At 53.2% G+C, this 110,408-nt stretch overlaps 5 protein-coding genes across 7 annotated transcripts; 3 read left to right on the forward strand and 2 right to left on the reverse strand.

Moving 5' to 3' along the window:
• The first annotated feature begins 24,626 nt into the window (after window positions 1-24,626).
• Window positions 24,627-31,167, forward strand: ERCC1 (ERCC excision repair 1, endonuclease non-catalytic subunit). 2 transcript variants are annotated; one of them, XM_075537895.1, is made up of 10 exons: window positions 24,627-24,776; window positions 25,223-25,327; window positions 26,276-26,491; window positions 26,865-26,968; window positions 27,756-27,855; window positions 28,387-28,463; window positions 29,796-29,895; window positions 30,562-30,633; window positions 30,762-30,830; window positions 31,079-31,167. In XM_075537895.1, exons 2-10 carry the CDS (start codon window positions 25,223-25,225, stop codon window positions 31,127-31,129), a joined length of 894 nt encoding a protein of 297 aa, XP_075394010.1. In that variant the 5' UTR covers window positions 24,627-24,776; the 3' UTR covers window positions 31,130-31,167. The 2 variants fall into 2 exon arrangements, with proteins under 2 accessions (XP_075394010.1, XP_075394009.1); XM_075537894.1 differs by having other exon boundaries at window positions 24,769-24,909.
• On the reverse strand, window positions 29,026-34,457 carry POLR1G (RNA polymerase I subunit G). Its single transcript, XM_075537893.1, has 4 exons — window positions 34,352-34,457; window positions 33,368-33,870; window positions 32,722-32,863; window positions 29,026-32,564 (listed from the first exon to the last, which is right to left on the reverse strand). Exons 2-4 carry the CDS (start codon window positions 33,399-33,401, stop codon window positions 31,229-31,231), a joined length of 1,512 nt encoding a protein of 503 aa, XP_075394008.1. The 5' UTR covers window positions 33,402-33,870; window positions 34,352-34,457; the 3' UTR covers window positions 29,026-31,228.
• On the forward strand, window positions 33,610-51,693 carry PPP1R13L (protein phosphatase 1 regulatory subunit 13 like). Of its 2 annotated transcripts, none has more exons than XM_075537891.1 (13): window positions 33,610-33,900; window positions 40,605-40,757; window positions 40,857-40,999; window positions 41,749-42,259; window positions 42,355-42,453; window positions 42,542-42,633; window positions 42,839-43,337; window positions 45,362-45,819; window positions 47,378-47,509; window positions 47,613-47,746; window positions 47,843-48,009; window positions 50,046-50,245; window positions 51,093-51,693. In XM_075537891.1, exons 2-13 carry the CDS (start codon window positions 40,703-40,705, stop codon window positions 51,129-51,131), a joined length of 2,529 nt encoding a protein of 842 aa, XP_075394006.1. In that variant the 5' UTR covers window positions 33,610-33,900; window positions 40,605-40,702; the 3' UTR covers window positions 51,132-51,693. The 2 variants fall into 2 exon arrangements, with proteins under 2 accessions (XP_075394006.1, XP_075394005.1); XM_075537890.1 differs by lacking the exon at window positions 33,610-33,900 and adding an exon at window positions 34,992-35,145.
• Window positions 51,694-63,363: 11,670 nt separating this feature from the next.
• ERCC2 (ERCC excision repair 2, TFIIH core complex helicase subunit) lies at window positions 63,364-79,886 on the forward strand. The gene is made up of 23 exons (XM_075536859.1): window positions 63,364-63,406; window positions 63,668-63,767; window positions 65,510-65,587; window positions 65,670-65,732; window positions 66,186-66,299; window positions 67,576-67,692; window positions 67,787-67,903; window positions 68,057-68,180; window positions 68,276-68,372; window positions 68,449-68,582; window positions 68,677-68,845; window positions 70,187-70,305; window positions 73,592-73,661; window positions 73,737-73,806; window positions 73,921-74,022; window positions 74,772-74,835; window positions 75,893-76,014; window positions 77,308-77,400; window positions 77,485-77,557; window positions 77,824-77,894; window positions 78,010-78,153; window positions 78,249-78,392; window positions 78,796-79,886. The coding sequence occupies exons 1-23, from the start codon at window positions 63,402-63,404 to the stop codon at window positions 78,886-78,888; spliced, it is 2,283 nt and encodes a 760-aa protein (XP_075392974.1). The 5' UTR covers window positions 63,364-63,401; the 3' UTR covers window positions 78,889-79,886.
• On the reverse strand, window positions 78,963-86,352 carry KLC3 (kinesin light chain 3). Its single transcript, XM_075536861.1, has 13 exons — window positions 86,095-86,352; window positions 83,820-84,050; window positions 82,685-82,758; window positions 82,404-82,414; window positions 82,010-82,214; window positions 81,565-81,652; window positions 81,229-81,330; window positions 80,648-80,821; window positions 79,943-80,033; window positions 79,818-79,858; window positions 79,615-79,721; window positions 79,424-79,493; window positions 78,963-79,148 (listed from the first exon to the last, which is right to left on the reverse strand). Exons 1-13 carry the CDS (start codon window positions 86,350-86,352, stop codon window positions 79,077-79,079), a joined length of 1,524 nt encoding a protein of 507 aa, XP_075392976.1. The 3' UTR covers window positions 78,963-79,076.
• Between the last annotated feature and the right edge of the window lie 24,056 nt (window positions 86,353-110,408).

Raw genomic sequence — 110,408 nt, forward strand, 5'->3', positions numbered from 1 at the left:
CAGTCTGTCTCATAAAGATGTATAGCTGCCAACAACCCTAAGGTGAGTGGTTCTAGTCTGTCCTCCCGGCTGGCCACCAGTCAGCAGCGGGGTTTGGCCTTGGCTGAAAGCTGTGTGAGTGTATCTGTGTGAGAGTGTTTCTCTTAGGTTTTTCCGAGTAGAGAGAGAGATACGCTGCCTACGCTGTACTAAGACCAAGCATTTGACTACTTGATACTACACACGGCCCAAATCACTGAAGCGATTCAGTGCAACATCCCTGAAAGACAGCGATAGGGATGGAGTGGGTTTGTGATGCAGACACTTCCTAGACCTGCCCCGGCCGTGTGCCAGTGTTTCTTCTAGCTGCTGAACCCCAAAGCCAACCCATTGTCCTGGAGTCGATTCCATCTCATAATGACCCCGTAGGACAGGGTGGAACTGACCCACCAGGGTCCGAGGCTGTGCCGCCTTCCACCTTCCGTGAGCAGACTGCCACCTCTTTCTCCCAAAGGACAGCCAGCCCTTCAGTTAGCAGGGGAGTGCTTAACGGTGGAGCCACCTGGGCTTGATGGGACCCAGCCTGAACAAAAGACACTTCTTGATCCTGAGTGCCCTGGGGCCATCCCTGATGCTGATCCCCTGGCAATGGAATGACCTGGCCCACAGGCCCCAGGTGGGATCTCTTGCCAGCCTTATGGGGAGGCAGGGACCCTGAAGGAACCCCAGGGCAGGACACACTCCTCATCTTCTTGCTCTGCAAGGCTGCAACCTGGCCTCCCCATGCCTTGCTGCTTCCTATCTTACACATACACACATGCACACACATGCCCATACCCACACATACACACACACCCATACACACACAGACATGCAAACACACAGACATATACACCCATACACAGCCACACACAGACACACACACAGATACACATGTATAGACATAGCCACACCTACATACACAAGTACATATCCACACACACGCACACACATCCACTCATACACACACAGACACATACACCCATACACCGACACACACAGATACACACATATAGACATCTACACACAGACACACACATACAGACATATCCACACATAATACACATATAAACACATACACACAAGCACATATCCACACACACGGACACACACAGACACACAGACCCACACATACAGACACATACACCTATACACAGACACACAGGCTATGACAACTGTTCCTAACAGTGTGAAATCGTCCAGATGTCACAGCAGCCCGAGGTGCTGCCACCATGCCTCCCAGGCAGCCTCAGGCGGCTCCCTCTTCTTCAGGGGGCACCACAGGTTTTGTGGACCTGGGGAAGGGGCACTGCCTGGCTGCAGGCTGCGGGAGGGGGGGTGTCCCTCATCCTACCTGTCCCCAGAAGGTTTCTGAGGCTGCGAATCTTCACAGAAGCAGGCTGTCTCATCTTTCGCGCTCAGAGTAGCTGGTGGGTTAGAACCCGGGAGATTTTGGCTAGCAGCCAAGCACTTTATCCTCAGTGCCACTAGGGCTTCTTATCACAGGTCTAATCACCCCAAACCTACCATTACAGGTGAGCCCAACTTAAAGCAATCCTACGGAACAGCGTCCAACTGCCCCATCGGGCTCTCAAGGCTGAGCTAGTCTGTGCAGACAGCCCCGTCGGTCTCCCAAGGAGAGCTGCTGGGTTTGAACTGCTGACCTTTGGATTAGCAGCTCAGCACTTAACCCCTGTGCTAAAGAACTAAAATAATTAATAATAATAAAGGTTCTAGAAGGTGCCATCCTGGCTACCTCACTCCTCTTCCAGGCCGGTGGCAGCTATATAATCTACTGTCAACTTGAGGAAGGGGTGGAATCTAGCCTGTCTATCAGGTCTCCGCTTGCTGACCTCAATTGGAGGCGCTCTGGAGGTAAATAGCTCCCTGGAGGTCACATACCCTCTCTCCCGGCGAGACATCCCTGTTGACAAGCCACATGGAGCTACACTGATGGAACCAGAGTCCTGGAGCTGGAGACCCAAGCCAGTGTTGAGATGCTCCCACTGCCACTGGATCCACAAGACTTTCCACCCACTGGCCTGTGATCTCCCTGCACTTGCTGTCATTGCCTGTGTTTCATGAGTCTGAAGAGGAATTTACAAACGGGTATCAGACCTATGGGCTAACATTGGACTGATGGACTTGATCTGGACTGGGTATAAACCAAAATAGGTATGGTGAGCCCCAGGGTACCTCTTTCTTGGATTTCCAGTTTCTATATATTTTTTTAAAATTCTTATTTATTTATTTATTTTTCAGTTTCTATATTTTTGCATGAGGTAAAACAAAAGGATGGTATGCTTTTGTTTATGTTCTTTTCATGTATGTACTTCTTTAAAAATTTTAATTTATTTACATATTTAATTTATTTACATAATATGAGATCCAGTCAATTAAGATGGCCCTTCTAGCCAGAACCCCTGCGCTGATTTTTCAGAAGTTGTTCCCCAGGCCTTTCTTCTGAGGTTCTCTGGGGCCCCAGCCTTTGGGTTAGCAGTTGAGCGAATCCTTTTTATTTTTATAATAAATCATTTTATTGGGGCTCATACAACTCTTATCACAATCCATACATACATCAATTGAGTAAAGCACCGTTATACATTTGTTGCCCTCATCATTCTCAAAATTCGCCTTCTGCTTGGGTTCCTGGAATCAGCTCATTTTCCTTTTTTCCCTCCCCCTCCCTCCCCGCTCCCCCTCCCTGAGCAAATCCTTTGTAGGGACCATGGGGCGGGGTGCCTCCTGCCTGCCAAGTGTCTCTCAAATCTGACCTTCACCTTTGCCTGCCCTTGTCTCCCTCCACAAGGCAGCCCCAGGGGGGTCTCACTAAAGCATACACTTGTCCAGGTCCCTCCCCACCTCCCCAACCCCCCAAACATCCTCCCTACCTCAGAACCTGCCTTGGCTCCCCGGTGCCCTTGGGCAAAAGTTCAGACCTTATCAAGGTCAGTGGCATCCTGTGTGGTCTCTGATTTTGGTGATTCCTTCCAGCCTCATCCTCTCTCCATTCCCACCACCAGGAAACTCGCTCATCTCGATTTAAATGACCCTCCAGCTGAGCACCCCTCCCCCACGCCCCTGCCGGAGTCCCCCAACCCTCCGGAGAAATCAGCCAGGAACCAAGCCCTTGGTTGGAGCTTGGTGTTGCAGTTCCAGGGACAGGTCCTATCACTAGCGCAGTGGTTCTCAACCTTCCTGAGGCCATGACCCTTTCATAGTTCCTCATGTTGTGGGGATCCCCCAACCATAAATTTACTTTCCTTGCTACTTCATCACTGTCATTTTGCTACTGTGATGAATCAGATGACCCCTGTGAAAGGGTCGTTTGACCCCCCCCAAGGGGTCACGACCCACAGGTTGAGAACCGCTGCGCCTGGAGTCTGGTTCTCAGCAGAGCCAAGTGGTTCTGCCACTGCCCGATTCCTTTGTGGGACTGACAGTGATGCCTTGGAATTTCTAGAAAATTCGGCCTAAGACTGATTCTTGAAGTAGGTACTGAAAGAATCGGATTCCATGGTGAGGAAATCTGATGGTGCCCGGCTATCAAAAGAGATAGCAGCTGGGGTCTTAAAAGGCTTGAACAAGCGGCCATCTAGCTGAGAAGCAATAAAGTCCACATGGAAGAAGCACACCAGCCTGTGTGATAACAAGGTGTCAAAGGGATCAGGTATCAGGCATCAACGAACAAAAAATAATATCATTGTGAATGAAAGGGAGTGCAGATTGGGTCCAAAGCCCATCTGTAGGTAACTGGACATCCCCTTACAGAAGGGTCTCGGGAAGGAGACGAGCCAGTCAGGGTGCAGTGTAGCAACGATGAAACATACAGCTTTCCTCTAGTTCCTAAATGTTTCCTCCCCCACTATCATGATCCCAATTCTATCTTATAAATCTGGCTAGACCAGAGGATGTACCTTGGTACTGATAGGAACTGGAAACACAGGGAATCCAGGACAGATGATCCCTTCAGAACCAGTGGTGAGAGTGGCAGGGTGGAGGGAAGGTGGGGTAGAAAGGGGGAACCGATTACAAGGATCTACCTATAACCTCCTCCCTGGGGGACAGACAACAGAAAGGTGGGAGAAGGGAGACATTAGACGGACAGAGTAAGATATGACAAAATAATAATAAATTATAAATTATCAAGGGTTCATGAGGGAGTGGGGAGGGAGGGGAAAATGAGCTGATACCAAGGGCTCAAGTAGAAAGTAAATGTTTTGAGAATGCTGAGGGCAACAAATGTACAAAGGTGCTTGACATACAATGGATGGATGTATGGATTGTGATGAGAGTTGTACAAGCCCCCAATAAAATGATTTAAAAAAAAAGAATCGGATTCCAATCTATTAGGACTAAACCAAAGCCTCCTAAGTGCAGAGGCAGCAAGGCCCTGGCTGTTCCCACCACCGCCCAGAGCTTATCTGCCTCATCAGGGCTCGCAGGGTGTAGGGAATCTTCATGGGCAACAAAGTGGTGGTGGTGGTGGGTGCTCCCAGGCTGAGCCTTAATTGAGGTGAGTCAGAGACCCCAACTTTGAAGAGAGAAGTCCTGCCTCTGGCCTGCTCTGAACCCCAACCGTGGTCCTGGGATGAGGTCAGATGCCTGCCCAGATCTTAGCCCACCCCTAAGTCCACCTCAGACTCAAACCAGGAAGGCAGACCCTCTCTCCCCAGCCGTTTGCTTTGAAGGACCCCATCAGTCCATAACCGGTGACCTTGCCCATAAGTGACCTTGGTCCTCCCTCCCCCGTGAGCCTTGAAGACCCAGCATGGGATGGGCGTGGGGGCCAGACTCAAGGAAACAGAAGACTGGGGCTATAGGTGGGAGAGGAAGGTAGGTCTGGGGTGGATACGTGGGTAGGGGGTACCCATGGGCATGGGGAGGAGGGCAGGGATGGAAACAGCGGACAAGAAGAGGGGGGTTACGATCAGGGATGGGGTGAAGATGAGGACAGGGTGGGAGAGGAGACAGGCAGGAACAGAAGTGGGGAGGGTCTGGGCTGGTGGTCTCTGGTGGGTGAGGGGCTGGGGGAATGAGGGGTGTCTCTGATGGGGGTGGGGGGCGGTGGCGGCCCGCGAGGCCCGGCCCAGCGGAGCCCCGCTCTCCCCCCCACCGCCGCCGCCTCCCTTCCGCTCCCCGGAAGCGCTGAGTCGTCCTGCCATTTCTGGGGGGCCGCTATTTCGGGCGGGCTCTGAGCGCCCGCACTATTTTTAGCAGCGCCCGGGTAAAAATGGACGCAGCGCCACCGCGCGGGTTCCCGAGGCGTGCGCGCCCCCCTCGCCAGAATTGGGGGGGCGGAGGCGCGCGCGCCTGAGTCACCCCGCTACCTCCCTCTCTAGCTCGGCTGCGCAGCGGGGAGCGCGGGCCGGTACACCCCACATCCGATCGAGCCTGGAAGCCGGCGGGGCTCGGGAATGTTCTAGGAGAGTCCTGGGTTTCCATCAGCGGAGGGTGGGGGGGACAGAGGCGCGGGGTGGGGGGGCGAGGGGGGTGGGCCCTGGCGGTCCCGATCGGGGGTCGCAGGCAAGAGCTGTGAGAGGCGCCCACCGCCCCATGTCCGTTTCAGCAAAGAGCAAACCTAGGCTGGAAGCCGGAATTGCAAGATATGATCATTCGCCTTCTTGGATACCCTACTTTAATGAGGAACTCACTACCTCTCAGAAAACTAGGTATTGTTTGTTTGGATCAGCAGTATTATTATTTTAATTTGCGGTCCTTGAAGGAATCTTTTTTTTTTTTAATGAAGAGCCTACTGTGTGTTAAGAAGGGGCACGCTAGTGGCAAAGTGGTCACAAGCGGGGCTGCTCACTGGGTCGGCAGTTCAAACCCACCAGTCACTCTGGGAGACAAAGAAGAGGCTTTCTTCCGTCCTAAGAGTTAACGGGTATCAAAAGCCCACAGGGACAGCCCTACCCTGTCCTACCAGGTCATTCGAGTCAGAATGGACTCCATGGCAGTGAGTTTGGTTTGGGGGTAGCTTTGATCTTTCAGATGATGGGGACCCAGCGAACAAGCTAGAGGACCCTGACCACGTGGTTCCGACAAACGGGTGAGCCAATGAATTCTGATTGTGTTAAGTGCTACATGGAAAATAAATATGACCAGGAAGATACACGATAGAATATTACAAGGAAGGGGGCGCTTTGATCTGTGAGCTGGAGAAAGATGTGGGTGTGTGCCCCGCCCCCTAAACCCCAGGGAGCTGTTCTGCTCTGCCCTGCAGGGTCGCCAGGGGGTTCAGTTCACTGGAAGGCAGTGGGTTTGCTGTTTTCTCACCAGAACGCAGAGAAGGGCCCAGGTGGGTCAGTGGGTTGAGTACTGGGACTGCTAACTGAGAGGTCGGGTGGTTTCAAGCCTCCAGGCACCCCTGGGGGAGAAAGATGCAGCACTTTGGACAGAGCCTTGCTGCCTTTCCCCATAGGATCAGCGCCAGTAGGAACTGACTAGATGGTGTTGCTCCTGGGTATCCCTGCATATTGCAAACGCTTAACGCCTATGGCTGCTGGCTGAAAGAGTGGAGGTCCTCGGCTGTCTGGGGAGGAGCCCTGGTGCCCCCGTGGGTTAAGCATTGGGCTGCTAGCCACAAAGCCGGCAGTTCAAATCCACCAGCTGCTCTTCGGGAGAGAGATGTGGCTTCTCCTCTCCCCCCATTGGTTAGGGAAATGCCCAGGGCCGGCTCTAGTCTGCCTGACAGCATATCAGAATCTACTCGATGGCAGTGAGTGGTGTGTGTGTGTGTGTGTGTGTGTGTGTGTGTGTGTGTGTGTGTAGGATGTCTTGGAAAAGAAAGACTCCGAAATCGACTTCCGTACCATCTGCTGTTGGGCATTCCGGGTTGAACTCAGCCCCGGGTTCCCCACTCGAGTCCGAAGCAGCTTGGCGGCAGACGAGTCTGGTGAGGGTGTCAGGGCAGGTCTTTCCTCTCCAGCAACATGGGACAACAACATGAGATCCACAACCAACCCATCACCACCAGCACCACCACCACCACCACCAAACTCACTGCCTTGGAGTCACTAAAGGTCAGGGTGGGACTGCCGCTGCGGGTTTCTGAGACTGGAACTCTTGACGGGAGGTGATAGGCTCCGAGCGGCTGGTGGTTGGGAACTGGTTACTCTGCGGTTAGCCACGAAACGCATAGCCACTCTGCCACGGGGACGCCTTCTCATTGGGGTGCCCGTGTCGCCTCATCATGACTGACTTGGTCAGCGGATCCTGAACCAATCTGGTAAGCTTTCCTGCCTGGATTTGTGTAACTGTCCCAGGTCTGGCCTCCCCACCTGCAGCTGTGATGAATCGATGTGACACCAGTCCTGGTTCGAGCCAGTCTTCTGCTCTGTATCGCTGTGTGGACTAAGCTGTTATATTCCTTGTCTTTGTATAAACCTATATCTATATATATCTATATATGATATATGAGTTACAGTCTCAGAAAATCACAGGGGCAGTTCTGCCCTCTCCTATAGGGTCCCTGTGGGTTGGTATTGACTAGAAGGCAGTGAGTGAATTTCAGTCCTTTGCAGCTGAGACTTTCCTGATAAAGTCACAGTCCATCTCTACATCCTAGTCCTGTCACTCCCCAGGGTCCTTAGTTCGTCACACACTGTGCCCCCCTCACCCCCTTCATGGAAGCATGGACTGCTTGGGGTTCTCCCTGGGCAGGAGGCCTCCAATCCTGGTGTGTAGTAGGTCTGTTGGCCCCTGAGTCTGCGGACATGGGCTGGGTGGATAGCCTGGCAGGATCACCTTTCACAACCCTCTCCCCTGCTGTGATATGAACCTGCCACACCCTAACCGCCCCCACCGCCACCCCCATCAGGATTTTCACCCCCATATGCTGACCACCTCCTGGCATCCAGCCGCCGCTTGGACACCTCCTCCTGGAAACCTGGCCGGATTTCACTCTGACCTAAAAACCTGTGCCTCCTCCAGGATGCCTGCCTGGGTTCCTTCTTCAGTGATTCCTTCTCCCAGCTTCCCTCTGCGGGGGCAGGCTTTTAAAGGTTTCACATATTCACCCTCCCCTGGTTCAGCCCCCTGCTCACATCCCCGACCATATCCAGCTCCAGTCTCCTCCCTGGTCTTCTTCCTCAGTGCTGGGCCCTCCCATCCACTTGACAGCCTGCAGCTTGCTGAAGGCAGGGTCAAACAAGCAGCCCTCTGAGTGAGGGATCCGCTAGGTCCGCATAGAAGCAGCACACAGGCCTGTGTGATCCAAAGGTGATGATCACAAAATCCAAATACGATGAAGGAGAACGTATCAGAGCTGAAATGGTGACCACCCACTTTGTAGAAGGCTCTGTGGGACCGTGGGAGCCCCGATCCATCTGTGGAATAGGTAGTCACTTGAAGTCCCTGGTCGATCTCTTCTGGCCACAGGTGAGGGACTCCAATAGCTTTACTATCAGAGATTATAAATTTGATTACAGTGGATCAAACCCCAGTGTAATTCGATACTTGGTTAGTTGACTTCCCAGTTGTCCCAACCTCAGTTTGTTCTAGGTGTAAATATTTCTCGCTTGTTCCATGACAGAAGTTTCTTCTCTGGCTTCTTAAATATTGTTGGTGATCTTTTCTTTCTTACTCTTTCTTTTTTTTCTTTATATTTTTGTTTTCTTCTTTCGGTTTTGTTTTGTCTCTTGTGCCTGTTAGGTTTCCCAGGTTGTGAAGCGCAGGAGTGGATGCCTGGTGACAATAATGGATGCATGGGCTTGTCAGGGACAGGGGGTGGGGAGGATGAGGGAAACTGAGGAGCAAATGATGAATGTGGGAAGGGGGAAGGAGCACTAAATCTGATTGTGGCGATGTGTATACAGCTCTTTTTGAAAGCAATTTAACGATGGAGGTTTATGACACGTGAATAGCATATCAAGAAAATTACGGGGCGGGGAGGGGAAAGGAAGTCAGCAATCCAACTTGACCTTGGTTACCATGGGTGAAGGAGGAAGCGTTGTTGCTTCGTGGGCTTTGAGTGTAGGGTCATGGTGGTGGAATCGTTTGGAAAAGGAGATCAATACGGTTGTCCAGCAGGAAGCGTGTAATCAATGCCACTGAGTATCCATGTGGAAGTTGTTGAATTGGAGGATGTTTTGTTGCGTACATTTTTTTGCCACGATTAAAAGGTAATAATTAAGGGTTTCTGAGGGGCTGGGTGGGGGAGGGGAGGGGATCAAGGGGAGCTGATATCAAAGAGTCCAAGAAGAGAGAAGATGTTTTTAAAATGATGATGGCCATACTTATATGATCATGCTTGATCTAATTGAATTCTGGATGGTTATAATATCTTTAAGAGTTCCCAATAAGAACGTAGAGGGAGGGTGGGTTGGAAAGGGGGACCCGATTACAAGGATCTACATGTGACCTCCTCCCTGGGGGACGGACAACAGAAAAGTGGGTGAAGAGAGACGTCGGACAGGGCAAGATATGACAAAATAATAATTTATAAATTATCCAAGATTCAGGAGGGAGGAGGGAGTGAGAAGGGAGGGGAAAAATGAAGACCTGATGCCAGGGGCTTAAGTGGAGAGCAAATGTTTTGAGAATGATGAGGGCAATGAATGTACAGATGTGCTTTACACAACTGATGTATGCATGCGTTGTGATAAGAGTTGTATGAGCCCCTAATAAAACGATAAAAAAAAGACACGAAAAAAGGAAAATAAGTGTCTAGAAAATAATGATGGCAACATATGTACAAATATGCTTTATATAATTGATGTATGGATTGTTCTAAGAGCTGTAAAAGCCCCCAATAAAATGAACTTTTCATAAAAAAATTTTAAAGAAAAAAACATAACCTCATTTACCATCTACAAAAAATAAAAAGGGTTCCCAATAAAGTGATTAAATAAATAAGTAAAGAAAGAATGGCACGAAGAAGGGAATGTTCTAAAATGGATTGCAGTCAGGATTGTACAGCTATTGAATGGTATGATATGTGGTCAAAGTGCTCATAAATCTGTTAAAAAGTCACGGCCGTGGAAGCTCACCGGGACAGTTGGCACCTGTCCTACAGGTCGCCATGAGTCAGCGCCGACTAGAAGGTCGGGAGTTTTGAGTTTGTTGGTGTGTTAGTCTGGGTTGACTAGAGAAACAAATTCATAGACACTCATGTTATGTGTGTAAGAGAGAGCTGTAGGTCAAAGAGGAATTGTACATTAAGAACCCAGCCCAGGCCAGTCCAGATCAAGTCCATAAGTCCAACGTTAGCCCTATGCCTGATACCAGTCTATAAAGCCCTCTTCAGACTCTCACGACACATGCAATGATGCCAAATGTGGGAAAACCGCAGGCCAGTGGGTGGAAAGTCTTGTGGATCCAGTGACGGTGGAAGCATCTCAGCACGGGCGTGGGTCTCCACGTGGCTTCTCCAGCTCCAGCGCTCTGGCTGCATCAACACAGTTCCATCTAGCTTGTCAACAGAAATGTCTCCCAGGGGGTGATTGTATCTGACCTCCAGGGAGCGATGTATCTCCTTTTCACCTCCAAATGAGGTCCTCTGATTGACAGGCTAGACTCCACCCTTTCACAAGTTGAGAGCAGATTATGTAACTGCCACCGTGGGATACTCTCTTCTCTTTCACCCCAAGAAAGAGGGACCTGCCTCCCCTCCAGCCTATTGCTTCCCCACCCCTCTTCCTTCTCTCACCCCTGGCACCCACCAAAGTCTGCTTCTTTGAGTATGAAAACCTTTCCTTGAAGAACAGTGGTCTCTTGAAATATTTGACCCTCTGTAATTCAGTCATTTCACCCCACATCACTCACAGCCTGTGAGACAATTTCAACTGTCCGTCTCCAATCCCATCTATGGTGTGCAGTGCTTTGCAGGTCCACTACGGCCTTGATTTATTTTCATTTTATTTTTTTTCTTCTAGTAAACAGACAACTCCATGACTTGTTTACTGATGCATGACATTACCATGTGCCACAGAAGATGTATCATCTATTGCTAGACTTTATGGTCACCCCCATAGAATGCATCTGGGGAAAAGAAAGACAATACTTGTCTTTGGTGTCTCGGCCCAGCTAGTGCAACTTTTTCTTCCACCCCCCATGGGCTCCCTTCCCTTGACTGATGATTGATAACCTGCTTGGGTCACTTGCAGGAGAACCACCCTGTTCTTTAATGGGGCGTTGTCTGTGCCACTGTGTGGATGGGCCAAAGTGGCCGGACCCTGAGGTGGTGCCCAGCATCTCCCTACGGTGAACAGTGCGGTGGTGAACGTGGGCATGCATCATGCCGTGTGTTCTTTATTTCTGTAGGGTGGAGACCCAGGAAGGAGCCCTGGTGGAGGAGTGGGTTACCTATTGGGCTGCTAATGGCAAGGTCAGCAGTTCGAAACCACCAGCCGCTCTGCAGGAGAAAGATGGGGCTTTGGTGTACAGTCTTGGAAACTCACAGGGGCAGTTCTACCCTGTCCTACAGCATCACTGTGAGTCAGCATCGGCTCAATGGCAGTGAGTGAATTCATGACTGAGAGATATATACCAAGTAGCTCCATCGCTGGGCCACATGGTACGTCTATTCCCAATTGTTGAGGGAGGGGAAGACTCCCTGTACTGCTTCCCATGGGGGTTGTATCATCTGACCCGTCCACGGGCAGTGTGCTTGTGGGATTTTTGTGAAGGTGACTGGTCAGTCTTGACAGCCGCAGACAGCCACATCTTTCGGTTTGAATCGCTGACCTCTGAGGGCTGAAACAAGCAAAAATAACAAACCAGCTGGAGGGGACTTGATGGAGGCGCTTGGCGACTCTCTGTGTGTGGATTAGAACTCGGCTCCCTGGAGTTCTCAGGCTGTGGCTTTTCAGAAGCGGGAGCGCCGGAACCTTTTTTCAAGGCGCCTCAGGCGGGTTCAAAGCAGGTTAGAGCACCACGCTCTCAATGAGATTCCTGCAGACCAGGTTGCTCCACACTCTGGGATCCCTTGAAAGCATGTGGGTGCCCTCCTGTCCCTGCCAGGGCTGTGCTTCACCTCAGACCTTGAACTCAGGCCACACACCCTTCCTCTTCCCTTGGTCCTTCCAGGCTTGGGAATCCACAGGACTGATTTCAACGACACAGCCCGGTCCATTGCTGCGCCCTCCTGCCTGCCTAACCCATCCTCATTTCCTTTCTCTTTCCACAGCTGGCAAGGTTCCTTGATTCCATACGCTGAGCGTTCCGTGATCTGAATAGTAAGGGAAGGTTGCAGCTGCTTCTTTTCATTTTGAGTCATGCTGTGTCAGCAAAGGAAGGTCCGAGAATGGGGACGCCATCTGTGTCATCGCGGTTGGGGAAGCGTTGCCAGGTTGGCGGTTCAAAGCCACCAGCCGTCCCCAGCGAGGAAACGGAGGCTGTCTGTGCCTGTACTGAGACAGTTTCAGAAAGTCTTCGTCGGGTTGCAGTGAATCAGAATCGACTCTCCGGCAGTGTGTTAAGCTGGGTTGACTAAGAAACAGATCCAGTGACACTCGTATATATGTGTAAGAGAGGGTGTTATATTAAGAAGTAATTATATATGAAACAAACATCCCAGCCCAGTTCAGATCAAATCCATAAGTCCAGTGCTCGTCCATAAGTCTGATACTAGTCCATAAATCCCTCTTCAGACTCACGCAGCCACATGCAATGATGGAGAATGAAGGAAGGTCACAGGCTGGTGGGTGCAGAGTCTTGTGGATCCAATGGCGGTGGAAGCAACACAAGGCTCTGTTTTGGCAGGTCTCCCAGCAACTGCAGATATAACATTATCTGAATAAAGGTTTTGGGAGATGTCATTAAGCTTAGCATCTTCAGATGAGATCATTCTGGATGGCTACCTACTGCCATCGAGACAGACTCTGCAGAGCAGAGTGGCCCCTCTCACTTTCTGAGACTGTAAATCTTTAGTGTGTGGGGGGGTGCCTCATCTTTTTCCTGCAGGGTGACTGGTGGATGCAAACTGCTAACCTTGTAGTTAGCAGCCTAACATGAAACCAGTGTTTGTACCACCAGGGATCTTTTACAAATCCAATGGCAAGTGTCCTCATAAGAAGTACAATAGAGGGGGCTGGGAGGGAGGGGAAAAACGAGAAGCTGATATCAAGAGCTCAAGTAGAAAGCAAATGTTTTGATGTGGGCACCAAATGTATAAATGTGCTTGACACAATGGATGGATGGATTGATTGTGATAAGAGTTGTATGAGGCCCCAATGAAATGATTAAAAAAAAAATTAAAAACCAATTACCCTTTCATGATACTTAAAATAAGAAAATATATTATATATATTCACATATTTATTTTTTTAAATAGACTGGAGAGATTTATCAGGATCAGCGTGTGGCAGCCACAAGCCAAGGAATGCCTGCAGCCACCAGAAGCTGAAAGGCAGAGAAGGAGGCTCCCCTAGGTCCCTCTGAGGAAATAGGGCCCGATGACACCATGATTTCAGACGCCTGGCCTCCAGGCTGTTGTTATAGTTGTGCGATGCCATCAATGGGTCCAGACCCATAGATTGCCTGGCCCTGCACCATCCTGACAGGTATTCCTATACCTGAGTCCACTGGTGCCGCCACGGTTTTGATCCATCTCGTTGACGGTCTCCAGACTGAGAGGGAATACATTTCTGTTACACCAAAGCCGGGGAGTTCTGGTGGTGGTGCGGTTACACATTCACCTGCTAACCTCAAGGTCAGCAGTTCAAAATCACCAGCTGCTCTGTGGGGAAAAGATGAGGCTGTTCTATCCCCATCGACAGCTAAAGTCTCCCATACTCCCAGTTCTGCCCGGCCCTCTGAGATCAGTATGAGTCAGAATTGACTTGATGGCAGTGAGTTTAAAAAAAAAAATCATTTCATTGGGGGGCTCGTACAACTCTTATCACTATCCCTCTATCCATCCATTGTGTCAAGCACATTTGTACACTTGTTGCCATCCTCACCCTCAAAACATTTGCCTTCTACTTGAGCCCTTGATATCAGCTGCTCATTTCCCCTATCCCTCCCCGCTCCCTGCTCCCCTCCCTCATGAACCCTTGAGAATTTATAAATTATTACTTGTCAGTGAGGTTTTAGGTTCTTTTTACATCTGGACATCTGAACTCATGGCTGAGGGTTGGCACTAGCAGGCGGGGGCTAGCCTGACTAGAGACACAATGGATGAATGGATGTGCCCGACACATGGTATTGATTGAGCTCGGTTGGTGGGAGAGGGTCTGATTCAATCAACCATGTCCCAGTTATAAGAGCCCGTTGTCAGCGTCGTTCAATTATGATTCATCAGGACCCTCTAGGACAGAGGAGAACTGCCCCCTTAAGGTTTCTGAGTCGTGATCTTAATGGAAAGAGGCTGATACATTTTTCTCTGGCTAGTGAGTGCCAACCACCGACCTTTGGGTGAGCAGCCAAACACTCAATGACTGCGCCACCAAGGCCCTGAGGTCAAGGGAGGAAGCCAATACTGGCTCATCCATCGGGAGCCCTCCCAGACCTTTACCCTGTGTGTTAGTCCGGGTTAACTAGAGAAACAAATCCACGGACATTCCTAGATGTGTTAGAGAGGGCTTCCTATCAAAGAGAAAACATCCCAGCCCAGTCCAGATCAAGTCCATACGTCTGATATTAGCCCATATGTCTGATATGAGTGTATACATTCCTCTTCAGACTCATGCGACACATGCAGTGAGGCTGGATGCAGGAAGATCACAGGTCAGTGGGGGGAAAGTCTTTTGGATCCAGTGGCGGTGGAGGCATCTCCAGGGCTCTGGCTGCCATCAGCGTGGCTCCATGTGGCTCGTCAACAGGGACACCAAGGCAGAGAGAGAGTGTGGTCCCCCTCCAGGGGGAAAAGGGGACGTTCCCAGAATCCTCATGAGGAAGCCACACCCACACAGAGGCATCATTGGACATGACCTTGATTGACAGGCTAGCCTCCACGCCTTCTCTCATAACACTCTCAGGTTGACTTGGCATTGTAAGGACCACGTCCTGTGTGTTTCTTCATTCACTTGTATCACTTTTCATTCTATAATAAACCTGTACTCCCAAGTATTGCGCTTGCCTTTTCGCGAGTTCCATGACTCATGCCAGAGAATTAATCCAACACAAAGGCATAGTGGGAGGCTGCGGGTCAGACTTAAGCGAACAGAAGGGGGGGGGGAAACCGTGATTTGATGAAGAGGTACAAGAAAACCCAACTTTGTAAGTCAGAAGTGAGGGTGTTGTTTGGACGCTCAAACGTGAGGCTGGCATCTGTCGGGTTTGGTAATGGGCAGAAAAGACTGTGACCTTTTACCTTGTGAGATCTGACCTAGCGCTACTGGCCGCTAGGACCAGAGCAAGAACTGCAGGGTGCCGGTGGAGTCAGGAGATTAACTAAGAATCCACGGTCACTACCATTGCCGTGGTCTTGAAAGTGCTTGGAAATGCTATCAGACAAGGAAAAAGAAAAGAGGTGGAAACATTAGGAGGCGAAAGAGAAAATGTCTCGTGGGCTATTTGGCAAAGACAAGACTGAGAGACTCCACAGGCTATTAGGTAGAGCAGGTGACGGTGGCCAGGTTGGCCACACTTTAATAGCATTTCTGTTGCTAGTTATCGATGAGCCGATGCTGGCTCATGGTGGCCCTCTCTGTGCAGAGTGGAACTGCTCATAGAGGTTCAAGGCTGTGGCCCTGACCACCAGGGCCCTCCCTGATGGGGTCCTTGGATTAACCAGCCTCATGTCTTGCCACTCTATCCCACCCCTCTCCGCCAGCCACATGGGCCTTCTATAGATCCTTCAAACTCACCACCCACCGCAGGGCCTTTGCACGTGCCGCTTCCCCCTCTGCTTTGAAGCTTCCCTTTTGTCACCTAAGTGGATGGCCAGTCATTCATCAGACCCTTTCTTCCCCTTTGAAAAAATTTAAAATGAAAAGAAAAATTTTAATTAAAAAACAATTAAACCTTACTGTGCTTTTGGTGAACATTTACATGACCCACGAGTAGCAGTTCAGTTGGGTCCCAGACGTGTTGGTTGCTGGACTCTGTATGCTTAAAAATTATTTGCTGATATGAAACAATACGGCATCGGGGTCTTCAAGGCTTGTAGTTCCTGAAGCGGCCATCTAGCGGGGAAACAACAAAACCTGAATGGAAGAGGCACACCAGCCTGTGGGATCATGAGGTGTCGACAGGAATGGGTATCACAAGTTCAAAAGCAAGCCCTCAAATGGATGTGAAGGAGTGTACACAAAGTGGAGACCCCCAAACCCACCTGTAAGACAATTGGACAGTCGCTCTCAGAAGGGCACATGGAAGAAGGGATGGTAAATCCAGGGCGTGGTATAACACGGATAAAACATAACTGTTCTCTAATTCTTTAACATCTCCCCCCCCCCTACTATTATGGTCTTAGTTTTACCTCATTCATCTTGTTAGATCCGCGTAGGTTCATTTGTATAATGAAGATTGTTCCCAGGGCAGAGAACCCTCTCAGGACCAATAATGAGAGTAGCTATACCATAAGACTAGGGAGAAGAAAGGGGAGAAGAGGGAGAAAGGAGGAACCGATCACAATGATCAACGTGTAACACCTCCCCACCTCCCGGGCCAGGGGGATGAACAACAAAAACGTGGGTGAAGGGAGCCAGCAGATGGTGTAAAATATGAAAAGAAAAAATAATTTTTAATTATCAAGGGTTCATGAGGGGTGGAGGCAGGGGAGGGGAGGGAGGGGACAAAAGAGGAGCTGATCCCAAGGGCTCAAGTAGAAAGAAAATGTTTTGGAAATGATGATGGCAACAGATGTACAAATGTGCTTGAGGCATGGATTTATGGATTGTGATAAGAGCTGTAAGAGGCCCCAGTAAAATGATTTATTAACCAGTGGTGAGAGTGGTGATACTTGGAGGGTGGAGGGAAGATGGGGTAGAGGGGAGGAACTGATTACAATGATCTGCATCTAACCTCCTTCCTGGGGGATGGACAGCAGAAAAGTGGGTGAAGGGAGATGTCAGACTGTGTAAGATATGACAAAATAATAATAATTTATAAATTATCAAGGGTTCATGAGTGAGGGGGGAGCAGGGAGGGAGGGGAAAATGAGGAACTGATACCAAGGGCTCAAGTAGAAAGAAAATATTTTGAGAATGATGAGGGCAACAAATGTACAAATGTGCTTGACACGACGGATGGGTGTATGGATTGTGATAAGAATTGTATGAGCCCCCAAATAAAACGATTAAAAAAAAAGAAGAAGCCAGGATGGTGAGATTTAGTCTAACATACTTTGGACATGTTGTCAGGAAAGACCAAATAAACAAACACACAAACAAGCAAAAAAAAATTATTTAAAAAAGATTGCTCCATGCATGGAAGCCAAGCATAAAAGGGAGCTGATATCAAGGAGCTCACGAAGAAAGAAAATGTTTGCAAACTAATTGAACTATGGATTGGTGTGCTGTCTGTGCGGGCTCCCCAGCTGTACGACCTTCCTGCACTCGGCATCATTGCGTGTGCTGCGTGAGTCTCAAGAGGGGTCTACAGACTGGTTTTGGATAGATGGGCCAAGACTGGACAGCAGTCCTTTTATACCCCCCACAAAAGAACAGCAAAAGAACATAGAAAGAAAGGCAGCATGTTTACGTTTCTGGAAAACACTGGATCTCTTTCATGCCCTGCTTTCCCAGAAGGCAGCTGAATTCCTCCGCCAGCTTCCAGTTGCGATAGTTGTCAGCCTGCGCGCTACAGACTGCGGAGAGCGAGAGCGGAAAGGCAGGTGCAGGGTCGGATAACGATAATCATACTGACCTTGTGGCTGGGCCTCGTGAGAGTGCGCTGGGGAGCCCTGCCTGGCTTACACTTGGAGAAACACTGCCAGGCTTTGATCTAGGCGTCCTGGTAGCGTGGTAGGTTAGGCATTGCGCTGCTAACTACTGGGTCAGTGGTTCAAAACCAGCAGCCCCTTGGCAGGAGAAAGATGAGGCTTTCTACTCCCATAAACAGTTACAGTCTTAGACCCTCAAGCGGGGGCAGTTCTGAGGTCACTAGGAGTTGGAATGGATTGCTTGATGTTGTTTTGTTTTTGGCCTGTGTTCTTTGTTCTCTGCGTTCTTTGAACTCATGACTCTTTATTTTATTTTAATTTTTAAATTTTATTTTATTATTATCTTTTTTAAACTCATGACTCTTAACCCGGGAACGCAGTGGTCTTTGAAGCCCAGCAACCTGCACTACCGTAGGATGAGCTTGGGCACTTAAGGGTCTCTGAGAACCTCTGTTTCTTCTTCTCTCCTGATGACAATTACAAAAGTCCCAGCTGCAGGCTGTGGAGAGGCTCAGAGGAAATTAATCGTAGAGTCATGCCGGCAGTGTTCGTGCACAAGGTACTTGTCATCGTTTGGGAGATGCTGTTTGCTTTTATTACCAACACTTTGTATTCAAGCAACGATGCTTCCAGAAGGCCTGCTCATTGGGGTTAGGAGTGGGGGGACGCGGAGTCTGGGGCAGCACCACCTAGTCTTCACTTACGGGGCTCCCAGCCTCCTGGGACTGCCCTCAGCACTGTGGCATGGTGGGTACTGTGTTGGGCTGTAACCTGAAGGCCAGCAGTTCAAATCTACTAGCCACTCCGAGGGAGAAAGAGGAGGCTGGCTACTCCAGGGACCATGGACAGCTTTGGAAACCCTGGGAACCAGTTCTGGGGGGCGGGGCTCGCAATGAATTGGAATCAGGTGACAATTTGTTTGGCCCCACAGTACCGAGGAGTCCCGGTGGCGCCGGAATGAAGCACTCTGCTGCTGATGGAAAGGTTGGTGGTTTGAGCCCACCCACCTCTCTGTGAGAGAGAGAGGTCTGGAGGGACACTAGTCCTCTAGATTGAGGAGGCAGGGAAGGACATTTCAAGGGGGGTAAGAACAGCAAGAACAGGGTCATGGCAAGTGGACCAGGGACCATCTTATCGGGGCCACTGTGTCCTGCGGCCAAGAAGCTTCAGACCTGTCGCTGATGAAAAACAGGTATGCATAGCTGGTACCGTCCCCCTTTCCCCCGCCCCTAGCTTCTCAAGCCCTCTTGTATAAATAGCTCCTTCATCATAGGAAGTCCCTCCTATGATCCCACCGCAGTCTCTCCTGCTGCAGACCTATCATTTTGGTGGCCCGTCCATTCCGCTCCATGGAGACTTGGGGGACGTCCCAGCAAAGGGATGCTCGTGAGGACGCAGGGCCCAGGCCGGGCGTCTCGTCTGTCTGCACGGCTCCCCATCCGGGGGCCGGCGCTCCGGGCCGGGTGAGTCAGCCCCGAGCGCCTTCCGCGTCATCCTGGCCGCTCGCTTGGCGCTATTTCGGGCTCCGGTCTCTATAAATAGCGACTCGCCGCGCCGCGCCCCCCCCCCCAAGCTCTGCTCAGGTCCCCCTGCCTCCCGGTCCCGCCGCGGCGAGCCCCGGGCTGCGTGTCACCGCGGCTAAGTTTAGAGGCGGATGGACGCGAGCCTGGTCACCGCGACCCCCGGCTGCGCCCGTGCTTCCAGAACCTTCTGCCGGGCCTCTCCCCCATCGCCCACCCCGCGCGACTGGGTTGGAATTGGGGGGGGCAGGCTTGCATGCTCCGCACCTCCAGCACCCCTCTCCGGGATGCACAGGGGGGGAGGGCGATGTCTGGGAACCGGGGTTGCGGCTGGCTTGGACGCGGACTCTGGAAGAGACTGTGCTGGAATTGGAACTTGGAGCGTTGGGAACAGGAATAATACAGAGCCCCGGGAAAGCGGGAGCAGGAAGATTCGAACTCACCGCTCTTGGTGCGTGGACATGTGACGCCGGGACTCCAAGTTCAAGTTTTAAGTGCAGCGTAGGATTCCAACGTGGAACTGTTCCCCGCTTCTCCATAACCAATGGGTTACCCGTTGGTCTGTTAACTGCAAAGTCAGCAGTTCGAAACCTCCAGCAGTCCACGGGAGAAAGATCAGACGTTCTACTCCCATAGAGAGTTACCGTCCAAGACAAAATAATAATAATTTGTAAATTATCAAGGGTTCACGAGGGAGAGGGGTGCAGGGAGGGAGGGGATAAAAATGAGGAGCTGATACCAAGGGCTCAAGCAGAAAGCAAATATTTTGAGAATGATGAGGGCAACAAATGTACAAATGTGCTGGACACAATGGATGGATGTGTGGAATGTGATAACAGTTGTAGGAGCCCCCAATAAATTTTTTTTTAAAAAAGAGTTACAGTCCAGATTGTTATAAGAGCTGTAAGGGAAAAAAAAGAGCTGTAAGAGCCCCCCAAAAATATTTTCATAATAATAAAAAGTTACAGTCCACAGAGCCAGTTTTATAGGGTTGCTATAAACTGACATCTATTCCATAAGCAGGAGTTTGGGTTTTTTCTTTTTTGTCTTTAAACTTTGTGAACAGACTTAGAACCACATAAGTTCAGGCGGTTGGGGAATGGGCCAGCAGAGGAACATGACCCCCTTCTCCTGGGGTCCTGGCTCCTAGGGTTTCTGGCAGAACTGCTGGAGAGCACCCTAAATCCCCTTGGGCCTAGACACGCCCTAGTGGACAAGCCATAGGCGGTAGGTTTATGCCTCCCTTTCCGAAAGGAGAAACTGAGTCACGCTTTTCTCCCTGGGCGGGGTTCCTCTTGGAAAGGGTACAGGGATGAAACAATTCCACGGTCCATACACCTAGGTCAGTATGGGTGGGATTCGACTTAAAAGCAGTGGGTACGGTGGTGAGAAACATTGGCAGTAAACAGAGTCAGGAGCCTAGCGGGAGAGGGTGTTGTGGGCTTTCCAGCCTGTGGGGAGAGGGGGCGCTGAGTCCTAGAGCTATGGAGGTTTGTTACAGAGTGGGGTGCCCCTGGGCACTTAGTGGTGGACTTAAAGACCTTTGTACTGCTTGGCTGAGCAGAACAGAGCCCTCAGAGGTCACTAGGGACCAAGGGCCAGAGAGAGAGGCCAGCTTGTGTACACAACTGTGAAGAGGCTGTTCTGACCAAAGAACTGTATCTTCAGTCGTTCTCGATCCTGACTTGTAAACTTGTCAACCTGAATGCACCCCATAGTGGTGCGCGTTGTCTGTGATGGTCCCTGATAATGGCAATGAAATGGGAGACTTTGCAGAGGAGCTAAATTGGCCCTGAAGGGATGGTTGGTGTCAGAATTGGTTAAACAATAAAATAAAAAGTGGAAGAGAAGAAGCGTGCCTGACTCTCGCCTCTTAGGACTCAGCCTCTGGTGGCTGCTGCTGACCGGGAGCCGGTCTCTCCTTGGTGAGGTGGGAGGAGCTCAAACATCTCTTCCAAACTCCCCTGACAAAGATCTTCTAACTTTGGAAGATAAATTACTAGGAATTCGGAATCTGAAATTCCATGAGGGTGAATGAAAGACATTTCCAGTCGACTAAGAGTTAGTCTACACAGATGTTGAGTCAAATCCGACTCATCCGCTCTTCTGACTCATGACGACCCTCCAGGACAGAGTGGAACTGCCCCCTGTGGGCTTCTGAGAGCGTCACTCTTTATGGAAGCAGACAGTGTCATGTTGAGCAGCTGGTAGGTCTGAACCACCAACCTTTCAATTAGGAGGCGCGCCCTGAGCCAAGCACTGAATCTTTGGGCTGTTTGTTAATGAGAGATCTTGCGGTGCCGTGGGCTAGCAAAGGAGGTGCTAACCACAAGTTCAGTGACTCAAACTCATCCGCACCCCTCGGGAAAGAGACAAGGCTGTCTGCTTCAGGAAAGATGGAAAGTCTGGGCAGAAGGGCAGTCCTCCCCTGTCCTAGCTTAGAGCGTTGCTGTGAGTTGAGATTTCTGGGATGTGGTGAGTGAGCGAGCGCTCCAGGGAGAAGTAAACCGAGTTCAGGAGGAAGGAGAGGGTGGGGGGAAATCGTGGAGAATCATTCAGGAGTCAACCATCGAAATAAATGTTAATCAGGAAAAGAGAGAAAAAAGAGAGAAAAGACTGCAACCAATCCCTAAGAAAACCAACCAAGCAACCAACCAGACTCACTCACTGCTGACTCTTAGCGGACACCCTCACCCCACCCCACCCCCACCCCAGTGGGTTTCCAGGACTGTAATTGTGTCCAGGAGTAGAAAGCCCAGTCTTTCTCAGGCGGAGCTGCTGCTGGTTTCCAACTGCTGACCTTGCGATCACAGTCTGACGTATAATCACTAACCAACCAGGGTCCTCACGCCTAAAAAAAAGGTTGGAGAAAGGGGGAGAAACACCATATCCAGGGGTTCGAACACAAGTCCAATCCTCTTGACTCTGTTTACAGGACTAGACAGCCGCGCAGAGCTTCTGGTGGGTTTGAAAAATTCAATCCTCCTGAAAAGGACCCCTTAGTTCAATGTCATTCCAATCTTCTGCTTAATAGGATGGGTTTTGGGGTTGGTTGGTTTGTGGCCCCCCCGTCCCCCTCCCTGCCATTGAACTTGAAAAGCAGCTGCTAAAATCCACCCAGAAGGGAGCATTGCCAGGAAAGGTAAAGATGGGTTTGAACTTCAGCTGGGTGAATGGAGAGGGAAGACTGACCTTGGTGTGAATGCCCAACAAAGCAAGACAAAGTCATGAAACACGGATGCAAGAAATGCCAGACATAGGCCTGTTTGCATATGAGAATTTGGTACATGATCGATGGAGGCTATCAAGATAACAGGAGAAAGATGATTTTCTTATTTTAATTTTTTATTAAAAATCATTTTATTGAGGGCTTGTACAACTCACCACAATCCATCCATCGTCTCAAGCACATTTGTACATATGTTGCCATCATCATTTTCAAAACATTTTCTTTCTACTTGAACCCTTGGTATCAGCTCATTTTCCCCCTTCCTCTTCCTCCTCTCTCTCCCCCTCATGAACCATTGATAATTTACAAAGTATTATTATATTTTTGAGAAAGATGATCCTTATTAGGATGAACATTTGAACACAGTTGGGGACCTTCATCAAACATAAATCTGTGGTTTAAATAAAGACAGACACATGAAATGCACACGAAGGAAAAATAATTATTTATTTTTAATGGTCAGAACACATGCTTATGACTTTGGGGTACAGAGGGTCTCTTTTTTACCTTTTTCGAAGTGACATTTTATTGTATTTCCAGTGCAAATTTATATAGAAAATCAGGTTATCCTTTGACAATTTCTACCCCCATTTCAGCAACATTTGTTACATTTTCTTCAATGGATCAACATTCTCTTTCATTACTTTCCAGGGGACCCATTCCAGTCTTCTGTTCTGTTGCCCCCTTATCTTTTCATCTTTACTTTCATGTCCTTGTTGACCTTTAAGTCTCTTGTAGGTGGTTTTTAACCATCTGTCCTATGCCCATAAAGTTACAGTCTCAGAAGCCCACAGGGGCAGTGTTACTATGTCCTCTAGGGTCACTATGAATCAGAAGTGATTCAGTGGCAGGATTTTATTTGATTTTCAATCCATATTTATAGGAGCCTTGGTGGAGCAGTCGGTTATATGTTGGGCCACTAACTGCAAGGTCAGCAGTTCAAAACTATCAGGCACTCCGTGAAAGAAAGATGAGACTTTCTACTCCCATAAAGAGTTTCAATCTTGCCTTCTAGGTTCACCCTGAGTCAGAATTAATTCAATGACAGTGACTTGGAGAGGTTTTTTTTTTATTCCACTCTCACGGACAATATCCTTTATTTTGTGTGCCAATCTGTGATTTTGCTAAAAGGTGATCGCCTCAGGGAGTCCGCTAGTCTCAACTGGTCCGGTCAGTCTGGATTCTGTTCGGCATTGTCCTCCCTTTCTGTCAAGGTTTAGCTGTTGCAGCTACCCCCAACCCCCACCCCAGGCCTCCTAACACACCAAGAAGCAAACGGCTGGACAAAAGAGATGGAAAAATAAGTGCAAATCAACACCTAGAACTTCCGAGTGACACAAAAATTCACGTCAGATACAACGCAAACAAGGAACGATTTGTGATTGGTGTAACTGACCAAGAAGGAGACTCCGGGACTCATAAAGCAGTCCTGCACATTTCAGAGCCATACAATTAAAAAAGAGAGAGAGACAACCTCATTTTTTTTTAAATAGGCAAAGGATATGAGCAAGCAATTCACAGAAGATAAAATATAAGGCCAATCAATTCATAAAGAGATGTTCCCTCGCCTTAGGAATCAGAGAATTACAAGTTTGAACAGCGTGAGACTATTGCCTTCAGGAAATGACTAATACTAAGCTCATCAGCCAGGTCTCGGCTCAGATGTTCTTTTTGTCTAGAAAGCACCTGCTGACCCCTGGCTGGGCCCCACACTGCCATCTGGGCTCCTTTATCCTTGCCCATTTGGGGGGGCATCACTCTTTGGGGAGCTGCCTGTGTCTCCCACTGGAGCCCCTAGGAAGCTGAGAGCCTTCCTGGGTCACTCGGACCCCTCATAGAAAGTGCTCCGGGGACTACGCGTGGAATACATGAATGAGCGGGGAAACTGAGGCCAAGTCCATGGCAGAGTCAGGATTCAAACCCAAGTCTCTGGAACTCTCGTGAGAGAAGGGACCGAATGTGATCCCCCACCCTCGCGTCTCTACCGGGGAGCCCGGGGGCGCTCAGCCACTGGAACTGGCTCGCCAACCTAACCCTCCAACCACCGCAGTCCTCCAGGACCATAGAGTGCCGAGCAGGGCCGCCCCTTTCCAAGCCCCGCCCCTCCGGGAGCAGTGAAGGCGGGCCCGAGGGCTAGAGGGGCCGGAAGTGCGGTTCTTCTGCGGCCGCGCTAGCCGCTTCGGCGGGGCCACGCCTCGGTTCCCCTCTGGGCCTCTTCCTGCGGCCTCGGGTCCCGGAGGTGAGTCCCTGCGGGCCGCGCTGAGATCGCGAGGGTGGGGAAGGAGGTGGAGGCCCGCGGGAGGGGCGACTGATGGTGGCGGAAGCCAATCGCTGCACAACCGGACCGGACTGGACGCGGGGAGGACATCCAGGTGGGGCGCCCTGGGGTGGGGCTAGCGGGATGGTGAGAAGCCGTGGAATGAATGGAAGGTGGGAGTGGGAGGGGACGGCGGAGTTTAGGGCCTTGGAGGGGCGGGGCGAGTGAGAAGTGACCCCTCTAGGCCCACCCCCACCCCCCAAAAGGGGAGGGCGAGTCGAGGGGTGGGCGGGGCTTTATTGAACCTGCCGCGTTTGGGGTCATTGGAATCCTGGGGTTTGCGGGCTTTGGGGGAATCGCTGAGAGGGAGGTCCCTACTCTGGGGGTGTGAAGGCAGGTGCTGAGGGCCCCATTCTCTCCCGGCCCAGATGGACCCTGGGAAGGACGAGGAAGGGGTGCCACCGGCCCCAGGGCCACCCCAAAGGAAGAAATTCGTCGTACCGCTGGATGAGGATAAAGCCCCTCCTGCCGGGGTAGGATGAAGATTGGGCGGCGGGAGGAGTAGCGGACCGTTTCGGGGGGCGGGGAGCAAGGGGCCCCGAGTGAGTTAGGAAACAATAGGGCCTGGCCGCTTTGGGCAAAACCGTCCTGTGCTCTCTATAGGCCTCAGTTTCCCCATTGGTGAAATGGCAGGGTGGACCTGAGAAAGGACCAAAGCATAGTTAACAACAGGCTGGCAGTCAGTGAGGGGCTCCGGGTTACGTTTCCTGTAGCCAAGCGGGTGGTGCTGCCCACAGTTCAGAAGGCTTGCAAGTGCAAGAGTAAATTCTGCTCCGAATTATCTTTTGGCGAATGGAAGGATCTGGCAACACTGAGGTTCGGCTGCCATCTATAGGCTTTGAAGAGAAAAGGGAAACCGGGCTAAGGAGAGTGGGGAGAGGAGAGAATAAATGAAGGTTAAGGCATGACGGAGTGAGGGGGGGGGGGGGAGCCATGCAGATACCTGGGAGGAGAGGGAGTGGCCAGTGCAAAGGCCCTGAGGTCAGGCGTACCCGACAACCTTGAAAGCCAAAGGGGCTGGAATGGAGGGACCCAGGAGGTAATGATGGGAGGGGAGGACAACGGACAGGCCAGGACGCAGAAGACAGGTCTTTTAGCTCCTCCATTCGGGCAGCGTTGACGCTTTCTCTGAGGCTAGAGGCACGGGAGGCCTCTGAGCAGGGAACAGGACGGGATCCCTTTGGCTGCAGATGAGCAATAGGCTCATGGAGACAGTCAGGTCACATGGTGAGGAGTGGGGAGGTGATGGTGGGGTGCAGGTGGAGAGACGGGGACTGGGGAAACTGAGCTCTCCATCCTTTTATGGCTTGGCCTCTGCATGGTGCCTTGGGAGGCTAGGTGTGCTGACCCTCATGAGTAGGGCAGGGATCCCCCACTCTTTCCTCAGGCACTAAACATACCCCTGCAACGTGTTCCCACAGGCCAAGCTCTTATTCAAATCCACCCGGGGCCTTCCTGCTGTGGAGACCCCAGCCCAGGCTGCCCCTCAGACCTATGCGGAATATGCCATCTCGGGGCCTCCAGGAGGGGCTGCAGCCACCTGCCCCACGGGGCCAGATCCCCCAGCAGGAGAGACCCCCAACCAGGCTCTGAAACCTGGGGCAAAATCTAACAGCATCCTTGTCAGCCCCCGACAGGTGAGGCGGGGATGGAGGAGTGGGCCGTGAGGGATTGGGGCTGGAAACCTTGCGTAAGTGGTCCTGGGGGGCAGGGGAGCCCTGCTGGCCTAGGGGTTATGCGTTGGGTTGCTGACTTCAAGGTCAGCAGCTTGGAAACCACCAGCCGCTCTGCTGGAAAAAGACAGGACTTTGTACTCCTGTCAAGAGTTCCAGCCTGGGAAACCCACAGGGGGCAGTTCTACCCTGTCCTATAGGGTCCCTGTGGGGCGGGATGACTGTGAGTGGAGCTGGGGTGGGGTGTTCCAGGACATCTCAGGATGTAGAGGCTCTGGAGGTGAGGGGGAAGGAGGGAGTGGTGGGTGAATTGCTCTGCCCTCCTCCCCTCTCCCAGAGGGGCAACCCCGTGCTGAAGTTTATCCGCAACGTGCCCTGGGAATTCGGTGAGGTTCTTGCCGACTATGTGCTGGGCCAGAGCACCTGTGCCCTCTTCCTCAGGTGAGCTGCCCCGCCCTCCTGGGAAAGACCCCTTGCCAGGCTGGGTGGTGGTGGGGCAGAACAGGGCACCCCTATTCCAGGCTCCTTGCTAGTTCCCCCAGGGGGGGGGGTGAGGCTTCAGCCTGGAGGTGGGTCCGAGGGAGGGGGCAGGTGGGGTGGTCGATCCTGGGTCTGAGGGAGGAGGGGCTGATGACTTATGTCCCAGACATCCCAGGCCTGGCTCCCATAGACCCATGATTTCCTGGACAAGTCCTCCAGCCCCATGAGCCCTTCTCCAGCCAGGGCCAGGACCCTGGTGGGCAAGTAAACTTCTCACTTCCTGTCCTCTGGTGGGAGCCAGAAGCTGCTGGGCGGAGCTGACCTCTAGTTAGCCTAATGGAGGAGCCACTCCACCCCCAGCCTGAGCCCTCTTCAGACCAAGGCTAGAAGACCTGCTCCCTAAACCAGCCTGTGGGACCCCCCCCCCTTGCTTCATGTTCTCGGAAGACCCCAGATCCCGGGTTCCATGTGACGCCCAAGTCTCTTCAGCACCTCAGTGAAGCACCCAGGGGTTCTACCTCAGGGAGGCGGGAAGGGCCACATGCCCTGGTTCACACCACCTGCTGTGTCCTTTCCTTCCAGAGGGCTTAGGTCATCTCTGCCCACCTCTATGCTTGTGGCTGTGGGGTGGTAGTGGTGGGTGGACCTGAGCTTGCTGGCCTCTATGCAGGGTGAAGGGCTTCTGGGGTCTTGGGGAGACTGACACCCCCCTCCCCACTGGCTGCTTCCCCTGCCCTGTCCCCGGCAGCCTACGTTACCACAACCTCCACCCAGACTACATCCACGAGCGGCTGCAGAGCCTGGGGAAGAACTTCGCCCTGCGGGTCCTGCTGGTCCAGGTGGATGTGGTGAGTGGGGCCTCACTCTTCCCAGCTGGGCCATGGAGGGTTTGGGGTTTGCAGGTAGCAAAAGGGTGTGTGTGTGTGGTGGTGGTGGGGACACAGTGTTGTTTGTGAGCTCTGACTCAGAGATGCACGAACATGACAAAACACTGGCCGGTCGCCAGTGGTGGGGGGGGGGGGAGAGGAGGGAGGGGGGAACCCCTGCTCCCTCTGCCCTTTGCATAGGCTGTTCCCTGCAGGGCATTCCCCTCCGTCCAGCTCTGATGTCCCCTCCTGCCTAAGGCTGGCTCACTCACACCCCCTGCTGGCCCAGCCTCAAAGCATTGCTGTCTGGCCCTGGGTCTGTCTGCACACTGGACTGAGAGTCCGCGGGCCAGGGCTGGGTCAAGGTCTGTGTCCTCCTGATGCCCAGCCCCAGCTGAGCACCCAGGAGGGGCTCCGGGAGTGTGCACTGAGTGGTGCTGGGTGTCTTAAGTGCCTTGTCTTCAGAGTGGACCGCCATTCCTTGATCGCTTTCCGATCTCTTTCTTTTTCCAGAAAGACCCTCAGCAGGCCCTCAAGGAGCTGGCGAAGATGTGCATCCTAGCCGACTGTACGCTGATTCTTGCCTGGAGGTAAGATGGAACCGCACCTGCCCCTGTTCAGGGTCTGTCACCCATCACTTCTCCTCCTCCTGGGTGAACCCGGGCCAGACATAGCCTCTCTGGGCTTCAAACCTCATTTGTAAAACCAGAACATTCCCTCAAGTCAATTCCAACTCATAGAGACCCGACAGGACAGGGTAGAACTTCCCCTGCGGGTTTCCAAGACTGTGAGTCTTTCCACGAGTAGAAAGCCCCATCTTTCTGCCGTGGGAGTGGCTGGTGGTTTCGAACTGCTGACCTTGAGGTTAGCAGCCCCGATGGGCAACCCACTACACCACCAGAGCCCCTCCTCATCTGCAAAGTGGGCTGACAATAGCTTTCTAACAGACTCGCAGACATGAGTGGCACAACGGGTTAAGAACTCAGCTGTGAACAGAGGTTGGCCCCTTGCATCCCCCCCCCCCCCAAGGTTGCGCAGAAGACTTGGTAAACTACTTCTGGGAGGTCACAGCTGTGGACGACCCTGCCTGGCAGTTTCTCTGTGACACACCTGGAGCAAGTCACCACGAGTCAGGATCCACTCAGTGACAACGACGATGACTGTTTTTTGTTTTAAAAGCTTTCTTGTGAGGGTACAGGCACCAAGACAGGTGATGTCGACCAAACCCTCAGATCCAGGCAAGGCAGCTGACGACTTAGATCTAAACCCGGCTGACTACTGGCCCCAAGTCTACGTTCTGGGCTGGCTTTCCATTTGGAAAAGAAGGCATCCCTCCCTCCCACCGTAGAAGCAGAATTCAACTCCCGAGAAAGGACCACTTTAAGTGTCAAAAGAGATAATGTACCATTAAAAAAAACCCCAAAACGTGATAAGGAATCTTTGGAAGATTTCCTCCTAACCACAGGGGCAGGACATCTTCCAGGGCACGGCACAAAACCCCAGGGGCCCTAAAGGATGACTGAATTGAAAAAAAAATTTTTTGGAGAGGGGGGCAAACTTCTGGATGAGAAAAAGAGATAGGGAAAGTAAAGTCAAAAGACTGAGCAATGGAGGCCCAAGAGGTAAAATGCCTTGCATGGTGTCACCCAGAAGTGAGCTCTGGTGGCGCAGTGACTAAGTGCTCAGCTGCCAACTGAAAGGCTGGTGGTTCGAACCCAGCAGCAGGGAAAACAATAATGGCCATCCACTCTCAGTGATTAAAAAAAAAAACAAACAAGCTGGCTGAGGTGAAGACTGCAGGGCATTTGGGGCAGGCATCTTTGAGTTGTCTATGCTACACTTGGAACATTTAGCTAGCACCCCTATTAGATGGGTACCCAAAATGGATTGCAAAGGTGACACCCTCCCCTTCCTCCCCTCAGCCCAGAGGAGGCTGGGCGCTACCTGGAGACCTACAAGGCCTATGAGCAGAAGCCGGCAGACCTGCTGAAGGAGAAACTGGAGCAGGATTTTGTCTCCAGGGTGAGGCCTTCTCCGCTGATCTGGGGCGTGTTCTTCCATCCCCGAGGCTTCTCCTCCCTCCCTGTAATCCCCAGCCCCACACCCACTCCAACCAGAGGGCTTGTAGGATGTGCCCGCCTGACCTTGCCCTCCCCTGCTCTGAACCTTTCTATGGCTCTCAGGTACCACTAGCATAAGCCTGAGCTCCCTGTGACGTTCTGCCTAATGGGAGTCCCCGGAAGCTCAAACAGTGAAGCACTGGGCTGCTGAGATGGGGGTGGGGTGGACCTAGAGGGCCCTAGGAAGAAAGGCCTGGCCACCTGCTTCAGAAAGATCAAGGCCTTGAGAACCCTTTCGGGCGGGTCTGCCCTGTACACCCGGGGTGACCACCCTTCCATACTCAGCTTACTCCCTTGGGCACGTGCCCTTCCTGCTCCCTGCAGGAGCCCAGCTCTCTCCATAGCTCTGATGCCCCAGCCCTGCCCACGGTGCATGCCTTGGTTTCCAGTGGCCCTCAGGGACTTAATTGTTGAGGGAGCTGGTAGATCTGGGGTCATGGTGACAGCCATGGGGAGAGGGGTGTGTACTTTGGGTCTGTGGGGGGCAGGCTGAGGACCCAGCGGGGCATTAGCCCTGTCTCCAGGGGGCCTGTCTCATCCCTACCTGGCCCCTGTGTCTTTCCACCAGGTGACGGAATGCCTGACAACTGTAAAGTCGGTCAATAAGACAGACAGCCAGACCCTCCTGGCCACCTTTGGGGTAAGGAGTGGTGTCCCCTTTATCCCCCCTCCCCCTGCCCGTGCAGCCTTCCCTCGCCAGATCAGCTGGGGCAGGGGAGGGGTTGGTACTCACCCCTCTGAACTGCCCCCACCCGCTTCTGCCTTCAGTCTCTGGAGCAGCTCATTGCTGCATCCCGGGAAGATCTGGCCTTGTGCCCCGGCCTGGGGCCCCAGAAGGTGAGCATGCTGTGGATTGGCTTGAGGGTGGGGTGAAAGGGGACCCCAACGACATGCGATGCTGGACCCCAAAGTTCCGGGGGGCAATCTAAGGTCCTGGCCCAGCCTCACACAGCCAGTCAGGGATAAGCGCCCCACCCCCAAGCCTGGGAGGAAAGAACGGCACAAGGCACAAGCTCCCCCTGTCCGTCTGCATCATCCGAGCGCTCCTTTAATGACTGCCTTCTCTCCCTTCTTGTGCCCGCCAGGCCCGCAGGCTGTTCGATGTCTTACACGAGCCCTTCCTGAAAGTGCCCTGATGTCCCCAGCTGTCCTAATAAAGCATTTCCACGCTCCAGGCTCCGGCTGGTGTGGGGGCTGGGGAGGGGGCGTGTCCCCTGATGGGCCGTGGGCCATTTTCAGATGGTCGGGAGCGGGCATTTCTTCCGCCTCTTTCCCTGTAGGCCTGTGGCTGCTGCTTCCGGCTCCAAGTTCAGCCACAGCCCTGGCTGCCCACCCTCCTGGTCCTTTGCGGAGGCCCAGGCCTCCAGCAGCTGGGGCTCTGTCCCCTCCCCTGGGGCCTCAGTCACTTCAGCCTCTGGCCTTCCCACCACACAGCCTCGTTCTTTCTTCCTCTTCTTGGTGGCTGATCCCAGCTCAGGGTCTCCTGCCGACGTGGGCTCCAGCGCCCCGTCTGCCTCTGCCATCACCTTTTGCCTCTTCTCTTTCTTCTTCTTTCTGGTGGGCTCAGCTGGAAGTTCCGTGCCCCCTGGGGATTCCACCGGGGGCTCTGCGTCCCCTGGCAGCTCCATAGGCCTCTCCTGGTGGGCTGCCTGCGCCCTTCCGGGGCTCCCCTCTGGCTCCTCCAGTCCTTTGTGGTGCTTTTCTTTCTTCTTCTTCTTCTTGGTGGAGGGCAGTGGAATGGGTTCCTCCTGAGGTTCTACCTTCACCTGCGATGGATACTCGACGGTTACTCCTTCCACGGGCTCCATCCTTTCGGGAACCCTCTTTGGCCTCTTCCTCTTGGTGGGGGACCCAACCATCTCCTCCCCAGGCTCGGCTTTAACCCCAAGTTCCAGCTCCACCATCCCTGCTTCTGCCCCTGGCACCTCTAATTCTTGGCCGGCTGACTCTGCCCCTTTTGACTTCTTCTTCTTCTTGGCGGTGGGGGGGAAGGGTGTCTCCAGGCTCTCCAGTATCTCAGACGCAGTCTCTGTTGCCAGCGGCTGCATCACCTCCGGTTCTTCCGGCTGCTGCTGTTTCTTCTTCTTTTTCTTCTCCACACCCATCTCCGGGGACCCCAAAGCTGCGTCCACCTCCAGTGTCCCGTGCCCATTTGCTGCCTCCTGTGGGACCACCGAGGCCCCAGCCATCAGCTTCTTCTTTTTCTTCTTCCCGGAGGTCCCTGTCTTCAGGGTGCAGGCTGACCCAGGTCCTGTGACTGGGGGGCTGCCTCCAAAGGCACAGAACCGAGGCCTCAGGCCTGGGGGGACCTGGGGCGGGGGACTGGTTGGAATGGGCTGCAGAGGTGTCCGGGACAGGGATGCTTGGAGACCTTCAAAGATCCTTAGGCTGCCCTGGGGGACAGGGGCACAGGTCAGTCCACCCGCAGCCTCAGTTGAGGGGGCCAGCAGGGTGGCTTCTTCAGCCCCTGGACCACTGCTGCTAAGGACTCGGAAGCGCTGCCGTTTGCCTGCCAATTTGCTTCCCTTCACCATCTGGGAGCCAGCGAGAGGCACCAGCCTCCCGTTGAGGCTGAAAGAGGCAGAGAGTAGAGGCGGAGTCAGCTCATTGGGAGGGGCAGGATGCAAAAAAACCCTGCAGCATCCCCAGGCCCAGAAGAGCAACAACCCTGAGCCCCGCCCCCATCAGCCTCGGAGTGAGACCTGCCCGTGCCCCGGGGACCTCTCACCTGTCCGGAGCGAAGTCTGCAGGGGCACGAATGAACCACACCTCCGTGTCCGGGCCCTTCAGCGCCTCCAGGGAGAAACGAGAGTGCTCTGAGGCTGGGGGCATCGCGACAAAGTTGGGGGGACAAGAGAACCGCGCTGCACCTGCAGGCGAAGAGGAAATGGTGGTCTGTTGGCACTTTCCTGCCCATGTGATCCTTGAAGCCAGCGGTTCTCAAGCTGTGGGTCGCGACCCACCTGGAGGGGTTGTTGAACGACCCTTTCACAGGGGTCACCCGATTCATAACAGTAGCAACATCACAGTTATGAAGTAGCAAGAAAGATAATTTTGTGGTGGGGGGGAGTTACAACATGAGGGACGCGCGGCATCAGGAAGGTTGAGAACCACTGCTAAGCCAAGGTTGCTCTCGGTCTACTGGCCTCAACTCAGTGCCCGAGATCCGTGTCACCCCACTGGTGACACCCAGGGCGCCCCTTATCTTCACCGATCCAGCCCCCAGGGGCGTCCTTTTCACCCCACTACAGGCACCCTCTCCACCCGTCCAGTCTCCGGAAGTGGCTTCTCCCGGGCCAAACCCTCCCAGCCAGATGGCCTCTCTCTGCCCGCCCGCCTTCTACGGCCGCTCAGCTAGTCCCGCAGCCACCTACCGCCAGACGGTGCGTCCGCCACGCCGGGCTCCATGCCGCACGAAAACCCCGGGCCCAGCCCGCAGAGCACGGCTGCAAACCACGTGGAGCAGAAGGGGTGGAGCTTAGCCGGGCGCGCCCTCGTGCGCAGGCTCGTGGGGGGAGTCCCTCTGAGTCTGTTCGTTCTCTGGATAATTTGCGGGGTGGGAATCCCACTTACACACAATTAGACAAGTGGCCGTAAGATCGACGGTCGAAAATCAGCTCCCGGAAGCGGCTGGATCGCTTCTCAACCGCAGTTCGAGCCCCCCTCCCCGCAGGTCTCTCCCCACCGACCCTCACACATGAGCTGGCCCGATGCCGCCTTTAAAGGGGCAGTTACACTGATGGGCCTTAACTCCTAGGGGACCAGCCGACGGATGGGTCTGGATTCTTCAAGACGGGGAGAGTCGTCTTGGCGCTGCGCTTGGCTTCCAGTGTCGCAATCCCTGCTGGGGAGCCAGCGATGCCTCCGAAGTTCAAAACTTGAGTGGGAGAGGTGGGAAAGAGAAAAGGTATGAGGCTCGCCAGGGAGGGGCGGGGCACCAAAGCTCTGGGAGCGGGAATCGCTAGGGGGCGGGGCTGCCGCCCGGGGGCGGAGCCTCCGGACCCAAGACCTGGGAACAGGGGGGCGGGGCGCTTGAAGGGCGGGGCCAGCGCATCAAACGACGTCGGTAACGGCCTGGGAGGCTTTCGTCCGCATCCTGGGGACTTTCCCCCTAAAGGTGTAGGCACCCTGAGCCCCTCCCGCTCCCAGTTCTGGGGCCCGTGTAAACAGTGCCACGTGGAGACGGGCATGGAGGAGGCGCCCAGACCTCTTCCCACGGGACCGCGCTGCGGGCGGCAGGCGAAGCTGCGAGACGGTGGCTAGACAGGGTGACCCGACTGCATTCCTAGCCGGTGTGTCAGCGCCGCTCCCCGCCCCCACTGGGCCGGATCCTACTTTTTAATTGCGGCGCCCCTTACCCGGCTTCCCGGGACGGGAGCGGCTTTCCTGGAGGGTTAGGAGGGTCAGGGGAAGGGCTAGCGCTCCCTCCACCCGAGATCTCAGATTTCTGTGCGTGGGCGAGACGCCTGGGCGCTACTGCGGCGGGCTATCGAACTACAACTCCCAGAGGGCCTGTGGCTGGCGCGAGCTGCCGTCCGCAGCGCTTGCTGCTGGGGATTGTAGTCCCAGCTCCCCCACGCTGGGCGCTGTTGCTGGGCAACCCAACCCGCCCTTATTTTCCTATCCACGGGGAAATTGAGACCCAGGGACCCAAGGGAATATTGATTTAGCGAGGCCCTTTTCTCACCTTAGTGGTGGCGCACAAGTGGGCTTCCCTCAGCCCCCAGCTGTCCACCCCTTGGGTGGTGTCCCAACCTGCACTGTCTCTGTGCCTGGCTGGGGTCGGGCAGGGGCTGGGGAGACGGCTCTTGCAGCCACAGAGAAGCAGGGTTCTGTACTGTTCCCACGTCTTCCTGGCTAAGTCGCCCTCTGGGGTCTCACTTTCCCTGTCTGTGAAGTGGACTTCAGCTGAATCCATCCGGGAATGACTCCGTCCTCGACCTGTCCCCCCGGGACTACAAGTCCCAAGGTGCTCGAGGTGACCCCGGCTTCCCCTCCCCTCCCGGACCCGCCTCCCTCCAGCCCGAGTCACGTCGTCTAACCTGTTCTCGGTGCCGTCCCGCCCCGTCCCGCCCCGTCCTCCGTCCTCCGCTCCCGTAACCAGAGCCGGAGCCGGAGGAGACCCGTGGCTGCCAGAATCTGCCCCGGATCCGTGAGTTCCGCTCTTCTGGGGTCCAGCGGCCCGGGAAAAGCAGACGCTCGGGTCCCAGGGAGGACTGGGAAGGGACTGGGACTCCGCATCCCGGGGCGGAATTGGGAACACGCAGATACCTGGGTCCCTGGGAGGCGTGAACTTGGACGCCAAGTTTCCTGGGCGGAAGGAAAGGGGACTCGGATGTCTGCTTTTTCTTAATGTTGGGCTGCGTCGCCTTGGTCCCGGGGACACGTTGGAGCTGGGACTGGGGAATCCCAAGAACGGGGTGGTGGCGGCGGGGAGGGGAAGAGTTCGCTCGGAAATCTGAGCCCTGGGGCAGAATTGGGGTCTTGGATTCCTGAGCCGTGGGAGAATTTGGGGTCCCTGGGACTGTGGGATGGGCAGCTAGCCCTGCCCTCTCTCCTCGGTTGAGCCTTCAGGTCTCGGGTCAGAATTAGGAGGGGGATGGGAATGTGGGACCAGGGTGCCTGAAATGCAGTGGAGCAAGGATCCGGGGTCCCTCTCAATGGTTGTGTCCTAGAGCTCCCCCCATTTCCAGGCCCCAGGGATGGGCGCAGGGGGCCAAGGCAGCTCTCCACCCTCCTCTGTCGCTGCCCGAACCCCAATATGTCATTAACCGGGGCGTCAGACCTGCCTAACCAGAGGTGGGACTTCTGCCCCAAGGCGCCCCCTGGTGGAGGTGGGGGGCCTCGGATTGTCCCTGAGGGATAGAAGAGATCTGGGGTTTGCAAGTGGTGGTGGGGGTGCGGACCCCAGAGAAAGCTTCAGAACCTGGAGTTGGCTTCTGGGAGGCTTGTCTGTGTTACACATTTACACAGAGCAGAAGGGGTGAACTGCGGCTTAGAGCAGTCCTACAGGTAGGAGAGTTGGGGCGGGGGTGGGGTGAGTAGGATTTGGTATCCCACCTCTCTGGTGGACAGGACCCCCATCCACTCTCACCAGATTTTCAGACTAACTTTATTTACTTTGCTGGGGTGAGAAATGTCACCCACGCCCCCCTCTGCCTGACCCTGGGGTTGTGTGGGAGATAAGGAAAGGGTAGAGAGCTAATTCTGGAGCTGTCTGTTTGTCCTTGAGACTGGGGGAGGGCAACCCCTCCCCACCTACTTCTATCTTCCTCCTCTGCCCACCCCACGTCTGTGTCCTGTAGGGGATTAAACAAGCGCATGGGGGAGGCAGGGGTGCTAAGGTAAAAACAGCACACACTTCCTAGTGGCTGGGCTTGAAGGGCACTTGGTGATAGTCTGAGATGAAATTAAAAATCATAACCGTGTCTGCCAAGCCAGGGCCTGCCAGCCTGTGGGCTGGCACCAGTCTCCAGTGAGGCAGACAAGATGGTCCCCTTCACCCAGAGGCTTCTCAGGCAACCGCCCTACACTCTCACCAAATTGGTTTTGCCCATTCCCAGGTCCTGACTCCTCTCACCACCGTGGTGGGGAAACTGAGGCCAGGGAGCAGGCACAGCCCACACCCATGGCTTCCGTTCCCCATGTGTTTGAACTCTTCCAGGGTTCCACCTGTCCTTGTCCCTGAATCACGCACTGGCTAGAACGCAGGAATGGACAGCAGGGATGAAGGGTGTGGAGATCCCAGGGCTCCTGGGATGGAGACTTGGTGGGGGTGGGGGAGGGTCGGGGTGAAGAAGCAGACCTTTTAAAATCCCAGAAAAAGTTGCAAAAGGCTCTTTGAGGGGGCGGCAAGAAGAGAGAGGGGGTTCTTGAGCCCACCTGTGCGGGCTCCTGTATTAGTGCCACGAGCAAGGCAGGCAGGCAAGCAATTAACAATAGTAGACGTCTGACCGTTGCTTTAGTGATACAGCGGGTTAAGCACTGGGCTGCTTCCCCAAAATTCCGAGGGTGTGATCCACCAGCCCCTCCAAATCGGCTTCCGGAGAGGCTTACAGCCCGGGGCACCCTAAGGGGCAGCTCTGCTCTGCACTACAGCGTCACCATGAGTCAGAAGCCATTGGTCAGCCGGCAACTTGGGGTTTGCTTTTGTTCTGTGTGAGGTCCTTGTGTTCCTGCCTCCGACTCCCCTTAGCCCAGTGCCAAACTCAGGCACGCACCCTTGGAGGTGAACGAGTAACTCTCCCAAATGAGACACAGGAAAAGGTAGACCAAGGCACAGAGAGCCGGCGGGCGGGGCGGACTTGATTGGGGCCAGCCGACCCCAGCCGGGCTTTGGGACTCTCTGTTCCCAACCCCACCTGGTGCCCTACCCAGTCCCTCCAGGCTCTAACTCCTTCAAGAACCTCGGGAACTTTAACCCCAGAAGACCCCGCGGGAGCGCGGCAGAAACTGGGAGGGCAGAAGGCAGGCTGGGAGGAGGCCGTGATCGGAGAGGAACTCAGAGGAGGGGACCTGGAATTGGAGGGGAGCCCGGGGGTAGGCGGCCTGGGAGTGGAAGGCTGGGGAGGCACTGGCGAGCAGAGGCGCGGCCCGCGCCGCCCCCGCCGCGGGAGGCGCCGCACCTGCCCGGGCCCGCCTCGCATTCCCAGGGCCTGAGCTCAGGCGCCGGCCGCCCTCCCACCGGCCGGCGGGGGTCGGGCCAGGACCGACGGGGGTGGACCCGCCAGCCCTTTGGCGAGCATGAGCTCCCGGAATGGCCCCACGCCCAGGGCTGGCATTTCCTTGGAGCCAGAGGATGTCAGCCCGGACTGGAGAACTCCCCCAGAGGGCCACTGGCTGCTGGAATGTGGACAGACAGTGTGTCTCTCTGAGACACTGAAAGCCACGAGCTTAGAACTTTGCTTCCTGCCCACGTCCACTTTCTGAGAAGACAGTCCTCAGCGCTCTGAGCTCCCCTCCCCTGCCTGCACCTTCTGACTCTCAAAAGCCCCTTGAGGTGGGCTGTGATGCATGGCCATCTTACAGATTAGGAAACTGAGGCACGCCGATTACGCCTCATGCTAGGGTCAGATCACCATCTGAGCAGATTTGAGCCCTTCAAGTTTGGCTCCATTGCTGTGCTGACCTCCCTGGGGGACAGAGGATCCCTTGGGAAAATAGAAGGAGGTGGAGAAAGACTTAGGACTCTGGAATATTCAATGCAAGGGTGTTCTAGAGTGTTCTAAAAGCTAGAATCTGGGCAACAGCTTTCTAACGATAGAACCCCAGGCGGAGGACTTTAGCCCCCTAAGAACCGTAATTAGGTAATTAGGAACCCCCTGGTTGCTAAAGGAGCCCAGGAGGGATTATGCATTGAGCTGCTAACCACAAGGTCCATGGTTCAAACGCACCCGTACCTCCAAGGGGGAAAAGATGAGACTGTCTACTCCTGTAAAGATTTTAAACCCCAGAAACCCCAAGAGGCAGTCCTACTTTGCCCTGTAGGGTTTGCTATGACCTAAACGTTGGTGGTTCAAACTCACTCAACTGCACCACAGAAGAAAGGACTGGCCATCTGCTTCCCTTCCTTAAAGATGACAGCCCAGAAAACCCTAAAACAGCGGTTCTCAACCTGTGGGTCTCGACCCCTTTGGAAGTCGAATGACCCTTTCACAGGGGTAGCCCGATTGATAACAGTAGCAAAACGACAGGAAATAGCAATGAAAATAAGTTTCTGGTTGGGGGTCACCACCACATGAGGAACTGTATAAAAGGGTCCCGCCATTAGGAAGGTTGAGAACCGCTGCCCTAAAGGAACGGCTGGCTGTGCCCTGTCACATGTTTGCTGAGTCAGGTTGTTTTGGCTGTTGTTGTTTTTTTAGAACTTTAATTACAGCCTCGTGGTTCTGACCATTCCAGAAGGAAGGCCTCTCTGAACCCAAAGGCCCCTGGTTTCCCCCTTCCATTCACTGTCAGGGGAAACTGAGGCTCAAGGGTCACACTGTCCCAACACCCCCAGAGAAGCTGCCAGCCCCAACAAGTCCTATTCCTGAGGCTTCCCAGACAGAGGCCTAGGTTGGCATGCCCCAACCCGCCCTGCTGCCCACGCCGGCATCACCTAGGCTAATGGGTCGGTGCAGGGGAAGGTGGCAGGACCGGTGGGTGTGGCAGCTAGAATGGAGATGGCACTGGCCTGACCGGTTCCTGCTGGCCTGGACCACTCCCTCTGGGTCAGTGACCACAGCGCCCCATCCGCCCAGGGCACTCCCTGCCCGTCCTGCCTGTCACTACTTTAGGACAAATGAGGCCTTCCCTGGGCAGGGATGGAGGGGACAGGAAGCTGAGCGATCCCAGCACCCTAAGACCACCCTGGCCCAGTGGAGATGACCCCACATAATAAGATCTGAGTGTCAAGCCCCAGTACTGTGGACTAACTACTGCATGACTGCACACCTAAGCTTCACCTTCTGCCCAGCTAAGGTGGTGGGGGAGGCCCCCCCGGGAGCCGCAAATGGCTTACAAGCGTGGCTAGCCAGGGAGTTGGCAGTTCAAGTCTTCCCAGAAGTGCCTTGGAAGAAATGCCTGACGATCTGATTCCCCCCAAAACCAACCACCGATGACCCAATGGGAGTTTGGTAGGACTGATATCTAGGGGGTTGCCCTGCATTGAGATGGGTTTGACAGCAACTCTTTTGACTGTTGGTTGAAGTACCGGGTGCAGAGGCCGTAGCTTGGTTCTGCAAGGCAGTTCACCTCCAGGGAGTGATAGTGGTTTCTATCATGGACAACCCCAAGCACAAGGCACAGGTCCTGACACATAGTAGGCGGCATCGGCATTTATTTATTTATTTTAATATCTCCAGCATCAAGCCCAGTGTCTAGCCCAGACTAGGCAGCCAATCCATTGATAACTCTTATTCAGAAACTCGATCAAGTCGTCTTGGGTCTGAACTGGCTCGATGGCCGTGAATGGGGCTATTAGTACATCCTGGTCTCACCATACGGGACGCTGCTAGCTAACCCAAAGGTTTGGGGGTTCAAACCCACCCGGTTGTTCCTTTGGAGAAAGACTTGGGTATCTGCTCCTACAAAGATTGAAAGACAAAACCGAAAGCTCGCTGTCACCCAGGGGGCTCCATCTCTCAGCAGACGGCTCCTGTCGGTTTCCAAGGCAGAAAGTCGCAGCGACTGTTGGGTTTGAACTGCTGACATTGTGGTAAGCAGCTCAAGGTATATAATCCACTGCTGTCCCCCAGGGCTCCTCCAATGAAGTTGAGAGTCTAGAAACCGCCCCTCCCCCCTGTGGGGCAGTTCTACTGAGTCATGTGGAATCCCTATGAATCGAAATCAGCCCAAAGCAGATTTAACTAAAGGGTTCAGCTACAGGTCACTGATGAAAGCGTGATACCAAGTCTTGGTGGAGCTGAGATCAAGAGATGGACCCAGAGAACCCAGTAGAGAGGGTGACATGGTTGAGCCTTTAAGAAGCTCTTGGGTCGCCTGGGTGGCATGTCAACTGGGCATTGAACGAGCCGGAAGCAGAGGGACACGCTGGTACCAGTGGAAGGCATAGGAGAGTCAAGACGCTGGTCCCCACCGTCCCTACAAATCCCACTTCTCTCGTTGCAGGTTCCTTGTGGGCAGGGTCTGGAGGGGCGGGGTCTGAGGAGGCTCCTCCCCCACAGGCATTTCCACCCGCCTGCCAGTCCCCTTCTCCTGCTGGCACTATGGACAGCGAGGCATTCCAGGCTGCCCGGGACCTTCTGGACCTGAATTTCCAGTGTGAGCTGGGCTCAGTGGCAGGGCCTGCTGGGGGGCGGGTGGGGGGCTTGGGGACAAGCCTTGCCAAGAGGCTCCGCCCTTACCTTCCCTGCCTCTCAGCGCTGGCCATGAAGCACATGGACTTGAAGCAGATGGAGCTGGACACAGCCGCGGCCAAGGTAGACGAACTGACCAAACAGCTGGAGTCATTATGGTCAGATACACCGGCACCTCCCAGCTCCCAGGCTGGAGCCCCCTCTAGGGTGAGCCTTTTTATCTTAGTCCCCGCCCTGACCCACAAAACCAGCTCCTTTCCACACTCTTGGCTAGAGGCCTGGATTTCAAACAAGGCTGCTACAGAGGGTTGTGCAGGAGGTAGACTTTTGGGAGACACTTGGGAGGGACCGCAGGAGCGCAGAAGCAAAGGGTCCTTTCTCTAGGCTGCACAAAGGCCTGAAGGCTCTGGTCCCATGACCCCTCACCTGGGCTCTCTCCAGCTGGGCTCGGAGGCCCTTAGGCTGACCTTTGGATGACCTTTTTAGCCCCTCTCCTTGCTGCCCTCGCAAGAGCCCTAGTGGTGTAGGGTTAGGCGCTGAGCTGCTAGCCCCGAGGTCAGCAATTCAAAACCACCTGCTGCTCTGTGGGAGAAAGACGAGGCTTTCTACTTCTGCGAAGCGCTAGTCTTGGAAACCCACAGGGGCAGTTCTACCCTGTCCTACAAGGTCCCTGTGGAGTCGGAATTGACTCGATGGCAGTGAGTGAGACTGACCCCTCCAAGGAAGCCCCGGTGGCGTAGTGGCTTATGCAGTGGGCTACTAACCACGAGGTCAGCAGCTTGAAGTCACCGGCCACTCCGCAGGAGAGAGAAGCAGCTTTCTATTCCCGTCAAGAGTTACCCCCTACAAGGGCAGTTCTACCCTTTCCTGTGTGAGTCTGAATCGATTCCATAGTGAATTTGGTTTGGCCGACCCATCGACTAACATCAACCGCTGGCTGGCCTTCCTTCCTACAGCTGACCCGATACAGCTCCAGCCCGGTTCCCGAGCCCTTTGGCAGTCGCGGGTCCCCCCGGAAGGCGCCCACCGACAGCACGGACACCCTTTTTGGACGCTCCGAGAGCGCCCCGGTCCTGCACCCCTACAGCCAGCTGTCTCCCAAGGGTCGCCCTTCGTCACCACGCACCCCGCTCTACCTGCAGCCAGACGCCTACAGCAACCTGGACCGTGCGCCCTCGCCACGGCCGCGTGCCTTCGAGGGGGCAGGCAGCTCCCTGGGACGCGCGCCCTCCCCGCGGCCCGGGCCGGGCCCACTGCGCCAGCCCGGGCCCCCCACGCCCTTTGACTTCCTGGGCCGCGCCGGCTCCCCGCGAGGCAGCTCTCTGGTCGAGGGGTCCCAAGCCTTCTTTCCCGATCGCGGGCCCTCGCCGCGCCCCCAGCCCGCTGCCTACGAAGTGCCAGGGGCCTTCGGGGGTCCCCTGCTGGGCGCCGGGGGCAGCGCCTTCACCCCACCTCTGCGAGCCCAAGGTGAGGCGGGGCGGGGCCCCTGGAAAGCTCCAGCCGGGTGGGGTCCCAGGGCCCGCCCACCGCCCGCGCCAAACTCAGACCTCGCCCCTCCCCAGACGACCTGACGCTGCGCAGGCGGCCCCCCAAGGCCTGGAACGAGTCCGACCTGGACGTGGCGTACGAGAAAAAGTCTTCACAGACGGCCAGTTATGAACGTGCGTGCAGAGAAACCAGTGGGAAAGGGGCGGGAAGGGAGACGCCCCGCCAGACTCTAAGGACACTCTACCCCCCTCCCGCCTCCAGGCCTGGATGTCTTCCCAAGGCCCGCCTCACCTGGCTTGCAGCTGTTGCCCTGGAGAGAAAGCAGTCTGGATGGGCTTGGGCCCACCGGCAAGGTGAGGCATGGAAGTCTTGGGCCAGTCTCCCCATCCTGCCTGCTCCCCAGTTTCCGGGATGCCCTCCCACCTCCGGACCTTCTTCCTTGCCCCGCCTCCTCCTCTCCCTATTTGGACCCACTGCCTCCCCTCCCTCATCCTTCCCTGGCTCCTGTCTTTCCCCCCCATCTGAGTCCCTTCCCGTTTCCCTCTCTTTCTCTCTCAGGACAATCTCACCAGCGCCACCCTGCCCCGCAATTACAAAGTGTCCCTTCTGGCCAATGACAGGCGGTCCGATGTTGGCAGCTTCCGCCGCTCCCTGGGCTCTGCAGGCCCTGCAGGCACCTTGCCCCGCAACTGGCAGCCTGTCAACCGTATCCCAATGCCCCCTCCCAGCCCCCAGCCCCGCAGTGCCCCCCGCCAGCGCCCCATCCCCCTCAGCATGATATTCAAGCTGCAGAACGCCTTCTGGGAGCATGGGGCCAGCCGGGCCATGCTTCCTGGCTCCCCCATGTTCACCCGGGCATCCCCGCCTAAGTTGCCCCCCCAACCCTTGCCGCCCCTCCAACCCCAAATGCACCTCCAGCCCCATCCACAGCCCCAGCCCCAACTGCCGCCCCAGCCCCAGCCCCAGCCCCCACCCCAGTCTCAGGCCCAGCCCCAGCCCCAGCCCCAAGTCCCTGCCCTTCAAATCCCTCAACAGACATGGCCTACTGTGAGCGAAGGTGAGTCATCAATTGGGGCCCCAAAAGACTAGGTGAGGGAGAAAATGGAGGGGGGCACCAGACCAACTTGGGAGTCAACATCTTTGGCAGGTACTGACCCTGTGGACAGATTTGTGCCTGGAGCTTGGAAAACCACTTTGGTGTGGGCTACTGTGGTGATTAAGTTTGGACTGGCTGGTGCCACGCTGTGTGACCTTAGGCAAGTCACTTGACCTCTCTGAACCCGGAGCCACACTTTCTTTCCGTGTTTAAGCAGCAAGGAGGAGTAATGATAGAGCCCGCGAGATTGGGATAGAGGATTTAATCGAAGCCTTTCCAATAGGTGCCTAGGAAGTCCTTAATAGGCAGCTTGTGGGTTACAATGTATCCTTTTGGTGTAAGATCAGTGGAGAGTCACAAGTACAGGACCCAGAGTTGAGTAGAATGTGTTTGAGCCCCTCTCTGCCACCGAACTGCCGTGTGACGCGGGCACAACCTTTTAACCTCTCTGGGCCTTGTTTCAATGTCTCATCTCTGAAAAGCGAAGGACCACCGCTGCCTTCTGAGAGCGTGGGGGCCGTGGGGTCAATGAGATCATGTAAGGAGAGCAACTGTTAGTAGTGATGATATTTATTTTATGGGTGATGCAGGCAGTAGCAGTACACTCCGAGGCCAATACTAATAACCACAGTAATGCAATTTATTCCTCCTAGCCCTGGTGGCTTGGTGAGTTAAGCGTTGGGCTGCTACCCTTGAAGCTAGAGAGATTCGAACCCTTTGTGGGAGAAAAGTGAAAATTTTCTGCTACCATGAAGATTTATAGCCTCAGAAACCCCCAAGGGCAGCTCGGCGCAGACCTAGAGGGTGGCTATGAGTCAGAATGGACTCCAATGGCAGTCAGTTTAGTTTGTGTAGCTGCCACCTGAAAGGTTGGTAGTTCAAATCCACCAGCTGCTCCTCGGAAGACAGATGAGGCTTTCGACACCTCAGACACCTCGTGGGGCAGTTCTACCCTGTCCTCGTGTAGAGTCACTCCATGAGTCGGAATCCACTCAGGTTGCTCTGGTGTTGAACTGGCGTGGCATCTCATTAGAAGTCAGACTAGTACCCAGACCTCCTTGCTAGTAATAGGGGTAATGTTGTTAAATACCATTGAGTGACTCTCGACTCCTGGTGGCCCGGCGTACAGCAGAAGGAAGCGCCATCCGGCGCTGCAGCACCCTCGCAGTCACTGCTGTGTGTGGGCCCATGGTAGCAGCCATGTGTCCATCCATCACCTCGAGGGTCTTCTTTTTCCCTGGCCTTCTACTGTAGCAAGCATGGCGTCCCTCTCCAGGGCCCGGACCCTTCTGATAACATGTCCAACCGATGAGACCCAAGTCTCACCATACAGAAGCATTCTGCCTGTACGTCTTCCAAGACAGCCGTTTCTGTGCTTCTGGCAGTCCGTGGTCTCTGTGGGTTTCTGACACCAGCATTCAGGCATCAGTGCATCTTCAGCCATCCTTAATCAGTGTTCCGTGTCCACACGCCTAGGAGGCAGCTGAACACACTGTGGCTTGGGGCCGGACCCACCTCAGTCCCAGTAATATTATTAGGAACAACTACATTCTTCCTGCTTTGGATGCATCTCTGGGAAGGGGACAGGAGCGACGGCAGAGTGCCAGGATCCCAGGCCCAGCAGGGTTTTCCCTAGAATCTTAAAAAAAACCCAAGTCTTGTCACAACCCAAGTTCAGCTTCCGGCTGTGTGGCTTTGGCTAAGTGACTTGCCCTCTCTGAGATGCCGTCTTCCTTTCCAGAGTACAGTGACAATAGCCATGGCCAGCTCACATGGTTGTGGGAAACATTTAATAAGATGCATGGGTGGGAAGTGCTGTAATTTTGTATCCTCAGTTCAGAAAAGTGTAGCCCAGAGAGGGTAGGGAACTTCTCTGTGGTCACAAAGCCAAGTAGGCCCTGCATGCTAGCCCTGGAAGTTGGGGGGCGGGGGAGTCTTGGCAGGGTGGTGGGGTTCACCTTTGATGGGCCTCTTGTTCCTGCTAGGTCCCCCCAAGCCCCCTTCAGAGCCAGAGCCAGAGCCGGAGCTGGAGGGGCTGCTAGCCCCAGTGCTGGAGGCCGGCGATGCCGAGGAAGGTGCCCTGACTCGGCCCCTCAGCCCCACGAGGTTGCATCCGGCACTGCCGCCAGAGGCACAGTCGGTGCCCGAGCTGGAGGAGGTGGCCCGGGTGCTGGCAGAGATCCCACGACCCCTCAAGCGCAGGGGGTCCATGGAACAGAGCCCCGCCGTGGCCCTGCCCCCCACCCACAAGAAGCAGTACCAGCAGATCATCAGCCGGCTCTTCCATCGGCATGGGCCAGGGCAGGGGGCGCCAGAGCCTGAGCTGTCGGCCATCACTGAGGGATCCGAGGCCAGGCCAGGGCCCCCGGCCCCTGCCCTCCCAACTCCTATCCCACCCCCGGCTCCAGTCCCGAGCAACCCACCGGAGCAGCCCCAGAACCTGGTAAGTCCTCTGGGAAGACGCTGTCAATAGCGGTTCCTGTACAGATCCAAGGGCTGTAACAGAGGTCCTCACAACGAGATGGAAGGTTTCTGATGGCGCACATGGGTGGCACCCCACTAGCACCCTCAAAGTTGGAACCCATCCGGTAGTGGCCCAGAAGGAAGGCCAGGGAATCTGTTCTCTTAAAGACTACAACTAAGAAAAACCCAATGGAGGTCTTATCTTCTACTCTGTGACACATGGGGTCACCAGGAGTCAGTATGGACTCACCAGCCATGGGACTTGTGTGTGTTGTTTAAAGAGAAACGTGTTTCTCTTCCAAGGAGGTAGCAGTTAGTTAGCAGTTAGTTAATGCAGGAGTTAGCAGTCTGGGGCTGGTCGATGGAATCGGGGCTCAAGCTCTGTCTACTTAAGGTTCTGCCATTCCTGGGGGAAGGGAGGTGAGGGAGGGCGGGGGAGTGTTACCTTGCTCTCCTGGCCCATGAAGGCTGCCGCCCAAGGCTGCATTCCAGCCAGGTAGAAGGAAGGAAGAGGAGGAAGTCGTCCTGTTTTCAGGCACAAGGTGGAAACTGCACACATCACTTCTGCCTCCGAGCCACTGGCCAGGAGTGTGGTTGCGAAGGAAGCTGGCATTGCTGTTTGTAATCTTTGTGTGTCTGCGTTCACATGGGCAGGTGGGCACGGAAAGGGCATCCACCTGGAAGCCTACTCTGTTCCTTGTCTCTACTATCCTGCCCCCTTTCAGGAAACTCAGTCTCACAACCCGGACATGACTAAATCTCTGATTTCTTCTGGACATGCTAGAATGGTGGCAGTCACCGTCTTTTTCTTTGGCGGGGGGCGGGGGGGAGGACATATTTGCTTGTCTCCCTCTCTAGATCTGCTCTCTTCTCTGTCTCTCCTCTCCACCTCCCGCTTTCCTCACCCCTGTGGCTAAAATAGACCCACTCGGTCTAGACCCAGAAGAACCTCTCAGTTCAGACCCAAGCCATCTTCTGACTCCAATCTGAGCCATTCCTGTTTAAGGTGCCCAAGGGCCAGACTCTGGTCCCTGGGGCCATGGTGTCATGGGAAATACAGCAGCTGCAAAGAGGTCTTCCTGGATTCCACACCCCCTAGTGCAGGGGTTCCCAACCTTCCTAATGCTGCGACCCTTTCAGACAGTTCCTCATGTGGTGGTGACCCCCCAACCATAACATTTATTTTCTTTGCTACTTCATAACTGTCATTTTGCTACTGTTATGAATCAGGTGAGCGCTATAAAAGTATTGTTTGCCCTTCCCCCCCAAATGGGTTGCCACCCACAGGTTGAGAACCGCTGATAGAGCCCCAAGTCTACCCCGCCCCCATATGCTCATTCCATCTCTGTCTCGTCTGTCGCTCTCTGTCTAGTCTGTCGCTCTCTGTCTCCTCCCCTCTCTGCTCCTGTCTGTCTGTCTCTAGACATCCCTGGGTGATTGGAATCCCAGCCCCACCCTTGTCTAGCCAGTCCCCAGGGCGCCTGTAGACTAACCAGCCCCCTCAAGTCTCTGACCTCGGTCCCCACTCCCACCCGCAGGAGGTGCGCTCGCTGCTGCGGAAGGCGGGTTCCCCTCGCAAGACCCGTCGCGCGCGCCTCAACCCGCTGGTGCTGCTGTTGGACGCAGCGCTGACCGGGGAGCTGGACGTGGTGCAGCAGGCGGTGAAGGAGGTGAGTGGGGCTGGTGGGTGGCGCGTGGGGGTGGCCACTGGGGGACCCCAGCAAGACTAAGCCCCTACCCCTTCTTCCCCACCCATCCATCCATCCCTTGCAGATGAACGATCCAAGCCAGCCCAATGAGGAGGGCATCACGGCCCTGCACAATGCCATCTGCGGTGCCAATTACACCATTGTGGACTTCCTCATCGCCACGGGTGCCAACGTCAACTCCCCGGACAGCCACGGCTGGTGAGCCCCGTCCCGCCGGGACCGGGGCCAGGTGGGGCGGTGCTGTGGGGCTGGGGCCCCTTGCTCACTGCGGACCCCCCTCCCCCCCATATCCAGGACCCCGCTGCACTGCGCAGCCTCATGCAACGACACTGCCATCTGCACGGCGCTCGTGCAGCACGGCGCGGCCATCTTCGCCACCACGCTCAGCGACGGCGCCACCGCCATCGAGAAATGTGATCCTTACCGCGAGGGCTACGCGGACTGTGCCACCTATCTGGCAGGTGCGAGGCAGGGTGAGGGTGTTGGCGGGGCGGGGAGAGGGGGGAATGGCGACAGGAGGACTTGGGGACAGCTTGGGGGAAGCGCACCAGCCTCCCACCTGCGCTGACGGGTGGACTTGGGTCTTCTCTTAACCAACCACGTCGTGACACGTATCAGGTGATGCGGGCTCAAATGGAGTCACTTGTGGGGGCTGTACCATGCTCCCAGGGGTGTTAAGTTCCCTTAAAGTATTCCATCTGTGGGACACAGGACTCAGCAGGTGGGCTCTGTTATTTGTGCAAGACAATACAGACCAAGCAGTGACTGCCTCCGGTGAGCTCACTTGGCTTGGTGGGGGGTGGGGGTGGGGGGGATCATGGGGACTGTACCAGGTATCTCTAGGGGCCAATGACAAAGAGGCGGGGCTGCTGAGCCACCTGGTCCTTAAGGGGACAGCAAGGCAGGCTCTACCTGGGCCCATTCCACCCTCTGTGTGCCTCGGCTGAGGATGGAGAGTTACAGGAAGCTGGAGGAAGTCAGGCTGTAGCCGTAACAGGTGGGATGCAAAAACTCGAAACTGCAAGCCACCAAGTGGATGCTGACTTCATTGCAACCCCTATTGGACAGGGTAGAACTGCCCCCAGGGATTTCCAAGACTTGCTGACTTTATTAGAAATGTATAACCTTATTCTTTTTTTATTTATTTATTTATTTATTTATTTATTTATTTATTTATTTATTTATTTTTTGTTTTTTTTGTTTTTTTTTTTAATTTATTTATTTTTAACCTTATTCTTTAGAGGGTGATTTGCACTTTCTGCTCTTTTATAGATTTTTTAAAAATCTTTTTTATTAGGGGCTCATACAACTCTTACCACAATCTATACATGTATCAATGTGTAAAGCACATTTGTACATTCATTGCCCTCATCATTCTCAAAACATTTGTTTTCCACTTAAACCCCTGGCATCAGATCCTCATTTTTCCCCTCCTTGCCGCCTCCCCCCCCTCATGAATTCTTAATAATTTATAAATTATTATTTTCTCATTATCTTACACTGTCCGACGTCCCCCTACACCCTCTTTTCTGCTGTCCAGACGTGTCACTTTATGGGAGTGGAAAGCCCTGTCTTTGTCCCAGGAGCTGGGGCCGTGGTTTCAAACTGCCGACCTTGTGGCTCGCAGCCCAATGAGTAACCACTGTGCCACCAAGGCTCCAGGGTTAGACATGTGGGCGGTCAGCCAGGAGTGGCTGCGTGACAGTCAGCTGTCACCCCTGGCAGAAAGTGAGCATGAGACCCAGGGCTGTGGGGGCAGATACGGAGAGGAGGGTGGTGCTATCCTCAAGGGGGGGAAGGCAGAACCTTCAGGGAGGGGGTCCCTGGGGGCTGTGGCACAGGTAGGCGGAGCTCTGAGATTTAGCCTCTTAGGGTCACGCTGTTACCTTCAAGGTCAGCAGTCCAAAACCGCCAGCTCCTCTGAGGGTGCTATAGGGTCACTGTGAGACCGAGTCAGCTCGATGGCAGCGAGGGGCTCACACCGCCTTGGCCTTGCCCTGTGAGAGGGTGGAGACTGGATCATGCTCCTGGAAGGGCCCATGGACTGAACCATTTCAGGAGGGCAGCCTGGTGGACTGTACCATCCTGAAAGGGTTGTTGGTGATTGTACTGTTTAAGTGTTTGTGTGTGTGGTTTGGGATGTACTAATTGGAGAAGGGGCAGATGGGACAATAAATGGGAGGGAAAAAATGGGTGGGCTTTACTCTGAGAAAGGGAGGTACTGGGAAAGGGGATAGGGGGGGATTTAACTACAAGAGATGAACTGGCCCTACCTGAAGGCTTGGTGGCCCACCTTCATGCACCCATGTGTTGTCACCTCGTAGTGACTTCCAGTTCTGGCCTCTGAGCCAGCTGGCTCCCCAGACGGAGCCCACACAAGTTTTCAGGTGATGCACCCCTCCGTCCAGGGCAGGCCCGAGGCCCAGGGCCTGTCCCTCTCACTCGCATGTTCCCTGGCCCTGCGGGTGCCTGGCTCTCAGGATCCGGCTTCTTTCAGACGTGGAGCAGAGCATGGGGCTGATGTACAACGGGCTGGTGTACGCCCTCTGGGACTACAGCGCCGAGTTCGGCGACGAGCTGTCCTTCCGAGAGGGCGAGTCGGTGACCGTGTTGCGGAGGGATGGGCCGGAAGAGACCGACTGGTGGTGGGCCTCGCTGCACGGCCAGGAGGGCTACGTGCCCCGGAACTACTTTGGGGTGAGCCCAGAAGTAGTATAAGTGGGGGGTTGGCATGTTTGGGGATTAGGACAACCCCATGGGGAAAATGGGGTGATTCGGGAGGGCTGATTTTTGATTGTGGGGAGACTAGCAAAGGCCCATTAGAGTCCACATGGGGGTAGTGGTAAGAGGGAGTCCGTTACAGTTAGGGGGGACGCAAGGACGAGCCCCCCTCAAAGACTGATGCACTGGCATGGGTGTGTGCATGTATTCGTAGGCTAGATGACCAGTACTAGTTACCGGTTACTTAATAGGTTAGTACCCAAATATTCTGATGACCCCCCCAATCCGGTTGGGGAGGTCAGAAAAGAATTGCGCTTTAGCGGGAAGGACAGTGACGGGCTTGTGGTTTCCAGCCTCAATGGCGATTGAAGACTCGCATCCCATCGCTTTGCGCAGGATGTAAAACCAACCAAGCGTTCTTGAAATGAAGGTTGAAATGAGGAAGCGTCTACTAGAGGTGGGGGCAGGGGCGGGGTGCCCAGAGGTCAGGAAGAGTCTGTTTTCCAGGGTAGAGCCCTTTGATGTGTGAAGAGGCAGAAAGGGGACAGAGGGGACAGCCTGGGCCCTGGAATGCTGGCAAAGATTCCATTTAGTCAGTGACTTTGCTTGGAGGTGTTGGGGACTGGGGGTTCCCCCCCCCCAAGCGATTTGGGAAATGCTGAGCAAGTCCGTGCAGTAGGAATGGCAGCAGGGGTATGGTGGGAGACAACCCACGTGTCTAAATCGGGGCGAATGGCAGTGGAATTTGGGGAGCCCATTTAAACGGGGGCCTGGGCTGGCTGTGGGCGCACCTGGCCTCCATCTGAATGTCCGGCTCCTGCAGCTCTTCCCCAGGGTGAAGTCTCCGAGGAATAAGGTCTAGCAGAAGAGAAGTACATCTCTCCACCGGACGCGAGAGGAAGCTGCCTTGCTGCGCCCCCTCTTCGCCCATCTCTTGTTCCCTTACTGCCGCATCTCTGCCCCCCCCCCAGCACAGCAGGAGGGCGCAGGTCGCACCACCAGTTCTCTGCTTGCCTGGAAGCCCCAGGGAGATACCAGGAGCCTCAGCTTTAAATTTAGGAACCTGCCTTAGCCTGCGGAGGCCGGGGGTGGGGCTGGGAATTACTGGAGGGGCGCCCTCTGCCCCCGCTTGCCACATCAGGTCCCCGTCCAAAGCGCCTCCCACTCCTCCTGCCACTGCTTCTGAAAGCCAGCCTCCACCCCACAGTCCCAGCCGAGCCTGGGACCAGTCACTGCCACTCCATTTGCCTGGGAGTCACCTCCAACCCCGGTCTCTCCCAGCACCCCGGGGGACCACCGGCCCCTCCCAGGGACTTTTGCCTCCACTCTTCCCCCAGTTAAGTGCCTTCACACAGTTCTGGTTTGATGGTTACACCAAAAATGGGGGCGTTTTTCTTTATAAATAAAGGTAGTTTGCACAGAAATTGACTTGTTTCTCATGGACACGTACATGTGTATAAGGAAGAGTTTTACATGAAAGAACCATTGTATGTTGAGAAACATCCCAGTCCAGTCCAGATCAAGTCCATCAGTCTGAAACCAAGCAGTAAACTCCTCTTCAGACTCATGCACAATATGTAATGACGCCCAATGCAGGAAGCTCACAGGCCAGTGGGCGGGAAGTCTTGTGGATCCAGTGGTGGTGGAAGCATCTCAGCGCCGGCGTGGGCCTCCATGTGGCTTCTCCAGCTCCAGGGCTCTGGCTCCATCAGTGTGTGTCCATGTGTCTTGTCAGCAGGAATGCCAAGAGAGAGTGTGTAACTGGCCTCCAGTGAGCTCTTTATCTCTTTAGTTCCTCCAAATGAGGTCATCAAGCCGTGACCTTGATAGGCTAGACTCCATCCATTCACAAGTTGACAAGAGATGATGTAACTGCCACAAGGGGGAAATCCTACCAGTCTACCCCAAAGTGTGCTGAATATACCTCACAATACGGACTCTTTTTTAATGCCTCTTAAACATTCTTTTAGACCACAGTTACTTTATAGCCTATATCTGAAATGTAGGATTTCTTGAGCCTGTTAACTCTTTACAGGAATAGAAAGTCTCATCTTTCACTCTCAGGGCGGCTGGTGGTTTCAAACTGCTGACCTTGTGGTTAGCAGCCCCACACATAACCACTATGCTACCAGGGCTCCTTAAGAAAATGGAAAAATACCTCACCCCCCCCAAAGTGCAATGCTATATTTGTGGAAGAAATGCTCTGTTGTGCATAAGGTCACCATGAGTCATACACAACTCAACACCCAACAACAAGGCTCCCGTGGTTATGTGACTGGTGGTGCTGTGGGCTAGGTGTTAAACCCGTTCGGCAGTTCAAACCCACCACCTGCTCTGTGGGAGCAGAACGAGGCTGAACCTGTACTTTTTATTTTAGTTTATTTTTTAAAATCATTTTATTGGGGGCTCGTACAACTCTTATCTCAATCCATACACCCATACATTGTGTCAAGCACATTTGTACATTTGTTGCCATCATTTAAAAAATATTTTCTTTCTACTTGAGCCTTTGGTATCAGCTCTTCATTTTCCCCCCTTCCTTCCCACTCCCCCCTCCCTCACGAACCCTTGATAATTTACAAATTATTATTTTGTCATGTCTTACACTGTCCAATGTCTTCCTTCACCCACTTTTCTGTTGTCCATCCACCAGAGAGGGAGTTATAGGTAGATCCTTGTGATTGGTTGCCCCTTTCTACACCACCTTTCCCTCCACCCTCCCGGTATCACCACTCTCACCACTGGTCCTGAGGGGTTCGTCTGTCCTGGATTCACTGTTTCCAGTTCCTATCTGTACCAGTGCACATCCTCTGGTCCAGCCGGATCTGTAAGGTAGAATTGGGATCGTGAAAGTGGGGGGCGGAGGGGAGGAAGCATTTAAGAACTAGAGGAGAGTTGTATGTTTCATCATTGTCGGACTGCACCCTAACTGTCTCGTCTATCCCGTAAGTCTTTACAGTGTTAGAAACCCACACTGAATTGCTATGTGTTAGAATCAAGCACATAGGCAGTGGGCTCGTCCTGTGGTTTGTTGGGTCTGCTGAGTCTCCCTCATCTTGGATCGTCCTCGTGGGTTTCCAAATAATGAATTGTGGGCTCATCTTCTTCAGCAGGCCTTTATGGGAAGCCCACGAGAAGCTGCCCCCACACAGGGATTTTCCTCTGCTTCGTTCCCATTTTCATCGTCTAGGTCATACGCTTTTCTTGGAATGTTTTTGACAACTCACACGCAGGTGTCACGTTTGTGTATTTTTCTCGGCAAATCACAAGCTACAGCATGCTCATTGTCTAGACCCACGAAGGCCACCTGGGCAACAGCCCCTAGGCTCATGCGACTATTTAAATGAATTCAAATGAAATAAAAAGGAGCACTCAGCTCCTCAGTCCACTAGTCACAACTCAAGTGCTCAGTGCCCACTTGTGGCCACCGTGGTTGGGCCGTGCAGAGAGAACATTCCCATTCTTCCAGAAACTTCTATTGGATGCTGCAGAATTAGAACATTCCGGAATTCAGAAGCTTCATTGTGCCCATTTCCTATCGATATACCCTACCACTACCATCACCATCACAATTAATTTCCATGAATGTATCTTTAAAATTAGCACCCCCCCCCTCCCGCACGAACAAAAAAGGTAGAAACGAACTAAATGACCAGCAGTACACGAATGGGTAAACTGGTACCTATACACACAATACTGTGCATCACTAGAAAAAAAAAAGATGAAACCATGAAGTACCCCAGGACATGTTGAGTGAAATCAGCCAATCATAGAAGGACAACTATCAAACTCAACCAGTGTTATAAGGGGGGAAATACATAAGAAAGCAAGACAAAGACTTTCATACCAAAAAGAACAGACTTTGGAGACTGTCCAGGGTGGGAGAGTGGGCTCTCCGGCCATGGAGCCTTTAAGGCAGGGTAGAACTACCCCTGTGGGTTTCTGAGATTGAAACTCTTTATGGGAGAGGGAAGCCCCCAATTTCTCCTGAGGAACGCCCGGGGGTTGGTTTTGAACTGCTGACCTTGTTTATCACAGCCCAAAGAGTAACCACTACGCCACCAGGGCTCCTGGACAGAGTAAAGGAGGGACCATAAACCAATGGGCTAGGCTGTAGATGAGTGTTGACTCCAGGCATAAGAGAAAGTAAGGCGTGGGTGATGGGCAAACTATTGAGGGGGTGGATTAGTCTTTAACATGCTGAATACAGAGTTCATGATCTGAAATGGAAACCCCCATCTAATTTATAATGCAAAATTGTAATGGAATAAAATAAAGACACTTTAAAAATTAGAAAAGGGGGGCGGAGAGGAAGGGGGAAAACTGAGGTGCTGATACCAAGAGCTCAAGTAGAAAGCAAATGTTTTGAGAATGATGAGGGCAACAAATGTACAAATGTGCTTGACACACAATGGATGGATGGATGGATTGTGATAAGAGTTGTACGAGCCCCCAATAAAATTATATTAAAAAAATTAGAAAATAGACACAAGATAAGCACTGCCATCGAATCAACGAAGATTCATAGTGACCCTATAGGGCAGGGAGAGCTGCCCTTGTGGATTTCGGAGATAGCAACTCTTTACGGGAGTAGAAAGTCTCAGCTTCTCCCTCAGAGAGACTGGTGGTTTTGAACTGCTGACCTTGGGGTTAGCAGTGCAACACATAACCGTTGCACCAACAAGGCTCCTTTGAAAAATGGAAAAATGACTCTCCTCCACACCCCCCCCCCCCAAAAGCGCAATGCTATATTTGTTGAAGGGACGTTTTTGTGACTTTGTAGCGATACTTTTTTTGGAGGCTGAGATCAAGGTATCAGCAGAGCCTGGGCTACTTCCAGAAGCTCCAGGGGAGACACAGTGCCTTGCCCTTCCCAGCTTCTAGAATGTCATTCCTTGCATTCTTGCCTCATGACATTTTCCTCCCTCCAAAGTTATCTGAGCCGCATCTTGCTTCGTGGTCACATTGTTGGTCCTTGTTTGGCTGCGGAGTCTCCCTTTCCTAAGATCCTCGGGATGAATTGCCCTTGGGGGCCACCTAGATAATCCAGCACGGTCTCTCCCCACCAAGATGCTCAGCGTCATTCCCGTTGCCCAAACCGAAACAGCTCGTAGGATGCCCACTTACCATGACCTGTAGGACAGAGTAGGGTTGCCCTTGGGAGTTCCCAAGACTGTCACTCTTGACGGGAGTAGAAAGTTCTCTTCCTCCCGAGAGCAGCTAGCTGGTCCTTTCCAACTGCTGACCTTTTGGATCCGGATCGCAGCCCAAGTCTAACCACCATGCCACTGGGGCTCCCGTGTCCCGGCAGCAGGCTTTTATTTCTTTATTTTGAGAATCGTCTACTGGGGTGAGGTGGTTGCGAGTCCGGGGAGGATTTCTCTCCTTCCGACAAAGAAGCCCGATTCATGTTGATTCCCTGCCAATGGACCTCATGGGCAGCCACCGCGGTGGACGCTTCGCTTGTGTGCTGTCGTCATGTGATGCTGAACAGGTTTCTGTGGACTTTCCAGGAAGAGAAAGCCTGACCACCGTCTTTCTTCCGCCTTTGAGATCACAAGAACTAGATGGTGCCTGACTGCCACCATTGAATCTTGTGATCAAAGAGTCTCTAAAAGAAGCCTGATCACGCATAACAGGATTTCAAAGACCACCAGCATTCAGACTTCCCAGAGTCGTAGAAGCTGGTTGATCCCTGGATGCAATTGCCCTGAGATAACCTTTAAGCCGTTTAGCAAGGAAAAATAAAATTTCTGAAGTCAAGTAGCAGTTTTGCTTAACTTGTAAAGACAGTCTGCCTGGAGCGATGTGTTCTTTGGAAGTCTCTCTGTATGGGATTAAATTGATAGCAACTCGGAGGGTAAGCTGTATTTTAGGGGGCAGTGAGCTTGTCCTAAGAGACGAGGAACAATCAGGAAAGAGAGAGTGAAAGTGGCCGTATAACTCCAATTATCCTCAATGTCACACGGGGTGTGGGACGCGTTGAATCGGTACATGTTGGGTTGTGTATAGTCTCAACCACTGCAGCAAAGTCAATGATATATATTTTTAATCCACAGGGTACACACCCTGAAGAAATAATACAATGCAGAGATATGCACACCGATGTGTATTGCAGCAATGTCCATAATAACAAAAATATGGAAATGACCCCAAACTTCCAATTATAGAGGAATGGATCAACACACTCGGGTACATTTGAGCAATGGGGTATTATGCATCAATAAAAAACAAAGGCAACTCTCTTAGACACCGCAAGACATGGACAAAACATGCTTTTAGCATCCATAGCCAATGTTACGAAGATAAAGATTTAACAACACCACACACACCCCCGAATCCTTATGCCTCAGGCTTAACTTTGGTCTGAGTGGTTTTGAAAAAAAAAAGAGGACTGGAGACAGTGTGGGAATTGCGCCTGAGTTGAGCCCACCACACCGAAGAAGACTCTAAGGGCGTGCAACAGAACAGCCAAGAGAGCACAGCAAGGAAGGCTCGAGGGAGTCCCAAAAATAGACTTTGGGAAACGGCATGACCCGGAGCACGCTGGCGGGCGGTGCGTGATGCGCTTCCTGGTCCGATGGGCTTGGTCCCAGGGGCCAGGCATGAAGATCACGAGGCAGAAACACGCCAAGAAGCATCTCGGCTTCTTCCTCAACGATTTTGAAGTTTGTGAGCCCTACCAGCTGTTGCTCCAGGGCACCTTCTGTCAGGCGGCGCTGCGGGGCCGCATCCAGCTGCGGGAACAGCTGCCCAACACAGGATCAGAATTTGTCAGTGAAAGTCAAGAAAAGGCCTGGGATTCCTCTCCTGTTCATTATACAGAACACGATAGTTCTGGACAAACCTCCTAAAACCATTGTCTTCGCTAAAGCGGTTGAGGCAGGTCAGCTTGTCTCTGGGCACTAGAAGCAAAGCATCCAGCAGTTCAAAGAAGAGCAGGGGCTAGCAAAGAAGCCTGAGCAGAGGAGGAGAAAGCGCAAAAGAGTCAGTGGCCCCAATCCTCTTAGCTGTCTGAAGAAAAAGAAAAAAACAACAAACACCAGATACAAGACCATCTTCTGCTTCTGAAAAGAAAAATAATCCGGAACAGATACAACTCCAAAAAAAGTGCTTTTGGAAAAACAGAATGCAGAAGGGTAACGACTCCTGTGGATTCTTAAAAAGACTGTCAAATGTAAAAGAGTAATAATTTAAAGTTGTGGAGGTGTACTTGCCATAAAAGACAAACCTTATTTTTACAAAGGAGCATAAGCCTGTAAGCCTCTGCCTACAATTATTTGTGAATTAAAGAGTGAACGGCTTCAGGTGGGACGTTACTCACTTTGTTCTTACCGAGTGAATTTGGGAATTGGTTTTGAAGCCAAGACAATGTTCTGTAGCCCCCCCCTCCCATTCTACAAATAAAATTGTTATTAAGAACTTGTGACGCACACATACAAAAAATAGACTTTGGGATCAGGGTGTGGTACTCCATCAAACTGGACCGGAAAACACTCCTAACGGTCAACAAACAGACCTTGAACTATATACAGACTTTTCTTTTTTTCTGTCATTTTTTTTGTTTTTGTTGATTTGTTTTGCTCTGTCTTGTTTTTGTGCATATTATTATCTCTGCAGGTCTATCTAAACAAGATAGGCTGGATGAGCAATCTGGAGGAGAAAACAATGGGGACCGATTTTTTTGGGGGGGGGGACATGGGATGGGGGAGGTGGGGGAAAGGAGTAGTGTTGACCAACCCAGGATCAAGGGAACGAGGGAACAGTGATCCAAAATTAGTGGCAAGGAGGGTGTAGGAGGCCTGGTAGGGCTTGATCAAGGGTAATGTAACCGAGAGGAATTACTGTAACCCAGATGAAGGCTGAGCATGATAGTGGGACAAGAAAGTAAAAGGAAATAGAGGAAAGAGCTAGGAGGCAAAGGGCATTCATAGAAGTCTAAAAACAGGCATGTACATATGTAAATATATTTATATATGATGATGGGGAAATAGATCTATGTGCATATATTTATAGTACTTCCTTAATGCAAGAATATTTTGTTCTATTAAATTGGCATTCCATGATGCTTACCTTCCTGACACGATCGCTGAAGACAAATGTGGTGAAGAAAGCTGATGGTACCCGGCTATCAAAAGATATAGCATCTGGGATCTTAAAGGCTTGAAGGTAAAAAGCAGCCACCTAGCTCAGGAGCAATAAAGCCCACATGGAAGAAGCACACCAGTCTGTGTGATCACGAGGTGTCGAAGGGATCAGGTATCAGGCATCAAAGAGCAAAAAAACTCAAATCATTGTGAATGAAGGGGGCGGGCTGCAGATTGGGGACCCAAGACCCATCTGTAGGCACCTGGACATACCCTTACAAAAGGGTCTCAGGGAGGAGACGAGCCAGTCAGGGTGTAGCGTAGCAAGGATGAAACATACAACTTCAACTTTCCTCTAGTTCCTAAATGCTTCCTCCCCACCCCTACTACCATGATCCCAATTCTACCTTACAAATCCGGCTAGACTAGAGGATATACACTGGTACAGATAGGAGCTGGAAACACAGGGAATCCGGGACAGATGATCCCTTCAGGACCAGTGTTGAGATTGGTGATGCTGGGAGGGTGGAGTAGAAAAGGGGAACCGATGACTAGGATCTACATATAACCTCCTCCCTGGGGGGACGGACAACAGAGAAGTGGGTGAGGGGAGATGTTGGATAGTATAAGATAGGACAAAATAATAATAATTTATAAATTATCAAGGGTTCATGAGAGAGTGGGGAGCTGGGAAGGAGGGGGGAAAATGAGCTGATACCAAGGGCTCAAGTAGAAGGCAAATGTTTTGAGAATGATGAGGGCAACACATGTACAAATGTGCTTGACACAATGGATGTATGTATGGATTGTGATAAGAGTTGTACAAGCCCCCAATAAAATGATTTAAAAAAAAGCCGCTTAGGAAAATAACTGACCAAGAAACAAAGAAACAAAAAAGAATCTCTGGGAGTGTAACTTTCTTCCCAGTCAGGGACTGTGTGCCAATGAAAGGGTGGAAGCTTTGCTTCTGCTGATCGAGTGAGGAGTAAGCCCGGAGCCGTCACCCATGCAGACTCCCGAAAGCCAAGGATGTTCTGTTTGGTACAAACACCCCGAGAGGTCAGTTGAGGGGCTCGTGGGCATGAAACAGAGCGACAGAGTCATCCAGGGGTAGGCAGTTCGAGAGTGGTCTCAACTGCAGCTTTTCAACTCCGAGCTGCCAAACCACCTCCCAGCATAAAGGTCAGAGAAGTTTCTCTTTTCTTCTGGATCAAGCTTATTGAGAAACATGGCTGCGTCTGCGATAAACAATGTGTGACCCACGCTGCTTCCAACTCCTTCCGTTTGAGGTTGAAGGACCCTGACTAGTGGTGACCCTTGGGGTCACAGGGTACAACTACTCCTCAGGGCTTTCATGGCTGTAATCTTTTTTTAATTAAGCATATTATTTAATTTTATTTTCTATGAATCATTTTATTGTGAGCTCTTACAGAGAAAACATTCCATAGTTTAATCACACTGAGCAGTATGGTACACTTACTACCACAGTCCGTTTCAAATCATTTTCTTTCTTCTTGAACTCCTTGACTTCAGCTCCCCTTTATCCCCCCCCCCACCCTACCCCACCTGGCTGTAATCTTAATAGAAACTGACTGCCAGCCCTTTCTTCTGACTTACCAGTAGGCGGGTTTGGCCTGTGGACCTTCAGGTTAGCCTCCAATTGCAAATTATTCACACCCGGGCACTTGATGTGGCCATGGGACGGGGGACAGGTTGGATTGCTTTCTGGCTTTGCAATGCCTTTGTGGATTTCCTGGGATACATGACATTCTAGTTTAGTGCTTATTCAAGAATCGGGTTTCCTTTCTCATCTACTGGAGAAGTTGTCTGACTGGGGAGTTAAAAAAAAAAAAGATTGATATCCCTAACATGAGTGGGGATGATCTTCCAGAGGAAGGAACTTTACAAGGAAGACTTGAAAACTCAAGGAAACCTCTTTTTTTTAAAAAAAAAAAAATCATTTTACTGGGGGCTCTTACAGCTCTTATCACAACCCATGCATCCATCCATTGTGTCAAGCACATTTTTACATATGGTGCAATCATCAATTTCAAAACATTACCTTTCTACTTGAGCCCTTGATAGCAGCTCCTCATTTCCCCCCTCCCCTCCCTCCATCAAGAACCCTTGATAATTTATTAAAATTTCCCCCATGTCTTACACTGACCGCTGTCTCCCTTCACCCACTTTTCTGTTGTCCATCCCCCTGGGAGGGGGTTATATATAGATCATTGTGATCGGTTCCCCCTTTCTCGCCCCATCTTCCCCTTACCCTCCTGGTATCTATCTCTATTCTCATTATTGGTCCTCTATTGTCATTATTATATTATCTGTCCCGGATCCCCTATGTTTTGAGCTCTTATCTGTAGCAGTGACCATGCTCTGTTCTAGCCGGATTTGTAAGGTAGAATTGCGGGGCGGGGGCGGGGGAGAGGAAGCATTAAAGAACCAGAGGAAAGTGGTATATTTCATTGATGCGCCGTCAGGAGAAACACGGACCAAAGGCAGAAGAGCAGCGTTGGTTTTCAGCTGGTTTGAACCGGTTCGGCAGAACCCATACTTAATTTCTTGTTGAGTTCAGAGAACTGATTTTTCAAAATGGCCCTTGTAATCACGGTTCTCTCTAAGATAGGCGGCTGCAAAGCCACCCAACGTGTAATTAAATTTACATTCCTTATTCTTTTTCTTTAAAAAAACCCCATTTTATTGGGAGCTCTTATAGATATTATGACAATCCATAGTTCTGTTAGATCAAGCATCATTGTACAATTGCTGCCAGCATAATTTTCTTTCTTCTTAAAGTCCTTGAGATCAGCTTCCCTTTCTCTCCCCCCTCCTGAACCCTGGCACCCCCTTCACCACCACCCCCGAACCCTCCTTATTCTTTTTATTTTTTGTTTTTTAAACATTTTATTAGGGGCTCATACAACTCTTATCACAATCCATACATATACATACATCAATTGTATAAAGCACATCCGCACATTCCCTGCCCCAATCATTCTCAAAGCATTTGTTCTCCACTTAAGCCCTTTGCATCAGGTCCTCTTTTGTTTTTCCCCTCCCTCCCTGCCCTCCTTATTCTTTTTTAACGTTCTTATTTTAAGTGCTGGGAGTAATGTTAACTGAGTCCATAGGTATAAAAAATTAGACGGAGCAAGCTTGTAATATTCATTCACTTCATAAAACTCGTTATTCTTTTGATGAAAGACATTTTTATTCCCTTGCGTTCATTACTCTAGTAAACAAATAGATAAAGAGAAAAAGTGCCAGACAACCAGAGGGTGACACGCTGTCACCCATTTCAGCTTTGGGTTACTCCCCAACTTCACAAGAGGTATATATGTGTGAATTATGCAATTCCTGACAGGGCTGAAAGAGCTAAAAAATATCGTCAGAACAATTGCTCTCAGTTCAGCCGCAACTGTTTAAAAGTTTCACTTTCAAGTGAAAAGAGATGTTTCAGAGATGAACATAGTATGTTCAGAGAAGAGAGGTCACTTGTTTCTAATAGATCAAACACAATGACTATTGTCTCACTGTTCTTTTTTTTGTCTTGCTGTTCTGTCTCTAAAGGCTTGGGATCTCCCGCCGACAGTGAAAAGATGGTTAAGAATAAATCACACAGCCAATGATGCGTGGATAAAACTGAAGACTATCTATTGCAAGGGAAGACGCCAATCCAGAAGCAGTATGGAAGTATCTTAGGTAGCAGTTTTATTTTGGGGGCTAGGTGGGGACTCAGGTATTATGCAATATGTTTCATAAATATTTTTAAATTTTCTTATAACACAGTCTAGTTTTGTGTACCTCTTTTATTGTTCTTATGTAAGTAGTAACTGTATGAAATAATAAACTACCTTTCGGTTTATCTTTCTTTATACTTAAAATGGTCGTTAGGACAGCGGGCTGTTTTTTAAGTTATTTGAATGCCACCACTGTAAGAGGCAAGGATCTGTTTTTCTCCTCAAGCCTCCAAGCTCGGCCCATCCCGCACCTCAATCTTTTTGCCACCAAAGCAAACTATTTTTCCATTAGACCAGTGGTTCTCAACCTGTGGGTGGCAACCCCTTTGGGAGCTGAAGGACCCTGTCAGAGGGGTCGTCTAACACCATTGGAAAACACATATTTCTGATGGTCTTAGGAACTAAGACACCGCTCTGTGGCAACGTTTGCACTTAGGTTGGCTTTTCAGGCGCACTGTTGCAAAATGTAGCAATGTAGTTTACTGTTGTTCTATTAAGACTGTTATCCATGCATGCTACACCATGCTTCAAGACAAAATTTTATTTATTTGTAATTAGAAATAAATATTTCACAATACATAATGACATATTGTTTTTGTGACGAATCACTATGCTTTAATGATGTTCAACTTGTAACAATGAAAATACATCCTGCATATCAGATATTTATTTACACGATGATTTGTAACAGTAGCAAAATGACAGTTAAGAAGTAGCAACGAAATAACTTTACGGTTGGGGGGTCGCCATAGCACGAGACATTGTATGAAAGGGTCGCAGCATTAGGAAGGTTGAGAACCACTGCATTAGGCTGATTTGTACATTATCTGGCAAATAATAGATGGTCAATAAATGGAGTTATTTAGCCTACAACAGTCCAGGACAATGAGGCACTTTATAAATGCATGTATGACTCTCTGATGCGGCGAAGCCGTTTATTACCGGCAGGCCACGAAGGAGTCTCTAAATTTCCCTGCTGATTCTCTCCTAGGCGCTATTTTCTACGCGGATTTTAAGGAATGGGATCGATTCTCTCGGCTCTCCTCCTTCCGCTTATGGTTCTCGGTGCTCGGCGATCCTCAGTGACGCGTCGGCACCGCCCACGCCGCGGGAGCCCGCCTTCTCACCGCTTCGCGCAGTAGCTCTACTGGTTCTGCCCCAGGAGACTGACGGACAGCGTCAGCCAATGGAATCGCAAGGAAGCTGGTGCGGACGTTTCCCCACCCCCCGAGAGCCCAGCCTCCTGCTGAATATTCATGAAGAAGGCGGATCGACTCCCTGCATGCCTTAGCCGGCGCCATGAAGTGAGGGGGGGCTGAGGCCTTGGCTCCTTAACGCCTAAGAGATGGGTCGGGGGGACGGGTGGACTTCTCCGGTCGGGAGGGTGCTGGGAAAGTGGGATGAAACGGCCTCGAGGGTCGGCGGGGCGGTAACGGGGAGAATCGGGGGGAAATTTGGGGGCGCCTTGGGAACTGGCGGGTTTGCGGTGGGTACCGAGGACGGGGAGCCTGGGGTCTGGGGATCGGAGGTCGAGGGGAGCAGTAACACAGCGCCCTGACCGCCAGGCTCAACGTGGACGGGCTACTGGTCTACTTCCCGTACGACTACATCTACCCGGAGCAGTTCTCTTACATGCTGGAGCTCAAACGCACGCTGGATGCCAAGGTGGGTGGGCGTGCCAGCTGGCCGGCGGGGCCACCGCACTTGGCTCTCGGACTAAGATCGCCAGGACCCCAGAAGTTTAGAAACCTGAGGCCCTTGGGAATCTGGGACCCCCCAAACCTCCTGCCCTCTAATACCAGTTAATAGTAACCCCACTGCCATTGACTGGATTCCCACTCATAAGGACTACAGACAGCCTCTCTCCCGCTGTCATCTCCTCCAGAGTGACCATAGTTAATTTTTATTACAGGCCTGCCAACCCAGTGGGTAGGGATCTGTTGACTTGACCTGGGTTGGAATTCCCATTCGAGTTTTCTCCTCTGTAAAGGAGGCGTAGGAATAGCACCCGCCAATGCTCATGATTAACTTGCTTGGCTCCTAACCCAGAGATCAGAGGTTCAGGCCCACACAGAGGCCTCTGGGAAGAAAAGGCCTGGCCATCTACTTCCGAGGAAATCTGTTGTGGCAAACCACAAGGAGCACAATTCTAAGTTGGGTTCTGATGTGACTATAATCACTGTAACTTCTTTTGAGGACAACTGGTTTTAATAGTACCTGCTTCTAGTTTCTTGTGAGAGTTGAGTGATTCAACCTTGTAAGGCAAGAGCTGGATTTGAGGACTTTGGACAATGTTTAGAGACAGTTGTGTGTGTTGCTACAAGTTTCTTTTCTTTTTGCTACAAGTTTCTAATGGATGCCATCAAACATATGCCAGGGAAGGTACCCTACAGCTAAGAACTACCCAGCCCCAAATGTCTATTGAGCATGCTATGAGGCACTTAGAATAGTCCCCGGCATCAAGTCAGTGCTGTGGCAGAGTGCTAAGTTGGCAGAAAATGGGCTCACTATATTATCAGATGGTTACAAGTGGGCTGCTGACCACAAGGCCAGCAGTTTGAAACCATCAGCTGCTCCTGGAGAGAAAGACGAGGCTTCTAGTCCTGTAAGAGGTACAGTTTCAGAAACCCACAGGAGCAGTTCTAGTCTGTCTTAGAGTCAGACAACTTGATGTTAGCAATTTTTTTTTAAATGTTAGTGCTCACAATTTCTCCCTAACCCTCTGAGCTGTGTTGCATGGAAAGCCTTTCTATTAGGCCCATCTCAGAGATGAAGAGAGGAGCCCTGGTGACATAGTGGTTAAGCATTGGACAATCATCTGAAAGGTCAGCTGTTTGAAACTACCAACCACCCCTTGGGTGAAAGATGAGGCTTTCTATTCCCATTAGGAGTTCCATTCTCAGAAACCCACAGGAGCAGTTGTACCCTGTCCTACAGGGTCGTTATGAGTCAGAATGGACTCGATGGCAGTGAGAAATGAGGAAGGAGCCCAGGGGGCATGATGGGTTATGCATTGGGCTGCTACACACAAAGTCAGCAGTTCAAACCCACTAGTCACTGCTCGAGAATAAAATGAGGCTGTCTGCTCACTGTAAAGATTTACAGTGTTCAACTCTTGTCCAATAGGGTTGCTGTGTGTTTGGACCGAGTCCATGCTGTGGGTTTGGTTGGTTTAGAGAGGATAATACTAAGGGCCACAGAAGGGGAAGGCAGCTAGCTATCTAAAAGTCCTCAATAAAGAGGTGGCAGAAGTGTGATTCAATTTCCCGCCCTGCTGGGGCCCAAAACTACTTACTGCTATGTGGATGGCAGTCTTCTGGGGACAAGGGAAAGTGGGAATGTCCAAAGATTTCATGTCCCCCAAGACTCAGAGTCTGTGACTTGTGTCTCCCGCCCCCATCACACAGGGTCATGGAGTCTTGGAGATGCCCTCGGGCACTGGAAAGACAGTGTCCCTGCTGTCTTTGATCATGGCGTATCAGCGGGTGAGTGACCCTCTGGGCCTCCGTGTGGAGTGGACCCAGGGAGGGGCCCGGGCTGGGACCGAGCCTACTTTGTCGCCGGCAGGCATACCCACTGGAGGTGACTAAGCTCATCTACTGCTCGAGGACTGTGCCCGAGATCGAGAAGGTGAGCCGCCACTGGCGTGACTTCCTGTCCTAGCGTGGCCGTGACAGAAATACACCCTTGGGTGAAAGAAGCGGCAGTCCTTTCTTCACAGTTCTTGAGGCTAACAATTCAAGTTAGGAGCTTGACCAAGCCGGTCCCTCCCATGAGCCTTTTGTGGAGTGCTGGTGGCTTGTGTCTCTTTACTTGCCAGTAACTCTCTCTTGTCATCTGTCTTCCCGTGGGCGTGTGTGTGTTACCCTGGCTACCCCAGTTCTTTGATAACCCAGAGGTGGTTTAGATAGATGTAGGCTCCCCCTTACAGAGGGAGGACTTCAACACAGCCATCATATTACATTAGAAGGGCATTACACAGCATCCTGAACTCCTGGGGGCTGGAGGAGGGGCCGGAGTTTCTTCACTTCTTCACAGTCATGTGCCTCCCCTCCCCCCCCCCCCCCCCTGCTACTGGAGCAGGTGATTGAAGAACTCCGCAAGCTGCTCAACTTCTACGAGAAGCAGGAAGGCCAGAAGCCGCCCTTCTTGGGGCTGGCTCTGAGCTCCCGCAAGAACCTGTGTATTCACCCCGAGGTGAGTGCCCAGTCTCCGCCTGGCCCTTCCGCCCCAGCCTTCAGAAAAGGCCAGGTCTTCCCACTGGAAACCATAGGCCCCCAGACCTGGGGGTGGGGGGTAGGTCCTGACTCCCTCATCACTGCTCTACCTCCCTGTCATCCCGCCGGGCAGCCCCCCTACAGGGAGCCCTCCTACTTTTCCCGAGCCAAGGTGAGGTTGAAAAGGCAGCCCCCGGGGACTCCCCAGGCCTGGTTTCCTGGCTCTGAAACTTACTCGCCTTGAGTTTAGTTTGTTTTAAATACAACTGTGTTGAGTTTTTACAGGAGCCTTGGCTGCATGGGAGGTTACGCGTTGGGCTGTTAACCGCAAGGCCGGCAGTTTGAAACCACCAGCTGCTCTGAGGGATAAAGATGAGACTTTCTACTCCCTTAAAGAGTTACAGCCTGGAGGGGAAAAATGAGCAGTAGATATTAAGGGCTCAAGTAGAAGGCAAATGTTTTGAGAATGATGATGGCAATAAATGTACATATGTTCTTGACACAATGGATCTATGTATGGATTGTGATAAGAATTCTACGAGCCCCCAATAAAATGATTTTTTAAAAAGTTACAGCCTTAGAAACCCACAGGAGCAGATCTGCCCTGTCCTATAGGGCCCATGGAGTCAGAATTGACTCTATGGCGGTGAGTTTGGTTTTTTTGGGGAGTGAGGTTTGGTGACAGTTTACAAGTGACAGTGTGACAGGCTCCACCCTGTACGCGGCTCAGCCCTGTATTTTAACGTCTATCACAGTGAGTCTACATTGGCTTTCAAATCGGCCTGCTTCCCCGGCCTCGTTGCCCCACCCCCTGGTCTTCTCATCTTTGCTGTAAAGAGCTGTGAACTTGTAAACTGTTGTTGTTGGGAAAAAAAACATACAAAAAAACCAACAAAAACAATTTCCTGCCTGTCCAGTTGATTCCAACTCATAGAAACCCTGTAGGACAGGGTAGAGCTGCCTTTGTAGGTTTCTGAAACTGTAACTCTTTATGGGAGCAGAGAGCCTCATCTTTTTCCAGCGGAGCCCCTGTGGATTCGAACTGCTGACCTTCGGGTTAGCAGCCCAGTGTGGTAACCCGCTTGGCCAACAGGGCCCCTTTTGGATGGCAGCTCATTGAGAGTCTAATCGGGTACGGGTTTCAGGGCGCTCTGTCGGAGTGTTACTGAGAGGAGAATAACAGAGCCTTGAGCCCGAGTTGAATTCTTCCTTGACGTCCAAGTTCTAACCTCTCCGGGTCACCATCCCCAAAACAGGTGACGCCTCTGCGCTTTGGGAAGGACGTGGACGGGAAGTGTCACAGCCTCACGGCCTCGTATGTACGACTGCAGCACCAGCAGGACCCCAGCCTGCCCAGCTGCCGTTTCTATGAGGTACCCGGGCAGGAGGGCAAGGCATCAGGGTGAGGGCTGGGTCCACCTGACTGCCAGCTTCCATGACCCTGGGACCCCCTCACCCCCACCACAGGAATTTGATGCCCATGGACGCCAGGTGCCCCTCCCTGCCGGCATCTACAACCTCGACGACCTGAAGACCCTGGGGCGGCGGCAAGGCTGGTGCCCGTACTTTCTTGCGCGGTACTCGGTGAGACGGGTTGCGATAGGGGTGGGGCTTCTGCCTGGCCACCTCTCTGCCTGCCTGTGTCTGTCTGCCCATGCCTCGCCTCTGTCCCTGGGATGTAAGTGAGGGGCGGTGCTAGCGGCCAGCGCCGGTAACCCCTCCGGCCTGCCCCCCCAGATCCTGCATGCCAACGTGGTGGTGTACAGTTATCACTACCTCCTGGACCCTAAGATAGCCGACCTGGTGTCTAAGGAGCTGGCCCGCAAGGCCGTGGTGGTCTTCGATGAGGCCCACAACATTGGTGAGCCGGGGGGCTGGGGTAGCCAAGGGCTCGGGGCCCAGCCCCTCAGGCAGCCCCCACCCGCTGACTGCGCCAGCCCTGCCCTCCCCCACCAGACAACGTCTGCATTGATTCCATGAGCGTCAACCTCACCCGCCGGACTCTGGACCGCTGCCAGGGCAACCTGGAGACCCTGCAGAAGACCGTGCTCAGGTGGGTGGGGCGGCCGCCCTGCTCCCTGCCACCCCCAGCTCCCCCGCGGACTCTCCACACACCCCCTTCTCCGCAGGATCAAGGAGACGGACGAGCAGCGCCTGCGCGAAGAGTACCGGCGCCTGGTGGAGGGGCTGCGCGAGGCCAGTGTGGCTCGTGAGACCGATGCCCACCTGGCCAACCCTGTGCTGCCAGACGAGGTGCTGCAGGGTGAGTCCCCTGGTGCGGCCCGGCCCCTGGTGCGGCCCGGCCCCTGGGCGGCTCCACTTGGACCCCACTCAGTCCACACTGTGTCTGCCCGCAGAGGCGGTACCCGGCTCCATCCGCACAGCTGAGCACTTCCTGGGCTTCCTGCGGCGGCTGCTGGAGTACATCAAGTGGCGGCTGCGGGTGCAGCACGTGGTGCAGGAGAGCCCACCTGCCTTCCTGAGCGGCCTGGCCCAGCGCGTGTGCATCCAGCGCAAGCCCCTCAGGTGCGAGGGGAGGCCGGCCGTGGGACTGGCCCGTCTCGCCTGGGGCCCGGGGAATGGTGGGCATGGGTCTCCTGGGTCAGCAGCTGGGCGGGAGAAAGATGAGGCAAGCCACTTTGTATCAGAAAGTTGGAGGGCGCACAGCCACCCTCTAGGAGGGAGTGGAACGACCCCTGTGGGTTTCCGAGGCTGTGAATCTTTATGGAAGTGAGCAGCCCCTCTCTCCTGTGGAGCTAGCTGCAAGGTGCTATCACTCTCTGCCCTTGCTGTTTGCAGCCCAGCTTTCCCAGGGTACCACCACGGCGCCTTCGGGAAAGATTACAGCCTGGGGACCCCGTTATCCCACAGACGCCTGCTCTGTGCTGGAGACCCCGTAGTGACCAAGACAGCCCAGGGGCTGGTCTTCCAGTCAAGCAGGGCAGATAGAGCCACCCCCAAACTGTGAGGGCTCACCGTGGGCAGGGGTGGTCTGGGAGAACCCATGAAGAAGAGGTACACCTGAGAGGAGATCAAGGCTGGCTTCCTGCAAGAGGAGGCCCGGGAGGGATGCGCGGTTAGCTGTCTGAGGGCATCCATGCTTTCTTCCGCAGTCAGTCATGAGCACGCAGTGACCACCCTGGGGCAGGGCCCTGCTGGGGGCACAGCGGGGACAAGACAGCCCCGCCCTGCCCTCAGGAACCCCCAGCCTAGGCGAGGGGACAGACCTGTCCCCAGAGTGTCCAGGGCTGGGACCAGGAACCAACCCTGAGGCAACAGAAGGCAGGCTGAAAGAAATGAAGTGTGGAGGACAGGTGTCAGCGCCGGGCATCCACGCACATCACCCCGTGACCTGCCCCCGAGCCCTGAGGACCTCGGGCCCAGTGGTGGCGGCGGTGGCGTGGCTGTTCCCTTGTGGGCACATCACCAAGGGTTAATGTGTGATCAGGTGTGTGTGCATGTGTGCGCGCATGCACTGGTGGTCACCATGTGAAACCTGATGCCTGAGGGCTTGTGACTAAGTACCTGGCCTGTGGCTCGGGGCAGGTGGGTGGGTTGGGGTGGGGATGTGTGATTGCTGCCCTGGGGGAGGTAGGTATTGCCTTAAGTTGTGGAAAGTTAAAAGCCACATGCTAGGCTGCTCCCTGCAAGGCCAGCGGTTCAAAACCAGCAGCCACTCCGCCGAAGAAACTTGAGGTTATTTGTTTTTGTAGAGTTAACAGCCCTGGAAAGCCACATGGGCTGTTCTGCCCTATCCTGTAGGGTCACCTACAGTGTCTGAAGCCGACCAGTGCCAGCCCTCACAGCACCCTGAGGGGGGCTAGGTCTTGCCCACCCAACAGACCCCCCTCTCCTCCCACCCTGCAGGTTCTGCGCGGAGCGCCTGCGCTCCCTCCTGCATACCTTGGAAATCGCCGACCTGGCCGACTTCTCCCCGCTCACCCTCCTTGCTAACTTTGCCACCCTTGTCAGCACCTATGCCAAGGGTAAGCACCCCCCTTGATGCCTCTGTCCCTGGGCTTTGGGCAGGGTCACCAAGTTCCTGCAGTGTCTCGAGGCAGTGGGGAGCCATAGATAGTTGTTGAGGGAGTGGGCCACGTGCACAGATGTGTATTTATTGGGGTGTGCCCTGGCTGTGTTGTGAAGAAGGAGGGAGCAGAGGGGTGAGACGAGACCTGGGAAGGTCTGTGGGTCCGCTGACACAACAGGCTGTGTGGGATTGCCTGTGGGTCCCTCCACTAATGGGTGACAACTGACATGTATCCCCTTTCTGACGAGTGTGGGATCAGGGTGTCAGTGGGGCCATGCTTCCCCCCAGAGCCTCTAAGGGAGGTTCCTTCTAACCTCTTCATACCTGCTGGTGGCCGGTCAGCTTTGGTTTGTGGCCACCCCATCCCCATCTCTGCCTCTGTCTTGTTTTCCTGCGGCGGGGTTCTATGTGATCCCCCATCTCTGTCTCTGTGAGTCATTGGGTTGAGACCCACCATGATCCAGTGTGGCAGTCTCACAGGGGTACGAGACGGGCAACATGTTGCCCTGCTGACCCAAAAGGTGGAGGTCTAAGTCCACCCACCCAGAGGTGCCTCAGAGGAAAGACCTGGCAAACCCTCCTTGGGAGCCCTGTAGGCACTGCTGTTCTGTGGTCACCAGGTGGCTGGAATCTACTGTGGCCCAGCAGGTCCATTTCCCATTCAGAGATTTCCAGCCGAGTTGCTCAGCGATGTGGGTTGTGTTCTGCTGCTGCTTCTGTTTCCGCTCCTCGGTAGCCCTGGTGGTGCCATGGGTCACATGCCAGGCCAGCGGTTCAAACCCAGCAGCCACTCCGCCGAAGAAACATGAGGCTGTCTGCTCTTGTCGAGTTACAGCCTCGGACACCCACAGGGGCTGTCCCGTCCTGTCCTGTCCTGCTGGGTGTCTGTGGGTCAGAATGGACTCGCTGGCAGGGAGTTTGTTAAGTATAGGTTCCCTGGCCCTTTACCTTCTTTTTAAAAAAAAATCATTTTATTGGGGGTTTGTACAACTCTTATCACAATCCATCCATCCATCCATCCATTGTGTCCAGCACATCTGTACATTTGTTGCTATCTCATTATCAAAATATTTTCTTTCTACTTGACCTCTTGGGATCACATTTGTTTCCCCTTCTTCCCCCAATCTCCCTCCCTTATGAACCCTTGGTAATTTATAAATTATTACTTTTCCTGATAATTTATAAATTATTATTTTTTCATGTCTTACACTGACTGATGTTTCCCTTCACTCATGTTTCTGTTGTCCGTGTCCCTGGGAGGGGGGTTATATATAGATCACTGTGATCGGCTCCCCCTTTATCCCCCCACCTTCCCTTTTGCCTCCTGGTTTCGCTACTCTTAATATGGGTCCTGCGGGGTTTATCTGTCCTGGATTCCTTGTGTTCTCAGCTCTTATCTGTACCTGTGTACCTGCTCTAGTCTAGCTGGATTTGTAAGGTAGAATTGGGGTCATGATAGTTGTGGGGGGGGAGCATTAAGGACTAGAGGAAAGTTGGATGTTTCATCAGTGTTATACTGTACCCTGACTGGCTCCTCTCTTCCTGTGACCTTTCTGTAAGGCCTTGTCTTCTTCAAGGAGCCCTGTCCTCGCTCATGGTGCACTCATTGCCCTGTGAGCCCAGCTGTCATGTAGCTGCCAGGGGAGCGAGCTCAGGGCTCCCCTTTGGGTCCTGGGTGGAAGAGAGTCTCTCTTGGGGCCGTGGTCTTAGGCCCTAAGACTTCGGGAGACCTTCGCCTCAGCCAACAGTGTGACCTCTTCTGTACTGTGGTGACATCTGCGAAGGCAGGTCCTGTTCATAAGTATCGGGGGGCTCAGGATGTCTTCAGCACAGCCCGAGAGGGGCGGGGCCTAGTTCACCCCACAATCACCCGGGAAGGAAGGCGTTGGTTGGTCTGCCTGTGCCCCAGGGTCCCAGTAGCCTCTGAGCAAGGGAGGCTCAGGGTCAGATTGGTTCTTGAAGGCTCTCCCGGCCAGGACCTGAGCAGGAGAGGAGGGGCCCAGGCTGGGGGTGGCTGTGGGGTCCGAGAGAGTGATAGGAGGGGGAGGATGATGGGAGGAGTCTGTGAACAGTGGAGCCATGACTCTGAGACTTTATTGGCCAGCATCCCCGCCCTCCTCAAGCTCTAAGCTGGCCAAGGGCACAGGCTAATACCTGGGGATTACTGTCCTGTGGAGGGAACTAGGTCAGATCCGGCTGATGGCTGATGTCCTTTGGCTAGGTGGCCTCAGCCCCGCTGCATTCACCCCCCTCTCCCCCCCACCAAATGACTGCATGATAGGCATGCTGGCTCTTCCATGTCCATCTGTCTGTCCGTCTTGTCTGGGTCTCTCGGCTCCCATTTCCTCTGCACACACACCTGGAACCTTTTGTGTTGTTCTGTGTCCCCAGGTACCTTCCCTCACCTTTCAGTTCTTACTTCGGTGGTGTCCCTTCTTCCAGGAAGCCCTCCATGATTGAAGGCCTTCTCTTCTGTGTCCTCAGCATCTAGGGCTGGGGCTGTCCCCACCACTTGACTGTGTTGGGGGAGGGTGGGGGCAGCAGGGTAGGCTGGGTTGGTCACCCCTGTGTCCCCCGTCCAACACAGAACAGGGCCAAGCACAGGAGACAGAATGGCTTGATTTCCCCCCTCCCCTTGGAGGGGATGGGGACTAAGTGAAAGTGAATACATGAATTCCTTCCTGCGTTCATTGGCTCTGCCTAGGGGCCACGCTGGGCCCTGTGGAAGCAGCAGAAACTTCAGAAAGACCCCATTCCAGTGCACTGGGGGCTTTTGTCCCCGAGGGAAAGACAAGACAGACGGACAGAGCAGGGTGGCCGTGGTTTCGGCCTGCTGATGTGAGCTCTGCAGAAGGGGTGGCCTCCCGGGAAGGCCCTTCCTCAGGCACTGGGACGGGGAGACCGCCGTGGGCCAGGCAGGAGGGGTCTCCCATCGCAGGGGCACTTTGGTTCGGTCTCAGCGGCAGGCTGCTGGGGGCTTTGGCCTCTCCGGATCCGGGGGACCTGGAAAGAATGATGCTTTCTGCGTGGGGTGCTTTGTGACCCTCAGCCTGACGTCAGTTCTGAGAGAGGCAGCCAGGGTGGGTCACGTCCTGGAGCTAGGTGCCTGGGGTGTTGGCATGCACAGCGGGTGCTCAGTTGCATTCACTGCATGGGGCCTGGGTGGCGGGTGGACATGGGGGGTAGGGATCCGAAGGGGTGGGGGCAGTGATGCCTCACAGGCCCCTCCCCGACCCCTGCAGGCTTCACCATCATCATTGAACCCTTTGACGACAGGACCCCGACCATTGCCAACCCGATCCTGCACTTCAGGTGAGCTTGGGGACGTCCCTGGGGGCGGGTCTGCCGCCGGGGCCTGGCCCTCACCGCCACCCTGACTCCCCGCAGCTGCATGGACGCCTCGCTGGCCATCAAGCCCGTATTTGAGCGCTTCCAGTCTGTCATCATCACATCTGGGGTGAGCCCCTGCCCCCCACCCCACCCCAATGCCCAGCCTTCCCCATGGCCGCCTTGTGCTTGCCAGCCCTGCTCAGACCCCCCTCCAACTGTGTCTCTCTCCCCCAACCCCCAGACACTCTCTCCACTGGACATCTACCCCAAGATTCTGGACTTCCACCCTGTCACCATGGCCACCTTCACCATGACCCTGGCCAGGGTCTGCCTCTGTCCCATGGTGAGTCGGGGAGAAGGCAGGGCAGGTGGGGGTGCGAATCAGAGGCCCACTGTTCTCCTACCACCTCCTCCTGGGCTTGCGCCAGCGCCTCCCTCTGGTCATGGGGAGGAGGGAACAAGAGACCAGGTTTGGAACCCCTGTGGAGCCCAGAGCCTGGTGTGAGGGAGGGGCTGCAGTGGGGTGGGTGCTGGCTAGTCTCTGCCTGGCTCTCCGGCCACCTGTGACCTGGGTAAGAGACGTATCTGTTCGGCCTCAGGCTCCTCCTCTGTAAAATGGGCGTCCGTCGCGGCCTGGCCTTCGACCCCCTGTCAGTGAGGCAGAAGGGCCCCCAGGACCATCGCCTGGTTTTCATTCAGGCTGCTTAGTTATTTTTCAATCATTCAATGAATAACTTATTAAGAACCTACTGTGTGCTAGGTGGGAGGAAAAAGGAGGCTTTCTGCCCCCGTAACGAGGCAGCCTCTGAAACACACAGGGGCGGTCCCTTCCCATCCTGTATGGACTCCAGGAACCGGCCTCGACTCGGGGCTGCGGGTTGGCTAAGGGGTCCCTGGTAGCGTGGTGCGCTCCGGCTCTGCTTTTTATTTGCCGGGTGACCTCGGGCCTGCGAATCGCCCTCTCTGTGCAGAGAAGCGAAGCGCCCTTCAGAGCGCCCGCCAGCGGGAGGTTGGCCCTCACACGTCAGCACCCCCCACATTAGCCCCTTCCCCACTGCATCCCTGACGACCATCTCTCTCCCCGTACTGCAGATCATTGGCCGCGGCAACGACCAGGTGGCCATCAGCTCCAAGTTTGAGACCCGGGAAGACATTGGTACACTGCCCAGTGGTGTCTGGGGAGGGGGGCTTGTAAGGGCTCCAGAGGGGGCAGGTATAAGGGAGTACCAAACCGAACCGAACCAAACCAAACCCACTGCGACCTTTTGGGCAGGGTCGAGCTACCTCTCTATAAGTTTCTGAGGCTGTAACTGTTCACAGTGACAGAAGCATCTGGTGGTTTTGAACCGCCGACCTTGCAGGCCCAATGCATAATAACCACTATACCAGCTGGGCTCCTTCTTTAGTCCATATAGACTGCAGTGAAACCCTCCCCCAGTCTCAGCGTGGCATGTCACATGTCAAGGGGTCCATCTCCAGCCCAGTGTCCGTGGGGAAACCGTCCCCTCCTTACCCTGGGGCTGCCATCCCAGGCACTTGGCCGAGGGTCTGAGGAACGCCCCCGTGTGGCTATAGCAGCAACGTCTGGGTTCAGGGGCGGCTGGAACAAGCGGGAGTTGGTCCTCTCTCAGTTGAGGTGGCTGGAGGGCCCTGTTCAGAGCTCTGACTGCAGGGGCTCACTGTTGGCTTTTGGGGAGACCTGTGGCCCACCAGCCCCATTCCTGGTTCCTTGGGACCTCCCCGTGGCTTGGCGTCTCTCCTCCCCACGCCTCTCCTCCTCACTAGCTTGCTTGAATCTTGCCTCTCTCGAGACTGACCCGGGAGCTACCCCTGTGTTACATCTTCATTCCCATCACAGCGAGCCCAGTTTCCCCGTGGCCGGTGACTTCTCATAGATGGGGTCACCAAGGGCCTGTCTGTGATTTCCCGGCTGGGAAGAGCCGGCAGGATTCCCGTGTGTGTTTGGGAGGGAGCACTGCTCCACCCGTAGCACCGAGGCAGTGTGATGGGTGAAGGGCACTCTCCCAGGACTAGCACGGGGCCACTTCTGCCCTTGTTTCTTTGGCCATGGCGAGTCACAGACATTTGCGAGGAGGGGGCGAAGGGGGCAGGAGCAAAGCGGGAATATGGCGAGCCGCTGGACAGGTGGCCCTTGGGGACCTTGGGGGCCTGTGTTGGGCCGGGCGCGGGGCTCAACCTCCGCTCCCTCACAGCGGTGATCCGCAACTATGGGAACCTCCTGCTGGAGATGTCCGCCGTGGTCCCCGATGGCATTGTGGCCTTCTTCACCAGCTACCAGTACATGGAGAGTACCGTGGCCTCCTGGTACGAGCAGGTGCGTGTCCCACCCTGCTGCCCGCTCCCCAGTGTGGCGCCCCCTCTCCTGTGTGCCATGCGTCCGGGTGAGTGGGCACACCTCCCACAGGCCAGCACGGCGCGAGGCCTACCTGGACCATTGGGAGGAATGAGTGGCTTGCGCTTCCGTGGCACCCACCTCCCCTTCCCCTGGGCCTCCCAGTCAGGTTCCGGGTCATGACATTGGCAGAGTGTCTGTGGGCCCCTCCATCCAAGGAGAGGTAACCACACCCTTACTCTCTGGGTTTCTTGTCCGTTTGTGGGGTTTTCCCTGTCACTGTCCTCCCAGCAGACAGGGTTGGGTGAGGAGAAACTGGAAGTAGGCTTGCTGGGTGTTGGGCTATTCGGATGATTCTGGAGAAGACAGGCTGGACGGGAGACTGGAGGGTCTAAGAGAGCCTGTTCTCAGGAAGTGTTCTCAGGACCGGGGAGCATTCTGGAATCCATAGCTGACACCAAGAAAGCAGCAGGAGGCGGGTGGGGAGTGGGCTGCCCGGTCCTTTGTGCTGGTGAACTTGGGGTAAGAGAATACAGGGGCAGAGAGAGGAACCCAGAGGTTGGCTTTGTACTCAAACCAGGCTCTTTCCACACCACGGGAAATAAGGCCACCAGTCCCGCGAGCCCTGTATTTCTGGGTGACTTTGGGTCCTTTTGAAGAAATGCTCACCCGCCACCGGGGCCCAAAGATGAGCCTCCTGCTGTATTTTCTCTTTGTGGCTTTAGTTTTCAGTGCGATCTCAGGGACCTCAGGTTCCTCTTTGGGCGCGGTGTGAGGAAGGGACCGTGGTTTGCTTTCCTCGTCTGGACAGGCAGTAGCTCCAGAAGACCTTATTGAATAGCGCTTTCCCCCAATGCAAAGTATTGGTGACCCTGTTGTGCGCATGCGTGTGTGTGTCTATCTCTCTCTCTGGTCTGTCTGTCCTTGTATTAGAACCCCTTCCCCCCCAAAAAAAAGAACCACCCCATCTCAATGACCGCAGCCTTGCAGTGTCGCACATGAAATCTCAGGGAAGCCTCTGATTGGCTCTGCCTGGCTTATAGCCAGCCCTGTTACCAATCAGGAAGCGGCCTGATTGGCTATCTTGGGCTACATGCCCGCCCTACCAACCCAGAAGAAAGTGATTGGTTCCCCACCTGGAGCACCTCGCTGCCCAAGAGAAGCAAGATTGGACCATCCTGTGGCTCCCCACCTCTCTGTGGCTTAGGGGGGCATGGAGTTTGGTGCAGTTGGGCCTGGTGCCAACCCCACGGCCCTCCCTTTGTGCCCCCTCAGGGCATCCTGGAGAGTATCCAGCGGAACAAGCTGCTCTTCATCGAGACCCAGGATGGGGCCGAGACCAGCGTGGCCCTGGAGAAGTACCAGGAGGTGGGCCTGGGCTTGGGTAGGCAGGGGTGCCAGGCGGGGAGATGGCTGGCGGAGCCAAGGCGAGATCACGTGTCCCCTCCCTAGGCCTGCGAGAACGGCCGGGGCGCCATCCTGCTTTCGGTGGCCCGGGGCAAAGTGTCTGAAGGAATCGATTTTGGTGAGTGGGGCAGGCTCTCCACACCCCAGTGGCCAACCTGGAGCTTTTGGGAGCTCCTGCTGCTCCCCCAGGGACCACCTGCCACCTGGGTGTGAGCAACCCCTCCACTGCCTTCTCTGGGGACCTGTGGGCACCTTATGGTGCCCCCCAATACTCAAACTTGCCTGCTCCCCATCTCACGCCCCCGCCCCCCCTCCTTCCCGATCCCTCAACATCACCCTCCGACTGGCCATGTTAATGACCGCGCTTGCCCCTCCTGCCCCTAGTGCACCACTATGGGCGGGCCGTCATCATGTTCGGGGTCCCCTACGTCTACACGCAGAGCCGCATCCTCAAGGTGAGTAGCGGTCTCTTCTGGGGTCCCCTTTCCTGACGGATGGACGGATGGCGTGCCGCTGCAGGGGGTGGTGGAGGGCCGGCGCTGCGGCCCCATCCCGTCTCCCCGTGGGCAGGCGCGGCTGGAGTACCTGCGGGACCAGTTCCAGATCCGCGAGAACGACTTCCTGACCTTTGATGCCATGCGCCACGCCGCGCAGTGTGTGGGCCGGGCCATCCGGGGCAAGACCGACTACGGCCTCATGGTCTTTGCGGATAAGGTGTGCAAGGGGTGGGGAATTTCGGATAGGGCGGGGCCCTTGGGGAGGGGGGGCCAGGCCGCCCCTGACACGCCCCCTTCCCCGCCTTGCTGCAGAGGTTTGCCCGCGCGGACAAGCGGGGGAAGCTACCCCGCTGGATCCAGGAGCACCTCACGGACGCCAACCTCAACCTGACCGTGGACGAGGGCGTCCAGGTGGCCAAGTACTTCCTGAGGCAGATGGCACAGCCGTTCCACCGGGTGAGCTCACCCCCGTGCCCACCTCCCCCTTCACACCCTGCCTGCGAGCCGGGCCTGAGAACCCTGGGGAACCCTGGAATCCAAGAACCAAAGACGCAGGCGGGCTGTCCTAGGGGTGTCTGGTGGGGGCGCGGCAGAGGGGAGAAGAGGGAGTCATACCACTGGCCTTGGTCAACCGGCCCTATTTTTAGTGCTTGAACGCCCATCTCCGCCTCCCTCCCTAGGGACTGTCCCCTCCTCACGGGCCGCCTTCTGTTTATCATGTCACAGACTGTGGGCTCCAAGGGACAGTCCTGCTTCAGGTGCTCTGCCCCTTTGGTCCCCACGGAGCGTCTCCCTGGAGCTGCAGCGCCGATCCCTCCCTGGCACCACCTGAACCCTCCGCCATTCTCGCCCCCTCCAGGAGGACCAGCTGGGCTTGTCCCTGCTCAGCCTGGAGCAGCTGCAGTCAGAGGAGACGCTGCGCAGGATCGAGCAGATCGCCCAGCAGCTGTGAGGGGCGACGACAGAAGCCTGCTCCCGGGCTGGGGAGCCCAAACATCTGGTCCTCTTCGTCCGTGATGTGTTAGTCTTTAATCTCCAGACAGGAGCAAGGAAGGGGGGTGGGAGCCAGCAAGTTGGATGAGGAGGGGGCCCCGCCCCCGGTCTCCACCCCCTCCCTGCACTTCCACATGGCCAGTTGTCTTAGCGGGGGCTCAGGTCCTGGGTGCTGGCACTGAAGGTCCGAGAAGCCTCGCTCAGGTTCCGGTTGGGGAACTGGGGATGGGGGACAGGTGAGGGGCGGGCAAGGGGCAGGACACCCTGCCCACTACCTCTGTTGCTCGGTGACCATGGCCACACACTCCCGTGTCCCCCACATTCACCAGGTCCCCGTGGCCACCCCCTGCTGCCGCATCCCCCCCACGTCTAGTCTGACTCTAACCTGTAGTCCCCCCCTCCTACCACTCCAACTAGCTTCCCAAGGCTGTTCTGAACTCGCCCATCCACCCCTGGTCTCAGCCAGCAGCATCGCCCCCAGGTGTCCCCCTCACCTGCATCTGACTCCCCGCAGCCCTCCGGCTGTCCATATTCAGTGTGCTGAGGGACATGGCTCTCTTCATTCTGCAGAAGGTGGGCCGGGCCGGGGGTGCGCAGGGGTGAATCCCAGGACTGACTGACCCAGGGGAAGGGAAGCACAGAAGGGTCTTGAGGAGGGGACTGGGGAGGGTGGCCCCACACTCACCCGGCTGCTCCCGCTGCGCCCTCGCCGCGTAGCCGGGAGACCAGCTTCTCGCTGCCCCGCCGGATGGACTCTCGGAGCTTAGAGAAAGAGCTGCTGCGGCGCAGGGCCTGGGGGTGGTGGGGGGGGGGGCGGGGAGGACATGGTCAGCCCCATCCTTCCAGTCTCCACCTCCACCCGGGAGCTGAAGCAAAGCCCAGCCTCACCTGTTGATCTGTACCTCCAGCTCCACCTGTGGTGGGGGCTCCTGCCGGACGGACAGATGGGAGCAAAGGTTGGGGAGTGGGGGGGGCACTAGGAAAGGCTGGCAGGGGAGGGGCAGGGGGCTCACCGAGTGGGGCGGGCAAGTTCTCTCGGCTGAGGATTTCTTTGTACAGCTCCTCTGCCTGCTGGTACTTGTTCTGCTTCAAGTAAGCTGAGGCCTAGAGGACGGTCCTCTGAGCTCAGATCTAGGAACTTCCACCTTGACCTTCCTGCAGCCCCGCCCGCCCCCCAACGATTCCCCCAAGGAGTCCAGGCCCATCTCTTCCCAAAGGCCCATTGGCTGGTGCGCTGCGCAGCGCCCTGGCACCCTGCACCCTTTTCGATGTAGTTAACATCTCAGCTCCACTAATTGCTGGCTGGGTGACTGAGGCCGGTGAGCTAGTCTCTGGCCCCTTTCCTGCCCCACCTTAAGCCACTCTCTCAAAATCTCTGTGCCTCAGTTTCCTGGCCTGCAAAGCCGGGGGAGCGACAGTGCCTACCTCACGGGAGGGATCAGGGGATGGTATTGCGATCTAGCATGCGTGGTTTGAGCTCAATAAACGTTTGATGTTGTATCAGCTGGTCCCGACCCGTCTCTGCAGCGCCCCCCTAGGCACCCGCTAGTGGTGAGGGCTTGCATGCTAGCTCCCCACCCAGACGCTCGGCTAAGACGGGTGGGGGTGGGGAGACCCTGGAGTCTCCACCCTCCCACGTCCTCAGCTCCCCCCCCCCCCCCCCCCGCCTCCGCCCTCCACGCCTCATCCGGTGGCCCGCGGTGGTGCCACGCCCTCACCAGGTTGTTCTTGGTCTTGGCCACGCTGGGGTCGTGGGGCCCGCCCAGGGCCTCATAGATTTGGAGGGCGCGCGCATAGTACCGCTCCACGTCCTCGAACTTGCCCTGGTTCTGGCAGAGCAGCGCCAGGTTGTTGAGCTGCTTGGCCACGTCCGGGTGGTTGGCGCCCAGGACCTGCCGATCAGGGTCTCACGTCATGGGGGTCATAGGAGGCTGGGGCCCTCGTGATGTCAGAAACCCTAATTTTGGGTGTGTGTGTGTGTCTTGTGTTAAGGATGGAAGCAGAGAAGCCCTACCATCCAACAGGGGGGCTTTTGGTGGGGGCTGTTTGATGAACTCAGAGGTTGGGGGTGGAGTCAGTAGTAGAGCCTTGGGGGAGGTCAGAGCCATGGGGAAGTACAGCAGGAGCAAACTGGTGGCTCATAGGTTAAGAATCATGGGGTTAGGGGAGCCTGTGAGGGGTGCAAAAGGTCAGAGGTCAGGGGAATACATTTGGACCCTGAAAGGGGATGAGTACTAGTTGGGTCAAATGGGCCCCAGGTCTCCATGGGGGCCTAGCGGCGGAGGCAATGGGGCAGAACCTTCTCCCGGATCTCCAGGGCCCGCTGGCACAGGGGCTCCGCCTCCCGGTAGCGCCCGCGCCTTCCGTACAGGACCGCCAAGTTGTTGAGAGTGGCGGCCACCTGTGGGAGGGGTCACAGGTCAGGGGAGGCAGCCTTCAGTCTGCACCTCTCACCCACTGTCTGGTGCTGGGGGGCCCAGCATCTCCCTACTAGCCGATCGCCAGGTGCTGGGGGCCTGGTGTTCACCCAAACCCCCACTTCCCACCTTAACTTGCTCACAGCCTTGTGCTTGGGGCCCAGCATTCCCCCACTAGCTAGTCCTGGGGACCCTCCACCCAGCCCCGACTTGCTCACAGCCTGGTGCTCGGGGCCCAGCGTTTGCTCCCGGATCTGCAGGGCATCATGCAGTAGGTCCGTGGCCTCCTTGTATTTGTTCTGGTCCCTGGGGAGCCGCCACAGGGGAGGGGGAGGAGAGGGGTGGAGGGAGGATTGGCCAGGCTGACCTCAACAGGACCAAGCTGGGGGAGCACCCTTCTGGGACCCCTTAGGAGTCTCTCCCGCCTTCCCAATCTTTCTTACTAGGTCTCTACTTCCCTGCTCCCATCACTGGAATCTGGGGTACTTGTGGTGGGTGGGGCAGTTCTCTGGAGGAATTCAGAGGGGTCTCAGAGCCCTCTCCTCCATTCCTCCCCTCATGCAGAACTCACCCACCCCCCACATTGCTTCTCCCTCTTACAGGCACCCAGGTGCCCCACATGGGCAGAGCAGGCTGCTGCCCCGGGGCTGTCCCCGCCCTCACCGGTACACCAGTGCCAGGATGTTGAGCATGGTGGCCACGTCTGGGTGGCAGTGGCCCAGGCTGCGCTCCAAGTCCTCCAGGGCCTGACGGCACAGCGGCACGGCCACCTCGTAGCGACCCTGCCCCGCATACTGGATCACCAGGCTGTGCAGGGTGCGGAGGCGGGCCGGGATCTCATAGCCACCCTGCTGGGCCGCCTCGGAACCTGGACACAGACATGGAACTTGGTCTGGGTCGTGGGGGGCCTCCCTTCTTCCTACCCATGCATCCCAGAACTAGAACCCGACTGTCCGGGGGACTGGAGGCCCTGCACTGACTCAGACTGCTGTCACCGTCTATGGTCATGCCCAAGACCTTGGCCACCATCCTGGCTTGTGAGGCCATAGCCTCCCACCTGCCACCTGCCTGGTGGGGTGTGAGCACGGCTGGCCTTTGGGACCCAACAGCACTTGGCTGGCCTTTGGGATCCAATCATCGGCCCCATGGGACCTCAACCATGGCCACTCAGCTGCTCTGTGACTGTCCATGTCTTCTGACTGACCTCCAGCCTCGTCTCTGTTCTCATGACCACCGCCCCCTACCCGAACCCCAGCTTCCTGCTTCATCCTCCTGACCATCTCTGAATCCCTGCTCAGAGTCCTGGGACCCAGCTCATCAAAGCACCCCAGCCCGCACCCACCTTTCCTCTCATCCTCCTCGCTGGGGAACAATGACGCTAGGCTGTCTCGGCGAGGCGGGGATTTAGGCTGCTGTGGGGAGGACAGAAAGGGAGGTGTCACCAGGGGGCAGGGCCAGTGTCAGAACTCAGAAGCCCGTTATCTCAGGGATGGAGGAAAGTGGGGATCCAGAGCCTTGGTAGGGTTGGGGTTAGGGATCTGGGTTGGGGGTGCTGTGGAGCAGCTCTGTGGAAGTTTTGGTGCATCTGGGGGCTGTGGGGCTCTGGGGTGGGTGGGTGGCAGGACTAGGACTTTACAGAGGGTGGGAAGCTGTAAGGTTCTGTGGAGGGTCTGGGGTGTTTTGAGGTGCTGTGGGGTTTTGGTGGAGAGTCAGGGGCCTTTTGGGGGGCTGTAGTGTTCTGTGGAGGATCGGGTTTTTTTGGGGGGTGTAGTGTTCTGTGGAGGGTAAGGGGTCTTTTGGGGGGCTGTAGTGTTCTGTGGAGGATCAGGGGCTCTTTGGAGGTCTGGGAGAGGCGCAGGAATCTGAAGTCTCAAGAAACGGTGGGACCTTTGTGGAGGGTCAGAGGGTTTGGGAGAACTGTAGGGTAGTTGGGTCAGGGGGTGCTTTGGGATCCTGTGGGGTTGGGTGGAGGGTCAGGGAGCTGTGTACCATCTGGGCAGAGTTGAGGAAGCCCTTTGGGCAGTGTGAGACTCAGGAGGATCAGGGGGTCTTGGGTGTGTGTGTGTCGTGGGCTCTATGGAGAGTGAGGCATTGTTCATTTGTGCAGGATCAGAGGGGCTTTGGGGGACAGTGTGGGTTTTGCTGAAAATCAGGGGCTACGGGACTTTGTGGAGGGCTTTGGGTCCTGTTAGGGGTCTGGGAACTTTGTGGAGGGTCAGCGGGCAGTGTGTCATCTGTGGAGGGCCTGGGGGTCTTTGGAAGGCCGTCGGGATTTGTGGGGTGTTCATAGGGTTCAGGGATGGGGGGGCGGATGAATATGGGATTTTGTGGAGAATCACAGGGGAATGGCCCTCTGGAAAATCAGGGATCTTGGGAGGGCTGTGGATCTCTGTGGAGGGTCAGAGGGTCCTGGGTGGGGGACTTAGGGCCTCTGTGGAAGATCAGGGAGTTTTGGGGACCTGGGGTCCGTTACCTGGCCCTCTTCGGGTGGGTCGTACTGCCGCAGCTGCCCCAGGAATTCCAGGTGATTCTTCTCTTCCTCCAGCTGGGCCACAGTCTCCTCGCTGGCGCGCAGCCGCCGCTGCGTCTCCTCCAGCTCCTCGCGCAGCCACACGTTCTCCTGGGCCAGCCGCCGGGCCTGCGCGCGCAGCCGCTGTTTCTCGGCCTCCAGCGCGCCCACGTGCGCTGACAGCGCCAGCAGCACCTGCCCGGCGGGGGTGCCGCTCAGAGCCAGCGTCAGAGCCCCCCACCTCTACCCGGGCGCCCCCCCCCCAGATTCTGCAGAGAGACTTTTGGCTGTGGCTCACAGAGATGCTTATGGGTCCCCCTGAAATGCCAAAGCCTCCCCCAAGACTCACAGGTCGGCAGGTGTAACCCCATCTGTTTCAGGGGTCCCTGCCAGGCCCCAAGCCCCAAATACCAAACGCCACGCCGAGGAATGGATTCTGACGCCTGGTGACTCCGTGGGACACAGAGGACAGCTGCTCTGGCGGCTGTACTTGGTTATCTTTACAGCCGGCGTTCTGATAGCGCAGTGGCTTAAGCAGTGGGCTGCTGACTGCAAGGTCCAGAAACTCAAAACCCACCAGGGGCTCGGAGGAAGAAAATTGAGGCTGTCTGCTCCCGTCAAAAGTCACAGCCTCCAGGGAACAGTATAGCATCGATGAAACCTACAACTTTCCTCTAGTTCTTTAATGCTTCCTCCCCCCCACTATCATGATCCCAGTTCTACCTTATATAAACGGCCAGACCAGAGCATGTACACGGGCCCTGATAAGAGCTGGAAACACAGGGAATCCAGGACAGATAAACCCCTCAGGACCAATAATGAGAGGAGACATACCAGGAGGGGAAGGGGAAAGTGGAGTAGAAAGGGGGAACATTACAATGATCTATGTATAACCCCCTCTCTAGGGGACAGACAACAGAAAAGTGGGTGAAGGGAGACATCGGACAATGTAAGACATGATAAAATAATAATAATTTATCAATTATCAAGGGTTCATAGGGGGGCAGAGAGTGAGGGGGAAAATGAGGAGCTGATACCAGGGGCTCAAGTAGAAAGCAAATGTTTTGAGAATGATGATGGCAACAGATGTACAAATATGCTTGACACAATGGAGGCAGGTATGGATTGAGATAAGAATTGTACCAAATGACACTGTATCCCTTATAACCTTAAAAAAAAGTAAAAAAATTTGAAGCCCTAAAAAATAAAAAAGGAGAGATAAGAGTTGTACGAGCCCCCAATAAAACCAATTAAAAAAAGTTTAAAAATCACAGCCTTCGAAACCCACAGGGGCAGTTAGTTCTGCTCTGTCCTATGGGGTCGCTATGAGTCAGAATTGACTCGATGGCAGTGGGGCCTTTTGGGATTCCCTGGGACAGCAATCACCAGGCTCTGCTTCAGCAGTAGTTTCGAACCATCAACCTTAGATTGGTAACTGAGTGCAAACTAAATGGGCCACCAGGAGACCCCTGTAGCAGTTAGATAACCTGCCAACTTTCGAAGGGATGGAGTCTAGCCTGTGTCAATCAGGTGGCAGCTTGATGACCTCATTTGGAGGCACGAAGGAGGTAAATAGTTCACTGGAGGCCGGGCACAGTCTCTGCTACACATTCCTGCTGACCAGACACATGGAGCCAAGCTGATGGAGCCAGAGCCCTGGAGCTGGAGGAGCCACGTGGAGACCCACACCAGCCCAGAGATGATTCCACCGCCACCAGAGCCACCAGACTTTCCACCCACTGGCCTGTGATCTTCCTGCATTCGGCATTATTGCATGGTTGCGTGAGTCTGAGGACAAATCTATGGACCGCTATTGACATATGAGGTGAAATCAGACTAATGGACTTGATCTGGACTGGGCTGAGATGTTTTCTTAATGTACAATTGCTCTTTCATATAAAGTTCTCTCATATACACACATCTGAGTGTCTCTGGATTTGTTTCTCTAGTTGACCCAGACTAACCCTAACTTCTCCCCGAGTCAGGCATAAACTCCCTCCTCTCAAGTCTATTAGGACTCACATAACAATTTATGGGAGTAGAAAGCCTCATCTTTCTTGTGGGAGCAGTTGGTGGGTTTGAACTGCTCACCTTGAGCATAGCAGCCCAATGCTTAATCACTATGCCACCGGGCTCCTTAGGATGCTCCATTCCCCTGCAATGCTGCCCAAGTACCCCCACTGTGGCTTGGCACCTCCCAGCCCTGCCCCTCCCCAGTGCCAGCCCCTCTGGCCCATACCTGTGCCTCGCCCAGCCCCAGCTCGATGGCCTCCAGCGAGTGACTGACCGCCTGGTGTTTTTCCTCCAGCAGATCTGAGCCGGCCACCGGAACCTGTCCCGCCAGAGACTCTGCCAGGCGCCCGGCCAGGCCATGGTGCTCAGCACGCAGTGCCTCCAGCCCCCTCACCACCTGCCGTGTCTGCCGCACCAGCTCCTCCGGGTTCAGACGCTCCGGGCCCAGCCCAGTGTCGCAGGGGGCCACCACCTGTACCGACATGGCTCCTCCTGGGGTGGCCAGGATGGGGACGGACGTCAGGGCCCCTGGCTCCACCACGTACATCCCACCTGTTGGATCCTTGCCCCCAAACCTTCCCTGTTCTGGCCATCCCTCTGCCTCGTACTCTCCCCCTCCTGGCCAGCCCTCATCTGGAAACAGGCAGCTCCACCTTTGCCTGAGGGCCACTCCCCACCCACTCAGGGACAAGGGCCCAGCAGCTCTCTGGAGGCTCCTCCTGCTTGGTGTCCGCTCAGTGGGCCAGTACTCCTCACCCCGAAGACACTGGAGACCCTGACCCAGATGTTGGGGCCGTGGGAGCGAGACAGGAGGCACCCTTCCCACTGGGCGTGTGGGGCGGGGCATGTGGAGGCGGCAGCCTCCCCATGAGCTCATTCTCAGGGTGTTTTTTTTAGGAACCAGTCGGACAACTGGGGGCGGGGTGGGGTGAGGGGCTAGGATGCTGGAAGCAGCGGAAGTTCTAGGTTGGGGGGAGGCTAGGATGGGGTCCCCTAGGTCAACTCTTGGGGCCTGAGGAGCTGAGGGCCCTCCAGGGAGGGGGGGGTGCTCCATCCTTCGCCACAGACAGGCTCTAGTGGCCCAAGGCAAGTTGGGACACACGGGAACAGGCATGGCTTGTGATATCACACTGGCTGTAGGACAGTTGAGGCCCAGGTTATAATGGACGGGAGTCCCATGTGTGGGTCTTCAGGTGGGTGACAAGATCATAGTTCTTAACTGGTGGGCACACACACACACACACACACACACACACACACACAGCAGTTCCCTCTGTCTCACACAGTGCTCTCAGAAACGCTCCACACACACCATCCTTCCTTTCAAAGACGAGGACCCACGCACGATCGCTTCTGTCTCAGAAACACCAACTGACGTCCTTCAAACACAAGACACACCCGGCCTCCCCACTGACACACAGCCACACACACACACACGCCCTGTTTTTAGAAGTTCCACCCAGTGTAATCAATGCATTCCAATGCATTCACACACACACACACACACACACACACACACACACACACACACACAATCTCTCTCTCTGGCACATTTCGGAGGCCTCTGTGTCCATGAGTGCCCGGGCAGGGGGAGGGCGTGAGCACCTGTTGGCACACTCAGACTCACAAGCACTCCCATTTACATCCCGACAGCCCTGGTGATAAAGTGGTTCCGAATCGGGCTGCTAACAGGAAGGTCAGCAGTTTGAAACCACCAGCTGCTCCATGGGAGAAAGTCTGGGCTTTCGATTTCCATAAAGAGTGACGGTCTCGGGAACCCACAGGGTCAGTTGCACCCTGTTCTATAGGATCACTCTGAGTCTGAATCAACTCAGTGAGTAGTCAGTGAGGAGTCCCCAGGTAGTGTGTTTGGCTGTTAAATATTTGTGTCCACCCAGAGGTGCCTTGGAAGAAAGGTCTGGTGGTCTACTTCCAAAAACTTCAGCCACAGGGACCTACACCAGGAGCCCTGGTGGCCCTAGTAGGTTACGCATTGGGCGGCTAACCCCAAGGTCAGCAGTTCAAAACCACCAGCTTCTCCTTGGGAGAAAAATGAGGCTTCCTACTCCTGTAAAGAGTTTGTCTTGTAAACCCACAGGGGCCATTCTGCCCAGTCCTGTAGGGTCGCTCTGAGTTGGGATGGACTGTATGGCAGCAGGCTTGCTTTGGGGGAGGTTTGGAGACCGTATGGAGCACAGGCATGCTCTGACAAACACGGGGTTCCCAGGAATTGGGGTAACTGTTGGCAGACACCTCCAGAAAGGGCATGGATGGGCCCACCTACGCAACCATCTTCAACCTCTGTCTGTCTGTCGTGGGAGTGTCCACACACATGTGTTGCTGTTGAGTGGATTCTGTCAGAGTAGAACGCTCCCTGGGACTTTCAAGACCGGGACCCTTCTTCTGAGGGGTCTCCTGCAGGGTTCCCATCACCGTGTGACTTAGTGATTGCAGGCGCTACATACACACATGAGGGGGGGGGTGTCTCCAAAATCATGGGGACAAATGGAATGAGAATGTGATGGAATTTCCCCCACGAACTTTTTAATCCTCCCCCCCATCAGCGAGACCCATGTAAGTATTTAAGGCCTGTGTGTCTCAGGTACACAGGGGGGGCTCTGAAAAGCCGGGGGGTAGGGCGGGGCGGGAAACCCCATTATCTTTTCATGTGTTCACAGAGTTTTAGGAAAACCTCTCACACTCACTGCAAACTCGCTCACTGCCATCAAGCCCATGCCGGCTCATCGCGAGTCTCTAGGGCAGGGTAGCGCTGCCCCTGTGGGTTTCCGAGACGGTGACTGTTTATGAGAACAGAAAGGCCTGTCTTTCTCCCGAGGAGCAGCTGGTGGTGGTTTTGAACTTCTGACCTTAGCAGCCCAATGAGGTTAACTCACTGCATCACCAGGGCTCCGACCTATACGTACACCTGAGCCCGTGCACAGCCACAGTCGCTGTGAGTCAGAATAACTGGATAGCAGTAGGGAGACACTTATACCTCTACACAGATAAACACACACACACACACCCCGAAATCCTTGAACACCAGAGTGCTGTAGGACCACCTTGCTTTCCTGAAGGAGCCCTGGTGGCGTAGTGGGTTACACGTTGGGCTGCTAGCCCCAAGGTCAGTAGTTCAAAACCCACCAGCCTTCTCCATCGGAAGAAAGACAAGGCTTTCTACTCCCAGGTTACAGTCTCGGAAACCCACAGCGGGCAGTTCTCCCCCATCCTGTAGGGTCTCTGTGAGTGGACCTGGGGGTCCCTGTGAGTCAACCTGGACTCGAAGGCAGTGGGCTGGATGGAGCTGCCATTTTTCTTAAGTCACAGGAGTTTCCACCTTTGACAGTGTCCAGTCTGATCACATGCCCACCCCCCTCTGTTAGTGGGAGAGTCTCTAGCATGTCCTCCTCTGACCGGAACCTGCTTTGGTGGCGTGTACACACATAAAATCCTACACAGGAGCCAGTGAGAGTCACACCAAACACAAGCTCACCACCAGCCTGGCTGAATCGGGTCTCACAGCCCGACCCCAGCTCCCCAAGAGGCATTCACAAACGACCCCACATGCATCCCGCTTTTCTTTGAGGAGTCCCCCTCCATAGAGCCCGCCATACCTCACCCAGTCACACGTCCGCCCTCCCCTTCCCTGCCACCCACCCCTACATCATCCCAAGGGGCTGCTGCAAGCTAATTCCATGTCTCACTTTCCTTCCCCCAACCCCCCTTTCACTCCGCTTCCACCCTGGGCACCGGTCACGTCCCTCAGTCCTTTTCCACCCTCCCCAGGGTCCACGGGCACCACTCCAGCTCCAGGGCCCAGTCACCCACAGCCACATGGGCCCTCACAGGGACACACGTTCAGATATGGTCACTCGCACACGCAAAGTCCTACAAGCAATGGAAACGAACTCTCAGCCCGGCACGCCAGCAGGGCGCCCACATTGTCAGCTCACTCACGCTGGGTGCCTGGGTTCCCTTCTCGCCAGGCGACACCCAAAGGTGCGGCTCCTCCTTCACACCCATAGCTACAGCCGTACACCATCGCACACGCACGCAGGTAGGGCGCAGAAAGGTCCTATCGGGCCCCCTACCCCCAAGGTGCACCTTACTTCAGGCGGCTGGCCCAGCCCGGTGCACCCCGCACCCCGGGATCCCTCCCTCCCCGCGTCCGTCACAAGGGCTCCTCCACCCCCTCCCCAGGCCCCGCCCAGTCCTTGCTCCTGTTTACCTGCGCACCCGGGAGGGGGTGCGGCCTGAGGGCGGTCTCCCGACCCTTGGGGGGCCCGGCCTGGACAGGGCCAGTCCAAGGTCCCCAAGGCTCGTCCCTGGGGCCAGTGGATCCGGCCCAGGGTGGGGCCCGATCCGGAGTTCATCCCTCCGTCCCGCTTCCCCATCACCGGCCTCTTGGCCCCCCCAACCCCCCCCCGGGAGCCCGCCCCTGACACCCACCTGACCTCGAAGGCTCCGGACTCGCTCAGCCGCGCCGTGCCCCGCCCCGCCACCCAGTGCCGGGCTGCTCCGCGCTGCGCCCCGCCGCTCCGGCCGCAGACTGAGCCTCCAGAGGCCAGGCGCCCGGGAGCCCCGCCCCGCAGGTGAGCCGGCCCCGCCCCTCCGCCGGGGACGTTTCCAGCACTGCTGCTGGGCCTGCGGGAGCCGCTGGACTTCCTCTGCGGAGCCTCTGGGTCGTGTCGATCGGAGCAGGAGTCCCGTCGGGAAACACAGGCTGGGAGACGAGGACGGTGCAGGAGCGCGAGTCTGGGAAACTTGGAAACTTTGGAGACTCTTGGAAACTTGGGGTCCTCAACGATGACCTTCCAGCTAGGCCAACCGCGCAGCGAGGTCCTGCCTTTCAGACCTCCGGGGCCCTCCGCAGTGGCCACCTATGCGTTCTGGGGCCGCCCCTCGGAGCGACACCCTCTATTGAGATACCAGCGTTCCCAGCTTGACTCCACTCAGAACAAAGATGTCAGGGCCTTAAAAGGATCGTATATGATAGATGGTATGCCATGTGAGGGAGGCCTGGTGGCATGGCAGTTACATGTTCAGCTGCTAAGCCAAGGCAGCAGTTCGAACCCACCAGCTGCTCCTCAGGAGAAAGACGAGGCTCTCTATGCCTGTAAAAAAAGTTACTGTGAGAGTTAGGTTTATTGTGCCCACCTGGCCGATAGGAATAGGTGGGCGGAGAGTGATCAGGTTGCAGTTTGATTAGAGGGCAAAGAGATAAATGGCTCTGCAAAGCCGGACCCCGTCTCTCTTGCTCTCTGGTGATCAGACCAGAGTGCTGCTGCTCTAGCTACTTCTTTACCTCATCCGGGTGCTACACTACCTGTGGGCCAAGCCAAAGGGTGGATCTTGTCCCTAGAACTTGAAGCTCTTTTGATACCTGCTTGGCCAAACTGCTGGTGTGCCTACATTGCTTGAGCTTGAGGCTGGTGGATCCTGCTGCCTTGCATTGCTGGAGTTCGATAGTCCCTCCAGGCCTGCTGACAGTTGTTGACTGTTGCTGGCCCATGGCCTCTACCTGTTTTGCCCCAGGGAAGACTCCGCTGTCTGCTTCCTTGACGTTGGACTGAAGCCCATCCTGGAGTTGAAGAACTTTCAGTTTATGAACTGTTCCACAACTGCCTTGAACTGAACCCACTGTTCTGCCCTGTGGAGTGATGAGGTGTTATCATGCTGTTCACTATACAAACTTCATCTATCTATCTATCTATCTATCTATCTATCTATCTATCTATCTATCTATCTATCTATCTATCTATCTATCTATCCATCTAGCTATCTATGTTCTTAAGTGTCCTGATTTTGTCTCTAGAGAACTCTGCCTAACACAGTTACACTCTCTGAAACCCACAGGGGGCAGTTCTCTTTCCTATAAGGTTACGAATCAGGAATGGCAATGAGATCACATATTGGATCACAGTTATATGAGAGGACTTCAGAAAGCGAAGACAGATTCCATTCTCTCTTAATTCCATTTTGCCCATGCGCTTTCTTTTTTCTTTTTAATCCTTTGATCGGGGGCTCGCACAACTCTTGTCACCATCCATCCATCCATCCATCCATCCATCCATCCATCCATCCATCCATCCATCCATCCATCCATCCATTGTGTCAAGCACATTTATTGCCATCATCATTCTCAAAACATTTGCTTTCTGCTTGAGCCCTGGGTATCAGCTCCTCATTTTTTTCCCTCTGCCTCCCTGCTGCCCCCTCCCGTCCATGAGCTTTCTGAAGGCCCTCTGATACTACTTTACTATAAGCGATAACACTCACTCATATTCGGGGACAATATAGTCATCTGGAGTCTTGTCGTGACTGCTAACCTCAGGCTCCACAGTTGGAATCCAGAAGCCACGTTGCAGGAGGAAGATGAGGCTCTCTGCTCCCATAAAGCTTTAGAGCCTTGCAAGCCCACAGGGCCACCTGCACTCTCCCCCACGGGGTCAATAGGAGTCTTCAGAGGGTTGGAGTTCAGAGATCAAGACATTAGTCAGGGCTTCCAGGATACCTCTAAAGCTACCCCGTTACAACTACACACAGAGCGACACTGTTTCGTTCCATGTTCATTTACTTTTGAGCTGCCTGTCATGCAATGAGAATGACTCCTCGAACCACGTGGGCTTCATATGAGGACTCAGAAAGAAAATTAAATAAATAAAAGAAAGAAAGAAAGAGAGAGAAATCCTAAACTCACTGGGCAGGGTAGAACTGCACCTGTGGGTTTCTGAGTCTCTCTCTGTTTTAAATAAATCATTGAATTGGGGGCTCTTACAGCACTCATAAAAATCCATACATCAGTTGTATCAAGCACATTTGATTCAAAACCTTTTCTTGCTCTTTGATCCCTGCCTATAGGCTCACTTTCCCCCACCCTACCACCCGATGAACCCTTAATAAATGATAAATTATTATTATTTTCATGTCTTACACCATCTGATTTCTCCCTTCACCCATGTTTCTGTTGTTTGTCTCCTGCGGGGGGTGTTGTTATACGTTGATCATTGTGATTGGTTTCCCCTTTTCTCCTTCTCCCATGACCTTCCCCCTACCCTTATGGTACTCCCACTCCGATTATTGTTCCTTGGGAGTTATCTCTCCAGGATTCCCTGTGCTTCGAGCTCTTATCTGTAGCAGTGTACACGCTCAGGTCTAGCCAGATTGGTAACGTAGAACTGGGGTCATGATAATGGGGGGAAAGAAGAAATAAAATCTAGCGGAATGTTGTGTGTTTCGTCACTGTACTTTGGCTGGATCTTCCCCTCTGTGTGACCCTTCTAAGAGGGGATGTCCAAGTGTTTACAGATGGGGTTTGAGTCGCCACTCTGAGCTCCTTTGTTCTCCTCAATATGATTGTTTTTCTTCTGTTGCCTGATACCTGATACAGTCAGCACCTCATGAGCACACAGATTGGTGTGCTTCTTTCTTGTGGGCTTTGTTGCCTCCTGAGACTAACATTTTACAGGAATAGAAAGCCTCATCTTTCTCTCAGAGGAGCTGGTGGTTTCGAACTGCTTACTTTGTGGTTAGCAGTGCAAGGCATAACCCATAATGCCACAGGGCTCCTTTAATTAAAAGAAATGGAGAACAAAATGTAAAAGCTTCTGCTCATTTGCTAAATATATCATCAGTATTTATATGCTTGGAGCCCTGGTCCTACGCGGGGCTGAGATCTGCAAGGTCCGAAGTTGGAAACAACTGGCCCCTCAGAGAGAGAGAGAGAGAGATAGATAGATAGATAGATAGATAGATAGATAGATAGATAGATAGAGAGAGAGAGAGAGAGAGAGAGAGAGAGAGAGAGAAGCTTCTACTCCCATAAGCAGTGACAGTCTCAGGAACTCCAGTGAGCAGTTCTACCCCATCCCAGAGTCGCTGTGAGTTGGCACCGACTAGAGTTACAGTGTGATTGATTCAGTGTGGAAAGATTTCGGAAACCAATGGTGTTGTTAGTAATCATAGAAGCTACGAAATGCTGCCCTTTCTGCAACCAGAGCATCAAGGGGAGCAAAGCAATGAGGTCCCCTGGGAATACCAAAAATAGACTGTGGGGCCAGGGTGTGGCCCCCCCTCAGACTCCATTGGAAAACCCTCCTAAAGGACAACCAGCAGGCCTGGAACTATTTACAGGCTTTTCTTCTTTTGTCATTGGTTTATTGTTGTTTTCTTTTGCTGTGTCTTGTTCTTGTGTTTATTAATGTCTCTGCATGTCTATCTAGATAAGATAGGCAGGATAAACAATCCAGAGGAGAAGACAACGGGACCTATGACTCAGAGGGACAAGGGAAAGGCGAGGTGGGGAAAGTGACGTTTGGGGGGGAGTTGGCCAACAAACCCAGGAACAAGGGAACAACAAGTGATCTAAAACCAATGGCATGCATGGCACCGGATTGCCTGGTTGGGTTTGATCAAGGGCAATGTAATTAAGGGCAATTCCTGAAACCCGAATGAAGGCCAGACATGATGGTGGGACAAGAGGAAAGTAAAAGGAAATAGAGGACAGAACTAGGAGCCAAAGGACATTTAGATGTGTAAATACAGGCATGTACATATGTAAATATATTTATATATAAGGATCTGGAAATAGACCTATGTACATATACTTATGTTAAGTATCAAAGTAGCAGATGGATTCTGGGGCTCTACTCAAGTACTCCCTCAAAGCAGGAACATTTTGTTCTAACAACTTGGCATTCCATGATGCCCATCTTTCCTGACAGGATTGCTGAAGACAAAATGGGTTCATAAGAAAATGTGGTGAAGAAAGCACACCAGCCTGTGTTTTCACAAGGGGTCAATGGGATCAGGGACAGGCATCTAAGACCCAGAATAAAACCATAAACAAGGTGAATGGGGGGTGGGGGGAAGGCGTGAAGTAGAGACCCAATGTCCATCTGTAGAAAATTGGCCATCCCCTCACAGAGGGGTCACAGGGAAGAGATGAGCCAGTCAGGGTGAGTACACACCCATGACACACACAACTTTCCTCTAGTTCTTTGGTGTTTCCTTCCCCCCACTATCATGGACTCAATTCTACCTTACATATCAGATTAGAACAGAACTTGCACACTGATACAGATAAGAGGGAATCCAGGATAGATAAACCCCTGAGGGCCAATAAGGAGAGTAGACATACCAGGAGGTATGTTAGAGGAGGGTGGGGAGAGAAAGGAGGAATTGATCACAAGGATCAAACTAGAAGCCCCTCCCAGGGGGATGAATAATGGAAAAGTGGGTGAGGGGTGGCAGAGGATGCTGTAAGATATGGAAATAACAGTCTATAACTTATCAAAGGTTCATGAGGGAAGAAACTGGGAGCCGATATCAGGGGCTCAATGGGAAGAGAATGCTTTGAAAATGATGGTGACAGCATATGTGCAAATGTGCTCGACATATTGGTGGATTGGGATAAGCTATGGGAGAGCCCCCAATAAAATATTTTAAAAAATTTGGAGCCCCACAAACCCACAGGGGCCCTGCACTCTGCGCCATAGTGTCCAGGCGAGTCTTCAGAGGGTTGGAGTTCAGAGATGAAGACATTAGCCAGTGCTTCCAGCAGGTCCCTGCAGGCACGTGGATGAGATTCAGATTCCAGGCTGGCTTGGCAGCCTCCAGATTTTCCGTTGCCTAAACTTGCTACCCCCCCATTCCTTTCCCTGCCCAGAGCCACCACATTCAAAACTTTGACCAGCGGCTGCCAAGGCCCTCAGGAATACTGTGGTAGGTTCAACAGGTGTTCCTCCCCGTACTCAGTGTGTTCGGTTGTGAGTGGATGCCAAAAGGCACTCCCTGCACTCGTGGTTTGTGGCTCTTAAAAAATTTAAAATCATTTTATTGGGGGCCCATACAACTCTTATCACAATCCATCCATCCATTCATTGTGTCAAGCACATTTTTACATTCATTGCCCTCATCATTCTCAAAACATCTGCTCTCCACTTAAGCTCCTGGCATCAGCTCCTCATTTCCCCCTCCCTCCCCTCATCCCCTTCCTCATGAGCCCTTGATAATTTATAAATTATTATTTTGTCATATCTCATACTGTCCAACATCTTCCTTCACCTACTTTTCTGTTGTCTGTCCCCCAGGGAGGAGGTTATATGTAGATCCTTATAATGGGCTCCCCCTTTCCAACCCACCCTCTCTCTCTCCATCCTCCCAGTATCACCACTCTCACCACTGGTTCTGAAGGGATCATCTGTCCTGGATTCCCTGTATTTCCAGTTCCTATCTGTACCAGTGTACATCCTGTGTCTAGCCAGATTTGTAAGGTAGAATTGGGATCATGATAGGGGGGTGGTGGGGGAGGAAGCATTTAGGAACTAGAGGAAAGTTGTATGTTTCATTATTGCTACACTACATCCTGACTGGCTCATCTCCTCCCCACGAACCTTCCATAAGGGGGTGTCCAGTTGTTTACAGATGGGATTTGGGTCTGCATTCTGCGCTCCCCTCATTCACAATGATATGATTTTTGTTCTTTGATGTCTGATACCTGATCCATTGACACCTCGTGATCACACAGGCTGGTGTGCTTCTTCCATGTGGGCTTTGTTGCTTCTCAGCAAGATGGCCGCTGTTTACCTTCAAGTCTTTAAGACCCTCAACGGTATATCTTTTGGTAGCTGGACACCATCAGCTTTCTTCACCACATTTGCTTATGCACCTGCTTTGTCTTCAGTGATTGTGTCGGGAAGGTGAGCATCATGGAATACCAGTTTACTAGAACAAAGTATTCTTGCATTGAGGGAGTACTTGAGTGGAGGCCCAATGTCCATCTGCTACCTTAATACTAAACCTATACATATATACACATAGATCTATTTCCACATCCTCATATATACATATATTTACATGTGTACATGCCTTTATTTAGACCTCTATAAATTCCCTTTGCCTCATAGTTGTTTCCTCAATTTCCTTTTTACTTTCCTCTTGTCCCCCTATCATGTTCAGCCTTCATTTGGGTTTCAGTAATTCCTCTTGTTACATTACCCTTGGTCACGCCCTACCAGGCCTCCTGCACCCTCCTCACCACTGATTTGAATCACTTGTTGTTCCCTTGTTCCTGGGTTTGTTAACATCATTTCCTTCCCCCCACCTCCCCCTCTCCCATGTCCCCCTAGAACTGTTGGTCCGTTGTTTTCTCTTCCAGATTGTTCATCCAGCCTATCTCATTTAGACAGAGCTGCTGAGGTAATAACATGCACAAAAAGAAGAGAGAGCAAAACCAAGCACAAAATAAAACAAAACAACAAAAAGCCAATGACAAGCACCCCCCCCCCCCACCGCCAAGCAAAACACAACAAGAAAGAAAAGGCTATAGTTAGTTGAAGGACTATTTGTTGGCCTTTAGGAGTGTTTTCTGGTTGAGGCTGATGGAGTGCCAAGTCTTCGCCACGAAGTCTCTTTTTGGTAATCCCTCGGGACTTTGTTGCTCTGTTCCCCTTGCTGATCTGTGGCACACACTTAGTGTTTTGCCTCAGTGTGGTGGGATCAGATTGGGCGCAATTCCCACACTGTGTCTCCAGTGTTGTCCCCTGTAGGGCTATGGGTCAGTGAGGAATGTTGTGTATTATAGTGGGGCCGGCCATATGCGTCTTCTCTGTGGATTGGCTTGTCTGAGCGGGAATATTGTCTTCAAGGCTCGGTGGGCCAGGATTTGCTCCACTCGCTCTTCCTCCCCCTTCTTCGCTCCCGAGTGGTCTGTCCCTCTCCCTGAACAGTAGCTTCAGTGCTGTCCTCTGAAATAAATTCTTCTCGGGGGAGGGCCAGGTGTCCACGTAGTTGGGATGGTTTGTGTCTGTATAAACCAGAGATTGACTAGAGCTCTGGGTCAAGAGACATCCAGGGAGAGCTGACTCCCTTTGGCCGCTCCAGGAAAGCTTCTCATTCCATCGGTCAGGTGAGCTCCTGATTGACTTGAAAACCAGGGACAAGTATATTCATCTGGAAGGAATCCTGCCGGGGGGATCGCTTGCAGTGGCTGCTCACCTTCAGGTCAGCACTTTGAATCCAGCAGCCTCCCTGCAGGAAGAAGATGAGGTTCTCTGCTCCCAGGAAGCTTTAGAGCCTGGCACGAGACATTAGTCAATGCTTCCAGCAAAGGGCGCTGCAGGCACGTTGACCAGACGCTGATTCCAGCACCGCTTGCCATCCTCTTCTTTTTCCATTGCTTAATTAACCTTGCTACTTCCGTAATCCTCCCCCTGCCCTGAGCCCCTGCATTCAAACTTATGAAGGGCTGCCGCCCAAGGCTCTAAGGAATACCGAGGCACAGTGAACAAACGGTGCATCCGTCTAGCCAGCGTGTGCAGTTGTGATTGGATGTGGAAACCCGCCCCATTCAAAAGCTCGACAGGCTGCCACCCACCCCCATTATGAACACCGGTGGGAAGTGACCAAGTGATTCATCCCCAGAGTCAGTGTGTGCAGTTATGATTGGACGTGAAAAGTCACCCCACCCACTGGTGCCCGGTGGCGCCTTAGATGGAGAGATATCAAATGATAGCTGACTCCCAATTCTGACTACAATATAGCTTCTCATTCACCCAGTGGAGTGATCTGATTGATATGAAAACCATGTACAGCTATATTCAGCTGGAAGGAATCTTGCAGTGGGGGTCACTTGCAGTGGCTGCTAACCTCAGGGTCAACTGTTGGAATCCAGGAGCCTCCCTGCAGGAGAAAGATGAGGTTTTTTTGCTCCCAGGAAGATTCAGAGCTTCGCAAATCCACAGGGGCCCTTCTGCTCTCCCCCATTGGGTCAGGAGTCTGGAGTTGGAGTTTGGTGAGGCGGACCTTAGCCCTGGGTCCGGCAGAGGGCGCTGCAGGCAGGTGGACGAGGCTAGATTGCAACCCAGTTGAGTGTCCTTGCTCACTGCAGGTGTTCAGGGGACCCTGCTCCTGCCCGGGGAGTCCCGCTGCAGATGCCCCTCCCCCAGCGGCATCACCAGAGGGTCGGGGACAACCTGAGGAACGACACCGCCATGAGAGGCCATCAAACGCCTGCGCTGTGTTGCAGCAGAATTTTCAAAACCAAAATACCCCTGTATCTAGTTTGAGCAACAAAAACATGTTTTCCGTAAACCCAGCATACGTCTACCTATATAGTTACCCTGTACCAACACCCGAGAGTTACACTGTTAAATTCCATGTGAGTTTACATTTTAACATTTAAAAAATTTAAATTATTTTTTTGTTAATTTACTTTTTGAGCTGCGTTATCACCCAATTACAATGACTCCTGGAACCACATGGGTTTCACGGAAGGACTCAAAGAAAGAAAAAAAAATAAAAAGAGGAAGAGAGAAATATCCCAAACGCACTGGACAGGGTAGAACTGCCCCCTGTGGGTTTCGGAGACTCTCTCTCTTTTAAATAAATCAGTTAATGGGGGCTCTTACAGCTCTCATAAAAATCCATACATCAATTGTATCAATCACATTTGTTTCAAATCATTTTCTTGCTCCTTGAGCCCTACGTATCCCCCCCTCTTTCCCCCTATCTTCCCCACACTACCATTCCCGTGAACCCTTGATAAATTATAAATTACTATTATTTTCAAGTCTTACTCCATCTGATTTCTCCTTTCACCCACGACTCTGGTGTTTGTCTCTTTGGGGTGGGGGCCGTGTTATACGTTGATCATCATGATTCGTTTCTACTTCTCTCCCTCTCCCCCGACCCTTATGGAATCACTGCTCCCATTATTGTGCCCGAGGGGTTTTTCTGTCCAGGATTCCCTGTGCTGCGAGCTCTTGTCTGTAGCAGTGCACATGCTCAGGTCTGGCAAGATTTGTAACGTAGAACTGGGGTCATGATAGTGAGGAAAAAGAAGAAATAAAATCTAGAGGAATGTTGTGTGTTTCGTCGGTGCTACACTGCACCCTGGCTGGATCTTCCCTTCCTTGTGACCCTTCTAAGAGGGGATGTCTAATGGTCTACAGATGGGGTCTCCACTCTGAGCCCCTTTGCTCTCATCAATATGGTTGTTTGTCTTCCAATGCCTGATACCTGATCCAGTCAACACCTCGTGATCACACAGGTTGGTGTGCTTCTTCCATGTGGGCTTTGTTGCTTCCCAAGACTGTAACGTTTTACAGGCGTAGAAAGCCTCATCTTTCCCTCTTAGAGCAGCTGGTGGTTTAGAACTGCTTACTTGTGGTTAGCACTGCAACGAATAACCCATGATGCCATCAGGAGTCCTTCAATGAAAAGAAAAGGAGAACAAATTTTTAAAGCTTCTGCTCATTTACTAAAATTATCAGTATTTATATGCTTGGAGCCCTGACTCTGCGTTGGGCTGAGATCTGCAAGGTCTGCAGTTGGAAACAACTGGCCCGTCAGTGAGAGAGAGAGAGAGAGAGAAAGAGAGAGAGAGAGAGAGAGAGAGAGAGAGAGAGAGAGAGAGAGAGAGAGAGAGAAAGAGAAGCTTCTACTCCCATAAGCAGTGACAGTCTCAGGAACTCCAGTGAGCAGTTCTACCCCGTCCCATAGTCGCTGCGAGTTGGCACGGACTACAGTTACAGTGTGCTTGATTGGGTGTGGAAAGATTTCAGAAACCAATGGTGCTGTTAGTAATCACAGAAGCTACGAAATGTTACCCTTTCTGCAACCAGAGCATCAATTGGAGCAAAGCAATGAGGTCCCCTGGGAATACCAAAAATAGACTGTGGGGCCAGGGTGTGATACCTTATCAGACTCTACTGGAAAACACTCCTAAAGGACAACCAGCAGGCCTGGAACTATTTACAGGATTTTCTTCTTTTGTCGTTGGCTTATTTTTGTTGTTGTTTTCTTTTTGCTGTGTCTTGTTCTTGTGTTTATTAATGTCTCTGCATGTCTATCTAGATAAAATAGGCTGACTAAACAATCCGGAGGAGAAGACAATGGGACCTATGTTTCAGGGGCACATGGGAGGGGTGAAGGTGTGAAAATGGCGGTTGGGAGTAGTCAGCCAACAAGCCCAGAGACGAGGGAACAACAAGTGATCTAAAACCAATGGCATGCACTGCACAGGATTGCCTGTTTGGGCTTGATCAAGGGCAATGCAATGGAGGACAACTCCTGGTACACAAATGAAGGCCAAACACACTAGGACAAGAGGAAAGTAAAAGGAAATAGAGGAAAGAGCTGGAGCCAAAGGGCATTTATAGATGTGTAAATACAGGCATGTTTATAAGTAAATATATTTATATATAAGGATCTGGAAATAAATTTATGTACATATACTTATGTTAAGTATCAAGGTAGCAGATGGATATTGGGATTCTACTCAAGTACTCCCTCAAAACAGGAACATTTTGTTCTAAAGATCTGGCATTCTATGATGCTCACCTTCCCTGACAGGATCGCTGAAGAGAAAATGGCTGCATAAGCAAACGTGGTGAAGAAAGCTGATGATGCCCAGCTATCAAAAGATATAGCATCTGGGGTCTTAAAGGCTTGAAGATAAACAAGTGTCAATCCAGCTGAGAAGCAACAAAGCCCACATGGATGAAGGACACCAGCCCGTGTTGTCACAAGGGGTCGATGGGATGAGGGAACAGGCATTGAAGACCCAGAATAAAACCATACACAAGGTGAATGGGAGAGGGCCATGGAATGGAGACCCAATGTCCATCTGTAGAAAATTGGCCATCCCCTCACAGAGGGGTCACAGGGAAGAGATGAGCCAGTCAGGGTGAGTACACACCCATGACACACACAACTTTCCTCTAGCTCTTTGGTGTTTCCTTCCCCCCTACTATCATACCCTCAATTCTACCTTACATATCAGATTAGAACAAAGCAGGCCCACTACTACATACAGGAATGACAAGGAGAGTTGACATACCAGGATGTATGTTAGAGGAGGGTGGGGAGAGAAAGGAGGAACTGATCACAAGGATCAAACTAGAAGCCCCTCCCAGGGGGATGAATAATGGAAAAGTGGGTGAGGGGTGGCAGAGGATGCTTTAAGATATGGAAATACCAATCTATAACTTATCAAGGGTTTGTGAGGGAGGGAGGGTGGGGGAAGAAACGGGGAGCCGATATCAGGGACTCCAGTGGGAAGAGAATGCTTTGAAAATGATGGTGGCGGCATATGTGCAAATGTGCTCAACTCATTGGTGGATTGTGATAAGCGATGGGAGAGCCATATATATATATATATATATATATATATATATATATATATATATATATATATATATATATATATATATATATATATATATATATATATATAAAGAGTTGTAGCCCCACAAGCCCACATGGGCCCTGCATTCTATGCCATAGGGTACAGGGGAGTCTTCAGAGGGTTGGAGTTCAGAGTTGAAGACATTAGCAAGTGCTTCCAGCAGGTCCCTGCAGGCACGTGGATGAGATTCAGATTCCAGGGCGGCTTGGCAGCCTCCAGATTTTCCGTTGCCTAAACTTGTTACCGCCCCCCATTCCTTTCCCTGCCCAGAGCCACCACATTAAAAACTTTGATCGGCGGCTGCCAAGGCCCTCAGGAATACCGTGGGAGGTTCCACAGGTGTTCCTCCCTGTACTCAGTGTGTTCGGTTGTGAGTGGATGCCAAAAGCCACCCTCTGCACTTGCGGTTTGTGCCTTTATAAACCAGAGATTGACTAGAGCTTTGGACCAAGGGACATCCAGGGAGAGCTGACTCCCTTTGGCCGCTCCAGGAAAGCTTCTCATTCCATCGGGCAGGTGAGCTCCTGATTGACTTGAAAATCAGGGACAAGTATATTCATCTGGAAGGAATCCTGCATGGGGGGATCGCTTGCTGCGGCTGCTCATCTCCAGGTCAGCACTTTGGATCCAGCAGCCTCCCTGCAGGAGGAAGATGAGGTTCTCTGCTCCCAGGAAGCTTTAGAGCCTGGCACGCCCACAGGGGCACCTCCGTTCTCCCGGGAGGGTCAGTAGGAGTCCTAGTGGGGTTGGAGTTGGGAGATGGAGACGTTAGCCAATGCTTCCAGCAAAGGGCGCTGCAGGTACGTGGACCAGATGCCGATTCCAGCACATATCTTACCACTGCTTAAACTGCCTATTTCCACGTTAGTTTGTTGGCCCAGAGCCAAGGCATTCAGTATTGTGACAGGCAGCTGTCCTCTGCCCATAACGCTTCCCTGCGGAAAGTTCTCTAGCGGCTCACTTCCCTAGTCGGTGTGTGCTGTTGTGATTGGATGGGAAATGTCAACTTGTGGTTTGCGGCTTTATAAACGGAGATAGAATACTGCTTGTGACCCACAGCCATTTAACGAGAGCCGACGCCCATGGCCGCCCCCCAGTACAGCTTCTCATTCTCTCAGTCGGTGTGGACCTGGGCGATTGGAAACCAGGGACCACAGTATTGCAGGGGCTGCTCACCTGAAAGTCAGCACGTGGAAGCCAGCAGCCTCCCTGCAGGAGGGAGATGAGGCTCTCTGTTCCCAGGAAGATTCAGAGCCTTGCAAATCCACAGGGGCCCTTCTGCTCTCCCCCGTTGGGTGAGGAGTCTGGAGTTGGAGTTTGGCGAGGTGGACCTTAGCCCTGGGTCCGGCAGAGGGCGCTGCAGGCAGGTGGACGAGGCTAGATTGCAACCCAGTTGAGTGTCCTTGCTCACTGCAGGTGTTCAGGGGACCCTGCTCCTGCCCGGGGAGTTCCGCTGCAGATGCCCCTCCCCCAGCGGCATCACCAGAGGGTCGGGGACGCACCAGGTGAGAATCTGAGGAATGACACCGCCATGAGAGGCCATCAAACGCCTGCTCTGTGTTGCAGCAGAATTTTCAAAACCTAAATCATTTGTATCTAGTTTTTAACAACAATTTCCCGCCCCCCCCACATAAATTCAGGATGCTTCTACGGATGTAGCTATCTTGCTACAATTACTCATAGGGCTACACTGTTACACTCCGTTGTAATTTACTTTTTTTTCTTAAAAATTAAAAAAAATCTTTTTTTGTTAATTTACTTTTTGAGCTGCATCGTCACTCAATTACAATGAAGGAGAGAGAGAGGGGGGGAGAGGGAGAGGGAGAGGGAGAGGGAGAGGGAGAGGGAGAGGGAGGGAGGGAGGGAGGGAGAGAGAGAGAGAGAGAGAGAGAGAGAGAGAGAGAGAGAGATATCCCAAGCTCACTGACCAGGGTAGAACTGTCCCTGTGGATTTCTGAGACTGTAACTCTCCCTCTCTCTCTTTTAAATAAATCATTTAATGGGGTCTCTTACAGCTCTCGTAAAAATCTATACATAAATTGTATCAAGCACTTTAGTTTCAAAACCTTTTCTTGCTCCCGAGCCCTCTGTATCAGCTCTCTTTGCAGTCTCTTCCATGCCCTACTATCCCCGTGAACCCTTCATAAATGATAAATTATTGTTATTTTCGTGTCTTATACATCTGATTTCTCCTTTCACCCACATTTCTGGTGTTCATCTCCTGGGGGGTGGGTGTTGTTATACATTGATTATTATGATTGGTTCCCCCTTCTCTCCTTCTGCCCCCAACTTTCCTCCTACCCTTATGGTATCGCCACTCTGATTATTGTGCCTGAGTGGTTATCCCTCCAGGATTCCCTGTGCTGGGAGCTCTTTTCTGTAGCAGTGTACATGCTCAGGTCTAGCCAGATTGGTAATGTAGAAATGGGGTCATGATTATGGGGGAGAAGAAGCATTCAAGGACTAGAGGAATATTGGGTGTTTCGTCTGTGCTATTCTGCACCCTGGCTGGCTCTTCCCTTCCTTGTGACCCTTCTCAGAGGGAATGTCCAAGTGTCTACAGATGGGGTTTGGGACTTCACTCCGACATCCTTTGTTCTCATCGATAGGATTGTTTGTCTTCTGTTGCCTGATACCTGATCCCCTCAATACCTTGCGATCACACAGGTTGGTGTGCTCCTTCAGGTGGGCTTTGTTGCTTCCAGAGATGGTAACTCTTTACAGCCGTAGAAAGCCTTTCTCTTTCAGAACAGCTGGTGGTTTCGAACTGCTTACTTTGTGGTTAGCAGTGCAAGGCATAACCCATAATGCCACCAGAGCTCCTTTAAATACCAGAAAAGGAGAACAAAAATTAAAAGCTTCTGTTCATTTACTAAAAATATCGTCAGTATTAATATGCTAGGAGTCCTGGTCCTACGCGGGGCTGAGAGCTGCAAGGTCCGCAGTTGGAAACAACTGGCCCATCAGAGAGAAAGAGAGAGAGAGAGAGAGAGAGAGAGAGAGAGGCTTCTACTCCCATAAGCAGTGACAGTCTCGGGAACTCCATTGAGCAGTTCTACCCCGTCCCAGAGTCACTGTGAGTTGGCACCGACTAGAGTTACAGTGTGATTGATTGAGTGTGGAAAGATTTCAGAAACCAATGGTGGTGTTAGTAATCTTAGAAGCTATGAAATGTTGCCCTTTCTGCAACCAGAGCATCAAGGGGAGCAAAGCAATGAGGTCCCCTGGGAATACAAAAAATAGACTGAGGGGCCAGGGTGTGCCCCACCCCCCTCAGACTCCACTGGAAAACCCTCCTAAAGGTCAACCAGCAGGTCTGGAACTATTTACAGGCTTTTCTTTTTTTATTTTTGGTCATAGGTTGGTTATTGTTTTCTTTTGCTCTGTCTTGTTTTTGTGATTATTATTGTCTCTGTGTATCTATCTAGATAAGAGAGGTGGGATAAACAATCCAGAGGAGTAAACATAAACCATAGGGACCTATGGTTCCTGGGAACACAGGAGAGGATGAGGTGTCGAAAATGATGGGTGGGGAGAGTGGGCCAACAAACCTAGGGACAAGGGAGCAACAAGTCATCTAAAACTGATGGCAGGGAGGGCATAGGATGCCTGGTAGGACTTGGTCAAGGGCAATGTAGCCGAGAGGAATTACTGAAACCTGAATGGAGGCCAAACATGCTAGTGGGACAATCAGAAAGTAAAAGGAAATAGAAGAAAGAATCAGGAGGTAAATGACATTTATAGAGGTCTAAATACAGGCATGTACATATGCAAATATATTTATATATAATGATAGGGGAATAGATCTATGTACATATATTTATATGTTAAGTATGAAGGTAGCAGAAGGACATTGGGCCTCTACTCAAGTACTCCCTTAATTCAAGAACACTTTGGTCTAAATCTTGGCCTTCTCTGATGCTCACCGTCCCCGACACGATTGCTGAAAACAAAGTGGATGCAGAAGGAAATGTGAAAAAAGCTGATGATGCCCAGCTATCAAAAGATATAGCGTTTGGGGTCTTAAAGGCTTGAAAGTAAACAAGTGACCATCTAGTTGAGAAGCAACAAAGCCACATGGAAGAAGGACACCAACCTGTATGGTCATGAGGTGCTGAAGGGATCAGGGATCAGGTATCAAAGACCCAGAACAAAAAATCATATCAATGTGAATGAGAGGGAGTGTGGAGTGGAGACCCAAAGTCCATCTTTAGGCAATTGTACATCCCCTTGCAGAAGGGTCACAAGAAAGAGATGAGTCAGTCAGGATCCAATATAGCACCAAGGAAACATACAACTCTCCTCTAGTTCTTTAATGCTTCCCAACCCCCACCCCCACTATCATGACCTTAATTCTACCTTACAACGCTGGCTGGACGACACCATGTACTCAGATACAGATAAGAGCTAGGAATACAGAGAACCCAGGACAGTTAGACCCTTCAGGACCAATAATGAGAGTAGCCATACTAGGGAGTTAAGTGGAAGGTGCTGGAGAAAGGGGGAACCAATCACAATGATCTATGTATAACTGCCTGCCAGGGGGATGGACAACAGAAAAGTGAGTGAAGGGAGACATCATTCATTGTAAGACATGGAAAAATAATAATAATGTATACATTATCAAGGGTTCATGAGGGAGGGGGTGGCGGAGAGAGGGGTCAAAGGAGAAGCTGATACCAAGGGCTCAAATAGAAAGACAATGTTTTGAGAATGAGAATGGCAATAAATGTACAAATGTGCTGGATACAATTGATGGATGTATGGGTTGTGATAAGAGTTGTACGAACCCCAATAAAATGATTTAAAAAAAAGAGAGACATATTGCCATTAAGTGGCTACTGATCACAGAGATTAGTCTGTGATTAAAACTGATGACAAACACAATGCAGGATTATGGTCTGGTGCAGGAAGAGGTTCGTGGGAGAGGGGCAGGTGACACCTGGAGTTACAGAACTGGGTGACGTCCCTGCCTGACACTGATCCCCTCATTCTGCTGAGTTAGGATCCCCTCAGGGTGGGTTCCTCAGCTCCTGGACTCTCCCCTCTCAGCCCCATTCACGCCAGCATTTCACGTCTCACTCAACTGGACTGTCAGCCCCAGCAAGGGAGGACAGGGCGCCTCATTCTTCCTGAGCACTGGCTGAGCACAGAGAATGGAGAACGACCAATTGATGGCAAAGGAAAACCAAACACCATCCAGTCTGCAAGGGACTTTGTCAGGCTGCAGTGAAAGGGAACGAGTCATCGCTGTCCAAAAAACAAAAGGAGAAAAAGAAGAAAAGGCTCAGTCACTTTCCAGGACACAGTGATCTGTCTCCGCTCACAGAGAGTGAGAGGGAAAGGAGGAAACCAGAGACTTGGTGAAGAAACTTCATCTGTGAGACAATCGGTCTGTGCCAACCATGACTTCGCCTGCCCTGAGACCAGAAGACCTAGATGGTGCCCGGCCACCGCTGCCCCTCAGTTGAATCAGAGGCCCCGCAGGTGGATCCTGATAGGACGGGAGAGCAAAGAGGAACAGGACTTGAAGTGCCTTTGAGGAACGAAGCAGAAACACCAAACCAGACCTCCGAGGCTGGTGGAGACGCCTCAGAATGCTTGTCCTTGAGCCCAAATGAACCCCTGAGGTCATTTTTGGGCCAAGTCACAAATTGATTCCAAAATAATGCAGTTTCTTTTCACCCATATGCCTGGGGGGACTTGACAAAGGACTGCACTTCCTTTTTTAAAAAACAACAACCAGGCACCTTTAAGAGACTGAATGTTCTGTGAGGACTTCCCAGTGAAGGTGAGGGAGTAAGGGGGACAGGACAGCGAGGTGGATGGACACACAACAGCTAGAAGGGAAATTGGGAGTGCGGCCCTGCCCTGTGCCTGGGAGCCTGCCCTGCTAGGTAAGCCTCCACAGAAAACAATCAAATCCTGTTTTAAGCAGAAGCCTAGGACAGGGTGTTGTGCTTAGGTCCCTAGAACGGACTCCGAACGCATAGCGGCCCATCTGCAACTGAGCGACACACCAAACCCGCTGCCGTCAAGCCAATTCCGACTCATATGATCCCACAGATTGGAGTAGAACTCCTCCCAGGGGTGTCGAAGAATGTAGAGGTTGACGGGAGCAGACAGACTCATGCCAATAAAGCTCTTCATAAACACCCCGTGCTACCATCCCTGACGGGAAAAATGAGGCTGCCTGCTCCCGTTAAGTTTTACAGCTGTGTAAGCAAACGTGGTGAAGAAAGCTGGTGGTACCTGGCTGTTAGAAGATAGCGTCTGGGGTCTTGAAGGCTTGGAGTTAAACAAGCAAGCGGCCATCTAGCGGGGAAGCAACACAGCCCACATGGAAGAAGCACAGCAGCCTGTGTGATCACGAGGTATCAACGGGATCAGGCATCAAAGACCTAAAACAAACAGTCATATCGATGCAGCCAAGGGAGTGCAGAGTGGGGACCCAAACCTCATCTGTAGACAATTGCACATCCCCTCACAGAAGGGTCACGAGGGAGGGATGAGCCAGCCAGGGTGCAGTACAGCACTGAGGAGACACACAATATTCCTCTAGTTCTTTAATGCTTCTTCTCCCCCACTATCATGACACCAGTTCTACCTTACAAATCTGGCTAGATCAGAGCATGTACACTGGTACAGATAAGAACTCTCAGCACATGAAATCCAGGACAGACAAACCCCTCAGGAACAAAAATGGGAGTAGTGATACCATGAGGGTAGGGGGACAAAGGGGGGGACCAATCTCAATGATTGACATATACTCCCCACCTCCGGAGACAAACAGCAGAATCATGGGTGAAGGGAGACAACAGATGGTGTGAGATATGAAAATAATAATAATAATTTATCATTTATCAAGGGTTCATGAGGGTAGGAGGGTGGGAGAGGGAGGGAAAAGAGAGGAGCTGATACCAAGGGCGCAAGTAGAAAGAAAATGTTAATGGTAAATATGTACAAATGTGTTTGATACGACTGATGTATGGGTTGTCTAAGAGTTGTAAAAGCCCCCAATAAAATTATATATATTTATATTTATATATATATATATAAAGATTTACAGCTACAGAAATCCCTAGGGGCCATTCTATTCTGTCCTATAGACTCTCCTTGAGTCAGAATCAATGTGACGGCAATGAGAAGTTTTGTGTTTGTTTTTTGATTTAGGTACCCTTAAGGCCTCAGTATGCCATCTCAGGAGAATGGGTAGATGGGCTGAACCTTTTCTTCTCTCACTTCTTATACAGCATTTCTTCTTCTTTTCCACACGTGCTTATTGGCATTTATATGTCTTCTTTGGAAAAAAAATAATGTATTCATTAAAAATTGCTTCCTCCTTCCTTCCTGTCCCTCCTTCATCCTGCCCCCAATTATCAAACTCTTTAAAACAAAAAAACACTTTTATTGGCATATAATTCACACATCATACAACTTGTGTTAGGCAGGGTCCTCTACAGAAACATAACCAGGACACTTATGATTATAGATATGAGGCTAGGTGTGTACAGCAAGAAGGAATATGACAGCTAATTAGTCCACACAGCAGTACAGAGGGTTCAATTTAACTCACTTCCATGGAGCAGTTCATAGAGTGGAAGTCATTCCACTCAAGTGGGCTGCTGGGTCCAAGGTCAAGGAAGCAGACCTCCCTCAGGCAAGGCAAGCAGAGTCTGCTCGCAGGCAGCAAACAGCAGGGTGGGTCAGCAACAGTCAGTAGCTTGGGAGCTTAGCGAAGCAGGTCTGGATGGGACACTGAAATCAAGCAACAGTACCCACCAGCCTCAAGCTCAAGCAATGAACACACCAGCAGCATGGCAAAGCAGGTCTCGAAGGAGTCTCAAGCTCCAGCTACACGATCCACAGGTTGTCCTGGCCACAGGTAGCGTAGCTCACAGGTTGAGGCAGAGAACTAGCTAAAACAGCAGCATGCTCCAGCACTCTCTGGTCACCAGGGAGCAAGGGAGAAGAGGGGCGGGCTGGCTTTGCAGAGCCATTTATCTCTTTGCCCTGCAACCAAACTGCAACCTGATTAATCCCACAGGTTCCTATTGGCCAGTTGACACAAAAAACCTATCACATAACTCAATCATCTATATATTTTTCTATTCATAATTTTTTTTCGGGTTGGGGAGGGGGCACCTAGGCTGGTAGTGAGCATGCAGGGGCTCCAAGCCAGGTAAGAGGCCTAGGCTCGGGGTGTGGGTTGGGGGTAAGATAGGGAGGGAAAGGGGATTTGGGGAGTAAGTAATAAAGACAGGAGTGAGAAGGGAGCACCAGAATGGATTGTGATTGCATAAATCATTTTAAAGGCAATTTAATCATGGAGGAGGGGAAAGGCTCTAAAA

Source organism: Tenrec ecaudatus, chromosome 18 (assembly GCF_050624435.1).
Source record: "Tenrec ecaudatus isolate mTenEca1 chromosome 18, mTenEca1.hap1, whole genome shotgun sequence".
Classification (NCBI taxonomy): Eukaryota; Metazoa; Chordata; class Mammalia; order Afrosoricida; family Tenrecidae; genus Tenrec; species Tenrec ecaudatus.

What these genes read in the sequence shown, in the direction of transcription:
- KLC3 (XM_075536861.1), bottom strand. Translation starts at nt 86,352, where the DNA reads ATGTCGGTACAGGTGGTGGCCCCCTGCGACACTGGGCTGGGCCCGGAG. An exon ending in TGGGGCTGGGCGAGGCACAG is followed by an intron (nt 84,051 to 86,094) that starts GTATGGGCCAGA and finishes CCCGCCGGGCAG; the next exon opens with GTGCTGCTGGCGCTGTCAGC. An exon ending in TGGGCCCCGAGCACCAGGCT is followed by an intron (nt 81,331 to 81,564) that starts GTGAGCAAGTCG and finishes CCCCTCCCACAG; the next exon opens with GTGGCCGCCACTCTCAACAA.
- POLR1G (XM_075537893.1), bottom strand. Translation starts at nt 33,401, where the DNA reads ATGGAGCCCGGCGTGGCGGACGCACCGTCTGGCG. An exon ending in GGCGGACGCACCGTCTGGCG is followed by an intron (nt 32,864 to 33,367) that starts GTAGGTGGCTGC and finishes CTTCGCCTGCAG; the next exon opens with GTGCAGCGCGGTTCTCTTGT. An exon ending in GCAGACTTCGCTCCGGACAG is followed by an intron (nt 32,565 to 32,721) that starts GTGAGAGGTCCC and finishes TGCCTCTTTCAG; the next exon opens with CCTCAACGGGAGGCTGGTGC.
- ERCC2 (XM_075536859.1), top strand. An exon ending in CTGTGCCCGAGATCGAGAAG is followed by an intron (nt 65,733 to 66,185) that starts GTGAGCCGCCAC and finishes CTACTGGAGCAG; the next exon opens with GTGATTGAAGAACTCCGCAA. An exon ending in GCCAGACGAGGTGCTGCAGG is followed by an intron (nt 68,583 to 68,676) that starts GTGAGTCCCCTG and finishes GTCTGCCCGCAG; the next exon opens with AGGCGGTACCCGGCTCCATC.
- ERCC1 (XM_075537895.1), top strand. Translation starts at nt 25,223, where the DNA reads ATGGACCCTGGGAAGGACGAGGAAGGGGTGCCACCGGCCCCAGGGCCA. An exon ending in ATAAAGCCCCTCCTGCCGGG is followed by an intron (nt 25,328 to 26,275) that starts GTAGGATGAAGA and finishes GTGTTCCCACAG; the next exon opens with GCCAAGCTCTTATTCAAATC. An exon ending in AGCAGGATTTTGTCTCCAGG is followed by an intron (nt 29,896 to 30,561) that starts GTGAGGCCTTCT and finishes TCTTTCCACCAG; the next exon opens with GTGACGGAATGCCTGACAAC.
- PPP1R13L (XM_075537891.1), top strand. Translation starts at nt 40,703, where the DNA reads ATGGACAGCGAGGCATTCCAGGCTGCCCGGGACCTTCTGGACCTGAAT. An exon ending in TCCCCGGACAGCCACGGCTG is followed by an intron (nt 47,747 to 47,842) that starts GTGAGCCCCGTC and finishes CCCCATATCCAG; the next exon opens with GACCCCGCTGCACTGCGCAG. An exon ending in CTGTGCCACCTATCTGGCAG is followed by an intron (nt 48,010 to 50,045) that starts GTGCGAGGCAGG and finishes GGCTTCTTTCAG; the next exon opens with ACGTGGAGCAGAGCATGGGG.